The sequence below is a fragment of the Onthophagus taurus genome, unplaced genomic scaffold (assembly GCF_036711975.1).
Source record: "Onthophagus taurus isolate NC unplaced genomic scaffold, IU_Otau_3.0 ScKx7SY_15, whole genome shotgun sequence".
Classification (NCBI taxonomy): Eukaryota; Metazoa; Arthropoda; class Insecta; order Coleoptera; family Scarabaeidae; genus Onthophagus; species Onthophagus taurus.
In genome coordinates this window covers 3,866,931-3,997,552 of record NW_027248940.1, presented here as the reverse complement: position 1 = coordinate 3,997,552, position 130,622 = coordinate 3,866,931, and the positions used below count along the sequence as shown (strand labels likewise).

At 35.7% G+C, this 130,622-nt stretch overlaps 4 protein-coding genes across 4 annotated transcripts; all 4 read right to left on the bottom strand.

Annotated features, from left to right (window-relative positions):
- Positions 1-4,921: 4,921 nt before the first annotated feature.
- Positions 4,922-5,687, bottom strand: LOC111420334 (uncharacterized). Its single transcript, XM_023053309.2, has 3 exons — positions 5,549-5,687; positions 5,308-5,495; positions 4,922-5,253 (listed from the first exon to the last, which is right to left on the bottom strand). Exons 1-3 carry the CDS (start codon positions 5,622-5,624, stop codon positions 4,966-4,968), a joined length of 552 nt encoding a protein of 183 aa, XP_022909077.2. The 5' UTR covers positions 5,625-5,687; the 3' UTR covers positions 4,922-4,965.
- Positions 5,688-35,665: 29,978 nt separating this feature from the next.
- On the bottom strand, positions 35,666-111,204 carry LOC111422615 (cubilin homolog). The gene is made up of 7 exons (XM_071200944.1): positions 109,860-111,204; positions 96,115-98,061; positions 95,834-96,060; positions 36,582-36,659; positions 35,908-36,526; positions 35,757-35,848; positions 35,666-35,695 (listed from the first exon to the last, which is right to left on the bottom strand). Exons 1-7 carry the CDS (start codon positions 111,202-111,204, stop codon positions 35,666-35,668), a joined length of 4,338 nt encoding a protein of 1,445 aa, XP_071057045.1.
- LOC111420259 (uncharacterized) lies at positions 91,949-93,419 on the bottom strand. The gene is made up of 2 exons (XM_071200917.1): positions 92,792-93,419; positions 91,949-92,721 (listed from the first exon to the last, which is right to left on the bottom strand). The coding sequence occupies exons 1-2, from the start codon at positions 93,339-93,341 to the stop codon at positions 91,949-91,951; spliced, it is 1,323 nt and encodes a 440-aa protein (XP_071057018.1). The 5' UTR covers positions 93,342-93,419.
- A 23-nt stretch (positions 111,205-111,227) lies between the features above and the next one.
- LOC111420253 (cubilin homolog) lies at positions 111,228-113,037 on the bottom strand. The gene is made up of 2 exons (XM_071200998.1): positions 112,299-113,037; positions 111,228-112,246 (listed from the first exon to the last, which is right to left on the bottom strand). The coding sequence occupies exons 1-2, from the start codon at positions 112,549-112,551 to the stop codon at positions 111,228-111,230; spliced, it is 1,272 nt and encodes a 423-aa protein (XP_071057099.1). The 5' UTR covers positions 112,552-113,037.
- Positions 113,038-130,622: the final 17,585 nt, after the last annotated feature.

Here is a 130,622-nt window from a genome sequence, read left to right as displayed (position 1 = left end):
TAAGTATTGTTATTGGTAGCGCACGGGGAACGGAAATTATTAGAAGAATAATGTTAATATAAAAGTTGTAGTAAATTTGAATCTCAACAATATCGCTCTTTTTCACTTTTGCTCCTAGATGCATAGAAACGGAGATAAATACGAAAATGAAGAAAGATGGCGTAAACGATGTTTTTAAGTATTGTTATTGGTAGCGTACGGGGAACGGAAATTATTAGAAGAATAATGTTAATATAAAAGTTGTAGTAAATTTGAATCTCAACAATATCGCTCTTTTTCACTTTTGCTCCTAGATGCATAGAAACGGAGATAAATACGAAAATGAAGAAAGATGGCGTAAACGATGTTTTTAAGTATTGTTATTGATAGCGCACGGGGAACGGAAATTATTAGAAAAATAATGTTAATACAAAAGTTGTAGCAAATTTGAATCTCAACAATATCGCTCTTTTTCACTTTTGCTCCTCGATGCATAGAAACGGAGATAAATACGAAAATGAAAAATGTACTACTTTTGTTACTTCACGCGGCCAAATGTAATGGAGGGTGTTTTTTTAAGCCAGATAGAACTTACGAAAGGGTTAACTGTCAAACGAACTGTGATACTGCGCTCACTTTTTGATATTTATGATCAGTATACTCTGGAAATAATTATCCAGATTTACTTTGAAAATCAGTCATCAATTTGCATAACTTATAGACGACTTCGTGATTTGTATGGCGCACATAATCGTCCATCTGAGCAAGCCACCCGTCGAACTGTGGATAGATTTCATACCACATACTCTCTAAATGATGCAATAAAACCAACACGTCGAAGAAATGTGCGTGCTGAAGAGAATATCGCCGCTGTAAACGAATGCGTGGAAGAAGATTCAAATTTATCGATTTCCACTACGTGGAAAATTTTGCCCAAAGATCTTGGCCTACACCCGTTTAAGATCCAGCTGGTACAGGATTAAAACTACGAGACCATCATATGCGTCGTTCTTTCGCCGATTGGACTCTAGAGCAGTTGGAAACTGATCCGATGTTTTATCGCAAAATTGTGTTCAGTGATGAGGCTCATTTTTGCCTTAACGGGCCGCATATGGAGTGCAACCAATCCACAACAGACCCTACAGACTCCATTACATCCAGAAAAATGCACCGTTTGGTGTGGTTTGCACGCTGGTGGCATCATTGGACCTTATTTCTTCAAAAATAAAGTCGAAGCTCGCGTTACAGTCAATGGAGATCGTTACCTCACCATGATCAATGATTTTTTGTTTGAAAATATGGATGATATTGATCCGGACGAGATGTGGTTTCGACAGGACGGCGCTACGTGTATATAGAGATCCAAAGCAGACGGATAGGGTTAAATACAGCTCACTTATCTCGGAGGCGATGTATACAATAAACAGATAATTTTGATGGGGACAGGATAATTTGAAATCCTGTCCATTAAGAAGAAGGCTGGACAAGTGCTGCACCAATTCGTGGTGGAATACTGAGCTAGTACACCTCAAAAGGCAGGTAGTAAAAACATTTAACAAAGCAAAAAAATTGAGAAAAGAAGAAGACTGGGAAGTTTATAAGCTACACCGGTCCAATTATAGAAAAACTTTAAGACAGAGGAAGAGATTAGCTTGGCAAAAATTCTGTGAAGATATTGAGGACACACCGTCGGCTGCAAGGCTAGCAAAAGTGTTCATCAAGGACTCACAGGGGACTATAGGAATACTAAAAGAAATATAGAAAGTATACGCTTACTAATGACCTCTCATTTTTCAGAGTGTATCTTTACCGACAACCGGATATGGGAAGAAGAACCTGTATAATAAGGCACGCATTGCGTTTGCTCAGTGCAGAAGGGTCGTTGGAACCTTTCTTATCCCTGTGGATATACACTGCAGTGATGCGTCTAATGTTAACTTACGGTTAAACTGGTGGCCAAGAGTTAAAAATAAAACGATTGTTTTGAAACTACAAAAATTGCAACGTCTGGCTTGTCTCTACGTTACAGGCTCGATGATAACCACACCAACAGCAGCAATGGAGAACGTACTGTGCCCCCCTCCTCTCAATTATCACGTTGATAGTAACAATGATCCGGGTGCGAGTGGTTAACGATAATTGGCTTTATAAATGTGGAAAATCGAGTAGCCAGCTATGGGAGGTGGAATACGAGGACTGCCATAACAAGCTTTGTGAGGCAGCCGCTAGCAATGAGGTTACGATCTGGTGGGCAAAGGGTCATTCGGGAAATAAGCTTCATGACATGGTGGACAAACTGGTAAGGAAAGATGCCAGAGGGATTGCCAGAACCATTCATTGCCTCAACAATAAAGTCTTTAATAGAGCTTCAAAAAGGGGAAACACGTAAGAAGTTTCTAACTTACTGGGACAGGACACCAGGATGTCGTCAAACCAAGGAGGCTCTGATGTACCCTGACCCTAAACGAACAGATTTATTTATGAGGCTGTCCAGGAAGAACATACGTTTGGTCATAGGTCTAATCACTGGACACTGGCATCTACAGAAGCACTTACTGAACATGAGAATAAGGAAGGAGGTGAGGAGGAAGAATCGGCGGAACACATTCTATGCGACTGCGTGGCCCTCCAAACATGAAGGGGGGTTTCTACCTTGTTGGGCCTAAAAACTATTGATATTTTTCACATTCTTTTCGGGAAAAATACTTAATATACACTGTTGAAATTTGGTGTAGTGATTGAATTAACTTTTTTTAACATTCATATTTTTTTTCAAAAAGTCAGATGCAAAGGGTGGGGGTGGGTAGATCGATGAATGGCGGCACGTTTGCGAAGATTTGTTTGGCTTACGGAAGTCCTATTGCCGATATAGATGATCTGAAACAAAAAACTCAAACATATTCTTACTCTATATTACACTGCGAATAAAGTGGACTAGAATTAAGAAGAAAAAATGAAAAACGAAGAAATGGTGAGCTATTGCAATAAAGGTTTAGATTTTTAATATTTTTCAATAATTCTAGTTGAATTGATGCACACACTTGTGATGCACGTGTCTGCCACATTTCATTACGATTGCTTATCTAGAGCGCTTTGGAGCACTTCCGTAAACTTAAAAAATTTAGTTTTGAGAAAAACACATAAAGTTTTACCGAAGTTTGTTTGGGTATAAAATGAAAAATTTCATACTTATATTTAGTCTGCTATGCCATAACCATAGAGTCCACCTTCCTCTTTTTCGAAGAATTCCTCTTGAGTGGTTCGTTCGAGTCTTCTAGCCAATCTAGACTCTTTTGATGCCGCGGAATGTGCAGCGTCCGCTTTCCGCACGCGCACGTTATCCCTCGCGTCGGCAGCAGCTTTGGCCTGCCGTCCGATTGTGATGCCCATCATGCGTAATAGGGGTGTGAACCCTTCGTTGAAGATACATGCACTCATAAATGCCGCCAATTGAATTGTTTTTGCCGAGCAATAATGTGTTTCGGAGCAAAGCGCCAGAGAACAGAGTTAAAACTTTCATTGTTATTTTGCGTATTTCCGCCCAAACACCGTTGTAATAAATCGTCTGATGACAGGTCTTCGTATATGGGACGAAGAAAATTTTGAACATTAGTTGCAAGTGATGCTGGGTGTTTATATTCGTGTAACTTGTTCTCTGCCTCAGCGCGTCTCCACTTACACCATGATTCAGGCCCGATCGGGCAATTATCGTGCTTCGCGTTCGCATCTATTTTACTCTTTTCATCAATTTCTTTTTTCATATCGCTTAAACATTGTGGATTTGGGATAATTGTCAAACCATAATAAGAGGTCAGGTCACGCATCAATACATCCGTTAACTTCCCATCGCCCTTGCCACCAACTCCTTTAGTCTTTTTCTTTCCCGATCTCAGTCTCGATCCCATTCGCTTTTTCACGTGTCCAACGCACTCAGATTTTGTCACTATCAATTCACCACCATATGGCTGTATTTCCAGAAGAGATTTGAAAGTTTTTGTATAGCCGTCACCTATGTAATTGGTATATTTTACATTGTGAAGTTCTTCGGATCGTGTAAACATTTCAATAATGCCATCGACTTCCATTTTACCAGCGGTTCCTTTGTGATTGCGTACAATTTTCTTCATGTTCTGCGTACCACTCATCAATCATCAGTACCCTCTTCACTACTCCTGTGATTACAGGCTTGACAAAATTTGGATTTTACCATCAAGTCTAAAACTTTATTGGAATATTTGCCAATCAAAGTGACTACGCCAAACAATGATGAAAATCTTGTCTTGCTCCAAGTTCCATCTCCTGAGACGGTCAAATGAGATGGCTCATTTCCTGCTACAACATACTTTGTCCTTCTCCTCTGCAGCTTTTCCGAGGAACACGTCGGTCGTGGGTTTTGCATCAGTCCACGCATTTTCCAGACAAGCATAATAGGTGTTTATCGCTATTCCTTGACCCAAATCCATCATGCCGCAGAAAAGATTTATTCCTTGCAAGCCGATTCCAAGAAGACGCATTACAAAGACCAGTCGTCGATTGATTTCAAACGATTTGTTCGATATTTTCGGACAAGAGTCGATTTCAGTAGGCTCACAATCATACACGACACAGATTTTGAATCCCACACCTTGCTCACCTTTCACATTCTGTTCAGCCTGCCTTCCCGCGAATCCGGAACCCAGGGAACGGAAATTATTAGAAAAATAATGTTAATACAAAAGTTGTAACAAATTTTAGTCCCAACAATATCGCACTTTTTCACTTTTGCGTCTCTATGCATGGGAACGGAGATAAATACGAAAATGTGACAATATAGCGTAAACGACATAATTTTCGTCGGGTCATAATCACGATTAAAAGTGTTATTAGGTTCTACTTAGAATTTCAATTTAATCAAAAAACAGAATCGGAAATTCGGGAGTTCAATACATTGTTGATTTAAATGTCAATTGTGTATTTTAATTTATTTAGCTTATGTATAGTACAAATCTAATTAATCGATACAGTAACATTTGGTGTGGCTACCATTAGCACTTCAAAATATTGTGGAGTGTAAGTTTGTCCACTATTCCACCAAACTCTCAATCCTTTCCATTCGGAAGTTATCGGGAATACCTTTCCAATTTTCCATTCCTCTTCGTGAAATACTTTTCCTATATATAACTTTGATCCGTCCTCATATCCACCCGGGATACACTTTTTTAAGAACGTTAAATTCAATTGATCTACGCTCACCGGTTCCCATGTTAATGATTCTGGTCTTGATGTACACAAAATCTGCAAACAATGTTACAAATACAAACATAAATTATTATGGCTAAATTAATTTACTTTAATATTGTCCCTAAACTCCACTCTTCCATTTGGCCCTTCAGACACAGCCATATACAAATGCGGGTATAATGTTGCTGGAATAAGTCCTCCGTTAAAAATAACGATGGCAATATATGTGCCATGTCCTGAAGGAAACGCATCCGAGGGGATTGTCCTTCCATAATCTCTCCAATAAATATCAGCGTCTAAAAATGTATTGTTAAGGCGTTTACTACACAAGTAAATTAAGCGTACTCACCCACACATGTAACAAATACACCTTGGTTAAAAACAATAATTAAAACAAATAAATAAGGTGATAAATATCGTAACATTTTTATTAGTGACCGTCTTGCAACAAGACTGGCAACAACAAATATGCAAAATTTGTGATAAATTCATCTCTTACATATTTGCGATTTAATCGAGTTCAAGAGCCAAACTTGTTGACGATAATAATTGTTATCTCGACCGTTGGGGTCAACCTTTTAAATATACAGGGTGAGTTATTAGTATCCCGGCGAACGATACATACTAAATAATTTGAGACAAAAAAAAATGTTTTAAATAAAAATTGTTTGATTCCCCACTTTCTATAACGTAAAATTATTTTCATTTATACGGGGTGTTGCATTTAGGCGTGACGGCAAGTATGTAAATTTTTTCAAATGAGACGCCCTGTGTTACGTTTTGGTTATTTAATAAACTGTTTTTATTATATTTTAATTGCTTTATTAAACTGTACCATTAGGCGTTACAACTGGTTACAACTCTATTGCCAGAAACCGATGTCGATGTCGCCATGACACTTGCACTGGTGCTCACCTCAAGGTTACGAGACAGTGCTGACAACTTATAAAAACTATTTTATATCTTAATATATAACACCCTGTAGTTATGTTCATACTTAAAGTGAAGTTATCTCAATAATTATTGATTATATTAAATTTTTTTGCAATGAAACATTGTTTAGAATTAAATTACAGACAACTTTTATTAATAAAATTTTTTAATATAACGTAATTTTAATTTCCCTCTGAACAGTACGTTGTAATATCACGATTAATTGAAGTCATTACAAAACAAATTGTTAGAAATAGAATAAGAATGTAGTAGTTTTGTTATGTAACAGTTGGTAGTAATGCGTATTGGCGGTAAGAACCCAAGAAGTCGTAAGAAAATGTCGGTTGTCCGCATATATTTTAACTGAGCTCCGTTGCAATAAATAATTATAATTACCAATTAATAATTTACTAATTACTATTAATTACAATAGAAATATTATTTTCATGAAAATTTTAGTACGTAACTTTTTTCAAAAACTCCGCATCCGTTAAATCCGCAACCAAAAATCCGCATCCGCTTACGCATCCGCAAAATTAGAATTAGAAAATCCGATTCTGCATCCGCATCCGCTAAACTTACATCCGTAACATCACTAACTAAAACATAAAAGAAATGAAAAACTTGAAGATCTTTTCCAGAAGTTTGATAAGTTAATAAGGGAGTTGGAAGGTGTTGGATCAAAGGTTGAAGAAGAGGACAAAGTATGTCATCTTCTATTGACACTTAATGAAGACTTTGATTCAGTAATTACAGTAATAGAAACGATGAATAGTAAAGTAATCATGGACTTCGTAAAGTCAAGATTAGTAGACGAGGAATTAAAATTAACAACAAAACAAGGACAAATCAATAATCAATCTGAAGCATCTTTTAAAACAAGTCAATTAACTTGTTATAAATGTGGTAAAGCGGGCCATAAGTTTGCAGAATGTCGTCAAGCTTTCAATTCAATGTATAGGGGAAATTCAAGAGGTCGAAGAGGAAGTGGCAGAGGCTTCAATCAATATAATAAGGGACAAAATCGAAACCAAAATTATTATAATAATAATAATAACTTTATTTAAACAAAGTACAGCATGGTACAGTATTGACATCAAAAGAAAAGAAAACAATTGATAATGTTCACATAAAGGAAATGCCAACAACAAATAATAAAATATAACAATTTCCGATGATTCATTTCTCGGTCATCCATTCAAAGTATTCTTGCACAGTATAGTATTCATTTTCCAAGAGAAAATTCTTGACAGTGATTCGAAACTGTTTTACTTCCATGCTTCTTGTTTCCAATGGTAGTGCGTTATATAATTTGACGGCTATATAATCGTATGTGTTTTGTGATTTGACCACTCGGTGATATGGAATCACAATATTTTCTTTGTATCGGGTGTTGTGTTCGTGATTGTCTACGTATTATGAGTATACTCTAGATAGGAGCGTATAAAACAGCACGGCAAGGTAAGTATTTTTAATTTTTTAAATTGGCTTCTACAACTCTCTTAATTTTTTAGTCCAGCCAGTATCCGAACTGCCTTCTTTTGCATAACGAAAATGGCTTCCATCTCTCTAGATGCACCCCACGTAATGATCCCATACGTCGCGATAGCATGGAAATATGCGAAGTATACGCTTCGGAATGTCTCGGGTGGAAGGTTTGAACGTATTGTTTTAAGGCAATACAGAGCACTAGACAGTCGCCCTTTCGGGTTTGATATGTGTTTAGACCATTTAAGAGTTTCTGAAATAGTAACTCCAAGGAACTTTATGGATTAATCTATCACCCCATCGCATCGTCTTGTGTGAAAGGTAAGTATGTTTGTTTTTTCTTTATTCATCTTTAACTTATTTATGTAGAACCAATGCTCAGCTTTTTCTATATTTGTTTTGTTTTTTCTTCCAGCTCCTTGATGTCGCCACTTCTCGTAATAAAAGATGTGTCATCTGCATAAAGACAAATTCGTTCTGCTGGAACACTACCTGGTAACTCATTGATGTATATAAGGAAAAGTAATGGACCCAAGATCGAACCCCGAGGCACTTCACTTCTCACTTCTCTCCAGGTGGATTGTTTGCCCCTCCAAAAGACCGATTGTTTTCTAGTCTTCAGATATGATACCAAAAACCCCAGTGCAGTGTTCTTTATTCCATATTTTTCTAATTTGGCTGTCAGTATCGAATGGTCTACTGAATCGAAGGCTTTACTTAAGTCACAAAAGGCGATTTGGGTGAACTGTTCTTGATTGAAACCATGGATTACCGCTCCCAATACACTTAATAGAGCAGTTATAACAGATTTTTGTTTTTGGTAACCATGTTGACAATTGGTAAACAATTTGTTATTGTTGAAATAGTCTACCAATTTTTCGTTAACCACTATTTCGAATATTTTTGATAAGGTAGGCAATATAGATATTGGTCTGTAATTACTACATACACTTTTATCTCCCTTCTTGTGTACTGGTGTTATCTTTGCCGACTTTAGCTCCTTTGGAAAAACTCCTTCTAGTAGACATTTGTTTATAACAAAACATAGGTGTTTGCTTATAATTTGTTCTAATTGTTTTATTAGTGCTGATGACAGTTCATATATGTCCTTGGTATTTTTTGCCTTTAGGCCTTGTATTATATTCCCAATCTGCTGTTCGTCCACTTCACCCAGGGATACCATACTTGAAGTTGGCGAATCTATCAAGCTGATAGGATCTATGCAGTTGACTGTAGAGCGTCCTGGTGTAGTCTCAACCTGTGAGAAGAAAAGGTTTAAATCTTCAACATTCAGCTCTGGGTACTCTACTGGTGTTTTTCTAGACTTTCCCGTTTCTTGTTTGACTAATTTCCAAGCCGTTGAAATTTTATTATCGGATCGACTTATATACTTTCCATAAGCTTCACTCTTCGCTTGATTTAATTTCTTTGCGTATTCTGCTTTTAATGTCTTGTATATTTCCTTCAAGTGGCTTTTCTTTGTTACTCTAATTACTGTGTACAAGGCGTCTAATTTATTCTTTAATAGTTCTACACTCAGTGTTGGCCATTTCAGATTTTTACCCCCAGTTGTTTTTTTAGCTTTCACTTCAGGGAAAGCACTCTGAAAGCTTTTCATTATGGCTGAGTGGAATATTGTAAAACAGGTATGGGCGTCATTTATTTTTAAATACATAGGGGCCCAGATTACGTTTTTTAATAAAGTTTTGAATATTTCAATGTTTCTAGGATTTATTTTTCTACGTTTGATCAATATTTGATGATCTGTTTCAGGAACCAATAGGAAGTTGCTATCTGTGCCAAGTGATCTCCAAGATGTAAATTTATTGTTTCCATATCAATAGGGTGGTTGAATCGGTCGAAAAATATATTGTCTACGCAGCGCTTTCCAGTTACTCTAGATGGACTGTTGAAGGTTGTGTTACGAGGGATGGATTGCGCCGAAGAAGAAACAACAGTTGTTGAATAAAACGGAATAATTTATTTACAAAATATGTACAAAAAAAAACCCTCAAAGGTTTTTTTAAGACGAAAGGGGTCGTCTTCGAATTGGCGGTTGAAGTGCTGGCTTGTTGTCGCTGTTATCGTTGTCGCTGTTGTTGTCGCTTCGGAGTTCGGTTGGAATTGACCGCTGATGGAAACCCGGCCGCCTTAAATAGGCGCCCTTGGGTAAAACCCTATCAACCGGGCGTTGTGGTTGGTTGGCGACCGTCCGATCCGTAGGTGGGGTTGACGACCAATGGCCAAGCAGATCGAACGGCGCTCAATTCGTACTTGGTGACAGTTGGACGTAGTCCGAACTCTGACATTGTTGCTAAGAAGTTATCTCTTATCATACTTGTTTCATTTATACAAATGTTGTAGTCTCCAATTACAAATATATTTTTACTTTGATGTCTTTGATTTATATATGTTAATATTTCTTCTAAGTTTTCCATCATCTCGTTTTTGTCGCCTGCTGGAGGATGATAGACCCCAATTATTTGGATTATTTGAATTCACAAGGGAGTTCAAAAGTAAATGTAGCTGATGAAATTTCATTTATTGCCTTGAATGGTAATTCTATCAATGATGTGGGAGATTTTATCTTGGATTCAGGCTGTACGCAACACATGGTCATGGGAGAAATGGAGAAGTATATGTCAAATGTTACGAAGTTGAAATCGGAAGTCAAAATTGGAACAGCGAAAAACAACGAAATATTGTATGCTAAGAAACAAGGTATTATTAAGGGTATTTGTCAGGATAAAGAAATTATGTTGGAGGCACTGATAGTTCAGGGCGTTGCCTTTAATTTATTATCTGTATCTAAGTTATTAAAAAAGGACTTTAAGATAATGTTTGATAATAGATCTGATAAAAAGTATGCTATTATATCTAAAAATAATTTAACATTTAATTGTAATTCTTATAATGATTTGTTTTACTTAAACATAGACTTTAACCCTTTGTGTCCCGACGGTACTTTAAAGTACCTGTAATTTTAAACACTCATTTTAAACTGTAGTTATCTATTCGGCGCATTTAGAGCTGTCTGTACTTTCTACTATACAAGTGTATACAAGAAATAATCTGTATAAAAAACGTCGCAATCCGCACTGTAGGATTTTTAGGTACACTTTAAACTTATTCATCCAGATGTGAGGTTAGAAGTTTAGTGAAAAGTGGTGCTGTTGAATTTTGTTGTTTAAAAAGGTATTTCTTTGATAAATGGTTATTAGGTGTGATTATTACAGATCATTTTAAAAAGAAAACATTGAGCTTAAATTTAAAATAAATCTCATTCCTTAATTGTAATAAACATGGTTTCTAAAAATTTTTAAATTAGCATCTTTTTTGACTCTTTTAAATGTAAGTGTTGTTTCAACATTTTTTTTCTTAATATTTTTCCAATCCAACCCAACAATTATTATACATCATTCTAAAGAGAAAGCTTTGAGCTTTAATTTAAAATAAGTTTCATTCCTTAATTTCAATAAATACGGCTTCCAGGAATTTTTAAAATAGCATCTTTTTTGACACTCTTAGGTTATACGAAAATGTAAGTTTAATTTCAACTTTTTTTTTCTCTATATTTTTCCAATCCAACCCAACAATTATTATACATCATTGTAAAGAGAAAACTTTGAGCTTTAATTTAAAATAAGTTTCATTCCTTAACTTCAATAAATACGGCTTCCAGGAATTTTTAAAATAGCATCTTTTTTGACACTCTTAGGTTATACGAAAATGTAAGTTTAATTTCAACTTTTTTTTTCTCTATATTTTTCCAATCCAACCCAACAATTATTATACATCATTGTAAAGAGAAAACTTTGAGCTTTAATTTAAAATAAGTTTCATTCCTTAACTTCAATAAATACGGCTTCCAGGAATTTTTAAAATAGCATCTTTTTTGACACTCTTAGGTTATACGAAAATGTAAGTTTAATTTCAACTTTTTTTTTCTCTATATTTTTCCAATCCAACCCAACAATTATTATACATCATTGTAAAGAGAAAACTTTGAGCTTTAATTTAAAATAAGTTTCATTCCTTAACTTCAATAAATACGGCTTCCAGGAATTTTTAAAATAGCATCTTTTTTGACACTCTTAGGTTATACGAAAATGTAAGTTTAATTTCAACTTTTTTTTTCTCTATATTTTTCCAATCCAACCCAACAATTATTATACATCATTGTAAAGAGAAAACTTTGAGCTTTAATTTAAAATAAGTTTCATTCCTTAACTTCAATAAATACGGCTTCCAGGAATTTTTAAAATAGCATCTTTTTTGACACTCTTAGGTTATACGAAAATGTAAGTTTAATTTCAACTTTTTTTTTCTCTATATTTTTCCAATCCAACCCAACAATTATTATACATCATTGTAAAGAGAAAACTTTGAGCTTTAATTTAAAATAAGTTTCATTCCTTAACTTCAATAAATACGGCTTCCAGGAATTTTTAAAATAGCATCTTTTTTGACACTCTTAGGTTATACGAAAATGTAAGTTTAATTTCAACTTTTTTTTTCTCTATATTTTTCCAATCCAACCCAACAATTATTATACATCATTGTAAAGAGAAAACTTTGAGCTTTAATTTAAAATAAGTTTCATTCCTTAACTTCAATAAATACGGCTTCCAGGAATTTTTAAAATAGCATCTTTTTTGACACTCTTAGGTTATACGAAAATGTAAGTTTAATTTCAACTTTTTTTTTCTCTATATTTTTCCAATCCAACCCAACAATTATTATACATCATTGTAAAGAGAAAACTTTGAGCTTTAATTTAAAATAAGTTTCATTCCTTAACTTCAATAAATACGGCTTCCAGGAATTTTTAAAATAGCATCTTTTTTGACACTCTTAGGTTATACGAAAATGTAAGTTTAATTTCAACTTTTTTTTTCTCTATATTTTTCCAATCCAACCCAACAATTATTATACATCATTGTAAAGAGAAAACTTTGAGCTTTAATTTAAAATAAGTTTCATTCCTTAACTTCAATAAATACGGCTTCCAGGAATTTTTAAAATAGCATCTTTTTTGACACTCTTAGGTTATACGAAAATGTAAGTTTTATTTCAACTTTTTTTTTCTTTATATTTTTCCAATCCAACCCAACAATTATTATACATCATTGTAAAGAGAAAACTTTGAGCTTTAATTTAAAATAAGTTTCGTTCCTTAATTTCAATAAATACGGCTTACAGAAATTTTTAAATTAGCATCTTTTTAACATTTTTAAGTTATTCGAAAATGTAAGTTTTGTTTCAAAATTTTTTTTCTCTATATTTTTTCAATCTAACCCAACAATTATTATACATCATTTTAAAGAGAAAACTTTGAGCTTTAATTTAAAATAAGTTTCATTCCTTAACTTCAATAAATACGGCTTCCAGGAATTTTTAAAATAGCATCTTTTTTGATACTCTTAGATTATACGAAAATGTAAGTTTTATTTCAACTTCTTTTTTCTCTATATTTTTCCAATCCAACCCAACAATGATTATACATCATTTTAAAGAGAAAGCTTTGAGCTTTAATTTAAAATAAGTTTCGTTCCTTAATTTTAATAAATACGGCTTACAGAAATTTTTAAATTAGCATCTTTTTAACATTTTTAGGTTATTCGAAAATGTAAGTTTTGTTTCAAAATTTTTTTTCTCTATATTTTTTCAATCCAACCCAACAATTATTATACATCATTTTAAAGAGAAAACTTTGAGCTTTAATTTAAAATAAGTTTCATTCCTTAACTTCAATAAATACGGCTTCCAGGAATTTTTAAAATAGCATCTTTTTTGACACTCTTAGGTTATACGAAAATGTAAGTTTTATTTCAACTTTTTTTTTCTCTTTATTTTTCCAATCCAACCCAACAATTATTATACATCATTTTAAAGAGAAAACTTTGAGCTTTAATTTAAAATTAGTTTCATTCCTTAATTTCAATAAATACGGCTTACAGGAATTTTTAAATTAGCATATTTTTAACATTTTTAGGTTATTCGAAAATGTAAGTTTCGTTTCAAATTTTTTTTCTCTATATTTTTCCAATCCAACCCAACAATTATTATACATCATTTTAAAGAGAAAGCTTTGAACTATAATTTAAAATAAGTTTCGTTCCTTAATTTCAATAAATACGGCTTACAGAAATTTTTAAATTAGCATCTTTTTAACATTTTTAAGTTATTCGAAAATGTAAGTTTTGTTTCAATATTTTTTTTCTCTATGTTTTTCCAATCCAACCCAACAAATATTATACATCATTTTAAAGAGAAAACTTTGAGCTTTAATATAGAATAAGTCTCATTCCTTAATTTCAATAAATACGTTTTCCAGGAATTTTTAAATTAGCATCTTTTTTGGTACTCTTAGGTTATACGAAAATGTTAGTTTTAACTCAATACTCTTTTTCTCAATATTTTTTTAATTCAACCCATCGATTGTTATACATCGATTTAAACATAAAGCTTCAAGCTTCAATTTAAAATAAGTTTTATTTCTTAATTTCAATAAACACGGTTTCCAGGAATTTTTGAATTAGCATTTTTTTTGACACTTAGACTATGCGAAAATAGGGGGATTGCGTATTTTGCTAAAATTTTATTCCAAAGGCCTTTACTGAGTGTATTTTGATAGCGTTTTAATTCTTTCTGATTCTGTCACAAAGTTTCAAAATGTTTGACTTCTTGGTACACAAAGGGTTAAGCCGGATAATGTTAAAGATGGTTTTGTTGAGAAAGATGAACATAATTATACAGCTAAAGACAATGTAGATAAAAATATTTGGCACAGAAGATTACGTCATGTAAACAGGTATGGTTTAAAATTGTTAGGATTACGAAAATTGTAAAAGTTGTATAGAAGGTAAAAGTACCCGTAAACCATTTTATAATTGTGAAAAGAAATCAGTTAGAATAGGTGAATTGATACATTCGGATGTTGCCGGACCAATAGCCACACCAATGAAGCACAGCAAAATTTAATTGACTGTAAAATTAATTAAACCTCAACATAATCAAAAAACACAGAGAATAAGGTTGGATAATGGAGGGGAATTTATTTCTAATTATTTTAAAACGTTTTGTAGAAATAAGGGTATTAGATTAGAGTATACAATGTCACATACTCCTCAAGAATATGGTACATCAGAGAGGATGAACAGAACTCTTTTGAACAAGGTTAGAACCAAATTTGCAGAAACAAATTTACCAAGAGAATTATGGGGTGAAGCAATCCAATGTTCAGCGTATGAGTTAAACAGATCACCTAGAGAGGCAAATAAAGGAGAAACTCCAGCCTTAAGAGTTTTTGGAAGCCAAGCATGGTCAATAATAATACCAAAGGAAAATAAATTAGAAAGACGTGCTCAACCAGGTATAATGATAGGATACACAGGAGCAGGATATCGATTGTGGAATTATGAGAAGAATGAGATTATATGTTCACGAGATGTAGAATTTAATGAAAACCAGACGAATTACAATGAAATTGTAAATAAAATGACCAAGCAAATAAGCATACAAAGTGAAGAAGAATTGAATGATGAAGGAGAAGAGGAAAATCATACAGCAACTGAAATTGTTATGTTTCTATACATAGGAGCTTATGGTTGTTATTAAGTTTATTAATATTTCGGTTAGTTGTATTAACGTTTTTTTATTCACACTCTTATTCTTAATAGCTAACAGCTTCTCTAACCTAATCTTACTACTAACTGTCGCGCCCTCTAACGTACTTGTTTCACATCTATTGCAGGTAACTGCACTGACTGTCACATCTCCCCTTTTCTTTCACAACACTTCACTTTCACTCTCTATATCTAATCGGTTTCATAACATTTCTTCCCGACCTAGTCTTATATACATTCGTATCAGAAACTACAGGATTACATACATAATTTCTTTTAAATTCATTTTGATTATCAGTGTCATTATGCATATTCGAACTAACTTCTTTACGTTCTGGTATTTTGTCTTGTTCTGGTATTTCGTCTTGATCTGGTATTTCGAATTTAATAGGAATAGGTGAATTTTTAATGAAAGATGCGTTACGCCGGCAGTTATTACCGAATTTATCTTTGACAATATAAGACCTTGGAAACTCTGTACATTTTTGTATTTCACCTATCCCCTTCCTTGAATGTTTGTCTTTGTTTTGCATGTCTATCATAGTATTCTTTTGGTTTTTTTCTTTTTTCTTTTAACAGATTATAACTTATAAATGATTTTTTATTTAATAAATTTTTACTAACTGAAAGTGTTGTTCTAAGTGTTCTATTATTGATTAACTCCGATGGAGTGACATTCAACCCTGTAAGAGGAGTATTTCTATAGTTCAATAATGCCAAACTAACATCCGTATTGGTTTCATCACATTTCCTAAGTATTGATTTACAAATGCCTACGGCTTTCTCTGCCAAACCATTAGACTTAGGATATCTAGGACTTGATGTAACTAAGTCAAACTCCCATAATTTTGCAAAAGTCCTAAACTCTCTACTATTAAATGGCATATTATCAGACATAAATGTTGTTGGTATACCATGTGTTGAAAAAACTACTTTCAGTTTGTTAATGATTTCAGTTGCCGTTTTGTATTTTAAAGGAATCAATTCTATCCAATTACTAAAATAATCTACCACCACAAGATAATCTCGAGTAGCATATGTCAAAATATCAGCAGCCACTTTAATAAATGGTAACTCTGGTCTTTTGTGTTGTATTAGCGGTTCTTTTTGTATATTTTTGCTAAACTTTATACACGTCGCACATCTTGCAATATAGTTTTGCACGTCAACCGATAGACCTGGCCAATAAAAAATTTTTCTAGCTCTTGCCTTTGTTTTTTCAATTCCGAAATGTCCTGTGTGCAATTTTTCTAAGATTATTTTCTTTTGACTTTCTGGTACTACAATTTTATCTTCAAAAAATAAAATATTGTTTTTAACAACTAATTTGTCTTTCAATTTGTGAAAATGCCTAACTAGTATATTTGGAATTTTATTTTTGTTTTCTGGCCAACCATCATTATAATACTGTATAACACTATTTAAAGTACAGTCTTTATTTGTCGCGATTTTTAGTTCATTTAACCTATTATCCGTAACAGGTAAGTCATTATCAACACAATGTACTATTTCTAACATTTCAGGATCTTCTTCACTTTTAGTTTTAATAAATGAACGTGATAATAGATCAGCTATAAACATGAATTTACCTGGTAAGTATTCTACTTTAAAATTATATTTCAATATTTTTAGCTTCATTCTTTGTAGTCTACTAGTTACTTTCGAAATTTCTTTTTCGCATATTGTTACTAGCGGTTTGTGATCTGACTTTACGGTTATTTTTCGGCCATATATATATAATGATGGAACTTATTTAAACAAAAGCATGTTGCCAACATTTCTTTTTCAATTTGCGACTAACGCTTTTCTGTGTCTGTCATACTACGTGAGCAAAACGCTACTGGCTGTCCTTGTTGAAGCAAACATCCTCCAACACCATTTTGGCTTGCATCACATTGTATTTCAATAGGTATCTTATTATCAAAGATTTTTAAATTTGGAATTTTTGTTATTAAATTTTTTATTTTTGAAAAAACTTCTGAATGATCAATCGTCCACTTGAAATTTATTTTATTTTTTATTAGTTCTCTTAAAGGCGAAACTAATTCTGATAATTTAGGTAAGTATTGTGTTAAATAATTCACCATGCCTAAAATGCTTAAAAGTTCGTTTTTGTTTTTAGGTTCGTCAAGATCTAAAATTGCTTGAATATATTGTGGATCTGGCCTAATAACACTCTCTGAAATTATTTGACCCAAGTAACCTAACTTCGTTACACCTAACTTCGTTACATCTGTATTGTACTTTACTTCGATTAAACTTTACACCAAATTTTCTTGCTCTTTGTATTACTTCCTTCAGAATCTTATTGTGTTCCTCCTCATCTTTTCCCGATATTATAAAATCATCAAAATATATACCTATTGGTAAATCACCAAACATTTTTTCATTAACTCTTTGGAAAACCTCAGGACTAACATTTAAGCCAAAAGGCAATCTTTTAAAACAATATTTCCCAAAAGGTGTTATGAAAGTACAATATTTTCTACTTTCTGTCTCGAGAGGAACATGATAAAATCCTTCTTTCAAATCAAGTATAGTACAAACTCGTTTTCCTTTCAATTTTAACGCTAATGCATCTATTGTGGGAATTGGAAACTGATCTGAAACTATGTTCTTATTTAAATGTACCGGATCTAAACAAATCCTTATTTTCTTGTTTGATTTTTCCACTATTACTATATTATTAACATATTCTGTCGGTTCATCTATTTTGCATATAATATCTTTATTTATTAAATCATCTAAAGCCTCCTTTAATTTTGGTTTTATTGTTTCAGCAATACGCCTACAAGAACTAACAAATGGTTGTGCATTTTTACTCAGAACTATTTTATATTGAAACGGAATTTTTCCTGTCCCCTCAAACACATCAGAATTCTTTTTTATAAAATCCTCTTTTGTATCTAAATTCACTATTGTATCAACTCTTTTCAGCAAATTTAATTTTACATAAGCATTTAACCCCAAAACAGGTGTGCTATCGACATCCACCAAAATAAACTTTATGTTATACTTAATGTCACTGATATTACAACTTATTATTACACTACCAATTGTTTTTATTTTATTATTACCATAGGTTACTATCGAAACGTTATCTCTTTTGATTTCATTGGTCAAATTTAAGCTCTTAAAAACATTATATGGCATACAATTGCAGCTTGCACCTGTATCCAATTTTAGCTTTATGTTTTTATTATTAATTTGTGCATTCACACACCAAGCGTTTAAACCTAGGTTATTAGTTATATTAATATTATCTAAATGTATTGTATCTATTACATAATTTTCCTCATCAACAATTTCATTTACAATTGTTTTTTCTGATTACTTTTATTAAATTTTAAGTTTTTAGTTTTATTCTTATTTTTACACCCTATTGCAAAATGATTAGGTTTATTACAAATATTACGTTTTTCCATAAGCTGGACAACTTTTAGCTGCACGAACCTTGCCACACTTTAAACAATCATAAGTCTTATTATTATGTGATACTTGTTTCTTTTTATAATCAACTGCATCCACTTCTTGTGTGTTTCTTAGTTCTTTTTGTTGCAACCTGCTCGCCTCCGATGCTCTGCATTGTCTTTCGGCTTTCTCCAATGTTAGGTCTGGAACCCGTAGCAACATTTCCTGAACTCCTAGGTCCCGAATTCCTACAACTATCTTGTCTCTTATCAAGGACTCTTCCAATACACCAAAATTACACTGCTTTGCTAGCATTTTGATGTCTGTTATGAAATGATCGAACTCCTCTCCTTCATTTTGATACCTAGCAAAAAACTTAAATCTGTCGTAGGTTTCATTCTTTATCGGTTCACAGTACGACTTGAACTTGTTGACCACTGTATCATATTTTTTCTTTTCTTCTGCCGTGAGTTTTAATGTATCAAACACATTCTGTGCTTCTTCACCGGCTACATTTAAGAATATCGCAACCTTCGTTTCATCATCTTTTCCATCCAGTTGACTGGCTTTTAAAAAGATATTAAAAGACGATATAAACTTACTGAAGTTGTTGGCGACATTTTGATCAAAAACTAAAGCTTTGGGCGGTCTAAATGTACTGGCGGCCATTTTATCTTCTAACCACGCTTTTCTTTAAAAGTTTTTTTTCTTTTGGTACGCTGTTATACACGTTTGACACCAAAGATTGTTTTTACACCTGACACCATGTTATGTTTCTATACATAGGAGCTTATGGTTGTTATTAAGTTTATTAATATTTCGGTTAGTTGTAGGTATTAACGTTTTTTTTATTCACACTCTTATTCTTAATAGCTAACAGCTTCTCTAACCTAATCTTACTACTAACTGTCGCGCCCTCTAACGTACTTGTTTCACATCCATTGCAGGTAACTGCACTGACTGTCACAGAAATAAGAAAAGAAGAAAAAGAAAAGAATGAGGAATATACTCAGGAGACAAAACGGGGTAGAAAGATAAACGCTCCAAAATATCTTAGTGAATATGAAGTCTATACTGCATATTGCTTAATATCTTCAGATAAGAATGATCCTGTAGAATACAAAGAGGCAGTAAAATGTAAGCAATGGAAACAAGCCATTCAAAAAGAATTAAATTCTCTTGAAAATTTGAAAACTTGGTCAGAAGCACAATTGCCAAAAGGAAAGAAAGGTGTCCAAACAAGGTGGGTGTTCAGAACAAAAAAGGATGGAACGAAAAAAGCACGACTGGTAGCAAGAGGATTTCAGTTGCAGGATGAGAGTTCGTTTGAACCAAATTATTCGCCTGTTGCTCGGATGTCAACAATAAGATCAATGGCATTGAAAAACGATTATGAAGTAAGACAGCTGGACGTTCCAACAGCTTTTTTGAATGGAAAGTTGGAAAGTGAAATTTATATTTATGCACCAGAGGGATTAAATACGAATTCACACATATTAAAATTGAACAGAGCTTTGTATGGTTTAAAAGAGTCACCCAAGATTTGGAATGATACGTTCAATAGCGTTGCAATAGAAAATAAGTTTGAGAGATCAAAACATGATTGTTGTCTGTATGTTAGTGAAAAGGTTTGGATTTTGATTTATGTGGATGATATGTTGGTAATTGGAAATAGCAAAGATGTTGAAGATGTAGTCAAATTACTGAAACAATATTTTCAAGCAAAAGATTTATAGAAAAACGTTTAAATACATTTGAGATGACAGAATGCAAAGGAAAAGAAACACCAATGGAAAGGTTTTCAATATAATCCGCAAAGTAATACAGTTAATGTACCTTTTAGAGAATTGATAGGAAGTCTAATGTATATATCAACAACAACTAGACCTGACATAATTTTTTCGGTGTCATATTTAAGCAGATTTCTTGATAAACCAACAAATGATACATGGATCGCCGGTAAGAGAATCTTACGTTATTTACAAAATACAAAAGAACTAGAATTAACTTATTATAAAAACAAACACAGCAGTTTGCAACTAGAAGGATATTCTGATGCTAACTGGGGAACTGACTTGAATGATAGAAAAAGTGTTAGCGGATGTGTAATATTGTGTGGAGGAAATCCAGTAGCTTGGTTTAGCAAGAAACAGAATTGTGTAGCATTATCAACGGCAGAGGCCGAGTATGTGGCAGCGGCTGCTTGTGCTCAAGATCTAATAAATTTGAAAGCACTATTAAATGACCTAACAATAATTAATAATACAATATTATATTGTGATAATAGAAGCTCTATGTTGATGTCAAAAAGTCATGAAAATTCAAAACGCGCTAAGCACATCGATATTAAAAATCATTTTTTGAGAGATTTAGTTTCAAAAAGAGAAATACAAATTAATTATGTGTCAACGGATCAGAATCTGGCGGACATATTAAGGAAGCCATTAGCTAAAGACGTATTTATAAATTTTAGAAATAAGATTATGACACAATTCTTATGTTTAGTAAAAAAAAAATATTTCAAATTGAGGAGGAATGTTAGAAATAGAATAAGAATTTAGTAGTTTTGTTATGTAACAGTTGGTAGTAATGCGTATTGGCGGTAAGAACCCAAGAAGTCGTAAGAAAATGTCGGTTGTAAGAGTCCATATATTTTCGAATAATAAAGATTGTGTTAATTAGAACTGTGATTTATTAAATAAAAGTGTTAGAGAAGTAAATAAAAATAACACAAATTATTGCTTTTTTCAAAAAATACTTCGTATAAGATTTGTTTAAAATGTGATTTAATATTGATTATTTTAACAAAAAATTTTGATATCTCCGCCAGGTGGTTCTCAATATTTATACAGGTTGAGTTATTAGTATTCCGGTGGTCGATAGTTACTAAACCGTTTGAAAACCAAAAAAATATTTTATACAAAACTTGTTTGACTCATCACTTTCTATTACGTAAATTTATTTAAACACTCTATTATTTTATCATATTATGAATAAATTTTTTTAGACAGCCGTATATGTTACTATTTCACAGCTCTCATAGTTTCTGAGAAATTCAATTGTTCTTCCGATTTCTCGATTTTGCCTTGAAATTACGTCAGACAATAGTCAAAGCCAGTAGGTACATGATAGTGTTCAAAGATATTAGATACACTATACAGGCTGTTTATAAAGCTTAATTACTTTTGATGTTTTTTAAATGGCTTTTTCTTAAGTTTTTTAAATGGAACACACTGTATATTGCGTACTAGTTACTCCTGATTGGAATCAACCTTCAGTAGCCTTAACGTCTTTGGTCTGCTTCATTCTATCGCGGTGATATTCGTGGATATCATCCAACCGTTGGTGCAGCTTGCTTACATAATCCTCTCCGGCAATATCCTGCCTTGATGGGCACCCAAACATCAAGTGACGGGGTAGACGCAACTCGCAATCCATAACGATGCTAGCCGGCGTCTGTCCTGTTGATTCATGTACAGCAGATCTATATGCCAGCAGGAACAAATAGAGATGTTTATCCCAGTCTGTTTGATGGTTAGATACGACCTTGGCTAGATGTCGATTGATGGTCCTGTTCATCCGCTCTACTATTCCGTCAGACTGTGGGTGGAGTGCTGTCGTTCTTGTCTTTTTGATATTTAGAATCCTACAGACATTTTGGAGAAGCGCCGACTCGACATTTTGACCTTGGTCGGAGTGTAACTCCAGAGGTACACTGAATCTGCAGATCCAGTCCCTAACGAAGGCATCCGCTATCGTTGCGGCTTCCTGGTTTGGTAAGCATAACCTTCTATCCATTTGCTGAAGTAGTCCATCACCACAATGATGTATTTATTGCCTCCGTTAGTTTTGGGGAATGGACCAGCGACGTCAATGGCAATTCGCTCGAATAGGTTCCCGACGTTATATTGTCGCATAATGCGACAACGATCATGCATTCTCGTCATGCATGCTGTTCATGCCGTTTCTTACTTTCTCCATACACTATCATGCAAGCTTGCCATTCATTCATTTAATCCGTATCCTCGAAGGTGGTAAATACTGATTATCGGTACATCTATAATGAGTGATATAGCTTGCGCTTTAATAATAATCGACGAGTTAACTCGTAAAAAGAGACGACATAGGTATTTGTTGAAGCGTTGGTTTCTACAACGTAAAAAATTTTCGCATATCAAACTTTTAAAAGAATTAGAAGTTTCTTAGACAGAAGATTATAACAATTTCTTAAGAATGGATCTTGAATTATTTGACGATTTGCTGCACAAGGTCAAGCCTTTCATTGAAAAACAAAATACACAGATGAGAGATTCTATTTCACCACAACTTCGGCTTTTTACCACGCTGAGATATTTGGCCAGTGGTGCAACTTATGAAGATTTAAAATTTTTGACGGCGATAGCTCCGCAAACAATAGGAAAAATTGTAATTGAAACATGCGAAGCGATTATTAGTACATTGAAGGAATATATAAAGGTACGTAAACAATTATTATCGTTAAAATTGTTATCGTTTATTCATTATAACATCTTAATGATATTGAGTATCGCTTAATAAAGACGATACATCTGTATAACATGGTGTCTGCATTGGTTCATAGTGGTTGAACTTGAGTCGTACGATGGTGGGCTCACGAAAGGCAACTGCCTTTTTTAGAAATTCATTTCTTTCATTAGACAACTTTTGTTTTTTTGGACGTGATGGAGTTACATGTGTTGATTCGGCTTCTAATGAATCTTCTGGTGCCTAAAAATACCATTTTAAAATTACGTTCATATACTAAAAGATACAATTTTAAAAGTAAATTTAAATATACTTTACAATTTCTAGATACCAAGAAATAAAGAGGCCTGGAAAGAAATCGCATCAAATTTTAATAGCCGATGAAATTTCCCAAATTGCTTAGGTGCAATAGATGGAAAACATGTAGCGATTATAAAACCAGCAAATTCAGGTAGCCACTATTTTAACTACAAAAAGACTCACAGCATAGTGCTGATGTTGATAGTTAATGCAAACTACGAAATTATAATGGCGGATATTGGATGAAATGGTAGAATTTCAGATGGTGGAGTCTTTACCGCAACAAAATTTTATGAAAGACTTCAAGAAAACAAATTAAAACTCCCAGATTCAATAGAACTACCAAATTTTCCAGCAAAGGTATCATACGGATTTATAGCAGATGACGCTTTTCCTTTGAAAGAAAATTTAATGAAGCCATATAGCCGAACGGCTTTAACATTGGAAGAGGGCATTTGTAATTACAGGTTTTCCAGAGCTAGACGGATTGTTAAGAATGTTTTCGGAATTTTAGCCTCAAGATTTCGAGTTTAAAAAAGTGCTACCATTGTTCTGGCTTGCTGTTACTTACATAATTATCTAAGTAAGAACCGGGGGCAAACATATAGGGAAGGAAATATATGTAACGAGGACACTCATTCTGGGAGGAGTTACTACCCATAAATAACAACACAAATGCGCGAAATTGAACCCTTTTTGCAAAAGAGGTATGAAATAAATTTCGTACATATTTTAATACCGTTCGTTGGTGCAGTTCCATTTCAACAAACAGCATAATAATAATTATAATTAGCACTTGTATTTGGGATTTATAAAATAAAGTTTTTAATCATTAAAGGTTTGTGTTTATTTACTTACATCTTTTCCTTCATCAATATCTAATGTTGATATGCCAACATCCGGTGTTTCTTGATCCCTAAGATAGTGTAGGTGATCAAAATACCATAAAGACGGAGTGTAAATATCTTTCGATGCGGCCCCTGATTTTTCGCTCATCTTCACCTTTTTTAACTCACGTCGATGGTTGGTTCGGATGATATTTATTTTTTTCTTTAAAGTGTCCATAGTTGCATCTTTATCTTTTTCCTGATATTTTTTTAATGAAACATCATACCCCCTTTGACCGTTCGTTTTTAATCCTTGTATTTTCCGCTTTTAACCTTCCACAGTTCCTCATGATCTCTAAATATTTCAAAAAATTTCATCCAAAAGGACTTCTCACTCCCACAAGCCAAGTTGAAAGTGATGTTTACCTCACAAAGGTTACAGATGGAATGACCACAGAACAGATATATAGTTTGGCGCGTTTGGGACAGACCATGCAGAAGTGGGGGTAAATTGCCAGTAAACGGCGCGAAAACGTATGATACTTGAAAATTGCGGCGTTGTCAAACCTAAAGATATACGTTAAAAGAGAGTTAAGAGAATAAACGTGCATGAGAGTGCTCTGTATAAAATCGAAGTTTTAGTGGGGAAATAGTGAATAGATTTGTGGGAGAGTGGATCGGGAAGAGAGTAGAAGGTGTAGGGAACACGGGGTGACATTTTTGTGAGTGAGGGAATAGACCTAAACGTGTGTATCTCTATTTATAAAGTCATACAATCTCTATATACACTATCCCATACTCCATCGCTGACCGGTTGGAGACCAGTTTTTGTTCACCTACGTTTTTCGCTTGATAAATGTTATTCTGTTAAATCCACCACGGGCGCTTTCTCCCGATCAGCTGCAAACTCCACCAACGTTTTGTAAAGCCTAAAATATGGATTCACAAAGTGCTTTTAATAGACTCCTGGCATTGGAGGAAAGTTTTGGAAGGAAGTTTGAAGATTTCAATAAGCGACTTCAGATGGCGAATGAGGAGAAACAGGGACCAACCCCGGATAGTCTCATGAGGTTGCGGACAGACTTCCTGGACTTTGCTGAAGCATTTAGAACGGCCATTGAGGGCATCAAATCTACTTTCAGGGAGGTCAATAAACGTTTGGATGGTTTGGAGGCTTACTCGCGCCGCAACTGTCTGTTGTTTGATGGGATTCCCGAGCATGAGAATGAAGATACAATGAGTGCAGTCGAAGATGCAATTAAGAAGTTGAACATCAATAATTTTAAATACAATTCGGCGATGATTGATCGTTGCCATCGATTGGGTAGAATGAAGAAGGGAAACAGTAAATCAGCTGAATCATCGAATCGTCCTATTATTGTTAAATTTACGACATATAATTATAGAGCCGAAATATGGAGAAACAAACGAAAATATAAGGGTACGGGGATCTTATTAACAGAATCCCTTACGAAACCACGGCTCGAAGTTTATAAGAATGCAAAGGATTATTTCGGAGCCGAAAACTGCTGGACCCAGGATTTACGCATCAGGATTCTTCTTCCAAATGGAACAAAGCTAACTGTTATCCATCAAGAAGAACTATTGGAAGCGAAGGAAAAGCACCAACCACAACCCAAGGAGGTGCCTCGAGTTAGAAGACGAGTGCGTCATATATAAGGCCTAGAAGTCGTCACCAATTTCCATGGCTGTTTCCATTCTACTTCCTAAGTATTAAGTATTTTGTTTTATTTTTTTTGTTTTATATATATATATAAATTTTTATTTTCTCCTTTGATATTTCGTCTGACATCCATTCTTAAGTTTGTTTTTTTTATTATGTATTTTTCTCTTTTTTCTCGGTGCAGGCGCGTGTGGGGAGCATCTGTTGGGGGGCGCTCGGCGCTTGATGTATATACATATATTTGTATTATATACATATATTGTTTTTTTTTTTCTCTTTCTTTTCTTTTTTCTTGGATTTTCTCTGTTTTTCTCTTTTTTCTTTCTTCGTTTCTCTTTTTTGCAGGAGTTTCTGCGTAATTGCTGCGGACTGTGCAGATGTTTAGCATCGGTCATCTAAATATTAGATCTTTGCTTAAATCTTTTAATAATTTTGAAGGTGTGTTGGCTGACGGTGGCTATCATGTGTTTGCATTGGGCGAGACTTGGCTGTCTGCTGGAATCGATAATAATGCAATATCTGTGAACGGATATAAGGTGCTTCGAAAGGATAGAGAGACTAGAGCGGGGGGCATTGCGTTGTATATAAGGGAAGGAGTAACGGTTACCACAGTCGATGTGAGTGATGCAATAGAGCAGCTGTGGGTCAAGATACGACTGGACGGATTGAGTCTTGCCTTGGCGGTTGTGTACAGACCCCCGTTAGTCAATTATAATTTGTTCCTCAGTGAATTAGAGGACGTGCTTTCGATTATATTGCCTACGGTGGACAGGGTGGTGATTCTTGGGGATTTTAATATCGACATGTTGACCGTGACCACCCGTAAGTCCCTAGCGCTACAAGATTTGCTTGATTCTACGGGCTTGTATCAAGTCATTGAGGGACCAACACGAGTAACCCAATCATCGTCTACTTTGATTGATCTGATACTGGTATCTGACCGCAGCATGGTCAGTGAGGTGGGTGTCGCAGACGGGGGAAGTATGTCAGATCATGATATAATATACTGCAATCTAAAATTTAAAACCCCACCACATCCGCCTCTGATTAGAACCTTTCGCTCTTTCAAATATTTTCAATACGATCACTTCGCTGATGATCTGTATAGAATACCATTTTTTCACATTTTTGATATTCCCGACGGGGACTCTAAGGTAAATTTTTTCAATAACGCCCTATGTAGTGTTCTAGAGGTACATTGTCCACTGAAAACCTGCAGTTTTGTAAGACCTCAGTCCCCATGGATCACTGATACAATCAAGTCTATGCAAAAAATTCGGGACAGGGCATATCGGGAATTTAAAGCAACAAAGCTACCGCAGAAATGGACCTTTTATAAAACAATGAGACGAATTGTTACGGAAGCTATCCGTACAGAGCGCAGAGTATATTTTGAACTTCAAATTAAAAGCGCGAATAATAAATGGACAGCATTGAGAAAAGCGGGTTTGTTTAATAATAAGTGGGTATATCGGGGTATGATGCTGACCTTTACAATTATTATCTTAATAATACACTATATAGCCAGGTTTTTGAATTTGCTGAAATTGCTGAAGCCAATGTTGAGGAAACTATTAACGCAATAAACAGTAATGCTATGGGCTATGACAGCTTAAATATAAAAATTATTAAATTGTGTTGCCCCCATATTATACCATATGTTAGGCATATTGTAAATCATGTCATAGAGACTAGTTCCTTCCCGGCTTCGTGGAAAATATCGTTGCTAAACCCTCTCCCTAAAATTAATAATCCTCAAAGGCTGTCTGACTTAAGACCAATAAGCATATTGCCGGTTCTCTCAAAGGTCATGGAGAAGATTTTATTTGAACAACTTAGCAAATATATTGTAAACAACAGCATTCTGCCGGACCGACAATCTGGTTTTCGCCCTGGTTTCAGTTGCGCGACCGCGCTGGTTGACGTTGTGGATGACATTGTGGGAGCGATGGATAGCGATAAAATTACCGTTCTTTGTCTGCTTGATTACTCGAAGGCCTTCGACACTTTGAACCATAAAATCTTGCTGTCCAAACTGCACCATATAGGGTTAAAGTACAAGGCAGTTAATTTACTGGGGAGTTTTTTGGATAATAGGGTGCAACGTGTGAGTGTGGATGGTCGGGTGTCAGAAGCAATGACGGTATCGACAGGTGTCCCACAGGGATCGGTTCTCTCCCCGCTCCTTTTCTCAATATACACTAGCGATTTTCACAAGCATGTATCTTTTTGCAATATGCACCAATATGCCGATGACACTCAGCTTTATGGGTCTTTTGGCGAGGGTGAGGTGGAGGAGGCCTGCAGGCGGATAAGTGCTGACCTAGATAATCTTGTGGATGTGTCTCGTCGTCATAATTTATTAATTAACTCAGCAAAAACCGACGTTATTGTTTTTGGCCCGAAAAAACTTAGGGAAAGAATTAAACCCAAACTTGACATACGCATAGGAAACCAACAATTAACGTGCAAAGATTCAGTTAAAAGTTTGGGAATAATTATTGATGAGAATCTAACTTTCAATGAGTATATTAATAAAAAGATCCGGGCGGCATACTGTCAATTAAAATCCATTTATAACGCGCGTCATTTTCTAACCGGTAGCAGTAAACGTTTACTTTGTGAGAGCCTGGTGTTATCGGGTTTTAACTATGGGGACATGTTGTACTCCTCGTTTCTATCTAAACGTATAGCTCAAAAAATACAAAAAGTACAAAATTCATGTCTGCGACTAATTTTTGGTATAAGGTGACGAGAGCACATTAGTCACAAGTTGATTGAAATAAGCTGGTTAAATATGATCAACCGCAGAAAATTACATTGCGCAACAGCTTATTTCAATATTATAACGACAGGTCGACCACCCTACCTTCGCCGGAAGATACGGTACAGGACGGACGTGCACACCCTCAATATTAGGTTTAAGGGAACTCTCACACCACCCATTCACAAACGTCAATTTTTTAAAAAATGCTATTCTTACCAAATTTCAAAACTGGTTAACGAGATTTCTGGATCTGTAGGACTGTGCACGTCCGTTGCATTACTCAAACGTCGATATAGGGCAGCCTTGTTTTCGGCTCAATGCACCTTTCAGGGTTACCGATGATGTTAATACCTCAGCTCTGCCGTATTTGCGCATAAATTTTCTCTTGTTCGTGTTTTCTTTCTCTTTTCATGTTCTTTTCTGTTTTGTCTATGTTTATGTTTATTATTTTTAAGGGGGTGATTGTGGAAGAACGATAGGAGACTATCGAACATCACCTTTTGTTCATAAATTTAAATTTAGATATATAAACTTTTTTGTATTTTCGATACTATGTACCTGTATCGATTTTTGTGAACAATAAACTTGTTTATTATTATTATTATTAAATGTGGGAGAATTGGCATTTGAGCATGCATGGCATGAATGTGACGTAGGCGTTGCCGACTTAAAATAGAAATACTAATACTCTCAGATTGTTAGATATGCTTAACCGACACAATCTTAGACCAACTATCAACAAACCAACACGGATAACTGAATATTCCAGCTCACTTATTGACAATATTTATGTGAACATAAAAAGTTGTAACAGTGAAGTAATCATTTCAACTCTTTCCGATCCTACAGCGCAGAAGATATCTTTTCCAATAACAACTATAGATGGCAACACACAAGTAAAAATGCTAAAAAAACGTATATTTAGCAATACAATTCTCTCAGAAATACATGCTGAAATAGAGACTGAGACTGTCGAGTTATATGACAAGTTCATAAATGTAATACATAATTGCATAATTAAAAAATCAGAGAAAAAGTTAATTAAAATGAATGTTAAATCGGCTACTAATAAATGGTTAACAAAAGAAATACAAAACAAAACGCGTGTGAAGCGTCAACTATATGAAGGAATGTTAATGGGTAAAATTGATAAAGAATATTACAATATTTACTCCCGACATGTTCGAAACGAAATAGCGATATCAAAAAGAACTATTTTCACCAATTTTATAAAAACAGCTAAAAATAAAGTAAGGGCTACATGGAATGCCATCAATACGCTCAGACAAAATAAGCAATGTGAAGATCTCGATTTATGTGATTTTCAACACAATTACAAAAATAATGATGAACTGTTGAATGCACTAAATATTTATTTTGCCAATACAGCGGTTGGTAAAATGATTAATCTACAAGTACACAACACTATAAAAACAAATATCGACTTAAAGAGATCATTTGCGTTTTATCTGACTGATCCGTGTGAAGTAAAATCAGTCATAATGTCTTTAAATAATACGTCTGCAGTTGGTTACGACGAAGTTCCCATCTCTGTTCTAAAAGCTTGCGTCGATTATCTTGCTGAACCTTTAAGTAGTATTATAAACCTGTCATTTGGTTCTGCAACTTATCCACACCACCTGAAAAGAACCTTAGTAAGGCCATTGTATAAAAAAGGTGACAAATCAGACTTTTCGAATTATAGGCCAATCGCTTTAATACCTAATGTTGCGAAGGTTTTTGAAAAGATAGTACTGATGAGACTTAAAAACTACATTTACAAAAATCAAATACTGAATGAGTCATAAAATGGCTATATTGAGGGTAGATCTACAACCAGAACAATTTTTCAGTTGATGCAAAAAATTCTAACTGGAATAAACAATAACGAACTTACCGGTTGCATACCGTGTCGAATGAATTAGAACAAATATGGATAACATTCAAATTTAATAAATTTACTTACGCGCTTGGTACGCTTTACAAACCACCAAAAATGAATTGTAGTGCTTTCATCGACGAATTAGAAAGTCACTTCTCAACTTTTTTTGCCACCGTCGATAAAATTATTTTGCTAGGTGATTTCAATATAAATATGTTAAGCCCCGGACAAGCGGTAAATAAACTAAGTAGTTGCATGGAAGCTTTTAATTTGACTCAGATCATTACCGAACCGACAAGAATTACTGGCTGCAGTATGTCGCTCATTGATTTGATTTTTGTGTCGAGTCCTGATATTGTGGCCGGCTCGGGGGTTCTTCCTTCCGGAAATATATCTGATCATAATTTAATTTTCTGCAATGTACAGCTTGAGCAAATTGTGAAGCAACCCAAATATATAACAAAACGCTGCTATGGAAATTTTGATTACCAGGCATTTCTGAAAGACCTCTATAGAATTCCGTTCTATGAAATTTTCGATATACCAAACGTAAATCACAAGGTAGAATTTTTAAGTCATTATATATTGAGTGTTCTCAATATACATGCCCCCATTTGTCGGTTTAAGGTACAGAGACCCCCTGCTCCATGGCTGACGGAAACCATAAAATATATGCAACGTATTCGGGACGATGCTTTAAAGAATTATAAATTAAATAGATCTCCGGCTAAATGGCAATATTATAAAGATTTAAGAAATTTAGTAAAAAACTCTATTGAACGCGAAAAGAAAGCTTATTTTGAATGGCAGCTTACCGAACAGGGAAATTCCTGGCGTGCTCTTAGAAAATGTGGTTTTTATTCCCGTCCATCCTACGAAATTCCAGCCCACCTGGCAGACGTGAATGAAATTAACAACTACTTTGTAGATATAACTTCCGCAATTACTTCTGTTGACGTCGAATTATATGAATATTATACTAATAATACTACGAAAAATTCTATATTTAATTTCTCTACTGTTGATGAATACGATATTGAGAGTGTAATTAATAAAATTAGAAGCAATGCGACGGGCTGGGATGGTCTAAATATCACTACTGTAAAATACTGCTGTCCACACATCACAGCTTGCATTAAAGACATAATAAATAGTATTATAAAGGAGGGAACATTTCCATCTGACTGGAAAAAGGCTTTGGTAATTCCTCTGCCTAAAGTAAAAAATCCCGTAGGTCTCAACGATCTGCGACCTATTAGTATTATACCAGTTTTATCAAAGGTTGCGGAAAAAATTTTATGGTCTCAGATGAACGCTTATGTCACCTCAAATAATATTTTACCTGAATATCAGTCAGGCTTTCGATCCGGTTATGGGTGCACAACTGCGCTCCTAAATATTGTTGACGACATTATGAGGGCAATGGATGCGGGGCAGGTGACATTACTATGTCTTTTGGATTATTCTAAAGCTTTTGATAGAATTGACCACAGGATGTTGGCGGCGATTCTGCAGTATGTTGGTTTTGGTCATGCTGCTGTGAAGCTATTAAGTGATTTTTTATCTGATAGGCGACAATTTGTTGCATTGGATGGTAATAAGTCGGATGAGCGCCTGTGTGGCGCTGGATGTCCTCAAGGCTCCGTACTTTCTCCTTTACTTTATAACGTTTACACAAGTAATTTTTATAAGAGCATAGTAAACTGTAAGGGACATTGGTATGCCGATGATACCCAATTGTACATTTCGTTCAGGGAAGGTGACGTAATCCAAGCGTGTACTAATTTAAATACAGATATAAAAAATCTAGTTGATATATCTTCTCGACATGGTCTTTCTATTAATCCAAGTAAGACAGAGATTATTCTTTTCGGTCCAAAGAAAATTAAAGAGAGAATTCCCGACAAAATTAACATTCAGGTAAGCAATGAAAAGATTAAACTGAATAGTTGTATCAAAAACTTGGGAGTGCTGCTTGACGAACATTTGACTTTTAATCAACATATAAATAGATGTATTCGAAGAGCTTATGCCAATTTGAAATTCATTTATTGCAACAGAAATTTTTTAAACTTTAAAACGAAGCGAAATTTGTGTGACAGCCTTGTTCTATCACATTTCAATTACAGTGATGTACTATATCATCCTTTTTTAACGTGTGACCTTAAGAAAAAAATTCAGAGAGTGCAGAACTCTTGTTTGCGACTTTTATTTCGGTTAAGGAGACGTGACCATGTAAGTCATAAGTTGGTTGAAGTCAACTGGCGAAATATGAGATGTAGATGCCTGGCTCATGCTGCACTGTTCTACTTTAAAATAATATTGTATGAGAAACCTGCATATCTCTACAATAAAATCACTGTCAGGTCGGACGTACATACCCTAAACATTCGTTATAAAGGTACTTTAACGCCACCGCATCATAAAACAGAATTTTTCAAAAGAAGCTTTACTTATCAAATTGCGCGTATATACAATTCGATTATTGTGCGAGTCGGGGTATGTGCGACCGTGCGACTATTTCGATTGGCACTACAGAAATACGAAGCTATCTTGGATGGTTAATGTATCACTGATCTACTGTTTTACCGTTGTTATTGATGTTTATGTTTACACCGGTTTTTCGTACTGCGGACGTTCGGGTTTCGTTTCGGACATTGTTTCATGAGTGTGCGCATCGCATTCGGTGAGTCCCTACTCCTTCAGATTTTTTTTTTTTTCTTTTGTTTTCTGTTCATTCTTTATTTTCCTGTTGTGCTTGATCTTTTCTTTGCCATTTAAAGCATCATACATTGATATTATGTTTAATTTCTTTTTTTTTTTTTGCGTTTATCGGTACGTTATTGGCCATACATATTTAAAGCGCTATCTTGTTATTTTTTTTTTTTTTTGCGGTACCATGGAAGAGCGACCTATGTCGAATGTTACCGTATGATTGGAACACTACGCTTTTCGTTTTTATTTTATATAATTCATTTCTTTTGTTTTTTTTTCCTCTTTTTGAATCACTTACATTAATTTGTAGTTATTAGTATGTATTGCTGGTGATCCAATAAATATTATTATTATTATTATTATTATTATAATGATGGATCTAACCAAAGCGTTTGATAGTGTTCATCACGACACTCTTTTAATGAAGATGGAAGCAATGGGAATTCGAGGTATTGCGCTAGAGTGGTTCAGATCTTACCTCTCAGACAGGGAACAGTGTGTTATCGCTTATGATCAAAAGGGAAATGAACTAGCATCAAAATGGGTACGGGTTCTACAACGAGTGCCGCAAGGATCGATATTGGGACCGTTTCTATTTCTCTTATACATCAATGATCTTCCTGGAGTAATTGATGATTTACTAATATTATTCGCGGATGACTCTACTAAAGTATCAACTGCGAAAACGGAACAACAATTGTCAGCACAAATACAAAATAACCTCAGTTTACTGTATAACTGGTTGTTCGAAAACAGTTCAAGAAAATTTGTTTAAAAAAAAAAAATAAATAAAAATAAAAATAGATTATTTAACGTTAACTCGAAAAAGTTTATAGTGAACGACAGAAAATTAAAGTTTATAATTAAGTCTTACTCTTTTAATCAATGTTTAAATTTACACAAAGAATAACTCGTTTCACAAGGAAGAACAGATACACTTGAAGGCTGGACACAAAAGAGAATTTATTGAAAGACATAACTAGTTACATTACACGTTTTGAAATTTCTGCGCACGCACCACTCGACACTCAAACAAAAATTAAAATAAATAAATGAATAAACGTATTAATTTTGAAGTTATAAATTGAATTTTAAACACTGGTTTCTTACAACAACCTTCAACTTAATATTGAAAAAACAAACATTATGATGATTGGGAGTGCTGCGGCGACCAACTGTGACATCAATTTGCGATTCAATGGCAAACAACTTGCCCGTGCAGAAGAGGTGATGTTCTTGGGTGTTAAAATTGATGTGAATCTTTCATGGAAACAGCATATTAACGATTTAGCTATCAAGATAAATCGGGCGTGCTATGCGTTGAGAACTATTTCGCGGGTAGTTTCAGTGCAAGCGGCTACAAGTGCGTATTACGCATGTGTTGAGTCGCGACTGCGGTATGGGGTTGATTTAAGTCGTATCTTCATAGTGCAGAAGAAATGTTTGAGAGCAGTTTTCGGACTTCAAATGAGGGAATCGTGTAAACACTTTTTTAAATATTATAAAATTCTGACAATGCCGTCGTTAGTGATTCTTGAATCCGCAATGTTTATAAAAAATAACTATACTTTCTTTAAAAAATATGAACAACACTGTTATGTTACACGTGGAGTAGAAAATGTCTATTTACTTCCACCAAAAACGCGGTATACTAAGATACAAAAAAGTACTGTTCATTTTTGTGTTAAGGTCTTCAACCATCTACCTAATAGTTTGAAAATAAAGCCATCCACGAGATTCAAAAGCTATCTCAAACAACATCTTTTAAAACGAAACTTGTATTCGATAAATGATTTTTTTTCTGGAACCATTACAGTAGATTAAATCAGACTGTTTGAATATTATTTGACGTTTTCTGTGCATTTTTGTAAAGATGGAAATAAAGCTTATTATTATTATTATTTTAGCTACTACCTTCACCCCCCTGACTACCACAGAACAGTAGTATAGGTGACTACTGTGGACTACTCATTTATTATTAACTCTCGTTTTTCCCCGAACTCTCACATGCATGCACATTGGGTTGCATACACGCTACAGTATAAAATTCTACTCGGACGAAACAATAACTTTGATATCTATTGAAAGAACAAGGTTTAAGTTTTAATTTGGCGCAAAAATTATTTCTCAGGATCTATAAAGACGACTTGGGCGATTTTTTGAATTTTTATATTATATTAATTAACACATCTATTTAACAAAACTTAATATTATTAATTCTGGAGTGTATGTATTCTTTAAGTACGTTAATTGAACTTTGCTGCAAAGTTAGCCACCCAGCCAACAGCCCCATTATGAAAACTCGTCACGTATCTAACAAGTACTTTTTTAGACGACCTCAATTTCGGGAGAACATCCCTATTAAAACAAACAAAAATTAAATTAAATAAATATTAAAAAATAATTCAAATTTATTTACGTTTCCACAATATCGATGTTCATTTGATATTTTGTTTGAATACGTCGTTATTGTTACGTAATCGGTATCGCATCTATTTGGTATTGAGAATTCTAAAAAAAATTTTAAATTAATATAATAATTGAAATTACACTACTAAAATTAAGCATACGTATAAAACGGATTTCCACATCCAATCCATACGGAACATTTATTTCCCAAACACAATCCGATATATTCGGAAAATTTTGCGGGTACAAAGGGCTGGTAATAATCCCATGATAACTATAAATTTTCCCCCCACAACCTCGTCCTTTATCGGTACTCGTATAAGTGAAATCCAACATATTAGCCGTCGCATTCGGCCGTTTCGTAATTTGTATTAAAACAACGTTTTGAGTTGAAAACACCGGATTCGGATATCCCGAGCAATGAGTGGCTAATTTCGTGGATGTTGTAGTTGGCCCATCGTACATTTCTATCTTATCATCTTTGCAAGTCTTGCTAGGTTCGAGATAATAATTATAAAAATAAACAGAAACGGTGGTTCCGATAGGGGCTGTTATTAATATGGTACAACCGGTTCCTTCGACTTTCGTCTTCACTTTTCCTTGTTGACCAGTTAAATTACGATAACAATTAGCGATTTGATATTCTAGTTTAAATCCTTTTCCGTGGGTTCCTGAAACACTTTCGAAATCGATTTTTGCCTCGCGACTGAACGCGTAATAATCGTATTCGTGACCGCTTTTTCCGCAATATTGGTGAGCTCCCAATGGGGCATAAAAGATCTAAAAAATAATTTTTTTTTAATTCTTAAATTTATTCATTTAAGTTTTATCTTACGCGACTTATAAATTGGTTGTTTAATCTTGTTGCAAATATCGTACTTGATCCTAACTCACTTTCATCAGTATCTGAATTCTAAATAACAATAAAACATTAAATGAATTAGTATTTGATTAAGAAGTAGCAAGAAACAAAATGTTTTTAAATGTATTTTATGCAGCTTATAAGCTATACTTAAATATAAATTTCCTAAGTTCTTAAAGGGTAACCCATTGTAGCATGCTGTGCACACGACATGTACAAAACAAAAGAACGTTACTATATAAAATTATTATCATTCAAATAATCAATCGATTCTATCAGTCCTTAGAATGTAGTTCATATTATTATTTATTAAAATATTAATTTATCTTGTTATATTGTGGACACATATATACAGTGCTAGCGTAAAGTAACCCCCCCCCCCTCTTTAACTTCTGAACAGATTGAGATATCAATATAAGCAAAAAAACGTCAGTTTCTATATTTTATCAGCACAAATATTTTCTTATGGAAAATTTTGCTTACACTTTTAGTTTTTCCGGAAAATGGATCAACTTTGTTTTTTTAAATGGAACACCCAGTATATTATGGTATCTTCCGAAAGAATAAAACAATTCGAATCCAACGACACCTCACAATCAAATATCCATTTATTAGTTTTTTACATAAATATTAAACAAAATGCGAAATTTCGCCGGAAAAACCAACGTATCTTCGTTGACTACCTGTCGAGATACAATGGGCCAGATAAATGGTGGACGGTCAGTTAAAGGTCGGTCTACGCTCGGGTTAAGGGTTAAAATCGGCAATTCTTTTAGAATGTTTTTATGAAACAATCAATGCAAGAAAAGGATAAAAAGAAAGTTCTTCTTAAAACTTCTAAGAAAAAATTGTCATAACAACAATTTTAAAGTTTGCAGGTACCTTGAAATTTTGTATTTAAGGCAGCATGCAAATATTGCCCTTCATTTCTATCTTGGAATTCTACCCGACCAAGTATAACCAAAGAAAGGCGAGATCAAAACGGCTAGAACGAGTGTAGAGCACAAAATCGGAGGAATTTTAATATTCGCTCGTGCTGACAGAAATGTACAGGGTGGGCAAATTTGGGTGTTATTATAGGCTATCTCAGAAACTATAAGAGATACGAAAAAAGTAGGTGCCATGTCCCGGTCTCTTTTTTCGAGATTAATCCAATCCCGCAAACACCAAACCTCTATCTTCTTTTGTTTCTAAGTTATAGCTAAAAAGTCAAATTTTCGTGATTTCAAAAATGCTCATATTTCGTTTATTTTTGAAATTAGAGAAATGGGGTTGATACGTTCTTAAGACACTTTTTTAAGTAGAATATACTGCCGTTGAAAATTTTAAACATACTTGTTGATTTTTGAGATGCAACACAAAGTTGTGTTTTTTTAAATACAAACTATACTTGATTATGATGTTACTGAAAAGAGCATACTTTTAGCTTTCCAATGATGTATCGCACGCATCATGTATCTGCAGAAAATAAGCTATTTAATAATTGTTGTTGTTTAATAATTGCTAGTTGTATGAGCTTTAATACAGCGGAACGAAATCGGCTGAACAAAGAAATGAATTGAATGAATTGAGAATTAGCAGTTCAGCATAACCTAAAAGTATGGCCAACAATAATATTTTTGAAAATTTTGTGTTATTACAAGAGATAATGGATGATGATGTTGATTTTAAAGCTCATTTCATTTTATACAGTTCTGCCAGTTTTCAAAATTAAAGGGGAGAAACAAAAAATATTAATCTTAACCTAGAATTTCACAACCGCTGACAAACTAAGCGCAGATTACTTACGCTGAGATATTTACTAAACTGCTGCGTTGTTACGGCAGCGCTGACTTACAGCGCTGACTTAGCATATCGTTCAGCCGCGACTGCTAATATAGCAACTTAACAGTTGACACCGGCTGAACGTGCCCATTGTTTCCAATTATTGCCAAAGTTTGTAGTAGTATTTAAAAATTCACTGACAACTCTGGCATTATGTGCTGGTGCTCCGTCATATTGAAAATATATCATTTGAGACTTATTTAATGACAAATTGTCGACCAAAGGCACAATGTGCTGCCTTGATATATTGAGGTATTACCTGAGTTTAAGTTTTTATGGTAGATACTATATGCCAACATTCTATTATCTAAAAGGGCACACCATACATTGAACCTCAACCTTCTTTGAACACTCAGAGACTTCATCGGTCCAGATGACATTTTGAACAAACAGCAGATTATTTAATTTTTCTAAATATCATCTACAAAATTCTAATCTTAGATTGACATCTCCTGCACGTAAATAATGAGTTAGGCCCGCTTTGTATGGTTTATACATATTTTTCTTTCATATTCGGAAGCAGCGGTTTTTGGGTCAGACGTCTTGTTCAATTTCTCTGCAAGATGTTGATGGATTTATCGCAAGTGAAGCCAACACATTGACTTCATCCTCTTGCAGGCCATTTTGGTATGTTTTTGCACGTGGTTTGGGGATGGACCAAAAATCTATTAAATTTTCTGCTAACCGGCTGAAGGTTCTTACGTGCGGTTGTCTTCTTTCTGAATACCTTGTGAAATATAATTCCGCGACTAACGTCGCATTCTTATCTGATAACATATAGCATTCCATCATGTTACATTTTCATAATTTTCGAAGTTCATTGTAAAGTTTTATTTAGTTTTGTTATACTTTGACACCTAACATGCTGGTGCATCATACCAGCTCATAATGCCAGAGTTGTCAGTGAATTTTTAAATACAAACTTTGGCAATTATTTGATACATTATGTTCCATCATAGTATGTATGGTTATCACCATAGCAACATTAACTTTTAAATACATACATTATGTTTAGATAGAACAAAATGAATTTTTGTTAATTATTCAATAACTATAAGAAATATGCCCCGCAAACTATATATATTTGTTATCAGAAGAAAATAACAAATTATTTTAGGTCATAGCCAACTATGGTTTCCATTTAAAAAAATAAAGTTACGTCAAAAATCTCAAAAATAAAAAATGGGAAAAAAATTCTACCTACGCCACTGAATTCTTCGTAAAAAGTTGCCCATATAATGTTTTATTTATAATACTCCATCTTTGATAATAAGTGAGATATTCGCGATTGTCGTTTTCGCATAATTTTCAGTTTTTGCCGATAGGACGAAAACAAAAGACGATAGCTGTTCGGAGTTTTCGGCATTAGCATTTTCTCGAAAAACGAGATCATGACATGTAAGCTACTTTTTTTCTATCTCTTTTAGTTTCGGAGATAGCCTATGCGGACATCGAAATTGGGACACCTGTACATGAAACAGAGCGACAATTTAATGAACGATTTCCTGAACGTCCAATTAGTCGAAAATATTTAAGAGAACTTGTAAATAAGTTTTTGGAAACTGGAAGCGTCGAAGACCGCAAAAGAACTGGTCGTCGTTCGATTTCTGAAGACACACAAGTGCAGATGTTAACAGAAGTAGTTAATGCGTGCATGATGTCGTCTGCTGCTATCGCATCAACGTGTGATGTGGGTCCAACAACGGCGGGGAAATATTTTTAGATTTGTTTCAGTGATGAATGTACTTTCTTTTTGGATGGAAAATTGCATCGGCAAAATGTACGTTACTAGAGTGATTTTAATCCACATGAATATCGTGAAGTTAACACTCAATTTCCCAAGAAAATAAATGTTTGGACAGGCATATTGGGAAATCACATCGTGAGACCAATATTCCTAACCGAAAATTAGACCGGAATTGTATTTAAGATTATTAGAAGATATTAATCCAAGTCTTTTGCAAATTGTACACCAGAATCCTGACGATTTTGAAATGGCTCCTCCACATTATGCGACAATGGTACGAAATTATCTTGATACAAATTTTAATGGACGGTGGATCGGTCGACGTGGGCCGATTGAATGGCGAGCAAGATCACAAGATCTGACACCTTTAGATTTCTTTTTATGGTGTTATTTAAAATCCAAGGTATATGAAATTTCGCTGGACAGTATTGAGGATTTAAAACAAAAAATTATTGACGTCTGCCAAAATATTGATCATCACATGTTAAGCCGTGTGAGAGAGGAAACACTACAAAAATGTTTGTTCTTAATAAATAAAAAATTCTTTTATTATTCAATAACAACACTAAGCCAATTTTTCAATCGATACGGCAAAATCGTTAATAAAAAAATTTCATTTCTTATATTGACTTTGATTTTTTTCTTTATAAATATTTTTTGATAAAATATGATTAATTCATAAATTTAATATACTTCAAAAATAAGTAAGGGAACTATCAATTTTAAATCTGTCTTAGCTCGAGCGTATACCTACCGTTAACCTACTGTCCACTATTTAACTGGCCGATTGCATTTCGACAGGTAGTCCACTAACATACTGGGTATTCCAGTCGACGAAGATACGTTGGTTTTTCCGGCGAAATTCCGCATTTTGTTTAATTTTTATGCGAAAAACTAATAAACCGATATTTGATTGTGAGGTACCGTTGGATTCGTATTGGTTTCATCTTTCGGAAGATACCATAATATACTGGGCGTTCCATTTAAAAAAACAAAGTGGATCCATTTTCCGGAAAAACTAAAAGTGATAGCAAAATTTTCCATAAGAAAATATTTGTGCTGATAAAATATAGAACCTGACGTATTTTTGCTGATATTGATATCTCAATCTGTTCGGAAGTTAAAAAGGGGGGGGGTTACTTTACGCTAGCACTGTATATCCACAATTTGGTGACCCCGAAGACCTCCAGACCTCCAGACATAAATCCATATTCTTCACTCAAAAAATTGTTAATCGACAGGTTATCATTGAGTGAAGAAAAACGGATGGACGATGTTCTGTTAGGTTCGCAAATGGGAGATCAAAAACCGTCAGATTTTTATCGAGCGATGTTGACCACGGTTGGTGGTTCTCAGGTGGTTAGTCCAAATTTATTATTAAAATTGTGGCAAAGGAGACTACCTCGTCTTGTTTCGGTTGCGCTCCTCCTTCTTTCCTTCTTTCCATTGCCGACAAGGTGTGGGAATCACTGAATTTGACATCGACCTCAACACACCTCCCGGAAGTTCAAAAACATCGCACCACAAAAACACCACCACACGACGAATTACTAACAACAATCCAAAATCTGACGTTAACGTGTCAAGCACTAGTGACTACCATTACACAACAACAACAACAACAGGACAACAGGACAAAAAATTTGGAAAATCAAATAAATTCTTTGACTACCCAATTTCAAAACATACCAACAAATACGTCGAAGAATTGTAATTGTAATTGTTTTCACAATTCTCGAGATAGACATCGTTCTTCGTCACGTCACTCGCGGAATAGATCTAATTCTACGAGTTATTCGACTATTTGTTGGTATCACCCTTTGATTATACAGTGCGCGGCAAAATTATGGAACATATTCAATAAATTGATAACAATTTTTTTTTTGCAAAAATGCCGAAACGGGTCAATTTTGGTTAATCATAACACACATTATGACACCATATTCACTTCCTGATAATCATTTTTTTATGAGTTATGACGTCATCGACATTTTTTTTAAATGGCACCATATGCATTTGTTTACAGGATCTGAAAGTATATATTTCTCTGCGACCAACGATGTAAATATCGATATGGGTTACATAGGGAAAATTTTGAGAAAATTAGCTTTAAAGGTACAAATTTTATTTCTTTTTGTGAACGTAAAAATAGCCTTACACATGGTAACCATGGAAACGCTTTGTTTGCTTTTAATAATGTCTATTCAAAAACGTCGAAATTAGTTTAGTGAGTGTTTAAATGAATTGAAACAATTTTTATAGCGATTAATTCGTGTATATGTGTATTTGGATTGTTTTCTGTGTTGTAATTGTTTGTTTGTATTTTTTTTCTGTTTCATGTTGTTTAGTTTTGTATTAGTTATTTTAGAAATTTTATTTTATAATGAACAAAAAAAATAGTATTACCCATGCGTAACCATGTACGTTGTCATGGTTCTTTAATTTTTTATTCTCTATTAAAACCACTAATAATTTAAGTTTTAATGTGCAAGTTTTTAAGTTTTAATATTTAAAGTTATTTAATGTCCGTAGAATATGAATTATGTTATAAAAAAGAAATAAATTCTGATTCTAATCATTTAATCAATTGTTCGAAATGCCCTCCACCCACTTCTTGACAATAAGCAAACCTATTCATACATTCTTTCAAAGTATTATAAATAAATTGCGGACTAATATTACGACTTTAAGCGCTAATACAATTTTTTAATGCGTCTACATTGAGTGGTTTCTCAGCGTACACTTTTGATTTTAGATAACCCCATAGAAAATAATCAAGGGGTGTAAGATCTGGGGATCTGGGGGGCCATTCTATCGGCCCCCGTCTACCAATCCACCGCTCAGGGAAACTATTATTCAGAAATAAATAAAATTCTTGAATGACGATGAAAATTCTTTTATTAAATTAGTTCGGTGCTACATGTTTCGACAATAATATGTCTTCATCAGGCACGACTAAGAATAGTAAACAAAGAGAGAAAAGACATGTCAAAAAATAATAATAATTAAAATATTATGATACTAAACATAACCAACTTAACTGTTATGATACTAAACACTACTAACAAAACAAATATTTACCGTCAAATTGGAAGAATACGTGGTTGAGTTGAAAGGAAAGTCCGGCCAAAGTGCAAAAACCATCAAACCCCACAGCGGTGAATCATTACGGTAAAAACAAAAAACAAAGAGTGACTTAAATTAAGTAACGGGAAATATGAAAAGGAATAAGTAATTAATATTGTAGGGTGGTGAAAGGATGATTTTAAATCATAGAGTTTAGGTAGAAAGAGAAATCTGAAAAATAACTCGAAAAATAAATTTGAGAAATAAAAGAATGAGCAGATGGTGACTTACGTCAAAAGTGGTTTTGGGAACCTCAATGAAAAAACCAGAGAATGTGAAAAGAAACATCAAAAAAGGGTGAAATGTTCTTCGAGTAACGAGAACTGGAAAAGTAAACAAAGAAAAATTAACAATCAAAAAAGTTGATAATTAAAAAAGAAAAAAGAGGCGAAACTTACGGAGAAACACAAAGGATAACAAAAGTAGTCAAGGTGATAAGCCGAAAACTATTAACTATAAAACTAACCTTGGCCAACTTTTGAGTATCAAAAGAATTGATGTTTCACAACCTTCCATTACGATTGATTGTTCGGTAGGAGTAAATAACATAAAGTTTGCGCCAAGATTTACAAATCTTAGCAATGTTAGTTTTTCGGATGAAGATATAGAAGTCCTCAACCTCGGTCATAAATTCTCTCTTCCGTTCAGAACGAAACCTGTCCATCTAGCAATTAAAATGGAATCTCAATTAAGTTATAATCAAAATATTAAACAAATATTTAGAGACAACAGACGGTTAATTGAAGATATTGATAACATATCTCCTACTGTAAACCACTCAGTTCTTGAAAAAAACTTCCAAATTGAAAAATAAAATAAAAGATAATAATCTAATTATAACCCTGGGGGATAAAGGGGCTGGTGTGGTTATTCTGGATAAATCCACATACATTAATAAAACCCTTGATTTTTTTGAACAAAATAACATTTTTGAAATTAAGTCCAATCCTACAGTTCCTTTTAACAATAATTTGAGAAAACTTGTCAAAGAAAACTTAATGTTCCTTCATAAATTTGATATTAACAATTTTAATTACTTCGAAATGAACCCCCTTATTCCTATTCTGAAAAGTCTTATAAAACTTCATAAACCAAACAAAGATATCAGACCAATTATTGGTAATTTAAACACACCCACAAACCGTATAGCCAAACTAATTCAAAACTTTTTATACCAAACTTTACTCATACAATAAAAAATTCCACAGAATTAATAAAAATTTAAAAAAATTTTAATATAGATAAAAACCATAGATTACTTTCTTTTGACATAAAGAACTTATACGCAAACGTCCCCATAACCCAAACCATTGATATCATTGGAAAATATTTAATTAACAACCATAACAAACATAACTTGAACATCCTGGAAATCAATAGTTTTCTTAAAATTCTCGAATTCACCTGCAAACAAAACTTTTTTACTTTTAATGAGAAATTTTACAGAATGAACGATGGGTTACCTATGGGTTCACCTATATCAGGAATCCTAGCCGATATATTTGAAGACGTTAGAGCAACAACGGTACATGCCACACAACTAACTTTTTGAGAAAATCAACATTTTAATTTGTAATTAAATCGTGAAATAATAAGAAGTAAGATAAAAATTCTATAACATTTACTATTTGAAACTTGCTTATTTCTCTTCGATGAAAACTGAAGATTTTTTTTGAAAAACAGCGCTTTCAATGACAAAATTTAATTTATGTCAAAATAGTGTGGCTTATTACACGAAAATGTATTCAAAAATGATAAGTCGAGAAGGTAGTCCAGTAGCTATTACCTAAGTCATCTAAGTCACCTAAGACATCAAATTCATAATGGCAACACTAAAGAGTCTGAAATAAGTGAAAATTTTAAATAAAAATAACTAGATAAGAACAAAAACACATTTAATTCATGAAATAGTCACAACAAACAAAAAAACAAAAAATAACACACAATAAACATTATTAAATTTTCTAATAAATTAAGATGAATTTTATTTTACTTTTCGTCGTCAATGTCGCTGAAGTTGTCTAAATGTTCTATGTCATCATCTATAGTCGGTGCACTATTTACATTTTTATTTTCACCAACACCAATCTCCCTATAAAAATTTTGATAAATCGGAGGTATATACTTTAGAAGTGCGAAAAGATTGGATAGTTTCTTTTGGTTTAATTGAATGGGAGCATCATATTTTTTTTTAAATCTTTTATTAACATATTTACAGATCTTCTTATACCTCTTTTACCTATATTTACTGTTTTATATTCTTCGTTCCAAATGTGTTTAAAGAACATTACATTTGGATTGTCTTGTACAAATTTAAAAGCACAGATTTTACTGAAATTCAGCTTATCCTTATTATCAGCCTTATTATTATATCCTTATTATTTTGTTATTTTCATCTGTAGGTCTTTAAAAGATAAAATGTCTTCTTGTTCAAGTATAATAACATTGAAAGGATTCTTCCTTTTTGCTTTTAAAACAGCTTGGTACCAGTCCTCAGGACAATATACTTGTTTTAAATAGTTGCGCTTGTATTTTTCTATAACTGCAAAATCACGATCAGATGGAAGATGCGTGTGACCGACTACTAAAAATCTGTGCTCTATGCTCTTAAAAAAATTTTCTCGTATTAGTTGTTGCCATAAACAAACAATGGTCCAATTTTTATTTTGACCTGCGCAATTATCGCTATATACAATAAGCTTTGTATACTGATCATTGCAATTTTTCTTAAAATGTTTGTATAAAATGCTAGCAATTTCATCGCTGCCTCGCTTGGCTACATTTTCAGGCCACATGTACATATATCCTCTATCCTCTATACAGTCATGTATTCCTAAGTTGTAAGTCCACGCTTTTCTTAGATAAAAAGCAAGTCCAACCGTTAAATTTGGTACTGGTAGAGCCTGCTGTAAATCGAAACTTAAGACGAGGGTATCTCGTGTATTTTTAGCTTTTTCTATTTCTTCTTTGAGACTTGTTTGTAGCTCTTCTGCCCTACAATGATGTAGTTCAAGTTCAGTCTTAAAGGTGTCTGCTAATTCGCCTTTACTCAAAGCGTGTTTTATTTGTATGTTGAGAAAGTCACATGTTTTGCAAGTGTCGGTTTTAGGGAGTTTGAATCCAATATTGAACTCATTACAAAACACGTTTCTGTAGTAACTTTCTTTTACGGCATGTAAACCTTTGTCTTCACACCATTCAAGGTAATAATCATGGCACAGAGCAGAAATGGATAAGTCTTGATCTGTGTACACCTTATCAGGATTTTTTTGTCTACTGTAGTGACTGGTGTATTTAGGAATTGAATTGATGTGTGCCTTCACATTATCAAGATCAGCATCACTAATCTTACTTGCCCTGTTCTGATGTTTACCACGTTGGTCACTTTTTGGGGTAGTAGCTCCTTTGCTAATTTGTTCATACAAAAGCTGAATTCTTTTTTTTGATTTTTGTAAGCCATGCACTGCAAGAAATTCTTGCTTGCACACCTTGACATCAACGCCATTAACTTTTACAAAGTATTGTATAGTAACTTTCCGTGACGATACTCTATTTCATTTGCGAAAAAAGGTAAATATTTTGTTTGTTGTAATCCGCTAAGTCCCAAAAAGTGTTGAAAATGTGCATCTCTTTTCCTTCTAAAGCATTTCGATATTTTCGGCGACAGTCGCACGAAGGTCCAAGTTCTTGTTCAGCTACTTGCTTTTGTCGTTTATTCACATATTTGTGACCCAAATTTCGTTTAATCTTTCTTTTATTTCTAACCTGCCTTGCAAAGTTTGCCTTGCGCTTTCTTGAAGGAATAGCTTTAGGTGGCGTGTGAAAAGAAATTCTTTTATTTAAAGAACGCGGACCTTCAAGATTAGTAAAACCATTTTCCTAAAAATAGTACTAAGTAGTTTCAGATATTTTCGAAGGCATAAAGGGATAAGTCACAATATTATTACTAAATTATTATTCTTAAAATTTCTTAAAATTATTACTAATATATTATGTATCTATAGGGTGATTCTCTATCGATGCGACAAACTTCAGCAGATGATTCTCTGTCGAAAATTAAGGCCAGTTTTTATTATGAACCATAAGCGCCTTCTGCTCTAATTAAAAGCTAAAAATGGCTCAAAACGTGGCCTATTAGGAGCTGAACTTCTACCCCAAATTTCATTCCTAAGGTACTTATGGTTTCCGAGCAAAAAATTAAAACCAAATTAGAGGGGCGTAGCTCCTCAGGGGTGCCGAAGGCGCATATGGTTCATAATAGAAACTAACATTAATTTTCGCCAGAGAATCATCTGCCGAAGTTTGTCGCATCGGTAGAGAATCACCCCGTATAATTTTTAAAGCATTTTGAACCAAAGAATAGGAAAATGTAACATTTTTGCATTATGAAAATATAACATCGTAATTTAAATATAAAAAAAAAATAAAATAAAATAAATCACATTAATTTAACTGAAGAAGGTAATAAGCCACATATTTTAAAACTTACCTGTCTATATTCGTCTGAAGAAGTTTCATTTGCACTATCGTCAGACCCAAGGTCTACGTCACTATCACTTTCTGAGTTTTCGTTGTGAAACGTTTTTTTTTGAGTCGGAAAACTGTTTGACGCCGCCATAATTTAATTTAATAACGCTAAATACGGCTTGTACCCTTTTTACATTAAAAAAACTGTATTTTAAGTTTAATGTAAAAACGATTTTCTCTATTTACGAACCTGTCAACGTTTTTTTATCGGAAGTTTTTGTTTTTTAAGTAAAAGTCATAGCCTACTGATATAAAAAAATTAAATAACTCACTTTTTTTAAAAATGAGGCTTGTACCGTTGTTGCCGTAAGGTCTTCATTTGTCAACGATTTTGAAAATACTCTTTTCTCAGAAAAATATAATCTCTTTACACGCGACATCTCCTTCTACGCGAACGGCCATGATTTAAGACAATGTCCCGAACATCGGTCGTATGAAAAATGCTAACTAAGGGTTTAACGCTACCGCGACCGATGATCGGCGGACATTGAGGGACAATGGGGGAAATCGCGAACCGGCCACCGTAGAGTTAAGAGTCATTTGTAGAAAGTAGTATTCGATTAAACATAATTTTGGGAAATAAGTGAAGTTTAATTGTTCAACCCCGCAACAATCCATCCTAACTCATAGCCTTGACGGAGGGTGACGACGATAAATAAAAGGGTAAGTAAGATTTTAATTATTTAATATCTATGCGATACCTCTCACAAAGAACAAAGATCAAGCGAGTAACCCCTACTGCATAAGAAACAACCCCCGAACGTAACAATACGTGGACGATATTTTCATAATTTTTAAAGGTAACCCAGCTAAACTTCATGCACTTACAACTATTTTCAACAACATCTCAAATTTAGAATTCACCACAGAGTGTGAAAATGACTCCGGTATACTTAACTTCCTCGATTTACAAATTCAAAGAGACATTAATTGCAACAAGCTTTTGTTCAACATTTTCACTAAACCTACCAACACTGATATTATGATCCCAAAAGAATCTTTTAACTGTAGACAACATAAATATGCTGGATTTAGATTTTTATTCAACCGTTTATACAACATTCCACTCAGTGACGAAAATCTGATTAATGAAGTGAGGAGAATTGCCAAAATGGGTTTGAACAATAAGTATACTATTAAAGATTTACAATACATTTTCAATAAAGTTCATAATATGCAATTAAATAGAATAATCTATCCACACTTCAAAAACAAACCTAAGTTTATCGCTGTTCCCTTCCACCCATCCCTAGAAAACAAACTCTCACGAAATTTACATAAATTCAACATTATTCCAGCCTTCATTTCCAATAATAACAAACCTCTGTTACATTTGTTTAATAATAAACATAAATTTAATAGTTTAGAACTGAGTGGTATTTACAACATTCATTGTCCAGAATGTGATTTAATGTACATCGGACAGACAGGTCGCAGCGTTAAAGTTAGATTTAAAGAACACTCCTCCAAGAAAACTTCCGCAGTTTTCAAACACATGGAAGAATCTAAACACAAGATTTCCATAGATAATGTTAAGTTAATTAAGAAAGTTTGTAAATCACGTGAGATGGATTTATACGAAGAATATTATATTAATGCTAATAGCAGCGGTTCCCTTATGAACGAAAATGTTGAAAGAAGAAAGGGCCAATGATTTTATTGTAAATAATGCCTGCCCATACATTCACTTTTTGAGGGTACCTCGCTTATCCAATGAGGATTTTCGTTACTCCAGTATTAGCAATTTTGTCGGTTTACTGTGCCATTCAAGCAAAATGTAGCTTCATCCGAAAATAAAACGTTGTAAATAAAGAGTGGATTACGGTCACATCGCGTCTGCATAATTTCACAGAATTCCATGCGGCGATCTATGTCATCTTCATTGAGTTCTTGCACTAATTGCACTTTGTAGGGATGGTACCTCTCTGCTCGTAGCACACGTAGTACAGATCGCTGAGAAACTTGATGATCCGCTGTAATTTGTCTCGAATTACTATGGGGATCATCTTCAACAGCTAACAAAATATTAAGTTTCACGTTTTCGTTGATTTTAGGACGTCCAGCATGTGCAATGTGCTTAACATGTCCAGTTTCTCTAAATTTCTTGTCAATTTTGCTAACTGTTGATCTACTAATAACTCTGTCACGGTACTTTGCATTAAACAAATTGCATACCTCTTGTTGTGTTCGGGTTTTATCTCCACATCCAATAAGAATTAAAATTTCTATGCGTTGGGTTTCACTTAAATGAGCCATAATTATTTTAAAATAAATACGTAACAACAAATGCTCAAAAATAAAAACAAAACAGTAACAAATATTGAACAAAACTGGACTAATGAACACAGAACACGGCAAAAAATAACAACAAATAACAATCTCAATCAGAATATAACGCAAAATAACTAATACAAAACTAAACAACATAAAACAGAAAAAAATACAAACAAACAATTACAACACAGAAAACAATGCAAAAATACAGGAATTAATCGCTATAAAAATTGTTTCAATTCAATTAAACACTCACAAAACTAATTTTGACGTTTTTGAATAGACATTATTAAAGCCAAACAAAGCGTTTCCATGGTTACCCAGGGGTAATACTATTTTTAAGTTCAGAAAAAAAAAATAAAATTTGTACCTTTAAACCTAATTTTCTCAAAATTTTCCTTATATAACCTATATCGATATTTACATCGTTAGTCGCAGAGAAATATATACTTTCAGATTCTGTAAACAAATGCATATGGTGCCATTTAAAAAAAATGTCGATGAAGTCATAACTCATAAAAAAATGATTATCAGGAAGTGAATATGGTGTCATAATGTGTGTTATGATTAACCAAAATTGACCCGTTTCGGCATTTTTGCAAAAAAAAATTTGTTATCAATTTATTGAATATGTTCCATAATTTTGCCGCGCACTGTATACATATAATATGGATTGAGCCAACGAGAGGGATAGCTTGAGCAAGGTGATCGAACCGATATACATGGTGTGCAATCTTACTACTATAAAAATGTAGACCCAGGTTTTAGTACCGTCACAATCCACTGGATGACGTTGTAGACTGAATTTGTAGCAATATGCATTATCTACACAAACAAAGCGCTTGTAACCATAGAAAAATTTATATGTAACGTCAAACTCAAAAGTGAAAGCAAACGTCACATTGTTGTTTTGTCGTTTGGTGTGATAACTGGTGATAACCTCGTTGTATAAGCAAATATTCTTCCTTAAGGTGAACGCGCACCTAGCCGCACCGCACGAATCGCCCGAGCCGCACGAAACGAATTTGTGTACGATCTCGCACAGCTATTCGAACCGCACGCGCCGCTTTGCAGTATTATGTAGTGTCATTTCTGTCTATACGTCTATGTCGAAGTGAACGCATATAATGGAAATTATACTTACTTGACGTTATCAGAATCGCCCTGTACGCATCGAACGTAGTGATTCTGATGACGCCATACGCATTCATATATTGAATTCGTACATCCACAGCATTTTATTAAAATGCGGCTGTACGGTGCTGATAGGTGTGCGGTACTACATAAGATATCATATAAAAAATTCTAAAATTCGTTTCGTGCGTCGCGTGCGGCTAGTGCGATGCGACTAGGTGCGCGTTCACCTTTACTTTCCTTTGGCCTAGTGTTTTGTATCCTTTAGTTTACTGTTTAAATAAACTAGGGCCACTTTTACCACCTCTTCATAACTTTATCCGATAGATAAATTGGCGCTCATAGCCAATGAGAGCTATATTATATTTAAAATTATGAATTTTGTCTTGGAAAAACTTTAAATTCATATTTTTTTGCATTTATTTGTAAAATGTACTTAACCTCTTCAAAATAAATTATTGGTATAAACCGGCATAGAAATACCTATATTTAAATTTCGCGCTTTAACCTAATTAGTTCCCTCACAATCCCCTTGAGAGCGCTGAATGTACCAAAAAATAGTGGGGAGATGACCTTCTATATACATAATATATATAAATTTTTCTATGCCGATATAGACATAGAAGCGTACTGACATATAATGGGCGTGCGTTAATTTATAAGATAAAAAACTATCAATTAGAAGTAACATTTATAATACTTACAGGTGATGTGAAACTGTATTATCGCGAACTTTGCACACGAAACAATACATTTTTAAACATAACGGTGTGACTGGCTGTGACACAACAAAACGATAAACGTCAGGTTTGACAGTTTTGTGCGCATGCGCCCGTCTGTTTAGTACCGTTTTATGTCTATCTTTGTTACACTTTCACATTATCGCTTTCCATCTGCGTCTATTCACCTTGAGCCACATTTTTGTTAGTAGATATATTCAGTTAGCTCAATCCATATTATATATAATCAAAGGTATCACCGTAAATTTGGAGACAACGCGGTTAAATGTGGAGGAATTCACATTTAATTTCATTAAATCTAAGAAGGAATTTCCCATTCGTATTTACTGTAGCTTTACTATGTTAGTAAACCAATCATTGGTGCGGATTTCCTTCATGCATTTGGTATCTTGGTGGATATAAAAAAGAAGCGATTGGTAGATTCGAAAACCAATTTGTTTTCAATTGGTTCCATTGTCAAAAATACTATTCCAACTCCCAAAATTTTTTCTTTTGAAACCAAATATACAACACTTAAAAAATTTTCCAAAATTAACGTCTACACAGGACTTTACAAAACCAGTTGGACATAACACTCGACACAGAATTGTCACCAACTCACACCTACCGTTTTGTCGTCCCCGACGTTTAGACGTGCACAAACACAACATCGCAAAGAAAGAATTCGAACAAATGGTGGCATTAGGAATCTGCCGACCCTCTTCTTCTTCTACAGCGTCGCCTCTTCACATGGTTCCTAAGAAAGATTCCAACGATTGGAGACCATGTGGAGACTACCGACAACTCAACATCACAGTTCCAGATCGTTATCCTCTTCCGCACATTCAAGATTTTAACTTACATTTACACAATTGCAAAATTTTTTCAAAATTAGATCTGGTACGAGCTTATCACCAAATTCCTGTAGAAGAAGACGATATTCCTAAAACGGCTATCACTACACCGTTTGGTCTGTTCGAATTCACGAGAATGCCTTTTGGTTTACGTAATGCGGCACAAACCTTACAAAGGTTTATAAACGAAGTTCTATCTGGCTTAGATTTCCTATTCGTATATCTAGATGATATTCTAGTAGCCAGTCGCAATGAAGAAGAACATTATCTTCATTTACAACAATTGTTTGAGAGGTTAAGCTCTTGTAATATTAATATACAACCAACAAAATGTGTTTTTGGAGTTACAGATTTAAATTTCCTAAGTCATCAAATTTCTGCTGAAGGCGTTCGCCCTTCGCAATGTAAGGTTAATGCCATAACTGAATTTCCAAAACCAACCACACTAAAACAATTACAGCGATTCTTAGGAATGATAAATTTTTATCACAGATTTTTACCAAACATCTCAAACATTTTAGCTCCTTTACATCATTTATCAAAAACACTTTACTCACAAAAACTTAAATCAATCACTTCTTGGACACACCATCACGACATTTCTTTCACTACAGCCAAAGAACTTTTATCAAAATCCGTCATTCTTGCACACCCATCACCACAAGCAACTCTTTCACTGACGACAGACGCCTCAAGTAAAGGTATAGGAGCAATTTTATCACAGACTATAGACAATAAAACACAACCTTTAGCATTTTTTTCTCAAAAATTATCTTCAAGCCAAATAAATTATTCAACTTTTGATAGAGAATTGTTAGCAATTTACACTAGTATCAAATTCTTTAAACATTTTTTACATGGACATCAATTTGTAGTTTACACTGACCACAAACCTCTAATCAACACAATTTTTTCTAACACAGAAAAAACTCCACGTCAGGCACGATATCTTACTTACATAACACAATTCACATCAGATATCAGGTACATTACATTACATTACATTACATAGAATACATATCGGGTAGGCGGACCAACCAACCTTGCACCGCGACCCTAAGGATCTATTGTACCCCGATAGATATCGTTATCAAATTTCACCGTGCAGTCCAATGCTCTTAAGGAAAAGGCGAAAGGTCATTCAGATCTTTTGAGGAGATAAACTGCGACCCAAAAATCGAGAATCTGATACGGTTAACGGCAGGGCAGTGGCATAAAACATGCTCAACCGTCTCTGCTTCCTCCGCACATAATCGGCATTCAACATCGTCGGTTAAACCCAACAAGTTGAGGTGTGCTTTTAATCGGCAGTGCCCAGTAAAAACACCCATTAGAACTTTTATGCTACTACGGGCAAGTCCTAAAATATTCCCGGGTTTGACAGTGGCGATGTTAATAAACACCTTAGCATGTCTCATTCCAGGAGAACTGGTCCACAGTAGGCGAAGTCTCTCTTCAGCCCACAGTCCAATCCTATATTTGGCCATCGCAAATGATACACCAACTGCTGGTTCCGGCCCCACAAACGCTTCAGCGCTGCCATCTCGTGCTAGCTTATCTGCCGCTTCATTGCCAGCAACCCCAGAGTGACCCGGGACCCAGATCAGAGAGACTCTGTTATCATAACTCAGTGTGTTTAATGTTCTCTTACAATCATTAATCAGAGCCGACACCGTTTTCACGGCTTGCAGCGCCTGGAGAGCGGCTTGACTGTCTGAGAAAATTCGTACAGTCATGTTCTTCACCCCTCTTTCAAGAAGGATTTTAGCACCCATGTCAATAGCAAATACTTCCGCCTGGAATACAGTACAGTACGTACCCAGGCTGTAGGCTTGCTTAATTCGAGGTGTCTGGCAGTATATAGGCGTTTTTGATCCATCTGTGTACAAGCAAATGTCTGCCCGAACCAGAGAATTTTCATTTTCGATCCAGGACTGTCGCTCAGGCAGTACAATCTGGTATCGAGCATTAATCACTGATAGTGATACCGCCAAATCTGACGGCATTGACAGCACAGTATCAGTGCTTATAATGTCTTCCGCAGCCCATTGGTAGAACATGTCGGAACAGTTTTGAGCGTATTGCTTAAATCTGTAAATGGTTGTTCTAGCCACTTTCTCTATATGCAAATGCAGAGGAGATAGGCCAAGCAGAACCTCCATTGCTAGAGTTGTTCGTTGCTCCTCCAGCTACTCGTTGAATTCGTGAAAGTTTACTGATAACTGAAGTCTGTCGGACTTTCCTATACCAGGCTGCTGCTCCGTATGTGATCATAGGTCTAACCACAATCACATAGAGTCAGTACAATCTTTCAGGGGTAAGACCCCAATTTTTTCCACAAAGACTGCGACAAGTCCACAAGGATATTCTAGCTTTGTGCAAAACTCCCTGCAAATGTCCATTCCATGACAGGGTTTTGTCTAGGATTACTCCTAGATATTTGACTTTCTTTGAGAAAGGAATTTCTTCACCTTGGATAGTTGGGCGGATTAGTCCATCCAACTTTCGCTTCCTGGTGAAGGGCACAACAATTGTCTTTTGCGGGTTTATTGAGAGGTTCTCTCCCTTACACCAAGCGCAAATGGTATCTAGGGTCACCTGGAGGACTTTAGATATCCTCGGCAAACAGGTTCCTTTGAGCATAACGACAATGTCATCAGCATAAGCTTGTATTTCCACACCAACGGCTTCGACTATCGCAATCGGATCGTCAACTAGGAGGGACCAAAGCAGGGGAGATAACACCCCTCCCTGCGGGCAGCCACCTCCCGGCCTGAAGCGTATCGTATCACCGTGGAGTGAAGTAGAAACTATTCTACTATCTAGCATATTCCGGATCCAACCCGCTATAGTTGCTTCCACTCCCCTGTCAAGAGCAGCTCTTTCAAAAGATTGTGGTATTGCGTTGTTGAACGCTCCCTCTATATCCAGAAACGCACAAACCAAGATTTCTTTATCCTGCAGCGTCCTGGATACTCTACCAACTAAGTTGTGTAGAGCCAATTCTGCTGATTTTCCCGCTTGATAAGCATACTGGTGGCGACTCAGTGGATCAGATACCAATGGCACCGTACGGATATACCGTTCCAGAACTTTTTCAAGGGTTTTCAGCAGAAATGACGTTATGCTGATGGGTCGAAAGGCATTAGAAGTAGGGACCGAACGGCCCGCTTTGGGTATGTAAGATACCCGTACCTTAGTCCATTCTGCCGGCACATATTTCCAGACGACACTCGCTCTGAAAATTTTTACCAAAATTGGTAACAACAAAGACCTCCCCTGCTGTAACAAAGCAGGAAAGATATTGTCTTCTCCAGGCGATTTGAACGGCTTAAACGTTTGAATTGCCTGGTCCACGGATGTGTAAGTGACGACTTTTCTAGCCACACTCCAATCCGTATTTGAGGGGCGCTTTGCCTTGCAGGAATAGCCCGCTGTGGCATTATCGGCCCTCATCATCAGGCTTCCTGGTAAGTGAGTCTGCATGAGAAGCTCCAACGAGGCTCTGCTAGAGTCCGTAAAACTACCGTCAGGCCGCCTAAGTGAGCCCAGGGGTAGTGCCGGATCTCTAGCGAGAATCTTGTGAATTCTTGCACTGCTGGGTGTGTCTTTCACTCCCTCACAGAACCTCCTCCAAGACTCTCTTTTTGCCTTACGTATGTTTTTGGTGTAATTCGTTAGAGCTTGTTTATATTTCTCCCATTCACCTAATGTCTTGGCCCGGTTAAAAAGCTTTCGGACCTCTTGTCTTTCGGAGCTAAGAGATTCGTTCCACCAGGGTGTGCCCCGATTACTATTTTTCACCTTCAGTGGTCAGGTACATTACAGGAGAATCAAACATTGTAGCGGACACGTTGTCCAGAACAAATATTGATTCTCTAAATTCACAGTACCCTGACACACAAACCTTAAAAAACGCGCAATTTAACGATACAGAATTAACACATTTACTAAACAAACAATACTCAAAGACACAAACTACTAAATATAACCTATCGCAACAAACAACATCACATTCAGATGTAAAGCTTTGGTGCGACATTTCAACAAACAATCCTCGAACATACATACCACAAAAATTTCGTAAAACGATTTTCAACAAATTTCACAACTTAACACATCCTGGTATTCGCGCTACTACACACATCATCAAAACACGATTCTTTTGGCCTCACATGACAAAACACATTCAGTTATGGACAAAAACCTGTTTGCGATGTCAACAAACAAAAGTTCAAAAGTACACAAAATCACCTATCAGTAAAATTCCGATACCAAAATTAAGATTCGATCATATCCACATTGATTTGGTCGGTCCTCTCACTCCGTCCCTTGGCTGCACATATGTGCTCAAAGTAATAGATCGTTTCACGCGTTGGCCAGAAGCTTTTCCTCTCAAAGATATTGGTTCTTCTTCTATTACGGATACTTTGTTTCGGCATTATTTCAGCCGATTTGGCATTCCTAGCACTATAACCCATGATCAGGGACGACAATTCGAATCAAAACTCTTTTCAAAATTTCACACCCTTCTAGGAACACGTCAAATTCATACATCCACCTTCCATCCCCAAAGCAACGGAATTTTAGAAAGGTTTTACCGTTCTTTAAAAACAGCCATAACTGCCAAAGGTAACACTACGAGGTGGAACAATGATCTTCCCTTGGTTCTCCTAGGCCTCATCATCTCTTAAGGAAGACCTAGGTTGTTCATCTGCCGAACTTGTATACGGTCAACCACTTAGGCTTCCAGGAGAATTTTTTGTTAATATTCAACACCCTTTGGAATCTGATCCATTGCTATCTAGTTTACGAGAAACATTCTCTTGTTTGAAACCAGTAAACACAGTTTTTCATTCTAACCAAAAACCATTTATTCATTTCAAAATTTGTTTTTGTCAAAATTAATGGGATTTTAACACCAAGATATGAAGGCCCATTTAAAGTGATAAAAACATTTCCGAAATATTTTGTAATTTTCAAAAATAACAAGGAAGTAGCTGTTAACATCAACAACCTTAAACCAGCATTTCTTTTAAAAGAAAATTCAACATGTCACCACAGCGAGGCAATCAATTCTCATAATATAAAAATTCCAAAAAAAGTTACTTTCAATTTTTAATATGAATTTTTTTTTTCTTTAACCACCATATTATTCCTTTTTATTAATCTTTATAGGAAGGGAAGTGGCTGTAGCATGATGTGCACACGACATGTACAAAACAAAAAGAACGTTACTATATAAAATTATTATCATTCAAATAATCAATCAATTCTATCAGTCCTTAGAATGTAGTTCATATTATTATTTATTAAAATATTCATTTATCTTGTTATATTGTGGACACACATATATATCCACAGTATACAACTTCATGAGGGTAGAGTTGTACCCATAAATACTGCACAGCTGTATACCAGTTTAGCACATGAGGAATCGTATGATAACAACTTCGTCTTCTCATGGTTCTCGTTATAACCCCAAACGTCAGACAAGTCAGATTGAAAATGAAAACATATACACTAATTTACTAGCGAGTATTAGTGTTCTTGAGCCGAAAAATTGGCCAAAATAAAATGATGGTGAAGTAGAAATACAATATGGTGATAAAGAAATTAGACATCTGTGTACTCAGTTCTATTTAAATGATGTACAAATAATTCGTGGCTTTAGGTTCTACAAAATGAGCGGAGGAAACGAAGAAATTCCTGATGATTTGAAACCACTTTTAAACGTTATTGCATCATTGCAATAACAATTCCAACATCCACTAGCGAATGTGAGAGGAATTTCAGTTCAATGAATGAAATAGTAACACTATTACGATCATCGTTGTCGGTGGAAACAACTGCTGCACTGTTATTCATAAACTGCGTTGGACCACCACTAACACAATTTAACACTGAATAATATGTGCGATCGTGGTTAGCAAAAGGTAATTAAAATCTATTTAATACTACCTAATAAAATTTTTAAATTGTTGTATCAGTATAAATATAAATTTTTTTTTGTTTCAGGTCGACATTCAGCCGATGATGCAGCCAGCCGCAAAAGAGTTCACAAATTAGACAAAAAATACGAGCTATTGTGGAAACTTTTGTAACAAAATAAAAGTTGTGAGTTTTACTTATTTTGTTTTTATTTACCTAATAAAAAATTTCGGGAGCGTTCCGGTGCTAAAGGTGGTCGCAACTGTTTGTGATCAGGGATCTACTACTGTTCTGTGGTTATATGATATCTCGCCTGTTACTCGCCTCGCTCGCTCGACTCGCTAACTCAGACTCGTTCGATAAAGCGTCACTTTGCTGACCTTGGTACATAAATAACTACACTGTTGGAAATAATTCACGAGCACACCCTGTATAATCTGAACGCGTGTGTCTAGCGGAATAAAATTTGGTATGGAAGTAGTACGGCACCACTCTGCTGGGAGATGAAACATCAATAGCGAGAGTATCCCCCGTGAGCTTCGCGTACCATCGCTACACGACGTGGCATGGAGTCTATAAGTCTCTGTATTGTAGCGAGAGGGATGGCCAACCATGCCACCTCAACTCGCCTCCATAGCTCCTCAACGTTAGCCGGATAACGTTGAAGTCTCCGACCAGTCATGTCCCAAACATGTTCGATTAGATTCAGATCCGGAAAACGAGCTGGCCTAGGAAGCATTCGTATACGGTGCTCTTCCACAAAGGTCTGTACAATACGCCCGATGTGCGTTCGGACGTTGTCGTGCATGTATAACAGACCTGGGCGCCGCTGAACGTAGGGAAGCACAACGGACCGTAGCACCTCATTTACGTATCGTTGACCCGTCATGGTCTGCTATACTCGCAGCAGACGTGTACGTCCACCATGTGTAATAGCACCCCATACCATAATGGTGGGTTGTCGGTAGATAGGGCGTTCTTGCACGCACTGCTCGAGTAGACGATCACCACGTCTCCGACGAACTAAAATTCGCTCATCACCGGTGCTCAATTCGAATCTTGATTCGTCGGAAAACAAAATGTTCCTCTACTCGGCAACCCACTAATGCCTAGCGTCGACCCACTCCTGACGTATGCTGCGGTGCTCGAGTGTTACTGGAATCCGCTATATCGCACGACGCGCGCGCAGTCCACTATCTACCAAACACCGTCGTACAGTTCGCGTAGTGAGTGCGCCTTCCCCTGCCGGTGGCCAAACAGCTCCAAGTTGCCTTGAGGAGGACGCACACGATGGTAAAGCGGTGAGCACAAGAATGCGATCCTCGTGTGCTGGGATTGCGCAGGGCCGTCCCGGCCGCGGCTGTAGGTACCTATATCCTACCTCAGACCATTCTCGCTATGCCCTTTGCACTGCCGATAACGACCGGTCGAGACGACGCGCAATTTCACGGAACGATACACCCTCAATGTGCATACCCACAAACATTCCTCGCTCAAACTCGCTTAAGCAACGCGATCGCCCATCCATTGCGCACAGAGTACGATAACAATGTGATCTCCATAGCGACGGAATGTTCCACTTGGAAGGGCGGCTCAGTCAACAATGCCGCGACGGAACAACTCGAAACTCGCTGAATAAATTCGTCTACAGTAAAGCTTTGTGCTCCGCAAATATTATGGATTTATCTTCACGCGTTCAGATTATATAGGGTGTGCTCGTGAATCATTTCCAACAGTGTATTAAGGGGCACACCTAGTGTGAAATTTTGAAAAAGTCGAGTTTTTTTTTTTTTTTCGTATTTTGATAGTCTATACCTTTAAAAATAACATACTAAAATTTCAAATCAATATTTCAGATAGTTTTTGAGTTACAGCCTTCTAAATTGTAGCAGAAATGTACGAATAGGTCTACCCTTGTGGAATATTTCGTTTATAACTACGCCACATGTTTTCAGAGCCAGATATATTCAGTTTTACTGTGACCGTTATACTGAGCAGTTATTTTAGTAAAAATGAGTAAAAAAACCTCTTTATTCAAACCAAAAAGGTACTAAAGACACTCCCAGGCGTAGATCAGTTTCACGAAAACGAAGGTTTACGGGAAACCAACATACATTCGAGCAATCTACCGCGGAAATCTACGTCCGCTGAAAAACTGTAACAAAATAAAGATGAAAATATTGTGATTGTTGCAACTCATGGATATTGCATTATTCAGTTTGTTTCGGTTTTTTATGCAATTAGTAATTTAGTAATGTGCAAAACTTGTAAAAAAGATGTGACTTTTAATCAAGCAAGTCCGCGAGGTTTAGGCTTCAAAATTGCTGTGATGTGTGAATGTGGTGTTTCGTACATCAAATCCGGGCCTATGATTGAAAATGCATTTGAAATAAATAGACGTTTAGTGGCTGTGATGCGTCTTTTGGGTATAAATATTTTAGGAATAAACGGAATTAATCATTTTTGCGGTTTGATGGATTTAGAAAGTAAATTTTATCATCAAACTTTCGCTGGATGTTTCACGAATTTATGGACAGCAGCAGAATCGATTTGTAAATTCAGTATGCAAGGAACTGTAGAAAAAGAGAAGAAGCAGACATTAGAGAAGGAAAATTCAGACACAAATTTGACTGTTTCGTGAGATGGCACGTGGAGAAAACGTGGGCATACTTCACGTTTTGGTGTAGTAACTCTTGCAGGAAAATATTGTAAAAAAATCATCGATTCGGGTGTAAAGTCTACTTACTGTCACAGCTGTGTCTTTTGGAAAAATAAAAAAGACAGCGATCCTGAAGCTTACGAAGAATGGCTCTTACTACACGAAGATGATTGTGACATAAATCATAAAGGATCAGCTTCAAAAATGGAAGTCGACAGTGTGAAAGACATGTTTGGTCGCTCGATTAGTGAAAACGGTGTGAAATATTCGCGATATATTGGTGATGGTGATAATGCCACATATAAAGGATTATTAGATTTGAATCCATATAATATTCTGATAGAAAAACTAGAGTGCTATCTACATGTTAAAAAAAGAATGGGATCACGATGCCGTAGTTTGAAGAAAGCCAATAAGAGCTTAGGAGGAAAAAGTAAAACCACGCTAAAATTAACTGTTAACTTAATTAATAAACTTCAAAAGTATTACGGCCTAGCGATCATGCGACATCAAGATAATGTAGATGAAATGCATAAAGCAATCTGGGCTACATTTCATCATTTGAGTTCGAGTGATAAGAATCCAAACCATGCGAGCTGTCCAGAAGGCGCAGAGAGTTGGTGCGTTTATCGCCGCGCGGAAGCGGAAGGATTGAACTTCAAGCACGATTATCTCCCACTTGATCCGAAAGTTCAAGAAGTTCTGATACCAATATACAAGGACTTGTCTCGGCGTGAATTGCTTGATAGATGTAAGGGTAATAATACCCAGAATAATAACGAAAGCTACAATGGTTTACTTTGGCACTGTTTTTGGGGAATAAATCCACTTTTTAGTTTCTGCTGTATTTTAATATATTCAAGTATAAACGATTAAATCTTTACATGCCATGACCGTTAACTCGCGTCTTCGCCATGACACCCGCTTCGTCTTGTGCGCAAGGTGCACCGTTTTCAATACTACCAACCCAACAGTACTTAAAACTTAAAAATATTAATGTTACTAACTCAACATACCGCCGCCGTTGAAAGTACTAACTTTCAAGATAAAAATAGGTAAGTATAACGAAAATCTAAATATTACATGTTATAGTTTTTTAGGTACTTCAACGTCTATAGGAAGAACGCACACCTTTTTAACAGCCCGCTTCACAACACCACTGGTTGTTTTTACACTAATAACTCGCACAATATTATCACTGCCAGGATGAACTTCAAGAATTCTTCCCAGTCGCCATTTCAACGGTGGAGTGTTGTCTTCCTTGAGTAATATTAGCTGTCCAATCTTAACGTTTTCTCCAACAGCTTGAGACCATTTGCCTCTTTGTTGTAAGATGTTGATGTATTCCATAGACCATCTTCGCCAGAAATGTTGATACATTTGTTGAAGTTTGTTGAATTGATTCAGTCTGTTGAAGGGGATATCCATAACGTCTCGCTGAGGAATCGTATTAAGAGGTTCTCCAATGAGAAAATGTCCCGGGGTAAGAGCCAAGAAATCATCAGGATGTGTGGATAAAGGAGTAAGTGGTCTAGAATTTAGTATTGCTTCGATTTGAGTAAAAAAGGTCGTTAACTCTTCAAAGGTTAAAACGTTACAGCCAATAATTCGTATAAAATGCGATTTAGCCGATTTGATAGCAGACTCCCATAAACCTCCAAAATGCGGAGAACGTGCCGGAATAAATTGCCAATCTATGTTATTTCTCAAGCAAAATCTTTCAAGTTTATCGTTGTTATAGTCGATTACTTTTTTCAACTCGTTGAGATAATTCTTAGCGCCAACGAAGTTAGTTGCATTATCCGTGTAAACTCGTTTACATAAACCTCGTCGAGATACGAATCTCTTGAATGCGTTTAAAAATGAATCGGTGCTTAGGTCTGATACCACCTCAATATGTACTGCTTTGGTTGCAAAACACACAAATAAACACACATATGATTTAATGATAGTTCTGTTTCTTAATTTCCCATCTTTGCTGTTGAATGGGCCAGCAAAATCTATACCCACTACATAAAATGGTCTTATAGCCGATGTGCGATCTCTAGGTAAATCACCCATCAAATAACTGGGACTTACTGGTTTAGTTCTAAAACATACAATACATCTCCCAATCACCCCCTTCACGACACTTAAACCGCCAACAGGCCAAAATCTTTATCTGATGCAAGATAAAAGTCCCTGTGGGCCAAGGTGCATATTTCTCAAATGTTCCTCACGTATAATTAAATCAGTCAAAGGATGTCCTTTAGCCAATATGATTGGATGTTTGATGTCGTAGTCATATTCTGAATTACGCAATCTACCACCAACTCTTAACAATCCACCTTCGTACATTGGATTCAAAGACAATAATTTACTACTTTTAGGCAAATTCTTTTTAGCCATCAATAAATCAATCTCAGTTTTGAATTCCTGTCTTTGCATGACTTTCAAAAGTCGCATAAACGCGCTTTCTAACTCTAGTGTAGTTAATTTTGCCTTTATTTTATATTCATTAGGTTCCCTCAAATTATTGTAGAAGCGCATGCAATACGCAACAACTCTTTTTAATTTATTTAATGATGAATATTTATCAAAAATGTCGCATGAAATTGTACAATGGAAAGTTAGTTTATTTTTTTTCTTTTCTGGTCACTCCTTAGGAAAGTTCATATCAATATCAGGATAAGTTTTACTCTTTAACCATTTCGGCCCCTCCCACCAAAGGTTAGACTTTATTAATTGAGAAGTCTCGATACTTCTAGAAATCAAATCTGCAGGGTTCTCTGAACTGATTACGTGCTTCCATTGTGCATGTGCCGTTAGTTCTTGTATTTGCGATACGCGGTTTGCAACAAATGTTTGCCATCTCGAAGGATCCGCATGTATCCAAGCAAGCGCTATGGTGGAATCAGTCCAGAGATAAACCTTAGTAATTTCTGTGTTTAATGAATCAAGTACTTTTTTCACTAGTTCTGACTAGTTCCAACAATAAACAACCATTGAGTTCCAATCTCGGCAATGAAATTTTCCGTAAAGGTGCTACTCTCGATTTGGCGCACAATAAACGAATCTTTGTTTTAGTTTGGTTTATGGTTTTAATGTAAATACATGCTCCGTAAGCCATTTCAGAAGCATCGCTGAAACCATGCATTTCTACCATTGCAAAATCTGTTAGCAAAATGTGTCGATCAATTTGTAGTTTTGCCAAATATTGCAATTCCTCATAAAGCCTCTTGAATGATGTGTAAAGTTCGATAGGTACAGCTTCATCCCACGTGATTCCCAGCTGCCATAAACGCTGTAAAACTACCTTTGCTTTGATCGTAGAAGGAGATACAATACCAAGTGGGTCAAATATCTGAGCAATAATTGACAGAATAATACGTTTCGTTAATTTCCCGTATTCAACTATAGGCTTAATTGAATACTTAAGTGTATCATCTTGTGAGCACCATAAAATTCCCAGCGTTTTTACATCCTTAGAGTCACCTATTAGATAATCCACGCTTGTTTCATCGCTTCCTTGCAGAATTTCTTGTGAATTCGAATTCCATTTCCGCAATTCAAATCCGCAACCATTTAAGATCTCACTTAAGTCATTTTTTAATTTCAATGCTTCTTCCAAAGTCTTTGAACCTGTAATAAGGTCATCAACATAGAAATCGTCGATTATAACTTTAGCTATGTTAGGATGTTTATTTTGAATATTTATGCCAACTTGATGCAGACTGCGAATTGCCAAAAATGATGCTGATGCGGTGCCGTACGTTACCGTGTTTAATTGAAAATGCTCCAAATCATGTTCAGGACTTTGTCGCCATACAATACGTTGTAAATTTCTCTGACTAGGTATGATGTTTACCTGTCTATACATTTTTGCAATGTCACCGGTTAATACGTAATTATGTTCTCTAAACCTACAGAGAATGGAAAATAATTCCTGTTGTATCGTAGGTCCAACCATTAGAGTATCATTCAGTGAAATGCCAGTACTTGTTTTTGTCGAAGCGTCAAATACTACTCTGAGCCTCGTAGTGCTGCTTGTATCTTTAATCACTGCGTGATGAGGTAAATAATACGCATATGTATCGTCGCGATTTACTCTTGTCATGTGTCCTAATTCTTGATATTCACTCATGAATTCGGAGTATTGTTTCCATAATTCTTGATTCTTGAATAACTTTCGTTCCAAATTTAAAAATCTTGCTTCAGCAGTTTCAAACGATGTTCCTAATTCGCTAATATTATCTTTCGTTGGCAGTTGTACCACAAAATGTCCATTGTTGTCCCTTGTGGTCGTCTGTTGATACAGATTCTCACAATATTTTTCCTCCGCAGAAAAAACCATTTGTGCCGTACACTCTTCAACCTTCCCAAATTTTTCCAAGGCCCTTTGAATCTCGCAGTTATTTATACATACGTTGCTGCGCACTTTTTGTTTTAAATTTGTACTCATAGGCCCGGATACGATCCATCCCAGTGTTGATTTCTGTAGAACAGGTAAACCAATTCCGAGTTTAATTTGATCCATAGACAACAATTCAGCGAATAAGCCAGCGCCTATTAAAATATCTATTTCTCCTGGTTGATGGAATTTCGGATCAGCTAACCTAATGTGTCGCGGTATTTCTAATTCTTTGATGTTTATTGGAACATTTGGCAAGTTATCAGTTATATCTCTTATAACCAAAAATGATAAATCAATGGTGTATGAGTTATATATAGACTTAATCTTGGTATTCGTTCCATACTTAACATTAAGGTTGCATTGACTAATACCTGTTACCGGTACGTTTAAATTGTAAGTATGTAATTGCAGTTTTTCTACAAGCTTCATTGTCATAAAATTCGACTGCGAGCCAGAATCTAAAAGTGCCCTAGCCTGACACCATTTTCCAGTCGCATCTTTGATGTGAACCTGCGCGGTTGCTAAAATTATCGAAGTATTCTCCAATGCTTTCATGGTATGTGCAGTTGTAATACGTTTTTCAGTTGTGTGTGTATTTGTTTGTGTATCATAACGCAAAAGCGTGTTATGTTTTTGCTTACAAGCCTTACATGTGGACAAAGATTTGCAATCCATCGAGAAATGTCCCGAACGAAGGCAATTCAAGCAAAGCCTGAGTTTTTTAACTTCCTCAACTCTTTTGCTTGTAGTTAATGCTTTGAATTTATTACAAATGTAAATGAAATGATCGCCCGATTCACAAAAAACGCATGTTTTGTTGTTCGTGGCTAAATTTGCAATAGTACGCTCATTCTTCTTTTGTCCTATATGTTTATTCGTTTTGTTATGACCTTCTATGGTTTCCAGAATACTGCATCTATTTGTAAGAAAATCTATCATACTTTTTATGTTTGGTACATCATTATTAAATGTCTGCCCCGCGTGCTCCTCCCATTTCATTTTAGAAGCGTCATCCTGTGGTATTATTATTTATTATAATAAAGTACAATTTAAAAATGTTCAAATAACTATGTTATATTGTTTGAATAACATAAAACAACTTAAATGATTAAAACAGTTTTGATTTCACTTAAACTAGATGATGCTTCTAAGTTGGTGGTCGTGTGTTAACTGTCCTTGGTCGTCGTTGCACTTGTTAACACGTGAGCGTTCTACAATTTTGTCGCTAGATGTCGCCATAATACTACATCCCTCCCTCACTTAAACTTGATAACGCGCCGGAAATCGTCGATCCCGGATAGGATTCCGTCTAGGCTTCGTTTCGGACTCCCGATCTGTTATAATCTCAGGTTGGGGTACCTCTTTCTTTGGAGTGTCACATTTTGGGTCTTCCATACTGGTTGATTCGTCAATTTCCGTGAATATTTCCTTTGGCTTTTCTGGGGTAGTTGGTACATCATTAAGAGGGGATTTTACTCGAGATCTCATCTGATCTGCATGCTTTCGTTTTACAGAATTTCCCAGATCTACTATATAAGAGTACGGTGCTGTTTTTTCAACTATCTGGCCCGGTTTTGATCCGTCCGCTAACGGGTTGTTGACCCAAACAGGCTCTCCTATCTCGAAGGATTTCTCTTTTACATGGTGTCGATCATAACATTGCTTTTGTCTTATACTCTCCTCATCGAGTCGTCTGTGTACATCCGGTTTCAGTTGATCAAACTTATTTCTCATGAGCCGACCAAACATAAGTTCGTACGGTGTTCGTCCGGTCGTTCTAGTAGGGGTTGCTCGATATGAAGTTAAAAATGATTGCACTCGCGTATTTAGATCTATATCTTTTTCACTACACTTCATGCGATTCTTAAAAGTTTTTACAAGTCTTTCCGCGATCCCATTTGTCTGCGGGTGATATGGAGTGGTACGTACGTGCTTTACACCTAACGACGTACAGAAACTTTCAAACTCTTCCGATGTTAATTGTGGTCCATTGTCAGTCACTATTATTTTAGGCAGTCCATACCGCGCGAACATTTTTCTTAAAATATTTATTGTTTTGGCACTTGTCGTTGATTTCATCGGTTCAATTTCAATCCATTTGGTGTAGGCGTCGATAACCACTAACCACATTCTTCCTTCAAACGGTCCTGCAAAATCCAGATGGATTCGTGACCACGGAACTGGTGGTGCTGCCCATGAATATAGAGGTAGATGTTGGGTACTCTTTCTCGAGCTTTGACAATACTCGCAATGTTCTATAAACTTTTGTATATCGTTGTTGATATTTGGCCAGTAGACGTGTAATTTCGCCATACTCTGCATTCCTGTGATTCCCGGGTGTCCCTCATGCAACATCTTTAATACTGTTTTGCGACGTTTTTCTGGGTTACATATCCTTCCCTTCCAAAGAATCATATGTTCCTCATACGATAGCTCATCTCTTTTTTCGTAATATGGTATCAGTTCATTTGGAAGTATATCTTTATCAGGCCAATATGTTTTAATATATGGTATTATTTTGCACAACACGTGATCCTTAAAAACTTCTTTCTGTAATTCTTTTCTTGACATCGGCAGGTGTTTAACTCGGAGGTGTAACAGATGTCCTCGCTTTGGTAGACCAATCGCTTCATTTTTACTTGGTGTATCTTCACAGATAGGTAATCTTGACAAAGCGTCCGCCGCTTGATTTTGTTTTCCGGGTGTATATCTGATGGTGTAATTATAACTGTTCAATAACATAGCCCATCTTAACAATCGATTGCTTGCTATTTTTGGTGTTTCGCGTTTATGACTAAAAATACGTTCTAGCGGTTTATGGTCGGTTAAAAGATAAAAATGTCGTCCGTACAGATATTGGTGAAATTTTGTTACCGCATAGACAATAGCTAATGCTTCTTTATCAATTGTCGAATATCTGGTTTCTACGTCTGTAAAAGTACGGGATGTGAATGCAACAGGTCTTAGGGTATCGTCGGGCATTTTGTGAGCTAGCACCGCTCCTGCTCCTCTTGCCGATGCATCACTACTGACGTAAAGTGGTAAATTTTCATTATAATGTACTAATGTTGATTCTGAGGTTAAAGTTTTCTTCAGTGATTTGAATATTTCTGAATCATGATTTGTCCAATTGAATGACGTATTCTTCTTAAGGTGTCGATGAAGGGGTTCACAAATGATCTGTAGATTTTCGATAAATTTGGCATAATATGTGATTAATCCCAGAAAAGAACGCAATTCTGTGACATTTCGAGGTCGTGGCATTTGCTGTATTGCATGGATGTGTTCTTCAGTTGGGTGTAACCCATTTCTATCTATTTTATGTCCCAGAAACACAATTTCCTTCTGTAACCAGGCACACTTAGATGCTTGCGTTTTGATGCCAGCTTGTCGTAACCGTGCTAACACACGTTCAATTCGTTTCAAATGAGTTTCCTTGTCTGGTACAGTTATTAATATGTCATCTAAATAACATGTGGTACCTTCTAATCCATTTAATATTTGGTCCATCGTTCGTTGGAATAATGATGGAGCAAATGAGACTCCGAAGGGTAAACGTTTGTAGGTATAGTAACCTTTGTGTGTTGCAATAACTAGATATTTTCTTGAATCGGAATGAACGGGTAGTTGTAAATATGCGTCTTTTAAGTCTATTCGTGAAAAATGTTTTCCACCACTCAGTTTACTAAGCATATCCTCGCATCTCGGTAGAGGATAATTGTCTGCCTGAACGAATGGATTTATTGTGACTCTGTAATCTCCACAAAGACGAACATTTCCATTTGATTTAACTGCTATCACCACTGGTGTCGCCCATTCGATCGGTGTGGTAGTTGTATCTATTTGTTCTAATACATCTTCTTTAACTAATCTTTCAATCTCTTTTGATACATTCTTCTGTAAGGCTAAAGGTACTGGTCGAGGCCTAAAAGTCTTTGGTGTTACATCGCTGGAAATGTGTATGCGGGCTGTGTGTCCCCTTATGGTTCCAATGCTACCATCAAACAGTTCTTTATGTTGTTCTAAAATTTTCGTTAATTGCTTTTCTACTTTCTCAATTGATACGATCTGTTTGTCGTTGTTTTTCTGATATTGAATGTTACAAATTCGTGCTCCTTCAGGTAATGGTGTTTTGAATGCTATGCACCAATCGAGACCAAATAAAGGTGTGTCGTCTTGCTCAACCACGTAAATGGGTAGTGTTAGTGTTCTTCCATATGCTGTGACTTGTACTTTGGTTGTTCCTAATGTTTTGATTTCTATGTCGGTATAAGCTACAAGATTGTTCGTGGGTTGTAACTTAGGTTTTCCCAAGTTTTTCCATACTTTTCTCCCTATTACTGATTGTGCAGCTCCTGGGTCATAAAGCATTTGACAATCCTTGTTTTCAATCTTAACTGTTAACATTACTTTCTTTGATGTTCGTATGTTACATATAGTTAAAGTATCTGAGCTTGATCCGTTGTCAGATGATGACTCATCGTTTGTTTTTGTTGTTACGTTTCGCGTGTTTGTAGTTTGATTTTTGTTTAACTTTATTTTTCCTGAAGAAATGCAAACTTTTGCAAAATGTCCTTTCTTCCCGCACGAAGAACAGGATTTATAACTGGACAAGTTTGTACGTTTTCGTGTCGTTTATTACCGCAAAACAAACATTTTTGTTTTCTGTCAAAAGATTTACGTATTCTTTCCGACCTTTGTTTGTTTTCGTGTTTGTTGAAGTTTTGTTTTGTTACCCGGATGCATGTTCTAATTGATTTTGTTGAGTAAGTGACGTTAATTTTTGCGAATGAATACTTGCTTGTTCAAGCTTCACGGCTGTAGCTTCAATTTCTGACAAAGTTGCAGAATTATTTGGATGTTCCCGAATGATCTCTTGTTGCCACGCAGAGTTATTAATTGCGATTACGAATTGATCACGCAGACGTTCGTTTAAATTTGCACCAAATTCGCAATTTCCTGCCAAACCACGAAGTCTAGTTATAAATTGAGTTACTGTTTCCGTTTCCTTTTTCATACACATCGCAAATGTTACTCGTTCTGATAAAACATATGATTTCTTCCCGTAATATTTGTTTAAGACATCTTTTATTTCATTGTACGTTTTTGTTATAACGTTATCTGGTCTATAGTGATCTACTAATAATTTAAAAGTTTGTGATCCTACCTTTGAAAGTAGTAGGTTTCGTGCGTCTGCGTCCGTTGTTTTTATTCCGTTTATTGCTAACTCCACTTCAAAACGTTGTATGTAATAATGAAAATCTTCTTGATCTTCTTTAAAAGCTTCAAAATTAAAATGTTTACGTTTTTCTTGTTGTTGTGTTTCCATTTTGTTCCGTTAAAAATCCGTTTCTTGATTACGTCACCTTCGCTCTCGATTCTTCCATGTGTCTTATGACGTCACGCCACCTGTTATAACTTGTTTCCGTTTTCTTTCTCTCGTCGCCAATTTATGTGGTATTATTATTTATTATAATAAAGTACAATTTAAAAATGTTCAAATAACTATGTTATATTGTTTGAATAACATAAAACAACTTAAATGATTAAAACAGTTTTGATTTCACTTAAACTAGGTGATGCTTCTAAGTTGGTGGTCGTGTGTTAACTGTCCTTGGTCACAGAATAACCAGAAAGGACAAAACCGGCGGTGCCTTTGAAGTTTCACCAGCTATTTTATTTGACCTTCGGCCATATTGTTGGCGTTTAGGCGCCAATTTGAAAAGTAAAGTACTCTGTTTTAGGAGAGTGTCCACTAAAATGATTTTGAAATTTAATTTTACTAAATTTGTATTGAAGATATAATTACGGTTATTTTTATGAAAATTTAATACAATATATAACATTCATTTAATACAGTATATTGTTAATTAAAAAAAATATGTAGATCATTTAAAAATATTTATTTTATAAATTATTAACAATTTTAAATTTTGCACTTGGTCCATTTACAGGTGTTTTTTTCATATTCCGATTGTGATACTTTAAGGTATAAAATAATCTTAATCTAATAAACAAGCTTAATAAAAACTTTGTAGGAAAATTTGAACAACCAAAATGGTGCTCTATTGTTTTTAAATTTTGTAAAAATTGACTACCCACTCCTCTTTTGTGTAGTATAGTCGGATAGACGTCGTAAAATACCTGTTCTAATTTAAAAATATAATTTAAAAATAAATTATTTGGTACAATCAGATTGCCATAAATACTTTCAGAAGAAAAACTCTTAAAATGTGTAAATAATTTGTCAACACCTAAATTTTCTTCTTTGAACATAGCGGCACATGTTTCGCAGCTATGCACTGCCAATATCTTTTTGGCAAGGTAGCCACAAACATAAGTAAAGCCATTTTGGGCCGGTAATTCTTGGGTTCGGTAATCTGGGTCAACCGACACCAAATTACCATCTATATTTGATGTCTCCAGAATTGATGCTGGTTCCTGAGCTATTTCGCGCATATTAATTTCTTTTATCTTTATTAAGAATGTAGCGAAATCATTACTACAATTTTCATTTCCAGTGTGGAAATAACGTTGGCAAAACAATTTTCGAAAACTTCTTTCAAATTGAATGGGCGTGGGGTTCACAGAATTTCCTCCCTGGGACCGTATTTGCCCAAAGAAATTTTCCAGGCAGTCCTGGTTAATAAATCTGGTCGTCATGAAGTCATGATTATTTTCTTTTAATATAGTCCATAATTTTTGGATACCTTTGATGGTTACTGCCCAAGCCTTTAAACATTTTATTGATTTTGTTACATCATGTCCTTTTCCATTAATAACCTTTAAATTTTTAATTATATCAAACATTTCATTTAAGAAGCCGTCTTCGCCAGAATATTTTTTTGAATTTAATACATCAAATAGCTTATTGAATTTTTCAATAAACTCTATTGTTCCAATACATTCTGATGGGAGCGCTTTTAAAGATAAATAAACTTCCAACCCACTCGCCACCGTATGGCTAATTACTTGGGCTGCTAATTTTACCTTCATTTTTTGGAAGTTGGTTGGGTTGATGTGTGCAGGAGTCAATTTTGGTGCCAATCTGTTTCTTTGTTGAACATCCATGTTATAAAAACTTGAAATAAACTCCCAAGATGTTTTCTTATCATTAAACACAAAATGATGTTTAATTAAATTATTTCTGGTAGCTTTTAACAAGTGAGGAGTATCAAAAATAAAAGGAATTGTGTCTCCATTTAACAAAATCCATGGGGTCTCTGGTGTTATTTTTAAAATATTGTGTAGTTGCATAAAATTACTTCCCATATCTGTTATCACACATCGTACTCGGAGTCCAATATTTTTTAATTTTTGAATACATTGCTCAATCTCTTCTTTTAATGTGGGTGCCTTACATGTTTTAATAAAAAAATAACCAAGAGGTAATTTCCAATTATTTGTAAGCCCTCTAATCATAAAAACATTTGCATTTCGTGCTGAAATGTACTCTCTTTTATCGTCTCCTATATCTACGAGACCAACAACTTCGTCTCTTCCAATGTGATAAAACAGATTCTCTTTTAGGGCCATTTCATCGATACAGAGGATGCAATCCTTGTCTAAATATCCCATAGAAGAAACTTTAATTTCCAATGCCTTATACAGTTGTATGTTGTTGAGGCCAGGGACAAATTTTAAATTTTCAGTAAACCTTCTTAAGGTCCTTGTTGAAGGCAAATAAAATAAAGTCTGTAAAAATTTATAAGACCGTGGCCCCAAAAAATATAATTGCATACTGAACTCTTTGTATGCAGTAGTATATCTTCTTTTTGATGATGTTATGTTGCACAACCTCGCCTGAATTTTTATAAAACTTGCCAAATTGTTGGGAAAAAAACGATCACAATAATTGTCGAAATCTTGTAGAGTGCATGTTTTGTTAGTAGTACTTGCATTCATAAGTAATCTTCTCACCTTGACATTTTCAGATCGTAAGTTTTTTACAGATTCTCTTAATTTTCTTTTCCGTGGTGTTCCCAAAGACAGTGACATGTTTGTTTGAGTAAAAGTTTCTATAAAAATTTAAAAAAATTACACTAAATCAACAAACCAAAGATAATTTAAAAACTACAATATGGTAAAATCATTGTCTTGCATGCTTCAAATACATTTTGTAAGTACATAAAATCATAATACCTGATTTTGTAGTGCTGGGTGTGGACATAGCGGATGAAGCTGGACGGCTTTCTATTTATATAGAACCACAAAAACAATTAATAATAGAGAGAGTTAAATAAGAAATTTTAATAGATTACCTGTTGATTCTGAATGCATATCCACAAATAACGGGCTGCATTGAAAATCTAAAAATTAGCAATTATAGTAGAAGGAAATGGTGTATGCTTATAATTATATATTATATAATTATAATAATAACAAAAATATTAATTATTAAACTTACCTAATAAATCAGTATTATGGTTTTGGGTATCACCACATTGAACTCCAGATGGTCCCGGTTCTACAAGAAAAAAACCTTTATATTTATTGTTAGTGTTCAAATACTTTCATTTAGACCTGAGAAAGAGTCTGTTTTTGGTGAACTAATCCCTTTTGATGTAGAAGGAGCAAGTTGAACATCTAAAGTAAAGTATTCATTAACAAATATACTTAAATTAAAATTTATAAATACAATTACCAGATAATATCACAATCTTTCCTTCGGGTTTGTGGCTTGTTTCCTTGTATTGTATAATTTCGGTGGGAATTGCAATGGGTAACAACCTTTTTTTATATGGGTCACTGAACATGTTATTATTAAAATGTAATGCACAAACTCGGTAATTATTGTATAATTGTTGTACAGATTTGTCTTCCAAATCTAAACGATTGCATGCCTTCAGCCACTGCTTTGATCTAAAACAATTACATAAATATAATTTAAATTGTAAATATTATTACTAAATTTTCTTTACCTTTCTAGATCTTTTGGTATGCGAAACATACTTATCTTCGTGCCAACAGTACTGGTATTACAACCACGTACCACACAATAACAGCCACCTTTCACACTCATTTTATATTAATAAAAACTAATTAAAATAATAACTACTGAGAAACTATTATTAAAAAATACAAAAACTAAACTATGCTAAAAGATAAGATAAACTAATACTACTTTAAAATATAAGAAAAAATAGAATAAGACACTAAATAACTATTAATTAAACAACTACAACTCAAAGAAAAACTTTCGCTATCAAAACAATCACAACAAACGCACGTGGTAACACAGATTGACAAAGATGTAAATAAACGCCAACAATATGGCGGCCATAAAAATGAGTTTCGGCGGGAAGGTCTCTTTGTCCTTTCTGGTTATTCTGTGCCTTGGTCGTCGTTGCACTCGTTAACACGTGAGCGTTCTACAATTTTGCCGCTAGATGTCGCCATAATACTACAATCCAATTTCTTAAAAATCAAATGTGTAAATCCAGTGCTCCACTGGTTCACCTAAGGCCTTTAAAGAACGAGTGTGCCTGCTATAACTATCAATTAAACGTCTTAAGTTTTGATGAGCTTCTTTTGTAACCATCGGTAATTCAAACAAAGCCTTAACGTGTGTTTTTACAATAACCGCCTTATTTTCGTATCTTTGACGCAACATATCCCAAGCAATTTTGTAATTTTCCTTTGTGATTTCAAGAGATTGAATGATATTCGCTGATGATAAACCTTTTAAGCAACTAAATAAATAATGAAATTTATTGATGTCATCTACATAGTTGTCATTGTCAACGAGCGATTTAAAAGTATCGTGAAAATATATCCATTGATCATAATCTCCGTAAAATTTAGGCAAATCCAACGTAGGAAGTTTAACATTTTTATGAAAATAACCGTCGCTCGGTGTATAAGCCGTCGCAGCCCCCGCCGAACCCGTCGTTTCATCGTTTATAGCGCTTTTACATACGATGTCATTATCTCGCTCTTGAATAAATTTCGTATTCGTCATTATACTCGTCGTCTTTGTTTAGTAAATCGATCGCGTTTTGTATTTTGTTAAACTCATGCAAAATCTCTTTAATGTTTTGTAATCTGATTTTCAATTCGTTTAATTTTTCCGTTGTAATTTTTTCGAGAAACGTCCCGAAACGAGTTAATTGTGCCTTGAGCAGTTTCTTTTTTGCCAACAGAGGTTTGAGTTCCTCCATTTTGTGAAGCAATACTCACGAAAAAGGATAAAAGTAAAAAAGGACTTAGTTTACGTTTTGTCGTTTTACCACCAGTGACCGCCGCCGATGAGTTGACCTCGTGTCGTTGTCGAAGAGAAGAACCAAGTTCCGATCGCCGGACTCCAGCCAAGATGATGCAATTCACGAATTTTTTTTTTATTTTTAATGTCTTCACTGTTACTAATCCATGCTCGAAGGACCAATGTTTTTGGGGAATAAATCCACTTTTTAGTTTCTGCTGTATTTTAATATATTCAAGTATAAACGATTAAATCTTTACATGCCATGACCGTTAACTCGCGTCTTCGCCATGACACCCGCTTCGTCTTGTGCGCAATGTGCACCGTTTTCAATACTACCAACCCAACAGTACTCAAAACTTAAAAATATTAATGTTACTAACTCAACAGGCACTTTGCTCCAAAACACCTCCACAGTGGTCTCAAAACGATTGAATTGATTTACTTTGCTACGTCAATGTTAAAATAAATAAATGTTTTAAACGAATGAGTTTCGTATTAGGGTACGCCATCTATAATATGTTATTAGAAGTAGTTTTTAGGTTGGCACAAGTTTGGCGGTTAGTCGTTAGAATGTTGAGGTTAAATAAAATCGTTAAGACCAAGTTAAGATGACACGCAGTTAATGAGTATTTTAGTCAAGTTTAGTGCTGTATGAGTTTTATAAAGAAGTGTGTATGCTTTATGTTAAACAATAAATAGTTCTTCAGTTATCAACAAATACTTTATTAAAGTAACATTAATAAAAAACCAACAGGTTATGGGCCCAGGCCGGCTAAATTAAAAATTGAAAGTAAAATAACAAGTAAAACGTTCTGGTTAAAGAAATTTATAAAACATGGCTGAAGAACTGGTAAATATAGAAATGTTAAAAGACACATACAACTTCGATATGTGGAAATTTCAAGTAACAATATTTTTGAAAGCAAAGGAGCTGTACAACGTAGTTACCGGAGAAGAAAATAAAATTTAGTAATAAAAATAATAAGAACAAACAAGACGTAACATTTTTAACAGAAGTTCAAAGTGGAGAAAATTCAAAAAAAGGTAAATGGATTTGTTGATTCAGGAGCAACAGCACACATGTCAAATGTGGAAGGTATGTTTGAAGAAATAATAAAGAAAAATACAGAAATTGGAACCGCTAAACAAAACGAAAAAATGACAGCACAAGGAACTGGAAATATTACAACAGGATGTTGTACATTAAAAGATGTTGTATATGTTCCGGATTTGAGTAAAAACCTTTTATCGGTAAATAAAATTACACAAAATGGAGGAACAGTAATATTTGAAGCTGAAAAGGTAGAGGTATACAAAAATAAAAACATGATTTTAGAAGGTAAGAAGAATGAAAAAGGATTATATGAAATTTCAGATTCGAGTCGATGTCGTTGTCAGGGTAACACCGTTTTGTCTGCTCGCGTGTTATTGCAAGTCTTTTAATCGGTGAAGATGCGTTTTACTAGTGAAAACCTTCGTGAATTGAAGGAACTGTTTAATAACTCTGTTAACGAGCTAATCAAGAAGGAATCCTTTCTAACGCAAATTGTAAATACTATTAAGGAACAGTTTATCGCCGAAATTAACGAATTGAAGGTTGAAAACGAGATACTCAAAGGAGAAAACAGGTTATTCGCTGAAAAACTAGACAATCTGGAACAGTACACGCGACGAAATAGTGTTCGCGTGTTCGGTATTTCCGAATCTAAGGGTGAAAACGTTGAAAATTTGATGATGTCATTATTTAATGAGCAGCTTAATGTTGCTTTAACTACCGATCACATTGATAGGTGTCATCGTGTGGGTCCTTATAATAAACAAAGTAAACATCCTCGACCTATTATAGTGAAATTTTCGAGCTACAGAAGCCGTGATTTGGTGATCAAGGCCAGGAAGAAACTCAAAGGGTCTCCTACCGTTATTCAAGAGGACCTCACGAGAGATAAATATCAATTACTCAAGAGGGCGCGGGAGATCGTTGGTAACAAAAATGCGTGGACTAGAGACGGTAGGGTCTTTATAAATCGCAATAACTGTTATATTAATTAAATGTGCCAGGAACCTCGAAGAAATACCTTCTCATTCTAATGCCGATAGGTTAAGCTTGGCTTAGATTGTTTTTTTGTTGTTATTCAAAACCTTACCTATCGCCTATGCCTTTTTTATCTCTCGGTTATAAGCTTATATTGTTATTGTTATTATTGCTATTATTATTATTATTTTTTTTTTTTCTTTTCATTTATTTTCTGTTCAATTATTTAGTTTTGTAGCACGCGCGCGGACAGCTTTCGCTTTGTTTGCTCAGACAGTTGATCGCTTTTTTTGCTTCTGCTGTTTCTTCTTTTTGTTTCCTTTATTTCTGTTTCTTTTTGTGTCTTATTTTGTTTTGTCTATAGACTGTCACTTATAGTTTTCAGTTAAAATGAAAATAGTTCACTTAAATGTTCGATCTTTACCGGCACATTTCGCGGCAGTAAAAGAATTAATTTTGGGAGAGAATATTGATTTATTTACCTTTTCTGAATCATGGATTTACCCTGATACCGAGATTTCAAATTATTTTATAGACGGTTATCACTCCGCCTTTCGTGGTCGTATTCGTGGCCTAGGGGGCGGTGTAGGTATTTACTTGAAAAATTTTTATAACTTCAAAATCTTGTGTGAGACTGCTACCGGGGTCTTGGAAAGCTTATGGATTGAGGTGCGTGCCGATGCTTTTTCATTGATTGTTGGAACATTATATCGCCCGGGCGGTTCTGTTGGTGAATTTTTGTCTGAATTTGAAGATATTTTATCCGTGTTGGTTCCTCAGTCAAATCAGTTTATTTGCCTGGGTGACTTTAATATTAATGGTTTTGATATTGATGGCGTTTATGGCAATCGTTTTTTGCCTACAATTCAGCAGTTCCAGCTCAGACAGATAATAACGCAATCAACTAGATCTACTCAAGTTACTTCTACACTAATTGATCATATTCTTGTTCATGATGATGTTTCTTTTTCTGATTCTGGGGTGATGCCTGTTCACACTGTCTCTGATCACTGTATGGTTTTTGTTTGGGTTAATGTTGAAAGTGGGTCTAGTAGTTCTCCTGAGGGTTTTACTTATAGGGATTTACGGAACTTTAATCATGAAGTATTTGTGCGTGATCTTATATCTTTACCTTGGTATCAATTAATACGTTTGGAGGATATTAATGACAAACTCTCTTTTTTTAACAACGCTCTGGTAAATCTCTATGATACTCATGTGCCTTTACGGACTATTACTAAGCGAAAAAAGTACTGTCCATGGGTAACTGACAATGTTAAGCTTCTCATGACATTGCGCAATGAGGCATATGCCAGATTCCGGGCTAGCGGCAACCCTGAACATTTTGTTTATTATAAACAGTTGAGGAACTTCACTAATGCCTCCCTTCGAAGAGAGAAGAAAGCTTACTTGAATTATGGCTGCGCAAGCGCGGGCATTTAGCAAAAATTTAAGAATTACGGCTCGACCCGAAACACACACATATTTTTGACTTCGCCTTTGTAACGCGACCTTTTAAAATTATTTTTATAAGTTACGCATTATTATAATATATATAAAAACTGTGATATAGTGTCGAAATCGCGATAGGGAACAGCGATAGGGACAATAAAGTAAGAAATTAATAATAATTATTCATATACCTTTTCCTTTTAATATCTTCCTTTTTTTCTTTGAATCAGTACCTTTTATTTTGTTTCCGAACCGTTTTCGAGCAAACATTGGTCCTTCGAGCCGGATCTATTCCGGAATCTATTTTTTTCTTTTCTCTCCTATTTAAATTAATTATTCATCATTCCATCTTTATCTACTAAATCAATTCATCATTGTCGCTATCTCTTTCCCGTTGCCACGCGCTCAAATTCGTATTCACCCACATCTGGTGAATTTGGTTCGAAGTTGCAACAAAAAAGTGGTTCAATTTATTTTTAGAATTTATTGTGGAATATTTTTCTGTTCTTCATAAAAATCATTGTCGAATTATAATAATAACTATTATTTTAATCCATATTCTCCTTGGAATATATCTATTTTTTCTCATTCTTCCTTTTGGAATTATTCTTATTTTTTCCCTTGGAATATATCTATTTTTTTTTCTCATTCTTCCTGTTGGAATTATTATTTTTTTTTATTATTATTATTCCCCTTGGAATATATATATTTTCTTTTCTCTTTCTTCCTTTTGGAATTATTTTTTTTTTCTTCTTTATACCCAGTTGAAGATTATCTCCCACGTGGAATCGTTACTTTAGAATTTATTTCTTTAACCCCTTGGGGTTTATTATCTTTGTTTTCCCTTAAAATAATTATTGGGATTATTATTGCAATTGTGCTTTTGGCCTTCAGAAGTTACGACCCCTATATAATTATCGTTTTCTTTCATCATGTCGGAAAAACTCGTCAAACTCACTTTACGCCGTACTGGCTTTTTAAATCATCTCACAGAATCTATGAATCTTGCACAAAATCTTCCTAACGATCCTATACAACATCTCATGTTCCAAGAACGAGCTAAAGATGCAGAAAAGGCATACGAAGAATTCAAGACTGTGCACAATCAGATAATTGGTATGATCGACGAAGCTGACTTTGAAGCTCATGATGAAGTTCGAGCTAAAGCAGATACAGCTTTCTATACTATAAAAGCGCATCTTTATAAGCTTCAGCCACCACCACCTCTAACACCTACAACACCTCCAACTCCTCATTCTTCGTTGCCGTCTGCAACACCCAAATTAAATAAATTAACGATACCTGTTTTTGATGGGAATCATAAAGCCTGGCCTACATTCTTTGATCTATTTAGAACCATGATTCATGAAAACGAGTCTCTATCCAAAGTAGCAAAATATCAATACCTCCTGACATCGTTGAAAGATGAAGCTTTGAACTTAATAAAAGGCTTGCCAGTGACGGAAGACAATTACACCATTGCTTATACCACCTTAAAGGGCAGATATCAGAATCGCCGACATCTCGCTACTATGTATTACAACGAAATACAACACACAAAATCGTTATCGGAATCATCTCCAAAAGCAGTTCGATTACTTGTCGATACTTTTAAAGAAAATGTCGAAGGATTCAGAAGTCTTGGCTTCCCTGTGGATCAGTGGAATTTTCTGTTATTCAACAGTCTTTTACAAAAACTTAATAAATCTACCAAAACTAAATTCGAGACTGAGCACAGCTCACACGAAATTCCTACATATCAACAACTGATTGATTTCCTGGAAAACCAAGCAAAGGCGTTGGATGCAGTACAACTCACTACATATGAAACCACTTCCCGTAATTATAATAAAGCTTCTGTTCATTATCCAACAAAATCTTCTGTCAATCTGAAAGTTGAACAATCACCACTGAATACTAAATGTCCATTGTGTTCAGAAGCACACCCGATTTATCGATGTAACAACTTTCATTCCAAAAAACCTCTTGAAAGACTTAATTATGCTAGAGAAAATAATTTATGTCGAAATTGTTTAAATTCAAAACATTCAACTAATAAATGTTTATCAACACGACGCTGCAAGCATTGTCAACAATCTCATCATTCTTTACTGCATCTAAAACCTCCACAATTATCTTCAGTTCCTGTTGAAGTTACCAATTGCAATCTGAATGCTGAAACTACGTCATCGTCACCGCAAGTCTCCCATGTGGTCCTGCCAACTGCGTTGCTCCACATTAAAGATCGATTTGGACAATTTCATGTCGTACGAGCCTTGATCGATTCTGGCAGCATGTCGAATTTCATCACTCATAAACTGTCGAAACGTCTTCAACTCCATCGCACCTTTGGAACTTCAATTGAAATCCGTGGCCTCAACTCCATGACGTCAATATGCAACCGAGGATCTGTTAATTGTCTTATTAAGCCTTGTACCGACACTACACCTGAATTTGAATTCAATGCCATAATCACACCAAACATTTGTGCCGATCAACCACTAATGTCAAGTTACATAAAATCATATCCCCATCTTCGTAAATTAGAATATCACTCCGAAGAACTCTCTAAAGTAAAGGAAGTCGATTTATTACTTGGAGCGGAATTAGTACCGCACATCCTCACTGGTTCACGAGTTTCGAGTGGAAAAAACGATCCTATTGCCTTAGAATCCGTATTTGGATGGATTCTAATGGGCCGATCCAGGTTTCCTTCAACATATTCGTTGACAACTTGTCTCTCAACAACTGAAAATCCCTTAGATCAATGCTTGAAGAGATTTTGGGAGATGGAATCTATTCCTATAAAACCCTCATTGTCTAAAGAGGAACAAAAATGTGAAGACCATTTCAAGAGTACATACCAGCGTGCTGATTCAGGGCGTTTTATTGTATCTTTGCCATTCAAAAGTGATAAACCATCCTTGGGCCATTCCTATCAAACTGCCTTAAAACGTTTTCATTCTCTGGAATACAGACTTTCCAAAAATGTGGAGTTAAGAAACGATTATACAAAATTTATGAATGATTATATATCATCTGAACACATGAGTATCATTTCTGATGAGTCTACTAAATCTCCTTTAGCATACTATATTCCACACCACTGTGTATTACGAGCAGAAAGTGCCTGCACTAAATTAAGAGTAGTTTTCGACGCCTCAGCGCGATCGTCAAATGGGAAATCCCTAAATGATAACCTTCTTATCGGCCCAAAACTACAACAAGATATAATGAAAATTCTGTTAAATTTTCGATGCTTTAAGTATGCTTTCATTTGTGATATAAAACAAATGTATAGGCAAATTCTTCATAGGCCTCAAGACAGAGATTACCAAAGAATCATTTGGAGATCATCTCCTGATAAACCAATTCAAGAATATCGATTGAATACCGTAACATATGGGCTTGCTTCATCACCTTTTTTGGCGCTTCGCACAATTTTAGAACTGTCCAATTTATATTCACAAGAATTTCCAATGGCTTCTGAATCACTAAAACATCATATATATGTAGATGATATCGTCACCGGTGCTTCCACTATCGATGATCTACTTAAGTTACAAAAAGAATTAATAATGGTGTTACAAAAGGGTGGTTTTGAACTTCGTAAATGGGCAAGTAATAATGAAAGAGTATTATCGTCTGTCCCTATTTCTGATCAATTATCAACAATATCTTTCGAATGTGAAGAAATAAATTGCGTCAAAGTCCTGGGCTTGCAGTGGAATCCAGTCAAGGATACATTTACTTATTCATATACAGCCCGTGTTACTCAATGTACAAAAAGAACAATTCTATCAGAGATCGCCAGAATCTACGATCCCTTAGGATTTTTAACACCGTGCACATTAAAGGCCAAACATTTGATACAACAGCTATGGCAATTGAAAACGTCATGGGATGATTCCCCTCCGGAATTTATCAAGACTTCATGGAACATGTTTAAATCCAAACTCCCATTGTTATCAAAATTTAACCTGTCCCGTTGTATGATCCTTGATAATCCCACCAGCATTCAATTACATTTATTTTGCGATGCATCGCAGATAGGTTATTGTGCCGTTGCCTATATTCGAACAACAACTAATGAAAACAAATGTTATACTCATTTTGTTTGTGCTAAAGCTCGTGTAGCTCCTCTAAAGGTTATTTCTATTCCTCGGTTAGAACTCTGTGCAGCTCTTCTGCTTACTGAGTTATTTGAACATATCAATGAAGTTTTATCACACAAAATTCAGTTTGAATCCATTTATGCATGGTCAGACTCCCAAGTCGTGCTGTCTTGGCTTGCATCTCCTGCTCAAAGATGGAAGGTCTTTGTGGCAAATCGTGTCACTAAAATACAAGAAATTTTACCGATTAATCATTGGCGACATGTTCCGTCATTAAATAATCCCGCTGATTGCGGTTCTCGTGGATTGTTTCCTGATCAATTAATCAATTCCGATCTTTGGTGGCAGGGCCCATCATGGCTCTGTGATCATTCCGATAATTGGCCGTCTAGTCCATCTATGATTGCTGAAACGAAAGACACAATAGAGGAACAAAGAAAACTTTTCATAAATGCTAATGTGATTGAATCTCATATCTTTGATACTCTCCTTAATCGTTTTTCTTCTTTATCCAAGATAAAACGTATTATTGTTTATTGTAAACGATTCATTCTTCATTGCCAACGAAAAAAGAAATCATTTTCTATGGTATTATCCCCATTTGAATTACATGGTGCATTATATTCATTGATTCAGCATGTGCAAACTCAAACCTTTTCTTTTCTATTCACCGCTATCCGTCACAATAAACCAGTTCCTAAACCCTTTCATTCATTATCTCCATTTGTCGATCGTGACGGGTTGATCAGGGTGGGTGGACGATTAAAACAATCTGAGTTACCGTTCGATCAGACACATCCAGTGTTGTTGCCCCGGAATTCGCGACTAAGTGAATTAATTGTGGAAGAGGTTCATCGTGAGTTCTTGCATCCGGGATACCGAACTGTCTTATCATTGGTGATGCAACAATTTTGGATCATGGGCTCAAGATTTGTAATCCATCGTGTATTATCAAGATGCATTCCATGTTTTAAGATGAAACCACGTTCGTACGCACCAGTCATGTCAGATCTCCCTAAGTTCCGAATCGAAGAAATTAAACCATTTTCCAAAGCTGCAGTGGATTTTGCAGGACCTGTTTTTACCACATTAAATAGAAGTCGAGGTTCTAAATCTGTCAAGTCGTATATCTGTGTTTTTGTCTGTACGGCCACCAAGGCCATTCACCTTGAACTTGTTTCAGGTTTATCCACTGATGCCTTTTTAGCAGCACTTCGCCGATTCGTTTCCCGTCGAGGACGATGTTCTATACTTATCTCAGACCAAGGGACCAATTTTATAGGCTGTAATAATCGTTTGAAAGAAATGGCAGAAATCGTAGGTGTCAAACTTGGCTTAGAATGGAAATTCAACCCACCTGGAGCACCACATTTTAATGGTTTAGCTGAATCCAATGTAAAGTCAGTTAAGACTCACTTGATAAAGGTTATTGGTAGTCAAGTGCTCTCCTTTGAAGAAATGTATACCGTTTTGACACAGATCGAGGCGGTTTTAAATTCAAGACCCTTGACTCCCGTGTCAAGTGATCCAAACGATTTACAAGCCTTAACTCCAAGTCACTTTTTACATCTTGAACCATTAAATTCTTGTATTGTAGATCCTGATCTATCCACGGTACCTTGCAGTCGTCTCGATCGATGGCAGCTTCTACAAAAAACCGTTCAAGATTTTTGGAAACGTTGGAAACACGACTACCTACACACACTTCAACAAAGAACTAAATGGACTGAATCTTCATCCAATCCCGTCGTCGGAGATATGGTTCTGATTAAAAATGAAAACCGACCTTCTTTCCAATGGGACCTTGGAAGAATTGAAGAAATTCACCCCGGAAAAGACGGGGTAGTCAGAGTAGTCACCCTAAAAACTTGCACTGGTCGTTTGACGCGCCCAGTAGTGAAAATTTGTCCGTTGCCAAAATAAAATAAAATAAACAACACTTTCCTTATAAAAAAAAAAAATAATAATAAATAATTAAAATTAATATTTTTTGGCGGGTGGAATGGCTGCGCAAGCGCGGGCATTTAGCAAAAATTTAAGAATTACGGCTCGACCCGAAACACACACATATTTTTGACTTCGCCTTTGTAACGCGACCTTTTAAAATTATTTTTATAAGTTACGCATTATTATAATATATATAAAAACTGTGATATAGTGTCGAAATCGCGATAGGGAACAGCGATAGGGACAATAAAGTAAGAAATTAATAATAATTATTCATATACCTTTTCCTTTTAATATCTTCCTTTTTTTCTTTGAATCAGTACCTTTTATTTTGTTTCCGAACCGTTTTCGAGCAAACAAATTATGTTTTTCGAGATCGCACTTCGAAAGAACTTTGGAACAATTTTAGAAATCTAGGAATTGTTCGCAGTAACACCCATTCTGTCCCCGCTAGTATTGGTGATGCAGATCAGATTAATGACTTTTTCTTGTCTACCCAAAGTGATGAAGTTGGCGATCCTTCTCTAATAAACAATTATGAAAATACCTGTCTATCTCAAATTTCAGAAAAACTTTATTTTACCTTGACTTCTACAGAGGAAATATCCGAAATAATATCTACATTCAAAACCAACGCTATTGGTGTGGATGGAATTGGTCTTAGGATGATCTTGCTTTGTTGTCCACATGTACTACCTTATATTTGCCACATTATCAATTGTTGTCTTGAAGACTCTGTGTTTCCCAATGCTTGGAAATGTGCACTTGTTATCCCAATCCCGAAAACTAAGAATCCTGCACAGTTGGCCGATCTGCGTCCTATAAGTATCTTACCTGTCCTCTCCAAGATTCTTGAGAGGATCATTGCTCTTAGATTACGTAAGCATTTGGAAAGGTTTGATGTTTTACCTGTTTTCCAATCTGGATTCCGACCGGGATTTAGCTGTACCACCGCGCTGCTGGACGTGACGGATGACATTTTTGGAGCTATTGATAATAAAGAGGTCTCAGTCCTCATTCTTTTAGATTTTTCTAAGGCTTTTGACCGTTTAAACCACAAAACCTTGCTAGCTATCTTGCACTATATTGGGCTTTCCAATGCGGCTCTCAAACTTCTTGAAAGTTTTCTTGCCGACCGCTCGCAAATTGTTACTTTCCATAATGCTCAATCTTCTGCAGTAAATATAATTTCTGGAGTACCACAAGGCTCCATTCTGGGACCACTATTATATTTGATTTATACATGCGAACTAGCTAATGTGTTAAAATACTGTACGCCATATATGTATGCGGATGACACACAATTACGCTGTTCTTTTGAACTAACTGACTTGTTAAATGCGGAAAGAAATATAAATATCGACGTAGGAAACTTAATTCAACTTGCAAAAAAGCTTAATCTTAGTGTTAATGGCTCTAAGTCATTCGTGATGGTTTTCGGTGCTTCGAGTGCAGTCCGGTATGTCAAATCTAACCTTAATATTATAATTGACGGACACACACTTACTTTTGGAGACAGTGCGAAGAATCTGGGTATGATCATTGAGGAGGATCTGAGATTTAGGAAGCATGCTGGCTCCCTACTACAAAGAGCATATTCCACTTTAAAACTGTTATATTCTAATACGCACATTTTAAGCACTAAACTAAAAATTCAATTATGTGATACGTTAGTGCTCTCTATATTTAATTACGGAGCTCCTATATGTTATTCTTGTTTGGACAGTATAACCACTTATAAAATTCAAAAGTTGCAAAATTCATGTTTGCGATTTATTTACGGAATAAAAAGATGGGAGCATATATCTCACTCGCTTGGTTGGGTGGGTTGGTTGAACATGGCTCGTAGAAGAGTTCTTCACTCGTTATGCTTGTATCATAGAGTCATTATGTTTAGGAGTCCACCTTACCTATATAATAAGATACGCTACAGAACTGATGTTCACAATGTCAATGTTAGGCATCGGCATGCTTTAACAATACCAAAGCACAATTATGAAATTTATAAAAGATCGTTCTCTTATTGTGTGCCTAACATGTACAACCCTCTGCCGGATTCTTTAAAACGTTTATCTTGTAAAAGATTCAAGATAGAGGTAAAGAAACTTTTGCTTAACCAACAAAATGGTTTTGAGTAGACGGAATAGCGCCGGTTCCTTTCCCCCTTTCTTTCTTTTTTCTTATTCTCTATTCTCTTCTATTCTCTCTGTCTTCCTTCGCTGCCCTTTCTTTTCTTTTTCTATTTGTTTTCTTTCTACAAATTTATATTATAATTATTATACTATAATTTATATTATATGTAAGGAATTTGTTTTACTTTTATTTTAGTTATACATTATATTATATTTTATTTTTTTCTCAACTCATTTCATTTTGGTTTTGTTCTTTTTTCTCTCTTTTACCTTTTCTTTTGATTCTGCGACGTACATCGTATTGTTCGTTTAGTTTTAGTAGTATGTAATTTAATATGAGGATTGATGAAAAACAGTAGGCTTACACCATTGATTGGTGTTAGCCAAACTGACTCAATTCTCTTTGGTTCATTGTTTCGAATTAAATTGTATATATCCAGTGTATTTACTGTTATTATGTGAACCAATAAATATTGTTTATTATTATTATTTATTATTATTAAATTGAAATATTAAGAAAGAAGGAAGAAGTTCATTCGGCAACAACGTACAACGACAAAATGGATTGGCACAGAAGGTTAGGGCACCTTGGTGTGGACAACATGAAAAGATTACAAGGGATGAGTGAAGGTTTGAATTTAAAGCCACAGGATTTTGATATTCTAAAAAACACATTCTGTGAAGTGTGTGTTAAAGCGAAACACACGAGGAATCCATTTAATGAAGTACGGCAAAGAGCAACTCGGCCACTAGAAATAATCCATACGGATATTTGTGGACCAATAGATCCAATAACATTTGACGGAATGAAGTATTTTATTACGTTTTTAGATGATTTTACTCATTTTACGACGGTATACTTATTGAAAGGTAAATTTGAAGCCACAGAAGCGATTAAAGAATATGTAAATCAATCCGAAGCAAAATGGAATATAAAAACAAGTAAAATAAGATGTGATAATGGAAAAGAATATGTAAACAACGATTTAAAAACGTGGGCAAAGAAAAGAGGTATATTCATGGATTACACAATTCCCCACACACCACAGTTAAACGGTAAAGCGGAGAGATTAAATAGGACAATTCCAGAAAAGGCAAGATCCATGATTTTCGAAACAAACGTAAACAAAGAGTTATGGGGAGAAGCCGTAAGAATCGCAGCATATCTCTTAAACAGATCACCAACTGTCAATGAGAATAAAACACCATATGAGTTATGGACAGATGTAAAACCTAACTTGGGAAATATACAGATTTTTGGAGTGAATGCTTATGCAAAGAGATTGGGATATCAAAAAAAATTGGATGAACGAAGCGAAAAATACTTATTCATTGGATACTCATCAAATGGGTATAGATTGTACGATGAAGGGAAAAGAATGGTTGTGATATCTAGAGATGTAAAATTTGTAAACAATAAGAAAAACTGGACACTACAAGATTTTGGTGAAGATAAAACAGATGGAGAAGAGATAAATGACATAACAGAAGAAGATATTGATGAAAAGAAAGAAGAAAACACAGATATAATAGAAAAAGCAAGAAATACAGAAGAGACCACTAATAATGAAGAAACAAAAAAGGAAAATTAAGAAGAAAAAGAAGAAAGAAAACAACGAAACAGAAGACCACCAGAGAAATTAAAAGATTATGTTTATTTATCATATGAAGAGGCGATTCAAGGAGAAGATAGCATTAACTGGAAGAAAGCGATAGAAGAAGAAAAAAAATCACTTGAGGAAAATGATGTCTGGACTTTAGTAAATAAAGAAGGTAATGAAAGAAAAAAGATATTATCAAACCGATGGGTATTTAAAATTAAAGATGATGGAGTGTACAAAGCCCGATTGGTTGTTAGAGGTTGCGAACAAAAATTTGGTACAGTTTTTGAAGAAAATTATAGTCCAGTCATTGGTGATAGTGCAACAAGATTAATTTTTGCAGTAGAAGCACAAAGAAATTATAAAATGGTAAAGTTTGATAAAAACTGCATTTCTTTATGGAAAATTAACAGAGGAGGTCTATATGCAAATTCCCCAAGGATATGAAAAAGAAAATAAAATATGTAAACTAAATCGTGCCTTATATGGGTTGAAACAGGCTCCATCAAAATGGAACGAAAGATTTACAGGATTTCTTAGAAATATTGGTTTAAAAACAATTCAATCGGAAAGATGTATTTTCAAAACGGAAGATAATAAAGTGATACTAATAATTTATGTAGATGATGGATTAATTATTGGTGAAAACTTAACTAAAATTAAAACTATTTTAATGAACTTAAATGACGAATTCAAAACCAAAGTGTGGGAAAATCCGGACTCATTTTTAAGTGTGTCGATTAAAAGAAGTGAAACATTATTGACTTTACATCAAACTGATTCAATTGGAGACCTTTTAAATAAATTTAATATGAATGAAACACGTGCAACAAAAATTCCTTTGAATAAAAGTGACATAATTAATAAACAAAGTGAAAAAAAGGAGGAAGAAAATAAAAATTATCCATATCGTGAAGCAGTGGGAAGTTTACTATATATAATGAAAAAGACTAGACCAGATTTGGCTTTCGCGGTAAACTTTGCCAGTCGTTATTTAAATACCCAAACCAAAAATGACATTAATAATGTAAAACATATTTTAAAATATTTAAGTGGACACACAAATTATGGTATAAAATACGATATAAACTCCAACTGTAACGAAATAATAGCTTACAGTGACTCGGACTATGCAGGTGACACCGAATCAAGAAAAAGTACAACAGGCTACATCATATTTTTCAATGGAGGACCTATCAGCTGGGTTACCAGAAAACAACCAATAGTAGCTCTGTCGACAACAGAAGCTGAGTTTATAGCTGCCGCGGATTGTTGTAAAGAGTTGATCTATTTAAAAACTTTGTTACAGGAACTGTTGAATTTAGAAATTAAGGCAACATTAAAAGTTGACAATAAAAGTGCCATTACATTAATTAAAAATGGAATAATGAATAGAAAGAGTAAGCATATTGACGTGCGTTACCATTTTATTATAGAAAAAGTTAATGAGGGTATAATTAAAATAGACTATGTAAATACAAATGATCAATATGCTGATATATTTACGAAACCACTTGATTATGTTAAATTTAGAAAGTTAAGAGATAGTTTCATGTATAATGTGAACGAAATACAAACTCTTTCGTTTAAGGAGAAGATGTTAAAATAAATAAATGTTTTAAACGAATGAGTTTCGTATTAGGGTACGCCATCTATAATATGTTATTAGAAGTAGTTTTTAGGTTGGCACAAGTTTGGCGGTTAGTCGTTAGAATTAAATAAAATCGTTAAGACCAAGTTAAGATGACACGCAGTTAATGAGTATTTTAGTCAAGTTTAGTGCTGTATGAGTTTTATAAAGAAGTGTGTATGCTTTATGTTAAACAATAAATAGTTCTTCAGTTATCAACAAATACTTTATTAAAGTAACATTAATAAAAAACCAACAGTCAATATTCAATGACGGTTATTTATCAATTTTAAAAATATTTAACGTGATGGGAGTGATAATTGGACCTGCAGCAAGGGATTTTGCCGCTAGCAAAGATGAAACAAGATTACGAGTAGCAGAGCATCGCCAACAGGCTGCCACGAAAGAAGGTCGATCATTTCGAAGAAGTGCTTCAACAGCCCAGCAGGCACATTATGAAGAAGATGAAGGTGAATTATATGGGCCTGGGATAGCTGATTAGCTGTAAGTATGATTTTTATCTATTAAAAACAATGAAATCAATCATTTTTTATCTTTAAACGCGTTTTTCTCTAAACTACATTTTTCAAATTTGCTGCAGTTGTAACTCGAAAACAAATCATCCAATCGCTGTGATTTTTTTTCTGCATATTTTGTATATGTTTCTCTGTACAATGACCCTCCAGTTCTTCGATTGTATGAAAAATGTACTATTGGCGGCAGGGGTGTGGAGTCAGAGTCGGAGTCGGAGTTCGGAGTCGTGGAGTCTGTGAATTTGTGAGGTGTCGGAGTCCGAGTCGGAGTCGTCTTTAATCAATTTAGGAATGTGGAGTCGGAATCGGAGTCGACTATAATTAATCCGACTCCGACCTCGACTTCTTAACTTAAATAAATAGAGAAGATATAAAAACACAAACAAAAGAAATGATACAAACATAATTACACACGACTATATACTAATTGATACACAATATTTATTAAATGTAATGTTTTTATAAAATATTTTCAAACACAAAATAAAATGAATATTAATTATAAATTACTGAACGTTAGTTCGTAAATATAGTATAGCTTCTAAAATGTCATCTTTGAGCGATGCTCTCAGATCAGATTTTATTATTTTCAATGCGGAAAATAACCGTTCCACACTGACTTGCGTTGGTGGCAAAGCGGTTACAGCCCATGCACTATTTTGAACTATTTTGGGATATTTTGGAATAGCTTCTTTTACAGTTAATTTACTATATCTGTTAAATCTCTCCACCAATGTTAATGCATTTTCAAAATTTTGTTTGAATAATGCAACATCATTATCAGATAAATCTGATTTTAAATGAGGTTCACTTCTTTTATTTTCTTCGTCGTCTAAAAATTGTTCAAAATCATTTGTATTTTCAAGAATTTCAATAATGGTCTGATTTTGTTTTGTTTCTGTAATAGTTTGAGACTCACATAACCCAGCAACTTTATTATCTTCTAAGTTGTTATTAAACATTCTTAATCCAACTGTATAAAAAGATTTTCTACCTCTTATCATCTGTTCCTCTGAAAGTAATATTCGATACATAGGATCAATGTATATTGCTGCCAGAAGAATATCGTTATCTAACAGGAGACTTTCTCTGCGAATCATAGAACTTCTAATCCCTTCTGCTATCGGTCCTTCAATTTTAGAAAGATTAAAAATTAAATTTTTCCACTCCTTTAAAAATACACCTGGAGTTAAATCTGCCGATTGCAATTGTACGGTTACAATGTGGGGTTGGCGTAATAATGTTTCCAATTCCATAATTTGGATCCACAAACACAATGTCAGGATGAACCAAATCCGATATGAATGGTTTCAACTCCAAAAAACGCTTAATCATTACAAATGTACTACCCCATCGTGTAGATTGATCAATAATTGCTCCTTTCCCTGCTTTCCGTTTAAGTAATCCATCAATTTTCGGATTCCGTAATATTACTACAATATTTCGTATTTTGCCAATCAATTGTGTTGCATGAACCTCTTTTAAACCATCTCTTATTGCGAGCTGTAAAGTATGAGCAGCACAGCGCATGTGATTTATTTTGAGTTGACTAGCAAGTGCAATATATTCCGTTTCTTCCGTTTCTAAATCAATTACAATTTCTTCGTCATCAACATTGTCGTCGTTACTTCTATGATTTTGGAGTGATTCATCTAGATTTAATTTATCAATAGTCGTCTTCATATTGCTAGCATTATCTGTCACAATACTTAAAATTTGTTGGAATTTAATGTCATATTCACGTAAAACGTCAATTATTAGTGTTTTTAAAAAATCACTACCATGTTGAGCTTTTGTATCTTTAACTGCAATTGTATTTATACATATTTTATCGTTATCGTCCACGAATTGCACGTTAATACCAAAATAATTTGTCCTTTGTCGAGTGCATGCATCCATTTTTAAATGTATTAATTTTGATTCCAATTTGTTTTTAAGCGATAGTTTTTTAATATTTGCTGCGTTTATTATTAGTGTTCTTATGTTTTCTCTTCCTAATTGTACATCAAGTTTTTTAGCAATTTCTCCATTTAATTGCAAAAAGCTGTACTTTCAAAGAATGACAAAGGCACAGAGTTTTGTACAACCATGTTAATTATGCATTCTTTGAACGTTTCTTGTGTCATTGTTATTATTATTTTATCACTTTTAAAATATTTGGCTATCGGATATTGAAGAGGACTTGCAGATCGTTTTAAAACCTTTGCTTCTTGTATGTTATTTTTGTTTTCATTAATCGCTTTTGATAAGTTGATATGATGACGGTCTATATGGCGTTTTAAATTAAAAGCTCTTGTAGGAGTATTTTTTGAGTCATTGGTGGTAAACGCGCTTATTTTTGTTCCACAAATAGTCTTACTAGTAGCGCCACTAGCGCCGTCCATAATGCATGTCACTTGGCAAATATAATGTTTTTTATCGTCTGTCAATTCGAAATATTTGTATATTTCCGATTTAGCTCTTTCCTTTTGTGACATTTCAACGACTGGGAAAAAATCATTCATAACTATAACTTTTTTGCTCGGCGTCCGTTGTTAATGGACAACAGAGCAGCAGTGATCTCTTTATGTATCTATCGTTTTTGCCCTTTGGACATACATGCTGTACAAAAAAGTATTTTTAATATAGGGTATTTCAAAACATGTGTCGGAAAATAAAGGTGGGATTTCTTGCCTAATTGTAAGAAAAAAAGTTTCCATTAAACATGGTTCCACAAACGCACCCTTTCCGAGATACATATTTTGAAAGACCTTGTATATTTACTTTTTATAATTTTGAAAATTTTTACTGTTGTTATTTATCATTCAGAAAAATAAGGAAAAATTAACAATGAAGATAAATACTTGAAACATAATCATTGCTATGCTAAATAAATAAACTGAATAAAAACATCCTTTTTATGTAAAATTTAATGCTTTTTCAGATGCATAACTTCCACAGACCCTAATTCAGTTTACAAAAAAAAGTACCACCCTTTACAATCAACAAACGATAAATTTAAACAACTTTCTTGAATAACCTGTATCTCCTAAATTAGCGACATTGGTATAGAAGTATCAAGTATATTGGTTAAATCGTAATAACATAAAGAATTCACTGTGTCTCTTTATTAGCAAACTTCTGTGTATCGTATAATAAATAATAATGAATAAAATAGTCAATATTAAATACTCACATACTTAATATTAGAGGAATAGATTAGATTCGTATCGACAACCAATTAATATGATTTTAATATGATAACCAATTAATCAGGTAATGGTATTTGAAGAGGTTCGAAGTTCGAAAGTTGTTAACGAATGCCAAAGAGAGTTCGTTGTTTTTTATAGGTTAGAATCGGTTAGATGAAGTTTTTTTTTAATCCAACAAAGCCGTGGTTCCCGGAACCCGGCCCGGAACTGTATTATCGAGTCGTTAGTAAATATACGTACCACTGGATGGCGCCCGTTCTACCGTTCAATGTACCGAATTTTGAATTTTTCCGTTAAATAAAAAATTCAGTAAGTCGGAGTCGAATTAACAAGAAATTGAGGAGTCGGAGTCGTATTAAAACAAAAAAAAAATCAGGAGTCGGAGTCGAAGCAAAAAAAAAATTAGGAGTCGGATGCGGAGTCGGAGTCGCTGTATTTTTGCGACGACTCCACACCCCTGATTGGCGGGCCAAAAATCATTCAATTTTTGAGCAAAATACGACATTTTTTTCAAAACTCTGCCATTTTGTAAAATTTTAATTTTTTTTTCATAATCGTCGGTCATTGTATAGGCAATACCTTCTAGTTTAATAATCTGTTTATTTTTTTTAATTTCAGCCACGGTGAAAGCTGCAATCACTGCAGCAGTGGAGAACCTGGTGACTTGGGAGATAGCGAATAACTCGCTGAAAATTAATTTTTTTCATTTGAAAATTTATGTGTATACTTACTACCTATGTATAAATATATCCTCAAAATTTTAAAACATTTCAGCCAGTAATTTTCTTTAAGAAAATTAAAGAAAAACACCTTTTTTTAAGGCGGTCACACTAGGTGTGCCCCTTAATAGATAAAATGAAGAGCAAATCTTCTTTTATAACCTCAAAACATTTCATTCTCTTATTCGTAATAGTTTACCAGAAGCAAATTTTTAAAGTTAATCATGTCAAAAATGTCATTTTAGTAAGTACATAAGAGATTAGATTATGTTGCGTTTAAAGATTTCTTTGAAAGAAAGTATAAATCGTAGAAAAAACATTTTAATAGATAAAATGAAGAGCAAATCTTCTTTTATAACCTCAAAAAGGTTCATTCTCTTATTTACAATACAATTATTACCAGAAGCACTTTTTTAAAGTTGTGCATATTAAGAGGTTCATAACACATTTTAAAAATTTCCTTCTCCCTACAAATACTTACGTGTTTATCCCTTATTTCAACTTTATCTCCCGGACAAGTTGTGCTATCATCCGGGATGTCCCCCAAATCGAACTCAATGAACTTCAGGTGCATACAGCAAGGACCGTTTTGGGGCCAAACTATCTTCCAGGAACATATTGTCGAGCCCGGATACGTTTGGGGGAAATTTGGGGACACCAACACTTTGGGTATTTTTTCAGCCACCAAAAGGGAAGGCCCACAAACAGCTTTAAATTAAAAACGATAAAAAATGTATTGTGAAGATTAAGAAAGGATCTTACACAAAATTGGTGTAACTTCCAATTTAAATCCTCGCCCCATATTGAATAGGTTCGTCGTCCAACGGATCCAAACTTTCGCCCTGGTCGTTTTGTAAGTCGGAAGAATATCTTGGTCGCAAAACGAATCGATTATTTCCGATAATGGCCCCCCACCATCGCGAATTTCGAAAAAGCTGCACGAACAATTTTTGAGTAGACTCCCGTTTGTGTTGAGTTTGCAAGAATCGAGTTCGATGAATTTTAAGCTGAGATAATAACCGTCCATGGTTTCGATTTGATAGTGACAATCTAACTCGTTTAATGAGACGGGGCCTCGAATTGTTGCTGTTTTGGTGTCGTTTAAGTAAGTTTTCCCACCACACCCAGCTGATGGGCCATAAGAAAAATAAATTAAAGCTTTAAACCCGACTGAACGCATCGAAGGATCTCGATAAACGATGGTCATTTGATTCGAAGTCGAGCTAATTATAGGGGTGTTTTCTGGGTGGATGATTGAGAAATAATTTCCGCAGAATTTCGCCAAACGATTGCTGGAATTCTGAGAGAGTCCGTCGAAAAACATCAAATAATTCGCGTTACAATTAAAGGTGTATATCAAATTTAGCAATTCCAATCTAACAATGACGGATTGCGATTTTTCTGGAGCTATTATATTCCAAACGCAGGGTTTTTCCAATCCGTAAAACCTCGTACCTTGATCGGTTTGGTCCCAATTATATTTGTGGTCGTGTTGAATTATGGTGGGTTGCGTTATTTCGCCCCCGCATTCATCCGTTTTATAACTCAACAAGAATCCTCTCAGATTCATGTAATTATCGGTTCTAAATGTTACAATTACATTATTTTCGACTATTATAAAAGGAGGGGTGGTTATCGAGCAATAAGTGTTGTTAATAAACTTTCGATTCACCTTATAAGACAACGTAACGTTATCAAAAATGCAATTATCATCGCTATGTTCTAAGTTGAAATCGAGAAACTCCACCCTTAAGTTACCCCGATTCGCCGATATATTGTAAACGCAAAACAGGTTTGATTTGTAATTGTTGGGATACCCCGGGCTTGAAATCGTCATTGCGTTTTTGTCCGCGACGAAAACCCCGCCACAATTCGCGCTCCAAGAGGCCCTAAATCCAGCTTGAGAAATCTTTGAGTTACTCCGAAAAAGAACCTTCATTTTCGTCGAGGTGGAATTAATGAAACTCGGGGGGTCTTTTCCGCATAACACGTTAATTAACTCCCAACCCCCATTTTTGAAGTCATAAATATGGATGAAATCATTTTCGCAATTACTGCTAGTCTCTAAATGAAATCGTTTATCGAAAATTAATCCAACGTGATACCCATCACCGGTGTGGAGCTCCCAAACGCACTCAATATCATTCGGGTATTCCTCCGGATAATTAGGTGTTTGCAAAAATCGGTTTGTGTCGTAAAACACTCCTCCACAACCCCCGATAACCGGCTCATAATTAACTTGGAATCCTTTTCCGTTTGAAGCAACATCGAAATGATACTCGATCCATATCCCTTTTGATTGCGAGATGTAAGTGGAGGGTAAAGAGTTTCCGCAAAAAGTCCCGATTAACGGGCTTGTTTTTAGCGGTCCATTATGGATTTTAACGAAGTTTTTTTCGCAATCTTGTCCTAAATCCATGAAAGTGAAGTTAATCTTAACAGCTTGATTTTCTAGCAAATCGATGACCCAAACGCAATCGTATGTTGTTGATGGGGTGTTGGGGAACTCGGGGGATTGTATCGTGCCGATCGGTTTGGTGATGATCCCGCCGCAATTTTGGGTTGTATATTCAACGGTGTAGTTAATTGATTCGAAATAAGGCTCTCCATTTATGTTTATCATTAATATGTAAGGGTATGGGATTCGGAGAGTTTCGGGTTTCTTTACGAAGTTGCAATATTTCGCTACTAACATCGTTTCGCCATTAACTAAAAAAAAAATATATATATACAGGGTGATTCAAAAAACCGCTGACAGACTTCTAGGGCAAGTAATACATGAATAATTAAGATGAATAGTCTTAATATACATGGGATCGCAAATGCCTCCTTAACGAGATACATATAGCGGGTCAAAGTTTCTTTAAAATTAAACATCATCTGCAATAAAAAGCAATATTTGAAAAATATTGTCTACGTCATTGCTAATTTTGTCAAACGGGCACTATTTTTGTGTAAACTGATGAATCATCTTGTAAGGTATGACTAATAGTAAATGTTGTTATTAATATTAAGTAGGTTAGGAGTAATAAGGTTAGTACAACAAACATAACAAGGTTTGTTGTGCTACGTTAGTCTCAGTTACAGTTATACGGGGTGGCTCGTTCCATCTCAGACGAGCCACCCCGTATATTTCTTATCCCATAGTGATTAGAAAAGTTTCCCGAAACCCGTCGAATGATTTTGTTTGGGGGACATCTTTTGACGTCATTTGAGGCTTGAACGAGCAACCCGCTAAGAGGGGGTGCTTCAACCCCTCAAAATTGAATAGGGGAGAGGGGTTGAGTGATACTTCATTTGAAAGGTCTTGGAAGCCTCTTTACAACGGTGTATGAAAAACGTAAATTTGATGAACCGTTTTTGCCAAAAATCAATTTTTTAGCTCAAATGAGCAATCTTGAATATTTTGGTTATAAATAAAAAAATTGAATTGTTTTATTATGTTGTTTTATTTATCACAATCAAATCTGCGTTTTTCAATCAAATGTTCAAATTGTCCTCCATTGACTTCCATACAATAATACAATCTTGACTGAAAACCGTCTCTAACATGGTTCAGCATAATTGGAGTTATGTGACGACACTCATTTACAATTCGTTGGCGTAGTTCGTCCAAATTTTCAGGCTGAGTCACAAAAATCTTGGACTTAAGATGTCCCCACAAGAAGAAGTCCAGAGGGTTCAGGTCAGGAGAACGGGCAGGCCACTCTATAGGACCTCTTCTTCTAATCCAACGACCGGGGTATTGCAAATTGAGGTATTGGCGAACTGGTGCGGCGTAATGAGGAGGAGCTCCGTCTTGTTGGAAATGCAATTGTTGTTCAAGCAGTAGATTGTTGTTCATTATTTTTTTGTTATTAACAGATCAATCACATTTTCCAGCATTTCAAGACAGAGGTCCAGTTATGTGGTCTCCCAAAATTCCTACCCAAACGTTTAGCTTTTCCGGATGTTGAGTGTGAGCTTCTCGAAATACATGAGGATTTGTATCGCTCCAAATTCTACAGTTATGCCGGTTAACCTCTCCATTAAGTGAAAAAATGCATTCGTCAGAAAAGCAAACGTTGTACAAGAAATTTGGGTTATTGTTGATACGCTCGGCCATAATTTCGCAAAACTCTTGCCTTCGATCCAAATTATCATCATTTAATTCGTGAATTAATTTAATTTTGTACGGATGGAACTTGTGTTTATGTAAAATTCTGCAGAAAGTTGTCGTACAGATTGCGTGTTTGGCATAAGTTGGACATGTCCCAAAACCGCCACCGCTGCTCCTTCATCATTCACAATTCCAATGGGTGCCCTTTTTTTATCCATTACTGAACCCGTCTCAACAAATTTTGAAATCAATTCCATTACGTACTTATGGCGAACACTACGTTCAGGATGGTTTTGGTTAAATATCCTTGCAGTCGCTCGGGCACAATTTTGATTTTGGTAATAGAGGCTAACCAGCTCAACACGTTCTTGCAATGTGTACACCATAATTATTTTTAAAATTTTAAACAAATCAGCAAAGTAGTAACTCAACAGATTGATTTAAACGTACTATAACCAGATAAACACCTTCTAAGAACAAACAATGAAGGCAACATATGGAAATGTTTTGATTTTTTTTTTATTTTTTAGTTTGAGAGAATTTATTATTGTATGGAAGTCAATGGAGGACAGGATAAGAAATATACGGGGTGGCTCGTCTGAGATGAAACACCCTGTAGTGTAATTAATTGTAAGAGAAATAGTTGAAAAAAATCAAATAGAAGTTAAGACAACGATACAGTCTTTAATTATTAATAATAATAATAATAATAATAATAATAATAATAATAATAATAATAATAATAATTCACTTTATTGCCCAACAAAGATCAATTACAGGACAATATTACAAGAAAAAGAAAATAAGAAATAAGAAATAACACATGCCATAAAACAAATATAATTCACATAAACACTCTTACACTATTATTGATTGTTAGTTAGTTTACACATCCTCTGCACCGGGGAGTTGGCTCAAACATTGGATCTGCAATTCCTCAAATAAAACTGATTTGTACTACGTGTTGCACGCGTAGGCACCGCGAAAATGATCCGCGACAATAACCAACCACAATCCAATTCACCTTGCACTAACTTCTGCAAAAACTTGATGCACTGGTCATCTCTTCTTACGTCTAGTGCAGAAAAACTGTGACGCCGCAGCAGGGATGCGTAATCCATTCCACGATCCGGGTATGATCCGTCCAGGCGTAGAGACAAATATTTGAGAAATCTCCTCTGAATTCTCTCCAATATAAGTCTATGACACACATAATGTGGCGACCAAATTACAGAGCCATATTCCAATTTGGACAATACAAAGGTCGAAAATAGGGTCTTGTACACACCGATATCAGAAAAAGCACGCGAGGTGCGCAAAACGAAACCAAGCATCCTCGCTGCAGAAGATGCAATATTTTCGATGTGAGGTACAAAAGACAATTTGCGGTCAAAAGTTACTCCCAGATCCTTGATTGCAGATAATTTCTCAAGAAGAACACCTTCTATATAATAAGAAGATGGAAGAGGAGACAGCTTGCGTGTAAAACTAACTGCACCGCACTTATTGGCATTAATCTTTAGCTGATAACGGTTACACCATTCCACCAAGACGTCCAAATCCGACTGAAGACTGACAACATCACGGTCCGCAAAAATAGGTCGGAATAGTTTCAGATCATCCGCATAAGCTAGTACGCTTGATGAAAATTTGTCTAGAAGGTCATTCAAGAAGATAACAAATAGTAGGGGACCTAGATTTGAGCCCTGAGGAACACCAGACCTAGCCGTAAACTCCATAGACGCATAACCGTTGTAGTACACATAATTTATACGACCCGATAGGTAAGAGGCAAATAGTTTCATAAACTTAGGAGATAAGCCAAAAGCACTAAGCTTATACAAGAGGACGTCATGATGAATCATGTCGAATGCTTTAGAAAAATCAGTGTATACCACATCTACCTGACCGCCCCTATCCAAAGATTCACAAATTACCTCAGTAACCACCGCGAGGTTGGTAATGGTCGAACGACGCTTGATAAACCCATGCTGATATGGTGACACAAATGACTGAACCTGTGGATAAATCATCTTGTAAATAATCTGTTCAAATACCTTAGCGAAATTGGACAATAACGATATTGGTCGATAATCAGTAATGTTGGTACGTTCGCCATGCTTGAATACAGGAACAATGCGTGAGCGCTTCCAAAGTTTAGGAAACGAGCAAGTGCTTAAGGATAGGTTAATTATTAAATGAAGCGGAACTGCAAAAACTGCACAGCAATCACGAATGAAAAATGCAGGAAGATCATCATCACCAGCAGTAAATTTATTAGGTAACCTTTTTAGGAAATGAAGAACCTCTTCTTCGGTGACATCGGCAACAAATACTGGAGGATACGTAGAGTGTACATCAACCATGTTATAAGCAGAGACACCAGAATATACTCCAGAGAATTGATCTGCAAAAGCATTAACTATTTTTTCAGGATCAGTGTAGGTGGACTTATCACGCATCATTTTTCCAGGAAGTCGAGAGGTCGTTGTTTTCTGTCTTATATAATTCCAAAAGTTACGAGGATCAGAACTAAGCGATTGTTCAGCACTAATAGTAAAGGAAGTATACGCATCAGAGATTTTCTGTTTAGTCAAACATCTCAGTCTTTTATATTCCGCTGAATAGAAAGCACTATTGCTTCTCCTCCACTTCCTCCTATAATACTCTTTCAACTTTAATAGCCGCTTCATTTCTGGGGTGTACCAAATAGGGTATGAGGATCCCCGACTCAATCTCTTAGGAACAAATAAATCCAAAATCTCATACAACTTTTTATAAAAAGCTCTCAAAGCATCATCCGCATTAACCTCCACATTTAGAAAAGACCAATCCGTGTAAAGTAGTTTATCGTACATGCCAGGAAAGTTGGCTCTTCGAAAATTATATCGACCACCCAAAGACGGAAAGTTCGGCAAACCATCATTTGCCGTCAGTAAATTCATTGTAATATCTAAGGCAGGATGGTACTGATCCTCGTAGACGAAGGGACAATCATCATGAACAAGATCAAACTGATGGTCAGTATTTGTCAGAACCAAATCCAATAGACGATTGTCACAGTTCAGTACATGATTGAGTTGGCGAAGGTCCAGAAAATCACAAAAGTTACGAAATAACTCCGTTTTTCCACATTTGGTTGACATACCAGGCGCCTTAATATATTCAGGCAAATTAAAATCACCAAGGATAAGGACAGGATAATTCAAAACTTTATGTTCTAGGGCGTCCAAGAAACATAGTAAATCAGGTTGCGGATTATCAGGAGGTATGTACAACACCACGATATATAAGGTCACAGACCATAAAGAGCACTTACAAATCAACACATCGACAAGTGGTACTAAAGCCTGAATGTCTATAGAATCAACCAGCTCAACATCATGATGACTAGCTACAGCAAGCAGAACTCCACCACCTCTGTTATGTCCAACCAAATCAAACTTACGATCAGCTCGTAAGACTCTGTACTTATCCACGAATAATTCATTAGATCCAAGATCCGAATTTAAATTAGTTTCCGATAGAGCAATCAAATCATAGGTACAATCAGAACAATTAACATAAAATTCACGCGTTTTTGTACGAAGACCATTAACATTTTGATAGTATACATTAACAGATTAACACAATTATTAATTGGCTATCTCTACCAAATCTTCCCTACACCCCGAAGAAGAACAATTATTAAGTTATTACAATCTATCAATTGGTCTCTTACAAAACTTTGATTAAAGCAACAGTTTTAGATTGGATTAACAAATTTTATACAAACGTGTTTTTCTTAAAAACTGTTGCTTTGATCAAAGTTTTGTAAGAGACCAATCGATAGATAATTGATCACTTTAATAATAATAATAATAAATGTCTTTATTTGAACCCAATAATTATAACACAAAATAACATTAGAAAATAACTTAAATGTTATATCGCGAAAAAAGAACAGAAAAAATCAAAACAAAAAGGGTTGAGAAGGGTACAAAAGGGGGTAAACTTTACCCAAAAAAAAATAAAAAAAGAATACATGAAAACAAAGAATAAACACCAAAGAAATTGTATATATAGAAGCCTATGTTTGCCCGTATACCGGTTTGAAGCCAACGCAAGAGCATTTATTTGGAAACAAAATTGACCTTGATCCTAACGACAGTGACGTATACGATTTAGATTAACTTGGTCAGACTTTACCCAGTGGCGTATCCAAAGAGCATCCTAATTTCTTATATAAAAGTACAATTAAAAATTGTTAAACTAACTACCAATTGAAAAATTATTGTCGTAACAATTTTATAAATCGTAGAATGCATTTTTTTCTCTATCTTTGTCAAGTTTTAATAAAACTTGAAAGTATTAAACGCAATAAATATAATGTAATCTTTTAAATTAATCAGAGGACATAGAAACAATATACTTGGTAAATGATATGTACAGGGTGTCCAAATTTCGATGGGTTTGCAGGGTATCTCAGTTATTATGAAAGATAGAAAGTTGCGGCTTTCGCGAACTTGAGCTACTTTTTTGTGAAACTTACAATGGCGCAAACCAAATTTTTATAGCCCTCTTCGTTTTTGATATACAGGGAGTGTTTCAAAATTTACGATTTTCAGACACCTCCTGCATCTCGGCTATCCGGAAACGTAAAAATGGGTTCTAATAGATTTTTTCACGTAGAATCCAATGGTGCACGTAGAATTTTTCTAGTCATCACGGTTTTTGAGTTATAAAGAGTTAAGTATTTTAGAAGTTGAGTATTCAGTATTTGAGTTGTGTTTATAACTCAAAAACCGTGATGACTAGAAAAATTCTACGTGCACCATTGGATTCCACGTGAAAAAATCTATTAGAATCCATTTTTACTTGTTTACTAAGTTTCCGGATAGCCGAGCTACAGGAGGTGTCTGAAAATCGTAAATTTCAAATACTCCCTGTATATCAAAAATGAAAAGGGCTATGAAAATTTGGTTTGCGCCATTGTAAGTTACACAAAAAAGTAGCTCAGGTTCGCGAAAGCCGCAACTTTCTATCTTTCATAATAACTGGGATACCCTGCAAACCCATCGAAATTTGGACACCCTGTACAGGGTGGGTAAATTTATGTGTTATAGGCTATCTCAGAAACTGTAAGAGATATATTCATATTTCATTTATTTTTCAAATTAGAGAAATGGTTTTGATACGTTCTTAAAACACTTTTTTAAGTAGAATATACTGCCGTTAAAAAAAATTTTAAACATACTTGATGATTTTTGAGATACAACACAAAGTTGTATTTTTTTAAATACAAACTATACTTGATTATGATGTTACTGAAAAGAGCATATTTTTAGCTTTTCAATGATGTATCGCATGCATGATGTATCTGCAGAAAATAAGCGTTATTTTTTAATTCTAAAATATTAAAGATAACATTCAAATTTTTTATTGTAGTAGGCCATAATAACACCTAAATTTGTCCATCCTGTATAAGTATGTATGTAGTATTTTGATTGATAAGTTTTATTTCTAACTCTACATAAAAATTATTTACAAAGAAAATATAAATAAATACAAATGAAGCAAAACGAATCATTTATTGATTCGCTAATAGGTTTGTTTATTTTAGTGTATGCCTTATTGTAGGGGCAATAATATTCGGGAATGTTCGGAGATAATCGGCCGCTGGTCCGATCTGTGCACCTTCATTGTTTCAACTGGTTTCAACAAAGGTTGTTAGTAAACAAACCGCGTGTTGCGTTGGCTTCAAGTTTTAGTGTTTACAACTGCTTCTATATATACAATTTCTTTGATAAATACCAACAGTAACGATTATAATAAACTTAACCCTAGGATACTTAACCAATAGCCGTAGGTTCGGATTAGTAGATCTTCTCTGCATATGTGGTGTCACTAGTTCCTTCGCTAAATATTTCAAAAACATTCTGCGTTTGTGAGTCACTCCTATGTTGTAGTTTGGATGTTCCTTCGTAAAGACTATATATGCATTGAGTGTTGCAATCAATGATGTTGAAGAAAAATGTCATGGGTCATCGTTTACTTTGCCTCTTGCACGTGTATGTCGACACCATTTGATCCATGATGTCAACACCGCCCTTTGTTTTATTACAGTGAGAGATGATTTCAGGCTTCCTCTTAGCGACGTCATTGACAGATGCGTCGTGGTCCATGGTGCTTAGTAAAATTACGCATTTATTCTTTTTATGTGCGTAATTTACCATGGATACGTTATTTTGAAATCAAAACAATGAAGAGTAGACTACACGATCTCTTGAGGCTTTCATTTCTTTCAGAATCAGTAATATTTTTATCCAACAGATAAGTTGCTAGCGGAACACTAGTGAAGAAATTATCTATCGTGAGATTGCGACCAGAATTATGAATGCCACTCACAAGAGTGTGTACTACTTCAAGCCCCAAGTTTTTATGTGGTGGTTCTCCGGGCTGGTGACTAACATAAACTAAACCATCCAAAGCATAACCAGACGTAGATTCACACATCCAAAATATTTTAAGTCCCTATTTTGCCGGTTTACTTGGCATATATTGAACGAATGTGCATCTACCTCTAAACCCAACGAGTTGTTCATCAATAGTTACATTAGTATCAGGTATGACGCAGGTTTTGCATTGCTGAATGAATAAATCCCAAATGTAGGACACTTATCGGTTTCCAAACGCGCATTCCGAGTTCTCTTGTCGTCAAATCCGACGAATCTTCGTATTTCTTCAAAGCGAAATATAGACATTGTGGCTCGGTATACAGGATTGGCAAATTCATCACAAAATAATTCTCTCGCAGGAACATCCCAGCTTCTGTCAACTCCCGCATGAATAAGTAAACCACAGAATGCAAGAAATTCATCAACAGTTACATCTTTCCACGGTTTTCCTTTTGCTCCATAAACACGTTTGCCCTCTAAATTAGTACAGTTCACAATTTCTTGTACAATAACTGGAGTTACAAATAACTTAAACGCTTCTTTTGGTATTGTAGCCATATGTTTCCTTGCTAGTCCTGGCGCACGCCGAATAATGTTGTGTGGTTGAATTTTATTTTTTTGCTGGAAGTTCCAAACTCCATACCAGACAACTTGGAGCAATGTAACCGCTCGTTGAAGGCTTACCAATATCATCAACATCATCCCTATGATCAGAACTGGATCCAGAATACTCGTCAGGAACCAATGAAATTATTTTAAGAAAATTATGAGTAACTAAAATCTCGCCGGGCCTGAGAAGCCCGGTTTATGCATCCTAGTGTTAACAGGTCAATGAACTCCCCGTACTCTACTAAAAAATAACCCAAAACCAGCAATCACCAGACGGTAGGGGAATAACCTCTCCCCACTAGGGCTCGGAATTTTACAAATTTAAGTATTCGAATAGTCGTATAATTTTCAATTCGAATAATTGGAATAGTCGAATAATTCGAATATTTATTAATATTCGACTAGTGAAGTAGTTGTCGACTAGTCGAATAGTCATCGACTAGTCGAATCGTCGAAGTTTTCAAATATTCGGATTATTTAATTAACAAAACGTATACTACTAATTTTTCAGAATTTCAGGAGAAACAAATAAACAAGTAAGAATATGTTTTTCCTCGTTAAGTTAAAAATTAATACAACAATAAAGAGAAAAAGAAAAATGTATTAATAATATAATGACTACAAATTTGCACTTAAAAAACAAATTTTTTTTACATTGTCTGATTTTAGACAAGCGCGTTTCGCGTTCACTACATTACCAGCTTTTGAGAAGCTACGCTCCGATGAAACTGATGTCGCAGGAATAGAGAGATAACGTTTTGCATACTTTGACAATTTCGGATACTTATTTTCATTGTTTTTCCACCACTGCAAAGGACACATATTCTTTTGTATAGGGCAGTCTGAATAATACATATCAACTTCATTTAAATCAGCTGCTGCTGAATTTTCATTTGGAAACAAAATATCAAAGGCACTTTTTTTTAGGGTTATGATTCATTTCATTTTCTGTATCTTCCAAAGTTGACTGTAAAATATTCTTGAAATGTCGTTTTGTTTGAAATAATGAACCAGTAAACCGTTCTTTATTCTTAAATCGAGGATCTAAGAATGTACTTAGGTCAAAAATTCCAATTTTTCCTCCAGCGGTGACGGACACATTACTTAATATATTTTCAAATCTGGATTGAAATTCATTCTGTAATAAACGCTGCAAATTTTGTAAGAATTTAGGCTCATCTTCCTTAGTTTTTGAAATAAAATTTTCCGCTAAGGATTTTAAAATGGGCATTACAATTGAAATGGTTGGTTGCGACTCTGAAGATAACAGTGTAGTAACTAATTCAAATGGTTCCAACATTGCAATACAATACTCCATAGTAATCCATTCCTCCTCTTCCAGCATCAAATGTCCGGCTTGTATTCTTGATGTAATAGTTCTGTCTGATAGAACACTAAGTATAGCTTCACGTTGTTCAACTAATCTTTTCAACATGTAATATGTGGAGTTCCAGCGCGTTCTTACTGCTTGAATAAGTTTATGTTTTTGCAGTCCTAGTTGTTCCTGCTTAGTATTCAAGGCTGTTGATGCTATATATGAATGTTTAAAATGGGAAACAATGCTGCTGCACTTAACTATTAATGGCTTAATGTAATCAGCGTCTAATACTTTATTTAAAACTAATTGTAAGTTATGTGCATAACAAGTAATTGCATCAACGGACATTCCTTTAGTTGCAGAGACAATGTTGGCAGCGTTATCATGCATAACTACACATTTATCATTAATTTCCCACTCATTTATAATATTATTTATTTTATTTTGTAAGTTTAATGCTGTGTGTCTATCTTCCATACTTTCAGTTGTGATATTACGTGACACTTGTACCCAATTTTGATTTATGTAATGACAGGTTAAGCTGATATATGATTCAGTTGCCCTTGATGTCCAACAATCCGTGGTTATGGCAATGTGTGGCACATCTTTTAATTCTTTGATTAGGCTTTGTTTTTGAATATCATAAAGGGCATCTACACGTATTTGGATAGTCTTTGCTGTCGGTGTTTTGTAAGTGGGACAAATAAATTTTAACAAATTTTTGAATCCACGATTTTAAACAAATGACACTGGTAGTGAATCAATGCAAATCATTTTTGTTATTAGTTGAGTTATGTCCTCTTCTCTTTGTTTGGAAATTTTTTTGGAGAAAAAGATATTATCGATTTTTGTTTGAACCGATGAAGTCGAACTTGTTTGGCTTGCTGACTCTGACTGAGTTTCGGTTTCCAGTTCATCCGATACTTCGGCGCTTACTAAATCTGATGTTGTTGACGTACTACAAAACAAAAGTTGATTTAAGCAAGGTCTATAAGTAAATATTTTCTTTATAAACAGAACAAGATGAGACATTACAAAAAAGAATGGATCAATAAATTGTATCAAATAAACTACATATCGGTTGATAAATTTTAATAAATAATATAATATTTAATGAACATACCTTGTAATTTTAGAAATATGCTTATTTCTTAAATGATTCCACAAATTACTAATTGTGCTGTTTCTAGTAGCATTATAGCTGCAAAATTTGCACTGCACTCGAGTTTCTTTTCGGTCGAAATATATCCAAATTTTGCTACGGGTAGTACTCATTTTCAACACAAAAATTATTTCACTGAATTAAATTGAAACATTAGTAGCACAAATCTAACCTCCGCCACGCCACAAATAATACTAAACAAGTCGGCTGGGCAGCGTAGGCTTTATATCGACTTGATAAAAACAAGTTCCAACACGCACAGGGCACAGACATGATTGTCAGGGCTCACCGCACTACAACTATTGAGTGTTATTAGAATAGTCGACTATTCAAATATTCTACTTTTCGGCTTATAAATTATGAAAATTATTCGAATTACGAATATTCAACTATTCGACTATTCGAATTATTCGAATACGATTCCGAGCCCTACTCCCCACCACACACGACTGACGTCACGTCTTATGTCAATTCCCCCACCACCCTATCACCGGCTATTCGCCTACTATAAAAGGAGCCCCAAACACCGCAGTACCACAGAACACGGTGTATAGTAGAAGTTGTTTGTCTATTACGCACAACGCGAAAAAATACTTGATTTCGGATTATGGACGTTGAACGTTGTTCACAACGCGTTGTGGGCGTTTTTATCGCTCACAGTGATTTCTTTTTTTGGGCATAACATACACACGAATGTTATGTATAAATACTTGTAAAGGCGGAAAGACCAGGACCGAATCGGTCGGTAATAAAGGATTATTTCTGAAAAATCGTGATGTGCTATATACGTTGAAATGAAGCTGAAAGATTCTATGGTTTATGATGTGATATAAAAATTGTTAGATAACGTTATTGAAATTTCCATCAAAAAATTTTTCTTACCTTTAGTTTTTACATCCAAATTTGACGCAAACCTTTCACAATTTCGAAGTGGTTTCCTATCAGCGCTATTACTCGTTATTTTCAAAGTAACAGTCCTTTGAAGATGGATATCATCATCCCGACTCCACGAACATCTAAATAACGTCACATTTTTCGGGGTGTAAATAGTCCCGTATTCTTTACTAAAATCCCCAACGCACAACGTCGGTTCATCGGAACTATATTGCAATTTAAATCCTCGATGTGACGAAACGTGAGCCGTCCAGAAATTAATCCCCATCACATTATCGGTTGAATAAACATAATCCGCTTTATCCCCAGCACTCAAATACTCAATTTCCGAGTAAAAATCGTGATCGTTAAAGAAAACGATTCCTTGTTCGTAAGTGTGGGAGTTCTTATCTAAATCGAGATCGATTACTTTCACTTTAATCCTTCTTCCCCGCGAAACCTCGATGATCCATTTGCAAAGTCTTTGATGGGGGATCATACTTGGATATCCCGGGGATGTTATGTACCCCGATGGAGATGTTAATTTCCCGCCACAAACGCCGTGGTCCGTTACAAAACTCAATGAGAACCCAGCGAATCGTTTCGCCATGATAATTTTACCGGAAGTGAATTTAACCGTGATGTGATTCCCGAAAGTTTGGACGTTTTTCAATTCGGGTTTCATCCTGCACGCATCAACAATGTCTTTTGAGTTATTTTTCAAAAAATGTTCAACAATTTTAATCCGGGCTTCTGCACAATCGCCAATTCGAGGGGGTAAATCGATTTCTTTGAAGGTTACGTTCAAAACATGATCCATCGGCCCAATTATTTCCCAAGAACAATCCGCGTTTTCGGGGTAAAACTCTTTCAATCCGTAATTAGGGGATGTAATCGTCCCGGATGTCGCGTGAATTATCCCCCCACAATTTTTGATTTGTATTTTGGCTTTAAACCCGTTCCTTGGGACATCAAGTTGGGTGAAAAATTTGATGTAGAGTACATTATCGCTTGTGGATTGAGAACTGAGAGTTTCATCGCAAAATCTTCCGATTAATTTCGAAGTAACCGCAGCGCCATCTCGTAATTCGACGTATTCGTCTTTGCAGTTAATCGAGTTGGTTAAATCGAACCGTTCTAAGAAGTCGAATCGTATCGATTCGCCGGGGGGAGCTCGAATGATCCAGATACATTCGATGTGGGGTTGGGGGATGTTGGGGTAATTCGGGGAATTAATTATCGTTGAGTTTTCAAATTCGGTTAGGATTAATTTCCCGCCGCAATCAAACGAAACTTCTTTAAACGTTAATTCAAATCCTGGGGATTTAGCGATTGATGTTGAGTGGAGCTTCATGTATAAATGATTTGATGCTGATTTTAATGTTGGGGGGTGTTCTTCCCGCAATATTTCCCTTCCCCCAAAAATGGAGAATCCGGGTATTGCCCGTTTCTTAAAATTAAGTAATTATCGCAAGGGGAATCGGGGGATTCCCCCAAATCGAAGATTTTGAACGAAACTTCGATGGTTTTTCCTGATCGAGCTGTAATATTCCATTGGCACTCATCGTCTGGGACGGAGGATTTTTCGGAAATCTTTATAACCCCATTACTCGATTTGATGCTCCCCCCACAACGCTCCGATATGATCGCTTGGAACCCGCTTGAGTTGCTGAATGAGTTTGAGCGGAACACAACTCTCATTAAATTCGAAGTTAAAATCTCGTGGTGAGTCTCATTCGGTAAACAAGCCGTTTTTATTAATTTCCAAGCAGATTCTTCATCATCACTCCCAGCGTAAATTTGCACTTTATCAAAAATGCAACTTTGCACGTTAACAATTCGCAAATCATTGAATCTTAGCCCCAAATGATTTTGGGATTTCGTCGAAAACGTCCAAGAACAATTCAAATTCTTTTTGTACCCCCAAGGATACCCCGGAGATGTAAGCAAAAAAGGATCACTCCCATTTATCACCACAGTCTCTGAATTGCCACAAGACTCGTTTGAGCTTAAATAAATTAATGGATTAATATAATTAGGTTTCGAGACGATGTTGATTTGAGTCCACTCCAAAATAAATCGGCTTGGTTTGTTGCGCGGATCGAACATCGCCTCCAAATAAATCACGTTAGAGGATGACTCAAAATTAAGTTTTCTCCCCCCGCAATAACATTCTCCATCCGAATCGGTGTTGTACCCATCATAAACCGCAATATGCGCCTCGTAATAACACATCCCCTCGTTAGTCCCCAACGAAAATTCTTTGGCTGTTAACCTAATTTTGTGGCCAAATCCAACTCGAATCCTCCAAAAAAACGATGAAGATTTCGCGTAGTATTCCGGGTAAAGAGGCGAGTATAAAAATCCGTGATCCCCGCTAAATTCATTTTCGTGATCTAAAATGAAATCATTTCAATAATTTAAATTAATTAATTAAATTTTTATTACTTAAAGAAAATCGTGCCATAAATCCTTTCTTCTTTTGCCCGATATCGCCAACGTCTGATTTGGCACTTTTGAAATAAATCCAAATTGAGCCGTTTGCGTTGATGGTTGGGGGGATGTTGTTGCCGCAATAATCGCCCAAAAGTTTGTTGTTGTCGTCGATTGCGCGGATTTCGACGAAATCTTCGTTGCAAAATTGCGATTGGACCAATTCGAAATCTTCGAAGTTGATGGTGTAAGAAAAGCTGGGTGACATTTTTAGGGTCCATTCGCATTCGATGTCGTCGGGGTATTGGTTTGGGTAGTTTGGAGTTGCAAATTGGCCGCTTTCGTGCTCTAATGTTCCTCCACATGCTAAAAATAAATTTATGTAATAATGTGGGAACTGGCTGTGGTAAGGAAGGGTCTGGAAGGACAGGTGGTGGGGATAGAAGTTGGAACGACATGCACGGACATGCACATTAGAAGTTGGGAAGCAGATGTGAGAAGACGACACGAAGAGAAGATTAGTTATAGTAATAAATTAGTGACATAAACTCTTTGATGTGGAAATAATAGTAATAATAAACTAGTTAAGGACAAGTGGGGCTTTTGTTTTGTTGACTATTTAAATAAAACCCTACATTTTTGGGGCTCAAGCGCGATTGATCAGACAACGAGAGAAGACGTGAAGGCGAGAAAAGAACGGAAGACTAGAGAAGACGTGAAGGCGAGAAAAGGACGGAAGAGGAATACACGTAAACACGAGAGAACCTCAACGCACGGCGCGACGCAACGGTTGAACGGCGCCACAGTGGTTCAAAACGCGAAAAAGTGACGCATAGAGGTAAAAAACAAATTTACCCCTAGGTAATTTTGGAAAGTCCCTTTTATAAATAACACTTTTTTCTAAGAATTACTTTTACTCAAAGTCAATTATATGCAAATCTACCTGTGCAACATGGATTTCCTTATAAGGGCACAGGGCAAGTTATTCGGTCACTTTGTCTCAGCGCTTCATTGGTATACTTTCAGTTAATTTTGTGACGTTTTGAGTGGTAGTAATTTTTGAAGAAAATATGGATTTCAAGGTTTTAGGTAAGTATTATCATATGTATATAACAGTTTTTCAATTGATGTCTTGATTGCCAGTTAACATTATGAGAAAGTATATCATGAATTTTGACGATTTTGAGGTTTTGAACTATAATAAGTCTTGATGCCCGCCTACGCCCGCTTTGAATGTTGATCGTAAAAATAGTTTAAAGTATTACGTATTTCGTGGTGTATGATATAGACCCGCCACGATCCGCCTGTCGAAAATATTTTGCATTTTATCACCACATCTCCGTAAAACACGCAATTATTAAGTAAATAAGGCTTACTAAATTTTGAAGCCGGCTTAAGCCCACTTTGGTTATTGATTGTAAATATAGTTTTAAGTATTACCTTATCCGTGGTGAATGATTTAAAACCACCTCGATCCAACTTTCGAAAATATTATGCATTTTATCACCACATCTCCGTAAAAAACGAAACTATTTAAAACTAACAACTACATATTTCTTAAAAGGCTCATTAATTTTTTGGTAATAATATGTTTCAGATCATATTCTGTATACCCAATAACTTTTTTTATGCGATTGTTTTTGTTCATTTATTTGTTTATTATTTATTACAGCTGAAATCACGCGTATAGATCTATGCAATAAATTTCTTAAGGGTGGTTTTAGCAATAGAACCGAAACGGAGGTATTTAACGAAATACTAACATACATGAACGGGCGTGGCTTTACTCCAAACGAAACCCAAATAAAATCTTTTTTAAAGAAATGGGCAGAAAAATGGAGAAAATCTGGACATTCTTGGGAAAAATTTATTATTAAAAATCAAAATTGGTTAGATGACAAACCATTTAAGAAGTTATCTGATGAGAGTGTGTCAGAAGCTGGACCTTCAAAACGAAAATGTTTTGCAGATTTGTCAACTTCTCAAAAAAATAGAGCAACCAAAGGTAATCGTTCAGCACGTGTGGGATATAATGTGACTATAAACTTAACTTTTAGAAATAAGAGATAGTTACACATCTGAAGAATTATCATATGCAGCTACATCTGCACTTAGGCAAGCACACAAAATAGATGCAGCAAAAGCTGTAAAAATGGCTACTCTAGTCCCCGAAGACGTATTGTCTGCCGTAGGGCGCAGTGTTCCTGAACCATTTACCCCAGAAGAAGCAATAGCTTTATTTATTATAAATGGTAAACAAACAAAGGCTCAGTATCAAAATATGCGTTCAGCAGCCTTGTGGAAAAGTAATATTAATTTTATTAAGTAAGCGCACCTAATTTACTTTATTGCATTTATTTTATAGAAGTTGATATTTATCCAACATACCACGAGATACTAAAAGCCAAAAAAGAAAGCTATCCTATTTTAAATCCAGAGTATTTTTCGGAAATGGAGGCAAAGGTATCTCTTCAACATCTGGTGGATAGAACAGCCGAAAGAATTTTAAAAAATATACCCATAGAAAATTGCCCAAACAAGTTAAACATAACGTTTAAATGGGGTATGGATGGCAGCAGTGGTCATCCTGAGTTTAAACAAAGGTTTATTAACCCTGAAAATTCGGATGCCACCGTAATGTGTACGCACGCATCACCCTTATTCATAGAAGGTGATAAAATTTTAGTTTGGAATAATGAATCTCCTAATTCGTCAAGGTATTTTTTCGTATAAAATATTTTAAAGCAGTCTCTAATCATGATTTTTTTAAATTTAGTCTATGTAGGCCAATACGGATGGCATTCTGTAAAGAGGACCAAAATTCTATAATGGCAGAATACACGAGGATGCTGAAAGAAATAGATAATTTAAGACAATCAAAAATTAAGATGTCAGAGACATATGAGGTGGAAATGACCCATACTTTTCTATTCACCATGATAAATGGAAAAGTTATCAACGCTATCATTAAAAATCCCGCTACTTCGGTAAGTTTGTTCATAATAATTATATTAATCCTAGGATTCTAAAAAAAAATAATTTTGTGAGTAAGTTAAATAAAATTAAATGATTTTAGAGATGTCCAGTGTGTTTAGCTGGGCCAAAAGATTTGAATAAAATGCCAAATAAAGAGGCCATTAACGAAACTGTATTTGGATTTGGTATATCGCCATTACACGCCAAAATTAACATCATGCAGTTTTTGCTACGATGTGCCTACAAGTAAGTAAAAGATTTAATTTTAATTAGTCATTATTTTCTATGACGAATTCCTTCCCAGAATGTACGAAAGCACGCAGCCAGAAGTACGGAAGAAAGAAATCCAAAAACTATTTAAAGAAATGACTGGTCTGATTATAGACAAACCCAAGCCAGGTTTTGGAATTTCCCATGATGGGAATACGGCCCGAAGATTTTTTCAAGATCATCAACTGACATCAGAAATAACCGGAATTGATGTTAAAATTATTGAACGGTTTTCAAATCTGTTAGCGGCAATATCCTGCAACAGGGTGGTAGATTTAAAAAAATATGAAAAATACGGGATAGCGACAGCACAACTGTTTTTAGATACATACCCCTCTTTTACATTTTCGCCAACTGTGCATAAAATTTTGTTTCACGGCCATGAGTATATACAACATTTTCGACCAGTTCCATTAGGTAAATTGTGCTTGAGTAGACAACGAATAAGAAAACTATAATTTTTGTTTTATAGGTGCACTAAGTGAAGAACCCCAGGAATCCAGAAATAAAGATTTTAAGAAATATCGGACTGATTTTTCAAGAAAAACTTCGCGGAAAGATACCCTTGAAGATATTTTCAACCGATTTATGCTTACATCTGATCCTTTCTTTTTTAAAATATTCAGAGCATTTAATAGGTCATCTGTAAAAACGAAATCTGCTACGAAAAAGCTGCACATAGATGATACCGTTCATTTTGAGGAATCTCCTCTGAATGAGTCGTATGACTCAGATTCCGATGACGACTTCCAATTAGATGATGATATTTATTTACCAGTCTCCGTAGAAGAGTTTGAAGAAATCATTTAAGGTTGTCCACGTAAAATGGTCTACACATGACTTGTGTATATGATACATACATACATACGCGATACATGGATGTATATTTATTTTTTATAGACTGTTCTTGGAGTTACCAACATATTTATATCATCTAAAATATTTGATTCTAGTCTATAGAATATTTTATTTCTTTAGTCCAATTTAAGTGTTAATTTATATGAAAAAAATTGGGTATGTGTTCAGATAAAGTACCACTTCCGGTTACGCGATTTGATTGAAATTTAATATCTGGATGTTTTGCATAATTGTAATGGGTTATACAAGATTGCATGCATCTATGCCAATTTAAAGTGCAACTTTATATGAAAAACTGTAGGTATGTGTTTAGGTAAAGTGTCACTTTTGGTTGACGAATTTAGTCTAAATTTTGATACAAATCATAATTTTTGGTACAATAATCTCATACCAAATTTCATCAATGTAATAAATCTCTAAAGGTCTATGCGTCATTTTTCGCCGTTTTGAACCACTGTGGCGGCGACGACGCTAACTAAAGATAAGGCACTTGTTTTTTTTCTTGTTATTTAATTTCTTTCGAACTTTTCTATCGATCGAAATAATTCACGTTTTTTTTGTTTTTATTGTTTATTACTGTAACACGCTCTCGAACAATGCCGAAATTACGAGAATTTCCAAAAATTGAATTTAGTTTGAAGAACAGAAATTTAAAAACAATAAAAATGCTTCATGTAATTTGTTTTGGAGATGAGGGTTACTTATTCAAAGAAGAGACGAAAAGATTTACTTGATTTTGATGGTTTCGGTTTCGATGACGGTTCTGATTCATACAACAATAAACTTGATGAAATAAAAAAGATTGACCTGCCCGATTTATTCGCGATCTGCCACGTGTTTGATTTGAATTATGCCGGAAAACCTGAAGAAGTGGCGAACAGAATTCTGAGATTTTTGAATGAATGCAATGTTGACACAGAATCGGCACTCGACGATGAAGATGTAGAACAAGATGAGGAACAAGAAGGTGATAACCAAACAAGACAAAGATATGAAAACCAAAGAAGACAAAGATATGAAAACCAAAGAAGAAGTGAAGATAGAATAAGCAATCCCAATGTTTCAATGTCTATGAATTTTCGTGGCGTAGAAGAATCTGTAAGAAAGTTTAATGGTACAGATGATTATCCTATTCAGAAATGGATAAGGGATGTTGAAGATTTAGCTGATTTGCTGAATTGGAGTGATTTACACATTTTCATATTCGCCAAGAGACTACTTACTGGATTGGCAAGACTGTTTATTCAAGGTGAACGAAACATAAAGTCATGGGAGACTTTAAAAGAAGCACTGCATGAAGAATTTTCGGAAAGAATTAACAGCGCACAGCTACACAAAATGTTAAGTGATCGTAAAATGAAGAAACATGAAACTTATCAAGAATATTTTCTTAAGATGAAGGAACTTGCTAACCGAGGTAAAATAGAAGAATCCGCATTGATCCAGTATATCGTTGATGGAATTTATGATGATTTTGACAGTAAAATGATACTCTACAATGCCAAAAGTTTGCATGATTTGAAAGACAGCCTTTAAATTTATGGAGATGTGAAAGAAAAGAAAGCCGTAACAACACGACATAAACTTTAAACAAATAAACCACAGAATGAAGAAACAAAACAACATATGAGAGAATTAAAATGCTTTAATTGTGGAGAGAACGGACATCGTTCAAGAGAATGTCCAGTAAGAGGACAAAGTACAAAATGCTTTAAATGTAATGCATCTGGACATCGTTCTTTCGAATGTAGCAAAATGAAATCAGGGACATCGAGTAACAAAGGGCAACATGTTAATTTGGTTCATGCTGGAATCACCTATCCGAAAAATGTGTTGATTGATAATAAAACGATTATTGCACTGGTGGATACAGGAAGCCCAATTAATATAATAAAAGAATCTATTTACCATAAATTTCGAAAACCAAAGTTAGAAAACGAAAGTTTAGACCTAAGTGTATTTGGAAATGCTGCAGTAAAAACAATAGGATATTTTGAAACAGAAATAACAATCGACGATACTAAAACAGTTACTACTGTACATGTTGTACCAGATCATATAATGAGAATGGACCTTATAATAGGAAAAGACTTGTTAGCAAAAACACAATTGCACATAGATGGTGACAAGATAACTATAAGAAAAAGAGGCGAAGATATTGTTGCTGATATAATGGCTATAAACATCACAGAAGAACCAGATATCGAAATTGGTAATGAAGTAGAAAAGAAGCATGTATGTATGGAAGTGGGAGTGTGTGCGTGAACGCGCACAGCACCTAGGCCCCATTGGGCCCCTTGTGCATCCTCCCCGCACCCCCTCCGGTCACATCAACCAGCCAAGGGATTTTCCAAAGGCTAGGATGTCTCTCGGAGGTGTGTTCCTGATGCCATCCGTGGTCGGCCATTCCTCTCCAAAGGTCCTCATTCTGAGGTCGGTCAGAGAGGGGCAATCACACAAGATGTGTTTAACCGTCTCATCGTCCTGCTCGCAGGCTCGACAGAGAGGGGAATCAACAAGCTTCATGTTGTAGAGGTGCTTGTTCACCTTACAGTGCCCCGTGAGGAGACCTGTAACTATGCGAAGGGCACATTTATCGAGCCCTACAAAGAACTGAGCTGTTGTTGCTGACGGATATTTCAGCAATACCTTAGCAAGGTGACAGCCCGTAACTCTATCCCACCAGTTCAAGAACTTTTTGTGAGTGAAGCGCTTAATCAATTCAATATGAGTAGCTAAGGAAGGGGTGATTATCGGCTCGGGTGCACAAAGCGCTCTACCGGCGGCTCTTTTGGCCAGCCTGTCAGCGTGGTTGTTACCCGAGCAACCAGAATGCCCTTTAATCCATTGGATAGCTACGCGATTGTGTATCGCGGCCTCTTCCAATGCCATATGACAATCCATAACTAGCCCAGAGGTTATAACTACTCTGCTTAGTGCTAAAACAGATTGTCTACTGTCTGTAAAAATAGTAAAACACTTACCCCTCTTCTTGGAATTAATAATAGAGTCAGCGGCAAGTTTAATAGCGGTTAGTTCCGCTTGTTTGACGGTGGTACCTGTTCCTAAAGGTTCAGAGAGTCGTATCTGAAGGTCATGAGAAAAGACCCCAGCGCCTGCACCATTCCGTCTCCTCGAACCATCAGTGTAGATCTTAAGATCTTTATGTGTATCTACTGCTGTGGCACTGCTATAGGTTAGGTACTTCTTTGAAAATACATATTCGGCTGGTATGTAGTCCGTTTTACACTCGAGTAAAGGTATGTCGACAACGGCTCCCCTCCAGAGTGTCGAACTGCATCCAGCGTCCCCAACTTTCATAATTCCTACTGATTGTAGTCTTAGCATGGTTACCAGCGCCACTTCCTGAATGTATAAGTTTAGTGGTGGTAAGTTTAACATGACTTCCATGGCCGCGGTGGGGGTTGATCGCAGCGCACCTGTAACATACAAACACGCGAGTCTCTGTATTCTATTAAGTGCGGTGGTGGCAATGGATTTTGAAGTTCTAGTCCACCAAACCACCGCACCATACGTCAGCATTGGTCTAATTACGGCCGTGTAAATCCAGAGGGCTATCGTGGGGGACAAACCCCAAGTCCTTCCAACGGCCCTCCGGCACTGGCCGAATGCGACACAAGCCTTATTTACTCTATTTTCTAGGTGGGATTTCCACGTTAACTTACTATCTATCGTTAATCCCAAGTACTTAACTTCTGTAGATAGCGTGAGTGGAGTTTTAGCAAGCATTGGCAGTCTATGATTGCCTATGTTGCGCATGCGTGTAAAAAGAATCATTTCCGTCTTCTTGGGGTTTACAGAAAGAGATTGCTCGTTACACCATTTCTCAATTAGATTGAGTGCTTCCTGCATCCTTCCAAAGAGTGCATTTACGTACTTGCCTCTTATAAGGATTGTCAGGTCATCTGCATAGCCAGTGGTTTTAAAACCGGCTAGATATAGGCGTTTCATGAGGCTATCCAGGGTGAGATTCCACAAAAGTGGAGATAATACTCCCCCCTGCGGGCAGCCTCTAGTAACTGCCCCCTGAAGGGTGGCCTGACCAGCCCTCAAATTGACGATTCTTTGTCTTAGAGTGCTCTCAATCCAGCCACAAAGGGCCGGAGGGACGTCATGCTCTAACAAAGCTTCGTTGATTCTGGAGAAGGTGGTTTTATCAAAAGCGCCTTCAACGTCAATGAAAACCCCCAGGGCGGACTCTTTAAGGTCCAGTGCACCGCTAACAAAACTGATCACTGAGTGAAGAGCCGTCAGCGTGGACTTTCCCTGGGTGTAAGCATGTTGGTTAGGGTCTAATGGTCTGTTGTGAAGACAAGAGTCCCTGATATAGCGATCGCATAGCCTCTCCAACGATTTTAATAGAAAGGAAGAGAGGCTAATTGGTCTAAATGACTTCGGATGGAAGTAATCTTGCTTACCCGGTTTTGGTATAAAGTTGACTGTGACGTCACGCCAACTACCCGGTACATAGCGAAGCGCCAGGCATCCCTGGAAGATTCTCTTCAGGTGCGGTATGAGGTCCTCCAGTCCCCATTGTAATAGGGCCGGTGCGATCCCATCCGGTCCTGGAGTTTTAAACGGTGAGAACGTATTCACGGCCCATCGTATTTTTTCCTCCTCGCAGATGGTGTTGGCCAGTAGCCATTCATCCGCGGTCGGTACGTGGTTGGACTCCTGTTGAAGAGTAGCAAAGTTGTCCGAACCTGAGAAATGAACTGTCATTAGAAGCTGAAGACTTTCTTGAAGGTTGTCGGTGTAAGAACCGTCACCCTTCTTTAATAAACCAATGCGCCGCTCAGGGCTCGAAACGAGCACCTTCTTCAAGCGGGAGACTTCGCTATAGGAGGTAATTTCTTCACAAAAACCTCTCCACGCTTCCCGCTTCTTCTGACGAATGGTTTTTTTAAATTCTGCCAGCTTGCTCTTGTACAAGTTCCAGTCAGAATCCATTTTCGAGTTTTTAGCTCTATTAAAGGTAGCCCGCGCCTCCCGTTTAAGTTTGGCGAGTTCGGGGCACCACCAAATGGTTGCACGACCGGACTCAGCCTCCTTACGGAGGGGGCAAGCCTTTTTATATGATTTAATTAAGGAATCACGTAAAGAGTTCGTGTATTCCTCTACTTCGCAGCTATCAGCTGGTTGCCGTAACCCGAGTTTAACCAATAACCCAGATAACGTTGACCTGAATTTATCCACGTCCGTCCTTCTGGGATTGCGACTCAGTTTGGTTCCGATCTTGATGTTCCCAAGATCAAAGATTATCCATCTGTGGTCCGACATTGAAACGATGTCGGAAACTCGCCAGTTTTGGATTGATTGTGAGATACCCATAGAGGCTAGAGTAATATCTATAACCGATTGACCTTTAGCAGTTACAAAGGTCGGTTCTGTGCCTCGATTAAGTATGTCTAGATTACTGCTATATATAAAATCTAAAAGGGTCTTACCTCTAGTATTATCCTTCGCACTACCCCAAGCCGTTGAATGAGCGTTAGAATCGCATCCGATGACGAGATTCCATTTACCTGCCCTGGCGGCTTCGACCAGACGTACCAATCCAACGGAAGGAGGCTGGTCCTCAATGGGGAGGTAAACGGATGCCATCATGATATCTGTTTCCTTGCGGTTTACAGTTAAACGTATCCTAATTGTCGTAACATCGGTGCCCGTAAACTGGGGCATCACATAGCTCCGAACATGTTTAGGTACATAGATAGCAGTTCGGACTTTTTCGTCGCTGGAACAGCTGAAAATAGAACCGCTTAAACCACTGAGTCCGCAGACCCTGGATTTATTAACCCAAGGTTCTTGGATCAGTGCGATTACATTGTTCATCATATCGAGGTGGCGGCAAAGGGTAGCAGTTGCAGCCCTGCTGTGATGCAGGTTGCACTGAACTACCCTTAGCTGGTCACCAACCCCTTGTACATCACCTGTGTCCGTCATTGCGGTGTAGAGGTGTCCTGCGGGACCTTCTCGTTCTCCCCTGGAGATGGTGAGTCCAGGATGGATTCGTCCAAGGTCTCCATTGCAACTGGAGACATAGGGTCGGCTTCGAGGTGCACGATGGTCGCGTCGCCCTCTTCAGCAATCGGATCCTCTCCAGATTCCATCTGCTGAGCCTGTTCCCCTAGCTCAGCTTCTTCGTCCCCTTTCATGGGGTCTTTCAATCTGCTGACACGGGCCTTTAAAGTGTTGAAGAGGTAGCAGATTTTACCTCCGTTCGCCTTTAGCCACTCGGCGTCCTTCTTCGCAACTCCGAAGACCAACAGACGTCCCTGAGACTTGTCGATCTTCTCGTGGCGGAAGAGGCACCAGTTGGCGATATCCAGGTGTTTATTTTGGCCCGCCAATACACGTAGAATATCCTCCTGTGATTTGAGGTCTACGTCATACGTCGGGAGCCAAATTTGGACTCTCGACATGGATGGAAGATCAACTTCCTTTACGACGCTTAATTTCACGCCTTCTAGGGGCGGAAGCAGCGCCACGTTCGCCTTCAGCCAATCCAACGATGAGTTATCATTGCAGGTGATCTTTAGGATCTGCCCCACATAAACCATCGAAGAGAAGGTTGGTGTCGGCGTGTTAGTGCCAGGAATGTCGCCACAAATTTGCCCTACGAGCTTATTCGTTAGCTCCATCCTGATTTTTTCAGCTTCCGCCTCGCTAAGTTTCCCTAGCGGGTTTAGGCCGTTAATCACGGCTACTTTTAGGTGCACTAAAAGTGCATCTTTGTAAGCCGCGTTACTTTTGGGGTCGGTACTCGATTTACCAGCCCGTTGACCTAGGGCGGTACCCTGCTTCGCCCTCTTCGTCTTCCTCAAAGAGGTTTCAGAAGAGGTGGCGGACCGTTGCCTCTTAGGTTGCCCCTTTTCCGGCCCTTGGGTGCGAGCATCGCTCCCCCTACATTGCTGCAGGTGTCGAGATCTAGCTCCCGACGAGCCAGATCTATGTGGCGCACGGCTGGTCCCCTGGACGGAGGTGGAGGGACCTTTTTCCCTCTCAGAGAGTTCCCTCTCCTTACGCCTCCTTCTATAAGCGGCGCCTGATTCCCCGCGGGGGCCGGAATATTTCCGTTGACGACGGTGGACTTCAATGAAGCCCTGCCCATCGTCCAACGGGCCCTCCGGGGCGGCTGCCGGTTCCTGGGTGGTGCTCGTAGAGCTCATCTCCCCTTTTTAGCAGCTAAAACAGCGCGACCGTCCCAAACACGTCGGGCGGTGCACGCGTAGCAGAATGTGAGGTTAGGTTCTGGTTGTCAGTAATTATCTACGACTTACCCCTGAAATCCTTAACCACTTTACACTTTAGACTAGCTAAAGCCCTTACGCGTGATTTAAGCACGGTTAGAACAAGCACAAACTCTTATTTTACGCTAAAAACACACGAAAATCGCGGAGCGAACACAAGAGCGCGTGTGCAATGGCCGCCATCAGATGGCCACCCTGAAAAGAAGCATGTGTGTGAAGTCAAAGAATTAGTTTCGAAATACCAACCGCGAAAAACCAAGTTTACTGATATCGAAATGAAAATAATATTAACTGAAGAAAAACCAATATACGCAACTCCAAGAAGATTACCTTTTATCGAGAGAGACATCGTGCATAAGCAAGTAGAAGAATGGTTAGATAACGATATTGTAGAACCATGTATCCGACTATAGCAGTCAAGTAGTCATAGTTAAAAAGAAAGATGGGACACCTCGCGTATGCTGTGATTATAGGAAAATCAACAACTTGATGGTAAAAGATAGATATCCGCTTCCATTAATTGAAGATGTATTGGACAAACTGCAGAATTCAGCAAAATAGATTTAAAAAATGGATTTTTTCATGTTGGAATTGAGAAGAACAGTAGAAAATACACATCGTTTGTTACATACAGTGGACAGTTTCAGTTCAAGAAAGTTCCATTTGGATTATGTAATTCGCCATCAATTTTCCAACGTTTTATAAATCATATTTTCCACAAACTAACCAAAGATGAAATAGCTTTACCATACATGGATGACTTGATAATACCGGCAGCCAATGAGGAAGAAGAGGTTCAAAAATTAAAAACAGTATTTGCTACAGCCAAAGAATACGGCCTAGAAATTAACTGGAAGAAATGCCGATTCCTTCAAAGAAAGATTGAATTCTTAGGGCATGTTATCGAAGATTCTAAATTATACCCATCTAGTGAAAAAACTAAAGCAGTGTTAAAATTTCCGGAACCTACAACCAGCAAACAATTACAAAGCTACCTTGGATTGACGGGGTATTTTAGGAAGTTTATTCCGAATTATTCAATGATCGCAAGGTCATTGAGTGATAAGCTAAGGAAAACAAACCAGTTTTATTTTGGTTAAGAAGAAAGATTGGCATTTAACAACTTAAAGAAAATATTGGCGGAAGTGCCAGTATTGCGAATTTACAAACAAGGAGGTATGACTGAATTACATACCGATGCAGCCAGAGAAGGCATATTAGCAGTGTTGTTGCAGAAATGTGAAGAAGATGGAAAATTTCATCCCGTATACTATATGAGCAAAAAGACTAACGACGCAGAACGGAAATATACAAGTTACGAACTAGAAGTTATGGCGGTGATAGAAGCATTAAAGAAGTTTAGAGTGTATTTATTAGGATCAATATTCAAAATAGTAACGGATTGTAAAGCTTTTACTCAAACGATAAAAAAGAAAGAATTAGATGCTAAAGTAGCAAGATGGGCTCTTTACCTGGAAGACTTTGATTACACAATAGAGCATAGAAGTGGTTCAAGGATGAAACATGTAGACGCTCTGAGCAGAAACCCGATAATGACAATAAATATAGAAGATTCTATATACGAAAAAATAAAATTTGCCCAAGATCGTGACGACGAAATACTTGCCATTAAAAGCAAGTTGAAAACAGAAGAAAAAGTTACACAACCTTATTTTTTGAAACATGATATTTTGTACTATTATACTAGTGGACTTGAGTTACTTGTAATACCGAAAGCGATGCAGTTTGAGATTATGCGAACTATACACAACAGAAATCATTTTGGAATAAAAAGACCGAAGATTGTATAAAGCGTGATTATTACATACCGAATTTAACGTCTAAAATAGAGAAATATATTGCGAATTGTGTACAATGTATTCAATCAAACAGAAAACGAGGTAAACAAGGTTTTCTAAATCCTTTACCAAAACAAACCGTACCGTTGCATACTTATCATGTGGATCATCTTGGTCCCCTAGAATCGACAAGTAAACAATACAAACATATATTTGCCGTGATAGATAGTTTCACAAAATTTATATGGCTTTACCCAACTAAGTCTACGTCGAGTAAGGAAGTTAAAAATACTTTCAATAAAATTTAGTTTAATTCATAATTATACGTGTTTAGTTTTCTTAAATATTTCCGATTGCTCCGAAATAATAAAGGTTTAATGGTCGTTGTAAAAACGAACATGGTAATTTAATTTTATAAATTAATAATAAAAGATTACTTATTCTTGCTTTTAAGAAGGTGATTAAAGTTTTTAATATTAATTAAAGCGGGAAATTTCGAAAACGAATCGATCAATTTAAAAAAAATAAATACTAACATGTAGTACCTTAAAAGACCTTTAAAATGAGGTATCCCTTTCCATTAAAGATTTTTTAGGGGTTGGTTTCTGGCGGCGGGGGGTTGAAGTGAGTGAGTCAATTTTTGCATAAATTGGTTTTATTCTTTACCTATTTCAGCGATTTTCTTTTTAAACTTCCGGATTTACAGAAATTGAGGTGGAAAGTTTTTAAATGAACACCCTGTATATACTTCTGGAGCAAAGTGGAAAAAGAAAAAAAGGGCCAAATCTGGAGCGGCCTGAAAGACAATGCAAAGGAATATAGTGGACTGAGATCAATAAGTCAAAAGTGAAAGAAAATCAATAAGTGAAAGGATAATCAGTATAGATTTGAATAAGCGGTCGTGACATGAGAATCTTCGACATCTATGATTTATTATTATTCGTTTATTATTCATCGTATTAACTTTTATAATGGAGCGTTGTTTTCTCTACTAAAAACCGTTACAAGTTACCTTACCGACTGTCAACCCCCCAATGTTGCCAACACGTAATAACTACACTACATCCCCTTTTCGTTGAATTAACACCTATAAAATTTTTATAAAAATCAAACATCGAAATAATTGACTTATTAGTTGCCTAAAAGAAACTAAGTGTAATTTGAAAATAATTTTGACAACTTTGAAAACAAAGCAATTTAAACTGAATAGATTCCAAATTATTTTAATAAACATTATAATCTTTAAGTTTACTTGGAGGTCTTCTGTTTCTTGTACTTCTTGTGTTTTCGGTTAAAGGCTTATCTTAAGTAGAGGCTTCCTCTTGTTTATCGTCTTTTCTTGCATTGGGTAGTTTCGTTAAATGTTTTGTGTTACGTCTTATTTCTTTTCCACCGTATAAGATTCAGTCTCTACCGTATAAGATCTTGGTTTATCTGTTTTCGTTCGTACAATACCTTCTCTTTTCCTGTCCATAATCTACACTCTGTGGCTGATCTTACAATCTTCCCTTTCCATTGTTCTATATCGTCGATGATAATTATATTTTTGTTTCCTTTTCTCCTCTTCCAGATTTTTTCTTATTTGGTCATGATTGGATAATTTCGGATTTAATTTGTTCTTCGATATTGGTATTCTGTCGCGAAGGTTTCGTCTAAATAACGGCTGTGCTGGAGAAGCGCCACATGTCAATGTTGAGTTGCGATACGCCAGCAAACCTAAATAGGGATCTTCTGCGTTCCTTTTTAAAATTGTTTATAACGTTTTGACAGCGCTCTCAGCCAATTGAGTCTCAGCCGTTTGACTGTTGATATTCTGGACTGCATGATGTCCACTTGAATCCATACTTTTCTGCAAATTGTCTGAATTCAAGACAGTTGAATTGTGGACCATTATCGGATCTTACAACGTCCGGTATGCCATGTCGGGCAAATACATCTTTCATTACTTCAATTATGTCTCTACTCTTTGTAGATGTTAGTTTTCTCACCTCAGGGTATTTTGAATAATAATCCTGAATTACTATATATGTGCGACTATTGTAATTGGCCAAGTCTACTCGAACTACACTCCAAGGTCTTCCTGGGATCTCCGTAGATATCATCGGTTTCGTTGCTGTTGGTTTTGTTTGTAGATATATTTCGCAATTCTGAATCATTTCGTCGATCTGTTAATAAATTCCAGGCCACCATAAACTTTGTTTCGCTCTGGCTTTGCATTTATCCATCCCAAAATGTCCGTCATGTAATAGGATTAAGCATCTCTTTCTTAGGGTTTTTGGTATTACCAATCGGTCTTTATAGATTAATATTTCTTTATCAATAGCTAAGTCGTTTCTGTACTTATAATATTGTGATTTCACTTTTTATTTTCATCCGGCTTTAATATTTTCCTTTGCCTCCATAATCATCATCTCCTTATCTTGTTCTTCTCTGATCGTTCTTTCAGGACAAATCCATCCATCAACCTCTTTTATTACTGAACTGATATACACTTCATCCATTAAGAGAGCGTCCAGGTCTGTTGTTCCTTGTTGAAGTGGGGTTCTGTATAGGGCATCTGATATATGGAATGATTTACCTGGAACATACTCAATTCGATAATTAAATTTAAGTAACCGCATTCGGAATCTTTGAAGACGATTTGATAACTTGCTGATCTCCTTTGTTGCCAATAATACGGTTAATGATTTGTGGTCGGTTATAATTAGGAATTCTATACCAATCAGAAATTGTTCAAGACGTTCGCAAGCCCAGGTGGCGGCTAGAGCTTCCTTTTCTATCTGAGCGTAAGGCCGCTCGGCCTCACTCAAGGTTTTCGAACAATAATATACAGGAGCCCATTCCCCGTTTTCTTGATGTTGTTCCAAAACAGCTCCAATACCATATTGTGACACATCGGCGGATATTCTACTTCTTTTCTTCGTAGAGAATTTAGTCTAAACCGGTTGTCGTATTATTTCTTCTTTTAATTGCTCAAAATCGTATTGATGTTTCTCTGTTCAGTGATAATTTGAATCTTCTCGCAGTAGTTCGCGTATTGTTCTTGTTTTATCCGACATTTTATTAATGAACTTCGCTACGTAATTGACAATACCGAGAAATCTTCTCACTTCTTTACGATTTTTCGGTGTTGGATATCTTTTAATTGCTTCAATACTGTTCGGGTCTATTTTGATACCATCCTTGCTGACAATATATCCCAAATAACTTGTCTCTTCACTTTTAATTTCACATTTTTCTTTATTCAGTGTCAAACCACTTTCTTTAATTTTATTCAAAACAATTCGTAATTTCTCATCATGTTCCATTGAATTTCTTCCAGTCGCCAAAATATCATCTGCGTGCACATGTACGCCTTTCCAATTCAATTAATTAATTAACTGATACATCATTTTTTGAAATACCTCTGGGGCACTCGTAATTCCAAATTGAATGCGTTTGTAAATGTATCTCCCAAATGGAGTTAAAAAAGCAGTCAGTTTCTGTGATTCTTTTGCTAATTTTAATTGCCAAAATCCGCACGAAAAGTCCAATTTAGAGAATAATTTCGCTTCTTATAGCTTTGCTAGAGTTTCTTCTACAGACGGTAGTAAAAATCTTTCTTTCACCACTACTTTATTCAATTCCGTAAAATCAGTACATATTCTCACCTTACCATTCTTTTTCTGAGTTATCACCAGAGCCGCGATGTTTCAGGCTGTCATCATCTGTATATAGCAGCGAACGGGTTATAGCGTAGTAGTAACATGCTTCTATCGAGTATATTCGTCGTATTATATACGAGTCTTCATATTCTTCAAATATTTTGTTTTGAAAACTCTTTCCATTCCCATTTTCAACCTCGTTAAGCTCCTTTATTTTTACTTAATCATGCATCCATTCCATTAATTTTAATTTTAATAATATTGGTCGTCCCATTAAATTGTCATTTGTCTCTACTACATAGCATTTAATCACGGCTTTATTGTTCTTCCATGCGGCTGGATTGAGAGCACTCTAAGACATAGGGTCGTCAAATTAAGGGCTGACCAGGCCACTCTTCAAGGGGCTGTTACTAGAAGCTGTCCGTAAGGGGAAGTACTTTCTCCACTTTTGTGGAATCTCACTCTCGATAGCCTTATGAAACGCCTAAACCTAGCCGGTTTTAAAACCGTTGGCTACGCAGATGACTTGACAATCCTCATAAGAGGCAAGTACGCTAACGTACTCCTCGACAGGATGCAGGAAGCACTCAATCTAATTGAGAACTGGTGTAATAAACAATGCCTTTCCGTCAATCCCAAGAAGACAGAGATGGTTCTTTTTACAGGCAAGCGCAACATTGACAATCCTAGACTGCCAACGCTCGCTAAAACTCCACTTAAACTATCTACAGAAGTTAAGTACTTGGGCTTAATAATAGACAGTAAGCCAACGTGGAAATCCTACCTAGACAATAGAGTTAATAAAGCTAGTGTCGCCTTCGGCCAGTGCCGGAGGGCTGTCGCGAGGACTTGGGGTCTGTCTCCCAAGATAGTCCTGTGGATTTACACCGCCGTTGTTCGACCAATACTAACTTACGGTGCGGTGATGGACTAGAACTTCTAAGTCTACCGCCACCACTGCACTTAATAGAATACAGAGTCTCGCGTGTCTGTATGTTACAGGTGCGCTGCGATCAACCCCTACCGCGGCCATGGAAATCATGCTAAATTTAAAACCACTCAACCTACATATTCAGGAAGCGGCGTTGGTAACCATGAAAAGACTACAATTAGTAGGAACTATGAAGGATGAGGACGTTGGCAGTAGTTCAACACTCTGGAGGGAAGCAGTGTTAGACACACCCCTACTCGAGTATAAGACTGATCACAGACCAGCAAAATATGTTTTCTCAAAGAAGTACCTCACCTACGTGAGTCCCACAGTAGTAGATGTGTGAAGAACTTTTAAGATCTACACTGACGGTTCAAAAGGACGAAATGGTGCAGGCGCGGGGGTATTCTCTCACGATCCCCCGATTCGCCTCTCGGAACCTTTAGGGTCTGGCACCACCGTTATACAAGCGGAACTAACTGCTATTAAACTTCCTGTTGACTGCATTGCTGAATCCAACAACCGGAGTAAAGTGTTTTGCTATTTTTACTGACAATAAACAATCTCTTTTAGCTTTAAGCAGAGTT

Excerpts from the sequence above, each read along its gene's own strand:
- LOC111420259 (XM_071200917.1), bottom strand. The coding sequence starts at position 93,341 with ATGGATGCATGCACTCGACAAAGGACAAATTATTTTGGTATTAACGTG. Across the intron at positions 92,722-92,791 it reads TGATCAATCTACACGATGGG|CATTGTGTTTGTGGATCCAA; the intron begins GTAGTACATTTG and ends GGTTCATCCTGA.
- LOC111420253 (XM_071200998.1), bottom strand. The coding sequence starts at position 112,551 with ATGTCACCCAGCTTTTCTTACACCATCAACTTCGAAGATTTCGAATTG. Across the intron at positions 112,247-112,298 it reads TATGGCACGATTTTCTTTAA|ATCACGAAAATGAATTTAGC; the intron begins GTAATAAAAATT and ends ATTTCATTTTAG.
- LOC111420334 (XM_023053309.2), bottom strand. The coding sequence starts at position 5,624 with ATGTTACGATATTTATCACCTTATTTATTTGTTTTAATTATTGTTTTT. Across the intron at positions 5,496-5,548 it reads TGTATTTGTTACATGTGTGG|ACGCTGATATTTATTGGAGA; the intron begins GTGAGTACGCTT and ends ATACATTTTTAG. Across the intron at positions 5,254-5,307 it reads AGTTTAGGGACAATATTAAA|ATTTTGTGTACATCAAGACC; the intron begins GTAAATTAATTT and ends CATTGTTTGCAG.
- LOC111422615 (XM_071200944.1), bottom strand. The coding sequence starts at position 111,204 with ATGAAGCTCCACTCAACATCAATCGCTAAATCCCCAGGATTTGAATTA. Across the intron at positions 98,062-109,859 it reads TTTGGATGTAAAAACTAAAG|TTAATGGCGAAACGATGTTA; the intron begins GTAAGAAAAATT and ends TTTTTTTTTTAG. Across the intron at positions 96,061-96,114 it reads GGAAGTTACACCAATTTTGT|CTGTTTGTGGGCCTTCCCTT; the intron begins GTAAGATCCTTT and ends TTTAATTTAAAG.